General features: G+C 36.9%; 2 protein-coding genes and 1 pseudogene across 5 annotated transcripts; 2 read left to right on the top strand and 1 right to left on the bottom strand.

The window, feature by feature from the left end:
* Nucleotides 1-17,960: 17,960 nt before the first annotated feature.
* Nucleotides 17,961-22,510, bottom strand: LOC131149720 (histone H4-like; annotated as a pseudogene).
* A 50,612-nt stretch (nucleotides 22,511-73,122) lies between these two features.
* Nucleotides 73,123-103,216, top strand: LOC131148496 (uncharacterized). Of its 3 annotated transcripts, XR_009134994.1 has the most exons (11): nucleotides 73,190-73,685; nucleotides 74,116-74,439; nucleotides 74,604-74,652; nucleotides 74,743-75,250; nucleotides 75,653-75,731; nucleotides 76,829-77,067; nucleotides 93,530-93,660; nucleotides 93,767-93,832; nucleotides 93,906-94,180; nucleotides 94,250-94,303; nucleotides 102,699-103,216. XR_009134994.1 is itself a non-coding variant. In XM_058098208.1 (6 exons), the coding sequence occupies exons 1-6, from the start codon at nucleotides 73,365-73,367 to the stop codon at nucleotides 77,012-77,014; spliced, it is 1,467 nt and encodes a 488-aa protein (XP_057954191.1). In that variant the 5' UTR covers nucleotides 73,123-73,364; the 3' UTR covers nucleotides 77,015-77,144. The 3 variants fall into 3 exon arrangements, 1 of the variants encoding a protein (XP_057954191.1); XR_009134995.1 differs by having other exon boundaries at nucleotides 73,160-73,685; nucleotides 93,906-94,303; XM_058098208.1 differs by lacking the exons at nucleotides 93,530-93,660; nucleotides 93,767-93,832; nucleotides 93,906-94,180; nucleotides 94,250-94,303; nucleotides 102,699-103,216 and having other exon boundaries at nucleotides 73,123-73,685; nucleotides 76,829-77,144.
* A 1,780-nt stretch (nucleotides 103,217-104,996) lies between these two features.
* On the top strand, nucleotides 104,997-112,573 carry LOC131148497 (uncharacterized). 2 transcript variants are annotated; one of them, XM_058098209.1, is made up of 5 exons: nucleotides 105,001-108,183; nucleotides 109,976-110,252; nucleotides 110,341-110,653; nucleotides 111,707-111,785; nucleotides 112,181-112,573. In XM_058098209.1, exons 1-5 carry the CDS (start codon nucleotides 107,848-107,850, stop codon nucleotides 112,385-112,387), a joined length of 1,212 nt encoding a protein of 403 aa, XP_057954192.1. In that variant the 5' UTR covers nucleotides 105,001-107,847; the 3' UTR covers nucleotides 112,388-112,573. The 2 variants fall into 2 exon arrangements, with proteins under 2 accessions (XP_057954193.1, XP_057954192.1); XM_058098210.1 differs by lacking the exon at nucleotides 111,707-111,785 and having other exon boundaries at nucleotides 104,997-108,183.
* Nucleotides 112,574-144,179: the final 31,606 nt, after the last annotated feature.

Here is a 144,179-nt window from a genome sequence, read left to right as displayed (position 1 = left end):
GTCAATCGGCTGACCAGTCCTCTCTTTTTCATTTTTAATTTTTAAACTCTAGTTCATTGTGAAAAACTCAAGTACCACTCTTTCAAAATCATTTTCAAGGGTTTTAGAAGAAATAGTTTCTAAGTCTTCTTATCCTAAAGAGCTTCACATATCTAAATAGTAATAAATTTGAGGTACTTACAAACATTCTTCTAAGCATGATCTCCTTAATCACTAAGTTTTGTAACCTCTCGAAGTTCAGTCTTTACTTCAAGTCCTGCTTAGCCTTTAAGTTCTTCATTTTTCGTTCATTGCTTCAATATATTGAGAAGATTTCACTTGATTAACTTTGATTTCCATCTTACTTCCATGATTAACCATGAGGGTCCTTTTACTTAGTCCTAAAATAAAGTCACTCAACAACACATGTTAAAACATTCTTCATTTGTTATCATCAAAACAAGATTGAAAAACCCAGTTAGGACAACAATCTCCCCCTTTTTGATGATGACAAATGAGGAGAGAAGATGAGGGTTCCTATGAAAAGGCTCCCCCTTACTATAAGCATTCTTTCAATTAAATACTCAACATGACTATTTCTACTCATCATAAATTTAGACATAGCAATACTCAACGTGACTATTTCTACTCATCATAAATTCAGATATAGCATTTGTCATAACTTCAAGGTACATATCATCTACATATCATTCATCATAAGTTCAAACATAAGTTCAAACATACATCATTTAAGAGCATATTACATATCATCTTTGCTACATTTCAAATTCTCTCCCCCTTTGGACATCATTCAAAATAAAGGGAAAGAGTTAGGCCTTAAGTATAAGCAAAGTAATCAAATGGAGGTCAAGACATACAAAATACTTAGTACATATAGAAAAAAAAAATACAAGTTCCAGATACAAAACAGTGGAAAAAAATCCCTTTCTATGTCGTCACTCCTTTCCATCAGCCTTTTCTTCTTCTTTGTCTTCTTCTTCAGAGCCTTCTTCTGCATTATCACTCTTCTCCATGGAGTCTTCATCATCACTCCCATCATCACTAGTAGGAGGTGAACTGATATCCATAGGATTAGTGGTATGAAAGGAGCTGGCTATGTGTTTCTCAATGCGGCTCAAATGTTCATCAAGTGAAGAGTAGTTGGTTTGAAGAGAGGAGAAATTGGTTTGAAGGGATTGCATCTCGGCTTGAATGTTTTGGCTAAAGGTTTTATAAATTCCTAGTAAAATGGATTAAACCATGCAGGAGTAGTGGTAATAGGGGGTCAACGTTCTTGTCTTCCACTTCCCTTTATAATCTAGTCATCCTCGTACTTCTCATAACCCATTAATTTCAAAATTGTGGAATTAAAGATGTCATAATGGGTGCGTTTCACAAAGAAATCAAAAGGTGAGGATATTTGGAGTTTTCCAAAAAGCTAGTTTGGAACACCTCCATAAGGAAGAGTTACTAGTCATGCTTCTACCCTAGATAGCATCCATCTAAGCATAAGACTAGGGAGGTCCAGTTTCTTGCCCTTGAGCAAGCTCCAGAGAACAAAGCAATTAGCATAGGAGATGTATGCATGTGATCCAGCCTGAGGAAGTATATTATAAGTGATGATTTTTTGCAAAATTTGAGCTTGAAGGTTCAAGTTTTTGTATAATGGGGGACTGTCAAAAGAAATAGGCTCATTTTCCAATATCAAAGGAAGGAATTCTTTTGGAGTAAAACCTTGTTCTAGAATCCAAGAAGTACCAAAAGGAGGACATTCAAAATTTCCTTTGGTAATTTTAAAAATCTTTCCAAGGGATTCAGAGATAAGGGAGATGGATTTTCCCTTTACTTTAGATGATAAACCAATCTTTTCCTTGACAAGGTTTGCATGGAAAAATTTTATAAGATTGGGAAAATGTCCTTTGGCTTGATATAAAATGAAAATTTTCCATCCTAGAGTGTCAAATAAGGAAATGATATGAGGGAAATCATATTGGAAAAATGAAACATTGAGGATTTTAACTAGAATAGGATCCGCCACGCTTAGATAATTCTGATAAAAAGGTCTTAGCGTGCAGGGCTACAAGCCATTATTCGATCAAAGGGTCTTCAATGGTTTGAGTAGAGGTGGACGGTTTCTTGTTTCCAACTGACTTTTGTCTCAGCATTTTGGAAATTTTTTATTGATAACCGTAGGGGTATAGGCTAAGATTTGGTGAGATTTGGAAGATGGAAGATGAGATTATTGGAGTTTTGGATGGGAGGAAGTTGAGGAAAGGGAGAGAGTGAGAGCACACAAAGAGACAAACCCTAGGTCAGTTGACTGACCACTCGAATGGCTCGGGTTTTTATAAATGAGCCTATGGTTTTTCCGTTAGTCAGTCGGCTGACCTTAGGGTTAGTTGGCTGACTACTTTCTTCCGCAGGAAGAATAATTCAGTTAGTCGGCTGACTTTAGAGTCAATTGGCTTACTAGCCTCTATTCCAGGAAACACTAATTCAGTCAGTCGGCTGACTTCAGAGTCAATTGGATGACTGTTTATTTTTCTTTAAGCTTTGTCCTTTCACTTAGTTTCTCTACTATGTAGTAGACCAAGCTCTCTTCCAATGGTTATGAATCTATCTTCTGAGCGAGGTTTAGTAAGGATATCAGCCCATTGATCATTTGTATTGATAAATTCTAGAATGATATCTTCTTTTTGAACATGATCTCTTAGGAAGTGATGTCTAATGTCAATCTCCTTAGTTTTTGAGTGTGAAATGGGATTTTTAGATATGTTTATCGCACTCGTATTATCACACTTAATTGGTATAGTTGTGTATTCTAAGTTAAAATCTCTTAACTGTTGTTTCATATATAGTGTTTGAGCACAACAACTCTCGGCTGCTATATATTCAGCCTCAGTAGTTGACAAAGCCACAAAGTTTTGTTTCTTAGAGAACCAAGAGACTAAAGATCTTCCTAAGAAGTGGCATGTGCCACTTGTACTTTTTCTATCTATTTTTCACCCTGTATAGTCCGCATCTGAATAACTGATCATTTCGAATCTGGTGTCCTTAGGATACCATAGTCCTAAGTCCATGGTGCCTATTAAGTATCTTAGGATTCTTTTAACAACTATTAAGTGTGATTCCTTGGGTGCTGATTGAAAACGTGCACACATACACACACTAAACATTATGTCTGGTCTGCTGGTTGTTAGATATAGTAGACTTCAAATTATACCTCTATAATACTTTGTGTCTACAGGTTTTCCCTTTTCATCCTTATCTAAGCCGATGAAGGTACTCATAGGTGTTCCTATGGGTTTACTATTTTTCATACCGAATTTTTGTATCATTTCTCTTATGTATTTTGATTGACTTAAGAAAGTTCCATGCTTGGCTTGTTTAATTTGTAATCTAAGAAAATAGTTTAACTCCCCCATCATGCTCATTTCAAATTATTCTTGCATACATTTTGCGAATTCTTTACATAGATATTCATTAGTAGCACCAAATATCATATCATCTACATAGATTTGAATTAGGAGTATATCATCTTTCTTGGTTTTGATGACCAAGATACTATCAATTTTTCCTCTCGAAAACCCCTTTCTCAATTAGAAATCCACTAAGTCTTTCATACCAAGCCCTACGGGTCTATTTTAATCCATACAAAGCTGTAGTTAGTCTAAATGCATGATTAGGATTTTCTATATTTTCAAAACCAGGGGGTTGTTCAACATATATCTCTTCATTAATATACCCATTTAAGAATGCACTTTTGACATCCATTCGGTATAACTTAAATTATTTGTAGGAAGCATAAGCTAATAGCATTCTTATAGCTTCCATTCTAGCTACAGGGGCAAAAGTTTCATCATAGTCTATTCCTTCTTCTTGGTTATACCCTTTAGCTACAAGTCTAGAATTGTTTCTAATGACTATACCATTCTCATCCTTTTTATTTCTAAATACCCATTTAGTTCCTATGATCAAATGATTTTCAATTTTGGGTACTAATTGTCATACTTTGCTTCTTTCAAATTGGTTTAATTCTTCTTGCATAGCAATTATCCAAGAGTTGAGATAAAAATGCATAGTGATTGCATATATTCTTTAAAGAAGATCTAGTAGTTACACCTCTAGATGGTTCACCAGTAATTTTATCTTGAGGGTGATCTTTTACATACTTCCATTCTCTTGGTAATTCAGGATTTTCTATAGGTTCATCTTTTGGGGTTTCTTCATTTACTTCCTTTTCTTCCTTGATTTCTACCTCATCCTCCTTTTTGAAAATATCATCATTTTCTTCATTTTTGACTTCTCTTGAAAAAGGGTTTTATTCATCAAAGTTTACGTAAATTGATTCAATAATGGTGAGTGTTCTTTTGTTATAGATCCTATAGGCCTTACTATTTGTAGAGTATCCTAGGAAAATTCCTTCATCCAATTTAGCATCAAATTTTTCTAAGTTATCTTTTTTATTGAGTACAAAACACTTATACCCAAAAACATGAAAGTAAGTTATGTTAGGCCTTCTTCCTATTCATAATTCATAAGGTGTCTTGTTTAGACTTGATCTAATAGAAACCCTATTAATTACATAGAAAGCTATATTTACAACTTTGGCCCAAAAATACTTCGGTAAGTTATTTTCATTAAGCATAGTTCTTGCCATTTCTTAAAGAGTTCTATTTTTCCTCTCCACAACTCTATTTTGTTGTGGGGTTCCAGGTGCTAAAAAGTTGTGACTTATACCATGATCATTGGAAAACTTTTCAACATCTTGATTCTTAAATTCTCTTCCTTGGTCACTTCTTAGGTTTGAAACTTGTACCCTTTCTCATTTTAAAGATTTTTGCATATAGTGATTAACAAATTACAAGCTTCATCTTTGTTAGCTAAAAACAATGTCCATGTGTATCTAGAGTAATCGTCAACAATTACGAAGGCGTATTGTTTTCCTCTTAAGCTTTAAGTTCTAGTAGGACCAAACAAGTCCAAGTGTATAAGTTCTAGGGGTCTATTATTTGATATATGTTTCTTCCTCTTGAAGCTTGACTTGATTTGCTTTCCTAGTTGATAGGTGTCACACACTTTATCTTTGATAAATTTGGTGTTAGGCAAGCCTTTAACTAATTCTTTTTGGAGAGTTCAGATATGAGATCCATGCTGGCATGTCCTAATATTATATGCCCAAGCCAACTATTTTCACTCATGGCAGCTAAGCAAGTTATATCTTGAGAGATCAAACTATCAAGGTTTATGTAATACACGTTATTCATTCTATGTGCAGTGAATAGTGTCTTATGATCCTTGAAATTCCATATTATGCATTTGTCTTTCTTAAACATTATTTCAAATCCTTTGTCGCTAAGTTGTCTAATGCTGAATAGATTATGCTTTCAACCATCTACTAACAAGACATCATCAATAGTGAGTGAAGAGTCTTTACCTATTTTACTAATTCCGATGATCTTGCCTTTTGCATTGTCACCGAAGGTTACATATCCTCCATCCTTTTGAGAAAGAGAAGTGAACTTTGATTTATCTCCCATCATATTTCTTGAACATCCACTATCCAAGTACCATTTTTCTTTAAACGGTGTGGACCTAAAGCAAACCTACAAGAGAGGGTTCATGTGGTTTCTTTTGGAACCCAAACTTTCTTAACTCTCTTTAAGTCTTATCTAGTTTTTGTGTTTATCTTCCATTCATTTTTCACTTTGATGTTCTTGAGTGGACAATTAAACATTATATGTCCTTTATTTTTACACATGTATCAAGTAGTATGCTCATAAATGTTTATGGATGAAGTACTTGCATAGTGTTTAGATTGCTTTACAAAATACCCCATAAACAATTGTTTCTTTTTTTTTATTGGTGTTCCATTGTAACTAATTCCTTCTCTATTGTTAGTCATCCTTTGTTGTCCTATCATTTTTTCAAAGTTTACTTTACCTCTAATGAAGTTATAAATAATCTTTTCCTTGTCTTGAATTGAGTTTTTAAGATCAATTATTTCTTGCTCTCTCTTGCCATCTTCATTCACTTGAGATTTAGCTAATTTCTAAGACATGTCATTTACTTTCTTCTCAAGCTCATCAATTTTTAGGTCTTTTTCTTCTTCAACAATTTTCGAAGATTCAAGATGATTTCTAAGTGTTTCATTTTGTTGTTTCAAGCTGATGTTCCTTTTTGAGACCTTGATGAATTTATTATGAAGAGAGAAAAATTCATCTTGAAGTTCTTTATAATAAGGCATACTTTCACATGAATCATTACATGATTCATTACACGAATCTACCAAAAAGGAGTACCAAGAGTTTACCTCTTCGTTGTGTGCCATGAAGCACATGTTTGCTACTTCTTATTCGCTGGATTCGCTCTCTGATTCACTTTGAGCTTGTGTCATCCCAAGTTGCTTTCATTGCAGGCTTCTTTTTCCTCTTTTCCTTCTTGAGTTATGGGCAGTCCGGCTTGATGTGTCCGGTCTTTTTACAGATATAACAGGTGGGTGGTTCATTTTTTGCTCTTGTATTCCTTTTTTCTATTTTCACATTTTTCTGTTTTTGATCCTCTGAATTTTCTAGTGAATTTCTTGTTTCTTTTGAAGAATTTTCCAAGTCTTTTAGTTATGAAAGCTAATTCTTCATCTTCTAATTCACTGGATTTATTGTCTTCTTCACTTGAATGTTCTTTCGAGGCTTTTAGATCTAAAGACTTCTTATTTTTATTTTCAGTGTTTCTTTTTTTCAAAGTCATTTCATAGGTTAGAAGTGATCCTATGAGTTCATCTAATGAAGTTGTTTTGAGGTTTCTACCTTTTGTTATTATTGTGGCTTTTAGTTCCCAAATGGGTGGAAGTACTCTTAGAATTTTGCGAATTATCTCATGAGTGGAATATGTTTTCCCTAAGGTACTTAGTGAGTTTATGATATGCGTGAACCTAGTATACATGCTTGTGATCGTTTCATCGGTATTCATCCTAAAAGCTTTGTACTCACTAGTAAACATATCAATTCTACTATCTCTAACATCTACTATGCCTTCATAGGTTACTTCTAATTAATCCCAAATTTCCTTAGTTGTTTTACACGCCATTACTCTATTGAATTCATTTGCATCAAGTGCACAATATAGGGCGTTTATTGCACTTGAGTTAATTTGTAGCATTTTGTAATTTGATTTGATTAGTTCTTTTTCTTCTTTAAGTACTTCTTTTCCATCTACTAGTTTAGTAAGGATCAGATTTCCATTTTTGACAACATTCCATGCCTTCCAATCCACTGTTTGAAGGTAGATTCTCATTCGTTGCTTCCAAAAGGTATAATTGAGTCCACAAAAAATGGGTGGTCTAGTTAAGGATTGACCCTCACCAAAGGGAGTTACTCCTATTTATGCCATCTAGATCTTTATATAGCTACTTGTTAGGATTTGCTATAACTTGGCTCTAATACCAATTGAAATCTAAGGTGTAGTCTCAAGAGGGGGGGTGAATTGGGTTATTTAAAATTTTTTAGAGTCTTTTTAAGAGTTCTTGACTTTTTACAATTCTTTTAAAGACTTCTTATATTCTTGTTGATTAGGCAATCCACACAAACATTTACTTCTTCTATTCAATCCACAACCACAACATACACAATGAATTGATTAACTATTCAAACCAAACAAACACAGTACAAGTAATCAATACATGCTTTGCAATATTCAACAGCCCTGTATATGAATGTGCAAGTACTATAGTTGACCTTTGAACTGAAAATTAAAATAACATCCAATCACTCTTTTCAATAACTCAAATTTTAGATAAACCCTTAGTTGAAAGAATTTAGGAGTTAATTAACCAATGTAGTCCCTTTTAGTTTTCGCAATCAATAATAATCAACCCAATCAATTTTTAATCTTAGGTTTATTTAAAATCCAAGGTTGTTTGTAAGATTAACACATCCACGCAGTTTATATTGTTACTGGAATTTAAAGAGAATAAGATAAGAGAGTGAGACAATGTTTTTACGAGGTTCAACTTACCCCAGCCTATGTCCTCACCTTAGGTCAACCACCTAAGGATTTTACTATACCTTGTTCCTTCCGGATGGAACAAAGACCTTTATAATAACCAACCTCTTTGTCAAGAAGAGAAACCTCTCCAAGCAACAACCTATGCTTGGTGCAACGATTCAACTATACCTTGAACCGTCAAAGATCTAGTAGAAAATAACGGATATCTGAGTATAAAAACACTCTCAAACATAGAGCAAGTTGTACAAGTTAAATCACTAATCGTACTTCAAAAGCAAAAAACTAAATAGAAAATATGTAACTCAAGGTTTAGAAGTCACCAATGGTTCTTTCTTATTGATATGGAAATTTTAGTTGCAAATTAGAACCAAAGCTTTTTAATCAACCAGCAATTTCATAGAGCTTTCCCCAGCAAGAGTGTGAGTAAGTATCAGCTTTATGAGAGTTTTAGCGTAGAAATCATGTATTGTTTGAGTGTATATTTTCATTGAGCAAGAGAGGTATTTATAGACTTCTTAAAGAAAAGTTTCCTCTTTTAACATGGAGTATTTAGGTAACTTTTCAAAAGATATTAAATCATAGAATCAGTTTTGAAAAACATCCCATATAGTTCGAAATTCAAAATCTCCGTAGAGTCAGTCGGCTGACTCACTCAACTGGGTCATTTTTGTACTAGTTAGTCGGCTGGACAGACGGCTGACACCATTCTGTCTCTCAAAAAATTAATTATGATAAATTATCAGTAGACTAACTCAACTATGTTCAAAATATTCAGTCGGCTGGACAAACCAGGGAGTCAATCGGCTAACTGATCCCAGTTCAAAAATGGTCAATCGGCTGGACAGATGTTTTTCCATTCTTTGTGCTTGTTAGTCAGCTGGCCAAACATGGTGTGTTCTGGTCAGTTAGCTGACCAGTCCTCTCTTTTTTATTTTTTAATTTTAAACTCCAGTTCATTTTGAAAAACTCAAGTACCACTTTTTCAAAATCATTTTCAAGGGTTTTAGAAGAAATGGTTTCTAAGTCTCCTTATCCTAAAGAGCTTCACATATCTAAACAGTAATGAATTTGAAGTACTTACAAACATTCTTCTAAGCATGATCTCCTTAATTACTAAGTCTTACAGCCTCTTGAGGTTCAATCTTTACTTCAAGTCCTCCTCAGCCTTTAAGCTCTTCATTTGTCATTCATTGCTTCAATATATTGAAAAACTTTCACTTGATTAACTTTGATTTCCATCTTACTTCCATGATTAACCGTGAGGGTCCTTTTACTTAGACCTAAAATAAAGCCACTCAACAACACATGTTAAAACATCCTTCATTTTTTATCATCAAAACAAGATTGAAAAACTCAGTTAGGCCAACAAGTCTGCTGTATAATTTATGGCCCAAAATTCGCCATACATCAATCTCACCCAATAAAACATAGATCGGCACCTCCAGCCATATAATGCTTCAATGGTGCCATCTCAATACTGGCCTAATAGTTATTGTTGTAGGAGAACTCGACCAGTGGCAAATACTGAATCCAACTACCTCCAAAATCTAGCACACAAACCCGCAACATATCTTCTAATATTTGAATTGTTCTTTTTCACTGTCCATCAGTCTGGAGGTGAAACGTTGTACAAAATGTCATTTGAGATCCCAAAGCTTTCTACAAACTCTTCCAAAATTGAGAGGTGAATCATGGGTCCCGGTCTGAAATGATGGACACAGGTACGCCGTGTAGTCTAACTATCTCCTAAACATACAACTCTGCTAGTCTTTTCATGGAGTAGTTAACTTTAATCGGAACAAAATGGGCAACCTTTGTCATTCAGTCAACAACTACCCAGATGGCGTTTTGCCCATGAAGTGTCAGTGGTAGCCCCATGACGAAGTCCATGGAAATATATTCCCACTTCCACTTAAGAATGTGTGGTTGCAATAGTCCTACTGGTCTCTAGTGCTCAGTCTTCACTTGCTGACATGTCAGGCACTGTTCCACAAATCGGGTAATTTCTATCTTCATATTGTTCCACTAGAAAGATTCTCACAAATCTTTATACATCTTAGTGCTTCCTAGATGTACTGTATAAAGAGAGTGATGTGCCTCTTCTAGAATAGTTCTTTTAATCTCAGCATCATTGGGTACACATAACCTGGTGTAAAACCTTAAAGCCCCATTGTTTGAGATATTAAAATCTCCCCTCATTCCACTCTATACATTATCCACAATCTTCACCAACTCTGCATCTTTCATTTGAGCAGCCTTAATCCTCTCTAGTAAGGTTGGTTGGATTACTAGACTAGCAATGAACGCTTGGTGATTTCCTTCCACTATTTCCACACCAAATCTTTCCAGATCCATCCTGATTTTATATTGAGTTATAACTGCTGATACTGATGCACCAACTGACTTCCGACGCAACGCATCAACTACCACATTAGTTTTTCCTAGGTGGTAACTCATGGTACAATCATAGTCCTTTATTAGCCCTAGTCATCTCCTCCGCCTCATATTCAGTTCCTTCTACGTGAAGAAGTACTTGAGGCTTTTATAGTCCGTGAAGACCTCGTATGTTTCACCATACAAGTAGTGCCTTCATATTTTCAATGCATACACTATTGCTGCTAATTCCATATCATGTGTGGGATAATTCTTTTCGTATTTCTTGAGTTGACAAGAAACATATATGATGACCTTCCCCTATTGCATTGAAACACACCCAAGCCCTTTATGAGACGCATCACTGTAAATCATGAAACCACCATCTCCTGATGGAATGGTCAAAATCAAAGCTGTGACGAGTAGTTGTTTCAATTCTTTGAAGCTCTGCTCACAATCACCAGTCCACTCAAACTTCACATTCTTTCTTGTTAGCCATGTCAGAGGACCTGATAGCTTACAAAATCCTTCCACGAATCGGCGATAATACCCTGTCAGACCCAAGAAATTCCTGACCTTGTGAACATTCTTCAATTTTGGCCAATCCACTACTACCTCTGTCTTACTCGGGTCTACCGAAATACCGCCCCTGGATATTACATGTCCCAGAAATGCAACTTGTTCCAACCAAAATTCACATTTCTTGAATTTAGCATAAAGTTTCCTTTCTTTAAGCACCTGAAGTACCAGCCTCAAATGTGTCTCATTCTCCTTAGGACTCCTCGAATAAACCAAAATGTCATTAATGAACACCACCACAAACTGATCCAGATATTTATGGAAGACCCTGTTCATCAGGTCCATAAATGTAGTAGGAGCATTAGTCAATCTGAATGGCATAACCAATAACTCATAGTGGTCATACTCTGATTCGGAAAGTAGTCTTTGGTACATCCTCTAATTTGGCTTTCACCTGATGATACTCAGATTGGAGATTAATCTTAGAGAAGACTTGTGTTCCCAAAAGTTGGTCAAACAAATCATCAATACAGGGTAGCAAGTACTTGTTCTTAGTCATTACTTTATTTATTTCTTGATACTTGATACACATCCTCATCGACCCGTCTTTCTTTTTCATGAGCAACACTCGTGCTCCCTAGGGTGACATACTAAGTCTGATAAATCCCTTGTCTAGTAATTCCTATAATTGTTCCTTCAATTCCTTCAATTCAGTTGGAGTCATTCTGTACGGAGCCTTAGAGACTGGGGCCTTTCCTGGAAGTAAGTCTATAGCAAACTCCACTTCACCATCAGGAGCCAGCCCAGGTAAGTCTTCCGAAAAAAACATATGAGAACTCCCTTATTACTGGGATATCCTCCTGCTCTAGTTCTTTTATTGGTGCTTCTTTCACACATGCTAGGTACCCCTGGCATCCCTCCGGGAGTAGCTTCGTTGCCTGAATTGCTGACAGAATCCATGGTGAGGAGCGCACACACACCCCAACAAACTTATACTTCTGCTCCCCAAGAGGTCTGACCACTACCTCTTTCCTGTGACGGTCTATACTAGCATAATTAGAGGCTAGCTAGTCCATTCCCAAAATGACATCGAATCCATGCATGTCAAAAGCTATTAAGCTAACAGGTAGCATTCTTCCTTGAATACCTACTGGATAATCTCAAATCACTTTTCTACATACCACTACTATTCCTGTTGGTTGACTACAAATAATTCGACATCTAATAACTGAGTTTCTACCCCCACACAATTTGACATACCCCAGAGATATGAAAGAGTGTTTTGCTTCTGAATCAAATAACACAAAGACTTTATTTGAAAACATAAAGATATTACTTGTCACCACGTCTCTCGCATTTTCTGCATCTCCCGGAGTAAGAGAATAAACCCACGCCTAGGCGGTGTTCCTCTGGTAGTTGCCTCGGGGTGCCTGATTCCCTCCCCTGTATTGATTAGGAAGGGGTGCATTGTTTGGCGGTCCCTGGCATTCTCATGCAACATGACCGGGTCTACCGCACCGGTAATAGGTACCTAATCCACTCCGACATTCACCCTAATGCCTTTTATTACATTTAAGACAAATAGGGTATGATGGGTTACCCTAATACGCAAGATTCCCCATCTTCTATCTCTAACCTCCACTGTTACCATGCCTCCTCCAAGGACCCTAAATCGCACCAGTGTGAGAACCAGGGGGCATGGGCCTCTTTCTCTAATTTAGAATCCCTACACTTCTCTACAGACTCATCTCTACTACAGTGGCTTTTTCCACCAACTTCGAGAAATCCTACACCTGAAATGCCACGACATGTTCATAGATCCCCTGTCTCAGGCCCTTCTCGAACCTCCACTCCTTCTTGGACTCATCTAGAACCATATATGGGGTGAAGCAAGACAACTCAACAAACTTGGTTGCATACTACTGAACTGACAAGTGCCCCTAGGTCAAGTTCAAAAACTCCTCCGCCTTAGCATCTTTAGTGGAGGCGGGGAAGTAATGGTTAAAGAAAATCTCTTTGAAATGGTTCCATATCAGAGCTGCGGGTGCTGGCCTCTATTCCTCAAGTAGCTTCATAGCTATCCACCAATGCTTGGCCTCTCTCATCAGTTTAAATGTGACATAAAGGACCTTCTGCTTATCAGTGCAGCGCAGTACAACCAATATTTCCTCGATCTCTTGATTGGGTCAACTCCTTCCGCAAAGGTTGGAGGATTCATATGGGTAAACTGTTCAATGGTACAACCCAGGTCAATGGTGGGACTATTCTACCCCCTAGAACTCCACATGATCTCGGCCATAACTTGCTGGGCTAAACCACAAAGCACTGATGTAGAATCAATACCATCCTCGTGGGAACCCCCCTCGTTACTACTTCCTCCGGTGTTCACATTGTTATCCTTAGGATCCATCCTGAAGATAGGACAAAAATGAATTTAGAATTCCAATATCTTAACATGACTGGTACAATTATTTAACTAAAAACCATTTTAAGTCCAAGTTCTCAATTTAAGGTTCATTCACACTATTTAGAGACAAAACCGTCGACGATTTTACTAAGGCATCTGAAACCATCAATGGAAAACCTGAGATCCCGAGAGCCTATTTTGAGGAAACCATCGACAGTTTGTGAACACCATAGAAAACCGTTGACGATTTGGCCCCAGAAAACTTCACTAATCCCTTTTCTTGTACACATTTAGTCATTTCAAGGTACCGGCCTCTAATCACAATAGAAATTACAACATATCCAATCAACTTAATGTTTCAATTCTAATTTTCCAAGTTCTAGTCTCTCTACTCAGAAACAAATACAATCGATGGATTTACCGTGGCTTTTCTGAAACCGTCATTCCAAGAAAAACATAAAAGACCATCAAGGGATTTCTGCCTCCAGGTTGCAAGACAAAACTCAAAATAACCTACCAATATCCTCATCTACCCATTCCTATCCTCATCCTAACTCGAACCTATACTTTGGTAAGATCATTTGTCAAAGTCTACATGACCTATAAACTTGGGCTTTGATACCACAACTGTAGCGCCCTAAACCCAGTGGGGCCCAGAGGGCTATTCTTCCATACATATATATATATATAGCAACTCGAACCTGAAAGGGGGTCTCGAGTGTTCCTGTCCATAACTCAATATAAACATGCAGCGGAAGATAATTAAACCTTAAAATACTTTACCAAAGTTCTAAATCATCCCAGTTACACATATTTATCTCCATGTTATATATTACATCCCAAAATAACCAAAAACATGATAAACAAGTGTCTCGTTTACACTTACAATAACTACAAAATCTAAACCAAACCCCATAGCACGCTAGGCTTGATCCCCTGTAGGTCCTAAAAAATAAATTGGATATTAGGGTGAGACACTTTTCAGTAAGACAGATTATATTATCATCATTGTGTGGCTAACATGAGTTTTAATGTGATCATAATACATTTATATATTTAACTGTAGGTGAAATAGCATTTGAAAACTGTACTCACACCTATATAACTGAAAATACATAATTTCCTTGATAACATACTTTCAGCTCAATATAGCCCATTTTTTGTAAATTACATATATGAATAGAGAACCTTCCTTATTGGACCATCATATAACATCATAAATAACCCCTATGACTAGATTGTGTGATCCGAATACTGGACTTAGTCATGGCTGGCCTACCACCAAGCAAAGTCCAACATACTCGTCTGTAAGTCCAATTTGCCTACCATAACCTGGTCCGGACTCTAGGAGGGTTTAACAACTCTTCGCGACAAAATCGACTATCCTATGGCCTACACTTCCACTACAGTGTGGCTGCACGAATACTTTCACAGTTGCAGTACCGAGCTTCCATAAGAGCTAGTCCCTCAGGGTTCACAAACCATATATATAATTTACATAGTAAAAACAGTAACATGATCTCATTTTCTTAAATTCGTATAAAACCTGTCATGTCATAACTCGGTATAAAACTGTCATAATATATTATATCTCGGTATAAAATTGTCATGTTTATAATTCAGTATAAAACCATCATATCATATCTTGGTATAAAATCGTCATGTTCATCATTTGGTATAAAACCGTCATATCATATATCGGTATAAAATCGTCATGTTCATAATTCTATATAGAGCCTGTCATATCATAACTCAGTATAAAAAACCGTCATTTCATAATTCTGTATAATACCATAAACCATCCAGTTTTGTTATGCAATAACCATAAACATTCTCATGCCACGCTATTTTAGTGATATATCATAATATAATAAACATCTCGGAGAAAAATTTATTTTACTGAAAATAAAGGTATGATCATCTCTAGGGTTTAGTTTAACTCAGTACATATGCTTTTCAAGAAAAGGAGACGATCACCCCCACTCACTTTAGTTTTCCCCAAATACAAATATAATACCAAAACCCTCATTTTCATACGCCTGATTTAATCAGAAAATCATACATAGTATTCCTGTATACATATACATCAGTTTAATTGGTTCATATTTCAAAAATAACTGACAAAATCTAATCCCCTTACATGTTCTTGAAAAACTGCCTATAGCTTTGGAGAACAAAACCCTAGCCTCTTAACTAGCCAAGGAGCGAGGATCGATAAGCTAGGACGAGAGAAAGAGTGAGAGACTCGGTTTAGGAAAAAGGGAGAGAGAGAGAGAGAGAGAGAGAGAGAGAGAGAGAGAGAACCCTAGGAGAGAGAAAGAGAGAGAGTTAGAATGAAAAATAAATATAAGATCTTATCTAATAAGCCCTTGGCCCACCGGAAACCGTCAACAGTTTTCCTGAAACTATCGATGGTTTGGTCACTTACCAAACCAATTTTCCCATGTTCTTATATAAAAACTCTCGGTTGTTTGAAATCATCAATAGTATTCCTGAGCTCCTTGAAACCATTGACGGTTTGGTCATGTGTCAAACCTTTTTCCCCCTTTTCCTTTCCCTTTTCTTTTCTTTTCTTTTATTTATTTCCTTTTTCTTCGTTCGGGTTCCTACACATGTTTAAAAGAGCCATTTGGAGCACCAATGTTTTTTTAGAGGAAACATAATAGGAGCATACGAATGTGTGTGGACTATCGCATGCTTAACAAGGTGATTGTGCATGACAAGTATCATATTCTATTGATTACTAATTTTTTTGATCAACTAAGTCATGCAAAGTACTTTACCAAACTTGACATAAGGTCAAATCATTGTCAGGTGAAGATAGTAGATGTGGATGTACCGAAGATGACCTGTGTGACGCAATATAGGATATACAATTTCTTAGTGATGCCATTTGAATGTTAATGAATACGCCAATGACATTTTGCACCTTGATAAACTAGGTATTTCATAAGTATCTTGAAAAATTTTTCATGTTATACTTGGATGATATTGTTGTCTATAGTTCCACTCTAGATGAATATAAAAAGCATCTACAAAAGCTGTTCAATAGGCTAAATGAGAAAAGTCTTTATCTGAAGAGAGAGAAATGTTATTTCCCTTAACGGATCATCAAATTCCTTGGTCATGTGATCAAGTAAAGTCATATCCAAATGGATACGGAGAAGGTAAGAGCTACTCAAGATTAGAAGATCACACTCTTCTATATTATTTAAATAAAAATATACAAATAATTTGATATTATTGTTATAATTAACTACAAAATATACAAGTTTGTGCAAACAACTTTTGTTGAACAATTGCATATTAGTCCGATAAATTAGATTACTTGACCAAGCATGCCATGTTTAGTTAGTCATATTACTTGATTAATCGACATTAAGCGCTTGGACATCACGTCAGCTGGTTGAGATATAATTTTTATAATTAGATTTGATATATATATATATATATATATATTATATACATCTCAAAATAGAAAAATAAGTATCCCAAGGCAATGGATGTTCTAATTTCATTATGGCTAGTAATTTAGATCTTTAGATCTTATTATGATTAGTGTAATGTGGTGTGGAGGTGTCGCTAGGTTGAATTTTTATTTTTTAAAATATTTGTATCTTTAGTCGGTTTAGATTTTGAGAACTTGTATTTAAAACTTAAATTTGGAAAGTAGCACCAAACAGACTTTAGATGTTTGGCAGGTTACCGTAAAAGAATAATTTCAACAATATAAAACACAACAATTCATTCAATCGTGTTTTGGATGTCGCCCTTCAAGCGAATAATTGAATTGCATTTTTTTTTTAGACAAACTAACTTATTTTCCTTGAAACAAAATTGAGGGGTGCAAAAAAATTAATTATTATTATGTTTACATCTAATTCGGCTATGTCTAAATTCCATTTTTCTTTGAAAAATAATCATGCTAAAAGTACATATTCTACTAGTCATTAAACTACTTCTAAAAGTATAAAAGGGAGAATTTGGTAGTCCTCAATGACAAAAATTGAAATACCAAAGCTATCCTTCATTTGTTATGCATACAAATTAAAATGTCTTTCATTTCCCAAAATAAGAGTCATTCGGTTTCTTGCTTCTGCCTATGGATTTCTACTTGTTCTGGTTTTTAGATAATATCATATATATTATAATATTTTAATTAAGGGGCACTTTAGTCTTCGTATCATTAATAGAGTTAGGTTAATTCATTAGTTCAATTGTATTCAATATATATATATATATATAGCATAAAGGCAAAGGCAACTTCTCTCTCTCTCTCTCTCTCTCTCTCTCTCTCTCTCTCTCTCTCTCTCTCTCTCTCTCTCTGTATTGGATCTTGAATTCTAACATGGTATCAAGCCCAACGGATCCACCCTAATTTTCTTTTTGGAGCCACTACCGCAACCCTAATCTATTCCTCTCTCTAAGTCGTCGTCACTACACCAATCTCCCAGCAATCCCACTCACAATCTCCTAGCAATCTCACCTTCCTCAAATCCCTATTCGTAGTTGCAGAAGCCTAACACCTACTATTGTCAACGCACCAAGAAGCTAAGCAGCCACCGCCACACCGATTGGTCGGCCTCCTTCATCAATAGTGGCTGGCCTCCTTCATCCTCGTCACGTACTGCAATCCATGCCACTGGAGTATTAGTGTTGGAATTTTGATGCCGGAACACTAACCACCAAATCCATAAAGGGTCCTGCCCTACCCTTTGAGAACATAGATGACGTCCATGGCAGTGACAGTTTTCCAGCGCGCATGCTTAATGTAGGTAACCGCATCACAAATAACATTCTCGAGGAAGATCTTGAGGAAACCACAAGTATCCTTGTATATCAGACCTCTGATACGCTTCACACCCCCTTGTCACGAGCTAAGCTTGTTCAGGGCATTATGCTTGCCTGTGACTGCTTATCTCATGTGCTTGGGATGGGTTTCCATCATGTAAATACTAGTGTAGGGTTATTTTCTGCTAGTAGAGTCTTTGTAAGACAAATAAGGTAGTATGACTCCTCGGTCACTTTGATGTTTCCTAGTGCCAGGATGATAATTACATAGAAACCTCTTTAGGGGGAGGGTGAGTGTTCATCAGTCATTGTAAAACTCACTAACAATTGTCAACGTGCTTAGCCTACTTGCCTCCCTCGCTAAGTACACCATGTCAACGGAGGATTTGTTAATGAATTATGTTTGCTTCAATGTTTACTGCTTGCTTGCCACGACTTTCATGAATTGATTACTATTTCTGCTGCTATCTGAATGAATGTTAATGAAAGTGCTTTGTGGATGAATGTTGGTAAATGATAAGCTGGCTAGTTAAACAAGAGTGCTTTAGCTAGCGCCGCACGGCCCTTCACAAGGGTGTGAAAATAGTCGGACCGTGACATTTGGTATCAGAGCCAAGTCGGTGACACTTGGTGAGAGCCTAAGGTTGAGTTGCTACGTGAATTTGATTGCCTTCGTTGTTAGAATTGGAAAAGCTTTGGTAAGTGACCATGGCACCAAACACTGCTGAGAGGATCAGTGTGCTGGAAGCACAGGTTTAGACAACAACAAACATTATGGCCGCGAAGGAGGCCCAAATGAGAGAACTTGTTGATGAGGTGATGCGATCACAAAAACATCAAACAGGTTTGATAGGCGACATGTCAGAGGACTTTCGCCACACAGTTGAAACTTTGTAGTCGCAAATGGCTGATCGAATGCAAAGGTGAATCTGATGGTTCATGTTATAGGGAACTCCAACACTCCAGGAGTTAGCAAGACAAGGTGCCAGAACCTAAGACGTATGGGGGTGCCCGAGATGCCAAGGAGTTAGAGAACTTCTTGTTTGATGTGGAGCAGTACTTTCACATTGTGAGGATGGCCTCAGAACAGGAAAAGGTGGATACTGCGACCATGTACTTGATTGGTGATGCCAAACTATGGTGGCGTACCAAGTACAGAGAAATTGAAAATGGAAGCTGTGTAATTGATAGTTTGCCAGACTTGAAGAGAGCTCAAGGCCCAATTCTTTCTTGAGAATGTTGAGTATAATGCAAGGAGAAAACTAAGAGATCTCAAGTATACAGGATCGATCAGTGAATATGTGAAACAATTTTCTACTTTAATGTTGGATATTCGGGATATGTCGGAGAAGGACAAGTTGTTCTATTTTCTTGAAGGGATGAAACCATGGGCAAGAACTGAACTTCATAGGCAAAGGGTTCAAGACTTGTCAACTGCACAAGTAGCTGTAGAACGCTTGACTGACTACGCTGGTGATGACACCGCTTCGTCCAAACGGTTTGGCGGAGAGGGAAATAGTGGAAAGTCTTTCAAGAATGGCAAACCCAAGGGTGGGGGAGCCGACTCTAAATCATCAACCTCAAAGGAAGCTTCGTCGTCTCAAGGGTTCAACACACCCAATGGAAAGGGGAAGAGAAAAATTTCATGCTAATTTCGTGCTACTTGTGTAGTGGGGCTCATAGAGTTTTTGAGTGCCCTCACAAAGCATCACTTAATGATTTACAGGCTTTCATTGTAGAGCAAGCAGTGGAAGACGGTGAGGAAGAGGATGATGCCCCGAGGGTGGGTTCAGTGCAGCTGGTGAGCGCATTGGAAAAGCAAGAAAAAACACTGAAAGTTACACGAGCAAAAGAGTTAATGTTTGTGGACTTGAGGATAAATGGGAAGAGTACTCGCGCTATGGTGGATACGGGGGCTACTCATAATTTTGTTTCGCAGTTGGAAGCATGGAGACTCAACTTATCCTTAGAGAAAGATATAGGACGCATGACAGCAGTTAACTTTACAGCCCAGCCCACTCTGGGAGTAGCCAAGCAAGTGACTGTAAAGCTTGGACAGTGAGAAGGTCATGCGAATTTCACAGCGGTGCATTGGATGACTTTCTAGTCATTCTAGGAATGGAGTTCCTAAGGGGGACGAGGGCAGTGCTGATGCCTTCGGCTGGTTCCCTGTGTTTGATGGGAGATCACTCATGCATGGTGCAAGTCGTTGCAACAAAAGGAGACGACGAGAAGTCCCTTTCAGCCATACAATGAGGGATTGGGTCAGGGTGAGCATACACGTCTAGCCACAGTAGTGGTAGACAAAGAAGTAGGCCAAGAGCTGGAGCCTACGACCATCCAACCAGTGTTGGATGAGTATAAGGAGGCGTTGCCAGATAAGCTGCCTCACAATTTGCCTTCATGACGAATTATGGAGGATGAGATCAAGTTGTTATCAGGATTGAAACCACCTACTAAAGGGCCATGTCGGATTGCACCTCGAGAGATAGTACATTTGGGGAAGCAACTTGATGAATTGGAAGCGGGATGTGTTAGCCCTTCCAAAACACAGTTGGTAGCATTGGTGTTGTTTCAGAGGAAACATGAAGAGCATCTACAAAAGGTGTTCGACAAGCTAAGGGGAAATAGTATGGATGTAAAGAAGGTGCAGAATTTCTCTTTCGCTCGGTGAAACAACAAATTCCTTGGTCAAGTGGTTAAACAAGGTCATATCCGAAGGGGTATGGAGAAGGTAAGGATGATTCAAGAACGGAAGATCCCCACGACAGTGAAGGAGTTGCGTTCCTTTCTTGGCCTTACTAAATACTGCAAGAAGTTCTTTGAGGGGTATTCGTGGATAATGACTCCAATGATAGAACTACTAGTGAGGTAGTATTGGCCGCACACGTGAGATGATGTGGTTGATTATACCAAAACTTGTCTCACTTGCCAACAAGACAAGGGGGAGCGGAAGAAGTATGGTACTTTCATGGCCGCGCCAAAGTACTGTTTGGCAGAGTAGACGACACAATTGTTCCTTGTGACTGTTGTGAAACATTGGGGTGTTCCCCAAGTTATTATTTATGACCGAGACTTAATGTTCACTAACAACTTCTTGAGAGAATTTTTCAGGATATTCAAGTCACATATTGACATCTCTTCGAGTTCTCACCGATAGACAGATAGACAGATGAAGAGATTTAAAGAGCTACTAGATGAGTACTTGTGCCATTGTGTCAACGAAAACCAGAAGAATGGCGTGCAACTACTTGATGTGGCTCCATTCTGTGGCAATGCCCAAAGGCGCTCAACAACCAACAAGAGCCCTTTTGAGCTTGTTACAGGCCAGCTACTGTTGTTACCTCACACAGTGGGTGAGTAGTACAGACGAAAGAGTCCCAAGGTGTACATCTTCACCAGTGAAGGGAGACAGAATGCAGAGTTTGCCCAAGTCTATCTGGAGAAAGCTTCTGAGCAAATGAAGAAGTGGGCAGATAAGCGGAGAAGACCGTAGTTTCATGTCAGCTGCCTCAAGCCGTTCAACGCCAACACCAATGACCTGAGCAGAAGTCAGTTCAACAAAGTAGAGTTGAAGATAGTGCAACCTGAAAAACATGACGTTGAAGAGATCCTTGCAAACAGAAAGTTCGTATCCTCAAGGAAGAAGTGGCAGAAGTTCCTAGTGAAGTGGAAATGCCTTGATGACAAAGAAATCAACTGGATTTCTGTGGAAGATATTCAACCGTTTGTGGACAAATTTGAAGTGTACCTACCGCCAAAAGTCTGACGACGTCGACCACATAAGTGGGGGAGAATGTCATGAGCTAAGCTTGTTCAGGGCATTATGCTTGCCTGTGACCGCTTATCTCGTGTGCTTGGGATGGGTTTCCATCATGCAAATACTAGTGTAGGGTTATTTTCTGCTAGTAGAGTCTTTGTAAGCCAAATAAGGCAGTATAACTCCTCGGTCACTTTGATGTTTTCTAGTGCCAGGATCATAATTACATAGAAACCTCTTTAGGGGAGGGTGAGTGTTCATCAGTCATTGTAAAACTCACTAGCAATTGTCAACATGCTTAGCCTACTTGCCTCCCTCGCTAAGTACACCATGTCAACGGAGGATTTGTTAATGAATTACGTTTGCTTCAATGTTTACTGCTTGCTTGCCATGACTTTCATGAATTGATTACTATTTCCGCCTCTATCTGAATGAATGTTAATGATTTTGTGGATGAATGTTGGTAAACGATAGGCTGCTACTTAAACAAGAATGCTTTATCTAGCACCGCACAACCCTTCACAAGGGTGTGAAAATAGTCGGACCGTGACATTTTTCTGACCAAATGCCGAATCACCGGCTTTGTAATCCCCTGAATATTGTCACGAAGGACCTTGCGGTGCCTCTTTGCACCTCCCTTTTCCCAATCCCTTGCCTCCCTTTCCATGACCCGACATTTTCTCGGTTTGCCTAAAACTTTCTCGAGCCTGAAACTCAAAAATCAAAGAAATTTATGCTTGGAAACTTTCTCGATATCTTCGTAATCCGCCGCAGTCTCCTTGCACTGGGCTCCATCCCTTCCTTCAATCCACTATTCCACTCTCTGCAACGCCGGCACCATTGCACTCTCTGCAATTTTTCGATCTGCTTTGTCTACTTTTCTTCCAAATATACTAACACTAAGTTGCGTTACAGGATCAAAATGTGTATGCAGTGCACATGCATGATTCTAGTGGTTATTCTGTTCGGGCTGGTGTTCCGATTTAGAGTGTACAAGAACGGATTTCACAAGTTGAAGGATAATCTGCATGCCTGCGAGCTCAACTGCTTCTTTTGTTTTCTTCTAAATTGAATCTTATTTTAATTGAATTGAATTCCTAGGTCTTGGAATGGGCTTGTCTTGGTACTTTAATTTTAGTTTTTCTTTTTTCTTTAAAAAAAATTCTTTTGATTACTGTGTTGTTAGGGATTTAAGGCAGGTTCTAGCAGTTCCAAGTGATCTTGTTATGTCCTCCATGGCTTGTGGGAAGTATGATATTATCTATACACTGTAGATATATATATATATATATATATATATATTGAAATTCGCAATCAAATAAATTTTTTAATGGCAACGTCACACTATCTCCCCACTCGCTGCTGCACTCTCTGCAACACCAATACCATCCACTCTCTGTAACTCTAGCACTCACTACAACTCTGGCACTCTCTGCGACTCTCTGTAAATCCGGCACTTTCTACAACTCCGGTACTCTCTACAACTCCGGCACTCTCTGAAACTTTCTGCAACTCTGGCACTCTCTGCAACTCTAACACTCTCTGTAACTTTCTGCAACTTCGACACTCTATATAACCCTCTGCAACTTCAGCACTCTCTGCAACTCTTTGCAACTCCGACACTCTCTACAACTCTCTGCAACTCTTGCACACTCTACAACTCCACCGCTGCACTCTCTGCAACTATGGCACATCCACCACCACACTCTCCTTGCAACTCCGTCACGCTCTCTGCAACACCATCCCTAGAATTGCACCCAACAGCAAATTGTGAATTTTTTTTCTTCTCCCTAATGTTACAGTCGCACGCGGACGACTCCCAGCACCGCACACAACCACCAATGACATCCAGTTTCTACTCAACAAATTCTCGATGCTTCTTAGTGCGCCATCCTAAGTTTGAGGGAGATATTAAAAAATATCATATATATATATATATATATATATATGATAATATTTTAGTTAAGGGGCACTTTAGTCCTTGTATCATTATTAGGGTTAGGTTTATTCATTAGTTCAATTGTATTCAATATATATATAAATAGCATAAAGGCAAAGGAATTTTGTGTGCCTCTTATGCGGAAACTCTCTCTTGTAATATTTTAGTTAAGGGGTACTTTAGTCTTTGCATCATTATTAGGGTTAGGTTTATTCATTAGTTTAATTATATTCAATATATATATAAACAGCATAAAGGCATAGGTATCTTATGTGCCTCTTATGCGGCAACTCTCTCTCTCTCGTTTTCTATTGGATCTTGAATTCTAACACAGGTTTCCCTGCCTCTTCTGCTTCCTTTCTTCCTAAAAAAAATCCAATCATCATCACTAATCTCCCCATATCCCCCATCTCTCCATCTACAATTTTTTGCTCATATCGGTTCAATTACCCTTTTCCCAGTATATGAATGTCCCCTTCTCCTCGACCTCTCCACCACGCTTGTGTCATGTGACACCTTCATCCCTAGTAGTGCATATGACCTAGCTGTGGTGTTCAGTTTATCCTTGGTAGCAATGTTGTCCTTCAAGAGCACTAGAAATTTGTGGAGCCTCCCAGTAATCCATGGCTACCATTGTTGCTCCGTCTCTCCCAGTTGGCATCATCCACTTGGTCTGATGTGTCAAGGTTCATCCCTAAGACTCTTCGGAGATGGGGATTTAGGGCTTTGATCCACTAAAGGCAAAAGTTGACCAACTGCCTAAAGATGAGCTTGTTCTTGAAGAAGGCACTAGATGTCGCTGATGGTGGCTTCTTTGCTCACGAACTACCAATCGCCGATCCCCGCAAACATTGACGTGAACTTCACATATCCGAAATTTCCACAAACACATTATTGAAATTACACGTTGAAGTTGGCATAAAGCTGTAAAATTTTGTTGAGGTTGTTAAGCATAATTGTCGATGGTTTTATTGGTTATATCAACGATTATGCTTCTGTCTAAAACCGTCGATGATTTGGTCTAAAACTATCGATGGTTTCCAATCTGTTATCAATGTTAGTTTTGTTAGTTAGTTTTCTAATAGAAATTTTGTTAGTTAGTTATTAGTTTGTTCCTCAGTTATCAATTTATTTGTATAAATAAGAGGTTTGTACATATGTGCAAGACATATTGAATACAATTTTTATTTTCCCATTCTTGAAATTTTGTTCATCTTCAACCTCCATCTCTGCATTACTCTCATTATAGTATCAGAGCTATAACCCAAAATTCATCCGCCATTGATTCAAACATGCAATCCAATCCTGAGACCAACCCCCATCATCCTGCTAGCCCTTACTTCATCCAACCTGGTGAAGGAGCCTCATCTCTACTGGTTCTCAATCTTTTAACCACAGAGAATTATGTGACCTATGCAAGAACCATGCAGCGTGCACTGAACATCAAGAACAAGCTTGGCTTTTTGGACAATACAATTCTAAAACCAACTAATGATTATGATCCTCTCACTTCTCCTTGGGAGTGCTGTAATGATATGATAATCACTTGGATCCAACACTAGATTTACCTTGAAAATAAATCAAGCATCGCATATACTGATATTGCTGAAAATGTTTTGAATGACCTTTGTGAAAGGTTCTCTATCCAAAATGCTCTGCACATTTTCCAACTCACCAAATCCATTTTTTCGTTGATCCAAGATACTGATTCCATAATCCAATATTACAACAAACTCAAAAGTTTTTAGGATGAACTCGAAATCTATGAGCCCAAGCCCCGATGCACTTGTGGCTCAATAAAGACATTGATGGATTACACACATCGCTTCAAAGTGATGCACTTCCTAATAGGACTCAATGATTCGTATGACTCTGTTTGTGCCCATATTCTACTATATGGCCCTCTCCTTGCATTGAATCGTATCTTATCTTTGGTTCAACAAGAAGAAAGGCGTAGGCAACTCCATTCTGTACATGCACCTCTTGCAATGGCCACAAGGGGACCAGATCACCACAACCAACCCTTTTCCCGCAAGGATCGCTTGTATTGCTCCCACTGCAACACCTCTGGTCACTCTTTGAAGCGTTGCTTCAAAGACAATCCCAATCTCTCAGTGTGCTTCCACTGTCACATACCTAGACATACTAAAGAAAAGTGTTACAAACCCAATGGCTTCCCTCCTGGACACAATAACAACTTTAAATTTAGATCCTCTACTAATCAATCTTCTCTTAAGTAGGAACAAATCAACCATGGCTCACCTATTACTCAGGAGAAGTATAGCCACCTCCTTGACTTACTCAATCTTTCTCAAAGTACCGCCACTACACCTGTTGTCAATCACATGCAAGCTAGCATCTTTGATTCTAGCACCACTCCTGTGTCTAGTATTATGTCTTGTAATTCCACACACACATACACTGTAATATCACCAAATCCACCGCATCATGGATCATTTACACGGGTGCTATAGATCACATGATCTGTAACCCCAAATTTTTCACACATCATGTCACTCCCGTTTCTCACATGATCCAACTCCCTAATGGAACCACAATGACAGCCACCCACATTGGTGATGTCCATCTTTCTGAGCATTTGGTTCTCAGAAATGTACTTTGTGTCCTTGAATTTTCATTTAATCTCATTTCCACAAAATTATTGACAACTCATTCAAACTTCTATTTAATTTTCTTCTCAAATTCGTGTTATATACAGGACCTTTTATCTTGGAAGACAACAGGACTGGGGAAGATGCTTAATGGCTTGTATCATCTCCAACTTTCAAGACCCACCCCAACTACCCTACATTTTTTTTTACATTGTTTCCTTCCAGTTCTGTTAACACTACAAATGTAACCAAGCTTGATGACTTTACTCTATGGCACTATCGGCTTAGACATAGTTCCATGACCAAACACTTATTGAATGCTATTAACAAAGATAATTTTATGCCTTTGACTACTTCCAAAGTTCCTTGTGATATTTGCCCTCTTGGCAAACAACACAAATTACCTTTTCCCTAATCAGAGACCAATGTAACTAACCCATTTGATATTATTTCTGTTGACATTTGGGGCCCTAACCCAACTCAAGAACACAATGGTGCTAAATACTTCCTTACTATTGTTGACCAATTTACTCGATGTAGTTGGATCTACTTACTAAAAGGAAAATCTGAAGCAAGAACCTCACTTCAGAATTTTTTCTCGTTGTTGAAATCAGTTTGAAACTCAAATAAATAAAAAATCGATCTGACAGTGGAGCTGAGTTCAACATGCCACTATTCTATCAATCCAAAAGTGTTTTGCACCAACTTACATGGGTGCCTTAGCCGAGCGCAAACGTCAGCATATATTAAATGTCCCAAGGGCCTTAAAATTTCAGTCAAGTCTTCCTATACAATATTAGACTAATTTTATCACCACTGCCGTATATTTAATCAATAGAACACCAACTCCAAACCTTAATTAGAAATCCCCTTTTAAACTCCTATATCACACTAAGCCTTCCTACTTCCATCTAAAAGTATTTGGGTGTTTATGTTTTGCATCCACACTTAGCCATGCTTGCACCAAATTCGACCCTTGAGCTTCGAAATGCTTATTCCTTGGCTATCCAGATGGTGTCAAGGGCTATAAATTGCTAGACCTCAATACCAACCAAATCTTCATATCACAAGATGTCGTGTTTCATGAAGATTTTTTTCCTTTTAAATAAACCACACACCGCTCGTCTTCCTTCCCTCCCTTTCCTTTTTCATCCCACAAAAACTTCTCTAAGAACTCCCCATCATAAACACATCCCAAACATTCTACGCCCCTCCCATTGCCATCAATTCCCCTTCCTTTGATCATATTTCCCTTGACACAACACCGCCTGACCAAACAAGTAGCAAAGACATTCCCACCTCTCCTCATATCTCTCCACCACATCTTCCACGTCAATCAACTTGAACAAGGAAAGCTCTAGCCTACCCCCATGATTTTCATTGTCAACAAGTTACAACACCTATCCCCTCCTAGTCGGCATCCAAGCAGCAAGCTCCTTCTTCCTCCTCCATCACAAGTTCGAAAATCTCATTCCTTATCTCTTCTGTCATCTCTTATGACTCACTCTCATTAACCTTCAAAGCCTTCACCACCTCTGTATCTCTACATATCGAGCCAACCTCATACTCTCAAGCCATCAAAGAACCAATTTAGCTTAAGGCTATAGAGCAAGAGCTCATTGCACTTGAGCTTAATGTGACATGGTCCATTGTTGATTTGTATCCTGAAAGGAAGCCGTTTGATTGCAAATGGATTTATAAATACAAATTCAAAGTTGATGGGATGATTGAATGAGCTAAGGCACTCTTGGTTCACTACAAAAAATAAGATTATTAGTGACGGTTTTAAACCGTCACTAATACTCATTAAATCGTCACTACTAGTATTAGTGACGGTTTTATGAGTATTAGTGACAGTTTTCAATTAGTCGCTATACCTGCCATCATTAATACTTATTAGTGACGAATTTTTCAAACCATCACTAATAATAGAGTATTAGTGACGGATTAAAATCGTCACTAAAAACCTAAGTCTGTCACTATAGATTCTACACCAGATCGACCAATCATCGTCACTAAAGTCATAGTATTAGTGACAATTTTAAAATTGTCACTATTGCTCTATTATTAGTAACGTTTGTAAAATCGTCACTATTACTCCATTATTAGTGACAGTTGTAAAACCGTTACTATTGCTTAATTATTAGTGACGGTTTTAAAATTGTCACTATTGCTCTATATTAGTGACGATTATAAAACCGTCACTAATGCATTATTATTAGTGACGGTTTTAAAACCATCACTAATGCTCTATTATTAGTGACGGTTTTAAAACCGTAACTATTGCTGTATTATTAGTGACGGTTTTTGAATCGTCACTATTGCTCTGCAGAACTAGTATTAGTGACTGTTTGAGTTCCTTCACTAAAACTTTTTAAAAGGGTATTAGTGATGATTTTGAAACCGTCACTAATACTTAAATTGGACAATTAGTAGTGAAATTAATTTTTTTTCCAATTATTAATTCTTGTAAAAATCTTTAATTAAATTACATTTTCTTATACATAACATTAAACCATAGTTGCAATAAAATTCATAAATTATTCAAAATTCTAATTCAAATTTAAATACAAATATATTATACAAATTCAAATTCAAATTCAAATTCAAATATATTATACAAATTCAAATATAAATACAAATACATTATATAAATTCAAATTCAAATACATTTCATCTATTCAGATAACAAAAAAAGTGAAAAGCTGCATCCGTAGTGCATGACATTGTCCTGACAGTGTCACAGTTGCAAACCCTACAAATTAAGAAAGTTAAAAAAATTAGTATATGCTTTTTGAAAAATTTTGGTAGTATTTCTCTTGTAAATATGACATTTTCCATAGAGATATGCTCCAAACCTAGGTGTTTACAATAAACAGTTCACAATAATCCAACTAGTAATAAATTTTTCGAGTGCACAGGAGCTTCATATAATAAGCATTAAATAATGTAACGTGCTCATACATCCCATAAAACACATATATCAGAATATAGTGGATTATCCCCATAAACAACATATTTCATGGAGTAGACACAGTTGTATGAGATTCACTATAAAATGAAAATCCCAAGAAAGAGAGCTCCTATCCAAAGAAAAGAAAGAGATGATACATGCATTGTGAAGAGTGGAAATCTTAAGAAGATGAAGCATCATCTACTCCAACGACTGTAACCAGGCCAAGCATCCTCCCAAAATCAAACCCTATTGCCATTAGCTACTCTAAAATGAGTGGGAGGAAGGAACAAACAAGCAAAATGGGAAACAAATTTCTACAGACTTGCATGGGAAACAATGTCACTTCCTCTAGTGTTCCATCCATTCTGATGGACCCTATATTACTTTTAATCTCCTTTTCTGGAAATTAACAATTAATTTTTGGTTGCACATAAATTAAACTTAAACCTTGAAACATAAATAACAGACTCCAATCAAAATTGGCATAACCACCAAGCAAGCAAGAAATCAAAGAAAAATTATATCACATAGTCCAAAATTAGTCTCTTGAATTTTTCTTTCCTTTCCCTAAAATTTTCAACAAATTTTTGGCAGCATGCCGTCTATAAATAAAACATTTCCCAAACCTACGAGTCAAAAGCATGCAATTCACAATATTTTTGCATCATACAGATGCCATTTAGATTAAGACATGCAACAACCTAAAAGTATCTACCAGCAAGCAATACACATCACTACATCAACCATGCAGGTGGCGTTCCAATCAAGCATGCCCTAATGTCTACTACTAGCATGCAGTTCACAAGATATATCAATCCAAGCATGCAGTCCAGAAGTTAAATCATCTATTAAACTGAAGTTAGATATATACCCATCTCTAGTTGCAATGAGGTTATGGATGACAGAGAAGGACGACGAGGCCATGGATGGTGGTGGCTGCATCAACGATTTTTTATTTAGTTTACCCAGAATTTCTTTTCACAATTGATTTGATATGCAATAAGTCTGCCCATGTAGACAAAATGAATTTTAGTCATCTGATAGGTTGTCTCTTATAGTTAAGGTATGATTTAAATATTAATTTTATTTCTCTTGAATCTTGATGTCTTTCTTGTGGATGCAATGACCACAAGAAGGGCATCAAGATTCAAGAGAAATAAAATTAATATTTAAATCATACCTTAACTATAAGAGACAACCTATCAGATGAAAGGCTAAAATTCATTTTGTCTACATGAGCAGGCTTATCGCATTTCAAATCAATTTTGAAAAGAAACTCCGGATAAACTAGATAAAGCCCCTCCATTCATTGTATTTACACTGCAAATAATATGCCCACTATCAAAAATAGAAGTTATCAAAAGTAGACCTAAAATTATATAACAAACCCTTCTCAATGACGGCAAAATCTAAGGAAAAAACTATATAATTATAAATCCAATGAAAAAAATAAATATACCTTTTAAACTATTTTTTAGTCATTCAAAATACTAACTTAAATTCATTAAGGAAATCAAGCCAAGAGAAAGCTATAAAATTACAAAGTTCATATTACTTTCAAGATTTATGATACAACTCCCAATTATTCCTATATTGTTTCCAAATCTCATCCAAATCCCAATTATTCCTATATTGTTCATATTACTTTGAAGTTTGGAGTACTGGACTCTGAACGTGAAGTCTAACCTCCTCCTTAGTAATACTATTTCTTTTGCACAAAGTGTTTTTTGTGGGAGAGAGGCAGATTGTGTATGTTATTTTTAGTAGACATTGAAGTGGCAGGATATTCGTCGTACAAAGAAAAAGGGCATTGTGTTCAAATTAGATTTTCTGATTTTGAGAAGACGTGTGATTGAGCTAGTTGGGAGTTCTTAGATAGAGTGCCTTTGAGGAAGGGGTCAGGTGTTACGTGGAGGAATTGGATAGGGGGCTGTTTATCTAATGCCTTTGTGAACCACCAATATGGATTGGAATCTCTAAAATCAAGCAAAACTAATATAGAAAACAACCCACCCTAAACATATGTGAACCACCAATGTGGATAATCTCTAAAATCAAGTAAAACTAGTATAGAAAACAACTCAACTAGCCAATCCTTAAAAGAAGGTCCGCTTGTGTCCCAAATCATAATTTGACTGTTTGATGCACTCGAAAAGGGTTCCTAGATTCCCATCTACTTCTAATAACAAACTAAATGTAATTAATAAATTTTATTTTTAAAATTATTTTCTAATTTTTTAACATTTATATGAAAAAATTGAAAATTAAACAAAAGTGGCTTTTTCAATTTTTGATCCAAGTGTTATAAGAACTAGAAAACACTACAATTTTAGTTGCTCGGACATGACAAATGTTTTTACTCATTCTTCCAAAAATATTTTAACATTAAACGACTAAGCCTATCTTTTCTTTTTGTTTGGGAAAATTTTAACGCAATTTCGGCAGAATGTCATCAGTAAATTGGACGTTTTCCCATAAAACCTGCACCTGATAGGTTCAAATAGAACATTTATAAGAAGTTGAAGGCACACGAGAACCGATATCCACTACCTGCATGTAATACACATCAACTGCATCCGCCATACAGGAGACATTCTAGACTAGCATGCAATCATGCAGCATATTCACGACAGTAATACATGTAACCATATCTTAAATTCAAAATATAAATAGCAAAGAAGATGCTTAAGTTTCCATTTGTTGGATGAGGAGAATATAAGGCAGTGTAATCAATGGGGAAGGAGAGAATGATGTGGAATTGGACTTGTGGGTTAATGGGTATGTCTGAAAATGTGACATGTTTGAACTCAGCTCCTATAAAAACGTCTATTTTTGTCAACTCATGATATGCTATGCTCATTTGGAAGCCACTCAGGTGGGACAATTCATGAAGTTTAAAGAAGCATCCAAAACATATTCGAGCCATGGTGGGATGACAACTGCAGGGGCAGTTCCTGTCCCTCAATTGCCAAAATTACAAGAAAATGTGTGCAACTCCATGTTCTTCTGTTGAATGGCTTGGATAAACTTCTATTTTGGGGGGGGGGGTTAAAATGACTAAGCACAGCATGCATGGCTTCTGTATAGTTTCTGGATTTTGTTCCGTGTGTTAAACAACTTGAATCTTTAGAAGTAATAGTAGAGGTAGTAGTGGTGATAAGCCGTAAAAAAACTTTATGCAAAGTTGTTTTGGAAAAACTAAACATAATTAATATTTTATTGCTTATCACCACTACTACCTCGACTATTACTTCTAAAGATTCAAGTTGTCCAACACACGAAACAAAATCCAGAAACTATACAGAAGCCATACATGCTGTGCTCGGTCATTTTAACCCCCCACCCTCCCAAAAAAAAAAAGAAGTTTATCCAAGCCATTCAACAGAAGAACATGGAGTTGCACACATTTTCTTGTAATTTTGGCAACTAAGGGACAAGATTGCCCCTGCAGTTGTCATCCCACCATGGCTCGAAGATGTTTCGGATGCTTCTTCAAACTTCATGAATTGTCCCACCTGAGTGGCTGCCAAATGAGCATAGCATATCATGAGTTGACAAAAATAGACGTTTTTATAGGAGCTGAGTTCAAACATGTCACATTTTCAGACACATCCATTAACCCACAAGTCCAATTCCACTTCATTCTCTCCTTCCCCATTGATTACACCGCCTTATCTTCTCCTCGTCCAATAAATGGAAACTTAAGCATCTTCAAACTTCATGAATTGTCCCACTTGAGTGGCTACCAAATAAGCATAGCATATCATGAGTTGATAGGTTCAAATAGAGCATTTATAAGAAGCTGAAAGCACACAAGAACCTATATCCACTACCAGTATGCAATACACATCAACTGCATCAACCATGCAGGAGGCATTCTAGATTAGCATGATTTAACATGAAACTCAATTTGTGATCATAATACCTTATAATCAATCAGAGGAGCCACCCGCATCATCTTCTCCAGATTGGCACATCCTTTCCTCTAATCGCGCAGTCCCATCCATTATGGCTTGCATCTGGGATAGAAAGCTGGAGACCTCCGACCTTAGTTCCGCGTTATCCATAGCGATCTTCTACATCTGTCGAGCCATCTCCTGCTTATCATACTCGGCCTCTCGACGCTGTCGTTCCATCTCTGCACGAGCCGCTGCACCCATGAATGATGATCCTGTTGGGGCAATGTAACCACTTTCAAGACCTTTCACCCAGCCCCTCGCTCCTTGCCCAAGCACTTGGGAAGTGATCTCGAAATTTGTCATGTGCGGACTCCCCTCTGAAACAGGTGCATCCCTCAACTCGACCATCCGTGCCTAATTTCATTAATGAAAATGATAAAAAGGAATAAGTAAGACTACAACTTTGATGTTTTGAATAAAGTAATAAACTAAATCTTTTGCTTCACTAACATGTCGATCTTGCGCACCCTCGCACCACTCCCCCGATCACCGTTGGTGTGTTCTCTAATACAGATCTGGCAACGGCTCCTCTGTGCTAGTCTCAGGATCATGCTACATTATCATATAAGTTATCATTAGTATTATGTCATGTAATGGTTAGATAATTTTATATATAGCAATTACCTGGCGATGATTTACAAATAGCCTCGATCCACCGCAATGCGTCGTAGGGAGTTTGCTGCAGTTCGCAGCATTTGTTTCACATATGGCCTACAAGGAAGATCTCATGATGACATATTAGCGACATCATTGTGAAAAATTAGTGATTATTATACAAACACATCACCCGATAGCGCGGGTCGCGGAAATGGCGACACACCACGTCCTAATCTTATTGGGATATCTTATCATATGGCCACGCTTCTGCTTCATCTCCCATCGCTCGAAAATGGGAGCGCATTTTCGAGCGATAGCTCTTAAATTTATTACACAATTGGACATTGACCGCCATCCTCACATGGTCATCCTCAAGGATGTCCATATCAAACTCCTCCTACATATATAGGTAATACAATTACAATGTTAGACAGTTGTTAATTGGCTAGTATATTAAAAGTAAAAAAACATTTAAATTAAAAACAGCTATATAGTGTTAAGGAACCTACCAAAATGCGCATGTAAAGGACCATGCACTGCTCCTGAGTCACTTGGGGCTAGCTGAATGCGGTGACTAGAGCATACTGTTGGCATATAATGCCGAGCTCCCTCGTCCACGCAGTGCACCAATCGTTTAGCGGGGCGGTGTATCTTGGAGGAATGTCGATCCGAATCCATTGTTTAGTCCTATCCAGGTGCTTCTTCAATGACATATTCTTTGCTGCACCACGGCTTGACCTGACCGTGGACGTAGATGCTGAAAGTAGAGTTAATCTGAAAACAACATTATAATCATGCAAAGATAAATAACTATCATCAACAGTTGACATGTAAATAAATTAATCGTATCCATACCAACACTGCTCATAATGGTCGGCAACTCACCCTGTGTGTCAGTCACATAAGTGGTATCCATGTCTGGCCGAGGTGTTGATGGCTCAGACAATGGTGCTGCCACATCAGGACCGACGGGCTCCACCGGTCTCAAGGATGTTGGATCATCCACATGCGATGTAGTAGTGTGCCTGAAAGGAAGTCTCCAACGTCGACCTCCTGGTGCCATATTTGCAAATTATTAGACAAGTAAATATAAGAAGTATGAATTTTTAAGTTATTTACACATGTCAGATACATAGTGACAAAAATAGACAAGTACATATATGAAGTATGAATATTAAATGGATGCAGCAAACATCTATTTTTAAGTTATTTACACATGTCAGATATATAGTGACAAAAATAACATGCTTACCCCCCTATACATCCTCAATATCCGTATCATCCACACTTTCTAAAGTGTTTTCCTCTTCACTACAGTACTCGACCCCTGTTTCATCTTCCCCATTAGTTTTCCTCATCGTTGATGAAGTGAACATCTACATAAGGTTCAATTGTAATGTCAACAGCTCCTACGTGTTCTGCCCTAGCACCATCCCTATGCAATGGTATAGGATCAGCGCCTTCTTCGACAACATCTGTTTCAGATTGCGCTGCTGCGTGGACAGATGACTCATCTTCTTGGAATACAGTCTCACTGGCACTCATCTCACTATCTACCACTTCTGTAATTGCGCATAAACTTTAGGGAGGAATCTTTTGGGCCACATGCCATTCACCCTTCAATTTGGTGTCTTTAAGGTAAAACACTTGTTCTGCCTGCATCATAAGCATGAAAGGGTCATTTTGATACCAGGTCTTGCTAAAATTGACACTGGTGAAGTAGGCATCGGTGTTTATCCTAGTATTTTTATTGCTAATGTCCCACCAGGTACACTTGAACAGGTGGACGACTATGTTTGCTCCATAGCTAAGCTCTATAATGTCATCCAACACACCAAAGTAGTCAATATCTTCATCTCCTTTTGCGCCTAGCACCGCAACCCCATAATTTTGGGTTCTTCTATGCAGTTCGAGGGACTTTGTATGAAATTGTAACCCGTTAACAATGCAACCGCTATAGCGGTTAACTCGTTGATCAGGGCCACATGCCAATGCGTACAAATATTTACTTGTTGTTGGTTCCTTATAGTAAAACATGACTTTCATCTATTAAATAAACAGGAGTTTATAAGAATACCGTCAATAGTGAAAACATACATTGCTTCAAACTGAAGCAGTTTTTGTTACTTACACGACTCCTAAACCAATTGATAAATTCCTTCTTATGTCTTTTGTCAACATTCCGTTCATTTTGGGTCAGGAGTTCAGCTTTATGTTTGCTATATGCAACAGCAGTACATGTTAATGTCAAGTAAGTATATAATTATGCATATGTAAATACAATGCAAAGTAAGGAGTTTGGAACCCTGTACTCGATATATGGAATAGTTTCATCACAATTGTTGAGGACGTAAAAATGAGCCTTTTCTAGGTCGTCCATATCAATGAAATCATAAACTTGTGCACCCAGAGGCCAAACATTTTCTCAAAATATAGAGCTCCTGGGTTCTTCATCTTCGGCATTAATAGCATGAACATCTACATTTCGCTCATCACGAGTGAACATTGTGTCAATATCATGTAGATACATTGAGCAAAATACAAGACATTCACTGTCAATGTACGCCTCAATGATTGAACCTTCCAACCGTGCCTTATTGCGCACATACCCCTTCAAAGTGGACAAGAACCTGTGCATTTTATGTAGCATTATAGACTTGTAGACACAATAAAGAAAAAAAAATTCAAACAAGGAAATCACGTGACCATTATACAAGGACTTAATACTTTACCTCTCAATAGGATACATCCAACGATATTGAACCGATCCTCCAATTATGGCCTCCCTTGGTAAATGGATAGTTAGGTGGACCATCACATCAAAGAATGCTGGCGGAAAAATTTTCTCCAGCTTGCATAGTATGATCACGATGTCATCCTCTAACCATTTAAGTACGTTTACACTTAGTTTTTTTTAGCACAACTGCCGAAAAAAGAATCCTAGCTCAATCAGCACCGAGCGAACATCTTCAGTCAAGTGTCCACAAAGGAAAACGGGTAGAAACCGTTGTAGAAGGACATGATAGTCATGACTTTTCATTCCTAGCATCTTCCTTTCCTTCGTGTTTATGCATCGAGCTATGTTTAATGCATATCCATCAGGGAACTTCACTGATTTCAACCATTCGAAGAATTTATTCTTCTCATCCTTCGAAAATGTGTAACAAGCTGATGGCATGAGAATTTTGTCCCATCACAAAACAATTGCAGCTCAGGTCGTATTCCCATGTCTTCTATATCTCGGCGAACATTTGCGGTGTCCTTTGTCTTCCCATTTATATCAAGCAATGTACCAATGACATTCTCATAAATGTTCTTTTTGATGTGCATGACATCTAAGTTGTGGCATAGTAGAAGATCTTTCTAGTATGGCAACTCGAAGAAGATGCTTCTCTTTGTCCAATTCAACTCCCACTCAGCGCGTTTTCTTTTTCTACTGGTTGGTGGTTTCCCAAATTTCACATCTCCGATCAACCTTAGCTGGTTTAATATCTTTTCCCCACTTAGCCGCTTTGGCGGTGACCTTCGTTCAAGTTTTCCATTGTATCTTCTGACGCCATGAGTCCTCCAAGGATGTCTAGTTCGTAGAAAACGGCGATGACACATAAAGCATAACTTGCGGCCATGCTTCAAGGATAAGGACCCAACATCTTTATTACATACTGGGCATGCTAAGTAACCTTTTGTGCTCCAACCTAACAAGTTGTCGTATGCGGGGAAATGATTAATTGTCCACAAGACTGCAGCATGCATCCGAAATGTTGTCCTGGTTTCCACATCGAATGTCTCCACTCCTTTTTGCCATAATTTTTTCAACTCGTCAAGTAACGAACGTAGGTAAACATCAATATCATTACCAGGTGCTCTCGGTTTGGGAATTAGCAGAGACATATAAATGAAAGGCTCTTTCATATATCACCATGGCGGCATATTGTATGACATCATCATAACTGGCCACATGCTATATGGGTTGGTCATGATACCGAAAGGATTGAACCCATCTGAAGCAAGACCAAGTCTGATATTGCGAGGATCACTAGCAAACCACGGATGCATTTTATCAAATTCGGCCCAAGCTTCGGAGTCCGCTGGATGGCTAAGGGTGTTTCCATCTTGAAGACGTTTCTCTTGATGTCATCTCATATCTGTTGCAATCTTTTTGCACATATACAATTGTTGCAGCTGCGAGATTAATGGACAATATCACAAAACATTTTTGAGGATCTTTTTACCCTTCTTCTGATTAGTTGTATACCTCGGTTCGCCACATTCTGGGCACTCGTTCGCATTTTCATGTTCACCATAAAAGAGTGCACAATCATACCTACACGCATGTATTAAAGTGTAACCGAGACCCGATTCATGCATATATGTCTTCGCCTCATAAAAAGACTTGGGAAGTGTTTCACCCTCCGATAGTGTTGCCTTAATGAGGCATAAATGCATGTTGAATGCGCTCTGAGATAACCTATGCATTGTCCTTGCATGAAGCAACTTTATCAAAAACTCTAATTTTGAGAACTTTTTACAGTTTGGATATAAGGGCACCTGTGCATCCCTCATAAGATTAGCAAATGGTTTACCAAGTCGATTCAACGTACTAGGATTGCAAGGTATAGTACCCGCTGAAGTAGTTTCATCACCAGTATGCGACACACTGACATCATCTGTGTCCACTGCAATCCCCCTTTGCAATTCACCTAACATTTCAATTAACCCTTCCGAACGTGTATCACCACCTACTATATTTGCCCCCTCATCTTCATCGTCATCATTATCGCTCTGAACTACGTAATCTTCACCGTGGAACACCCATCTTATGTACCTTTTCTCCATTCCAAAGTCTAACAAATGTGAATGTGTTTGAACGTTATGTTTTGGCATTTCTTGCAAGGACACCTTATTCTACTAGCTCTGTCTGCACGAGGATGAGCGAACTCTATGAAATCATGTATCCCTTTCATGTATTCTGGAAAAAACCTACCCCGAGCGTTCATCCAACTCTTATCCATGTTCATTAATTACCCTATAATATGTTCAAGTAAATGGTGTTCATTATATTCTCATAATGTTTATCATGCATGCATCTTGAATCCTACAATCAACCATCATACTCTAAAGGGTACATATCCTATCCCATTCAGGAATGTTGAATTTACATTGCGATCAATCGCTCAAATTCCTTCGTCGTAATCGTTATAAATTTTGGCAGTATCTCCCCATGGCTCTCCAAGTACACGAGATGGGGGAAGAGAAAATTTGGCTAGTTTTCCATCACTAACAAATTGTCACGACACCCCACTATGCACCTAGAGAACACAAGTAGAGACGCGCTCAAAATATATAATGACAATTGAGAAAACATGAACAATGACAACAATGTAAATAGAACTTCCTGAACTGTCCACATTGGACAATCCAAGAATGGTTGAAATACAAACATTACTAATCGTAAGTGAAACAAATAATTAACATGTTCAAGTGATTATTAGTCAACATAGTATGACTAATAATCAATTAAATTATAACAATTGATTTGTCTCACATGTACGATTAGGAATAAATGTATAGTAACCATTCTTGGACGAGTCTAAGTTTCAATGAATACATGAAGTTGAAAAAAAAAAAAAAAACATGCAAAGGGCTACGATTTTAGGCTTTAGTTTTGAGGAATATAAGACTTATCTATGCATTGTATGTACGCATTTGTTTTTTTAATAATGTGTAAGGACGATCAATTTTATCTAATGCAATGGATGACTTAAAAAGACATTTTTTTCAAAGTGTAAACACAATAAAATAGCATTATTTCATCACCATGAAGCAAAATACTACAATTTCATTGGAAGTCTGTCTCTCATTTATTGTTTAATTTTGTAGTTCTAATTTTACAAGCAATTACAGAAAAGACACATCTTGCTTTCCTATTTTTTTTGAATTTGTATAGGAGAGTTGAAAAGAAATCCTTTTATTATTTTCTGAAATTTTAATTAATTATATAATTTTTTAAAAATTAAGTACAAGTCTTTTATTGTTATTTGAAAATCTAGAAGTGGAGCATGAAAAATATTTTCAACAACTAAATAAGCTCTTCATCATTTTCTACCATTTTCATAGAAATCTTGTAAAATTGAAAATTGTGTTGACATTTTTATAATTCTTTGAAAACTAAAAAAGAAAAAAAATTATTTTTCACAACTAAATAGTCCGGCCCTAAATAATTAAAATATACCACATTATTTTTCATTTTTTCAAGATATATTTATAAAATCTAGAAAACAAGAAAAATTTTCTATACAAATTAAATTTGAAAAACTAGAAAATAAGGTGATGTTTTTGTTATTATTTGAAAATTTGAAACTGAAATTTTAAGAATATGTAAAACTATTTTTCACAAGTGAAAATGACATCATTATTATTTTTCAAATACCAAAAATTAAAAACAAGGTAATTTTTCCTAGTTCTTTGAAAAATGGAAACAAAATTGTTTTGCAAAGACATGCCCCTAATGTTTCAAGACCAAAAAACGAAACTCCGGTTAATATTTAATAAAGAAACTTAAAATTAGAAACTATATAATCATTCATCTACAAATTTTAAAATGCTTTAAAGTTAGATGAGATGATTCTTACTTTTAAGCTGCATTACAAATGCACTACTACTACTACTACTAGTAAAGTTGTACATTGTGGATATACATACATATATATATACATACATATATATATATATATATGAATATTTGGTATTCAAATAAATAAGAGTTCCGATGTAAGATATAAATAAATCACTAGTTGTATAATAGAGACAAAACAAAAAGTAAATTTGTTCTGTTAAATACAATCATAACTAAGTTGGAAATGCCGAGAAATTAAACACAAAATATAATAATCACATCAAATACAAAAATGTGTCAATTTATACTATGAATTAGAAAATGTCAGCATCATGTTCATGAAACTGATACATAAGGTTATGAAAAATCTTGTACTTTGTAATTTTTTGTTAGCTCGAAAAACTGTATATAACGGAGGGGCATATTGGGGGAATGCTTCTCCTATTCCAATCTGTGCAATATTGACACTTTGTATGGAATAGTTTATTTACCATAAACACATGAATTGGATTCACTTTGGTATGAGCTTCTTCTTTAGGAATGATTTGAGAAGAATATTCTTGAGGGTGAAGAAGCAGAACCTCATGTAGTCTTGCTCCATTTATTGTTACAAGTGTCAACCCTAGGTGCTCCACCCCCAACCCATTTCACATAAAGAAAAAGAAATTGTGTTAAGACCGACCATATCATTGTCAGTGCCTTGCAACATGTTGTGAAATTTCCAACTTGAAAAGATTTATGAGTTTTGAGACTGGACTATGTTAACACATGAACAATAAATTTCCAGCCATCTCCCTCTTGTTTGTATGTAGATTTATTTGTAACCATGTTTTCCCTTGAAGTCTTTTAAATGGTGCACAGAAAGCCATATGCATTTCCACGTCATCAAAATTGCTCTTTCTTTCTTTTGTTTATAGGTAAGATTTTATACTTGAAGCAGTTTTAATCTCGTAAATTTGCTATATACATATATATATATATATATATATATATATATATGAAATTTTGAAGCTAGATTGTCAACAGAACTGTTGTAGGTGTCGCCTCCATAACTTTAACAGCATGTAACTGCTACTAGGCCAAAATTATATAAGAGAATTTTGAATGCTCCACATAAATCCTATGCAAATAGCTCTACAAATATTGTCCATGGAATAGCAATTTATTTGTTGAGCATTTTCAATAGTGAGCATATCTTCCATAAGTCGTTGAAAGTGTGGTTATATGAAAATTTTAAAGAATTACATTTCATCAATTTCATTGGACAAGATACAAAGAAGAATAAAAATGCTACTTATGCTTCAGGAATTTCAACAGTAATTAATTGTTTTTACGCTTCATGGACAAAGTAGAATATGATTCTTTGGTCCATTATTTCCAAGGATGAACTTGCAAAGACTCTACATTTGTAAAAGAAATAATTTTTTAACAAGAAAATGATTTTTTTTGCCATTTTAGAAGCTAAGAAGCTCGCTAGTCTTCTTTGAAGGGGAAAATGATTTGGGTGTTAAATTAATGGTTTACACTTCAAGGATAAAGCAGAATATGCTTCTTTGAACTATTATTTTGAAGGAAGGATTCATAAGGACTCTTTGTTTGAAAAAAGCTGGATATAATTTTTCTAAGATGAAAACGAACCTTTTTGGCATTTTAGAAGCTTAGAAGGTCATCGGTCTTCTTTGAAAGGGGAAAGGGTTTGGATGCAAATTTAAGCTATGGCTGGATATGGCAACTTGAGGAAAGCTCCAGCTTTTTCTTCCATATATATACATACACACACACACACACATACATTCAAAAAATTTTCTTCCATATATGTGAGCATGTCATTGTGTTGGAATCAAACATTGAAAGAATAACAAAATACATTCAAATTTTTTTTAAAATATTCAGTATATTCTTACAACGTAAATATATGCTTGAAAGTAAAAAGATAAAGGGAAAGAAGAACCTGGGCTTCCGGCCGAGAGCAAGGGGAGACTGGGAGAGAGGATCGATCGCCGGAGCAGGATGAGGGGAAGAGGAGGAGCTGGAGCAGACTTGCGGCCGATCGAGAGTAGGGGGAGACTGGGAGAGACGATCGCCAAAGTAGGAGGGGAAGAGGAGGTGCTGGCGCTGTGGCTGGCGGCGGAGAGCAGTGAGAGATCAACTGGGAGTTGTTCATGGGAACAGGCGGGGGGAAAGGGGAAGAAGCAGGAGGAGGGAAAATATCCCGCGGACAGCAATAATAGGGTTTTTGGGCATTAGTGACGGTTTCAAAACCATTACTACTACTTTCCGTTTATTTTTTTTATAAATAAAAAAACATTAGTGACGGTCCAAATCTGTCACTAATACTTTAAAGTAAACATTTTTTATTTTTTTTTTTAAAATGGAAGTATTAGTGACGGTTATCAAATCCGTCACTAATAATAGGACAATAGTGACGAATTTAAAAATTCGTCACTAATACTGTGAAGCAAAATTTTTTTATTTGTTTTTAAATGGAAGTATTAGTGACGGTTCTCAAATCCGCCACTAATAGTGGGCCAATAGTGACGAATTTAGAAATTTGTCACTAATACTATGACATAAAATTTTTTTATTTTTTTTTTAAAAAATGGAAGTATTAATGACGCTTCTCAAATCCATCACTAATAATGGGGCAATAGTGACGAATTTTTAAATTCGTCAATAATACTGTGAAATAAAATTTTTTTATTTTTTTAAAAACGTAGAAGTATTAGTGATGGTTCCAAAATCCGTCACTAATAATGGGCCAATAGTGACGATTTTAGATATTCGTCACTAAAAGCCAATTTTTTTGTAGTGGTTGCATAGGGATTTACCCAACATGAGGGAATTAATTTTCATGACATTTTATCTTCAATTGCGAAATTGGCTTCCATTCGATGCCTTCTTGCCATGGCAGCCATCAAAGGGTGGGATATTCAACAACTGGATGTCAATAACGCATTCGTATATGGAGATCTCGACGAAGAACTTTACATGAAGCTCCCTTCTACGCATCCTTCAGCAAAAAGCAATAAATTTGGTCGCCTAATGAAAAGCCTTTAAGGCTTACGGCAAGCTTCTCGCCAATGGACCACCAAACTCTCCTCATCCTTAGCTAAATTTGGCTTGGTGCAATCCAAAGTGGATTACAGTTTATTCACCAAGTGCACGGCCACATCCTTCACTGCCCTACTTGTATATGTCGATGACATAATTTTGATGAGTTCGAATGCGGCTTCCAATACTCCAATCAAGCAATTTCTGGAAACAAAATTCAAAATCAAAACTCTCGACTCACTCAAATACTTCCTTGGCATGGAAGTAGAACGCTTAAAGGCAGGAATTCAACTTTGCCAGCGCAAGTACACACTGGATATACTTTTTGAGACATGGTTACTGGCATCTAAACCCTATATGTTGCCTACGGAACCCAATATCAAACTGCAAAAGGATAAAGGTGAAATTTCTTATGACCCTACCTTGTACCGAAAATTGGTTGGTAAGCTCCTCTATCTGACCAACACACGACTAGATTTGAGTTACAGTGTTCATTTACTTGCTCAATTCATGGAAAACTCATGGGTTCCTCACTATGATGTCATTATCAAAGTTCTCAAATATGTCAAAGGTACCCTAGGACAAGGTAGATTTTTTCCTGCCAATTCATAGTTAAAGCTCGTGGATTACTCGAATGCAAACTAGGCAAATTGCCTAGACATGCGACATTCAACCACTAGATTTTGCGTGTTCATAGGCAACTCCTGTATCTTTTGGAAATTCAAGAAGCATAACACTATATCAAGGTCATCTGCCAAGTCTGAATATAGAGTGATGGTTGTGGCTGTTTGTGAGCTTACATGGCTTCGATACTTACTTCATGACTTGAGCATCCTCGTCTCGAAGCCTGCAACCTTGTATTGTCACAACTTGGCAGCCTTACATATCGCTGCAAACCTTGTGTTTCACGAATGCACGAAGCATATCGAACTAGACTACCATTGTTTAGGATAAGATTTCATATGGGCAAGTCGTAACTGCACATGCTTTTTCATTTGCTCAATTGGCGAACTTGCTTACTAAACCACTTCATTCTCCTACCTTTAATCGACTGTTATCCAAGATAGGAGTCATCAACATTTACTCTCTATCTTGCGGGGGGATGTTTAAATTACAGGAAGAAGTTGACATGAAGCTGTACAATTTTGTTGAGGTTGTTAAGCATAACCATCAACGGTTTTATTGGTTATATCGACGATTATGCTTCTGTCTGAAACAGTCGATGGTTTCCAATCAGTTATCAATGTTAGTTTTGTTAGTTAGTGTTCCAATATGTTATCAGCATTAGTTTTGTTAGTTAGTTATTACTTTGTTTGTCAGTTATCAATTTATTTGTATAAATAAGAGGTCTATACGGATATGCAATACATACTGAATACAATTTCTATTTTCCCATTCTTGAAATTATATTCATCTTCAACCTCTATCTCTGCATTACTCTCATTACACTTACTCTCATTGCGCATCACATCCATTTCACTTCCACCCTATTTTTCTACAAAGCTTTTGGTCATTTTGTTTCTTATTTCGTTATATAATTGTAAATGGAGCTCCTTAGAAATGTCATGTTCAAGGAAAATCTACAATGGGAAGCAGGGTCACTAGATATTCAAGTTGTATTTACTTGGGCCTGGAATGCTAGTGTCAATCAATTTATTGTGAGTCTTAGTGGACAACCTTTCCCGGATTTGGTTTGGGTAATGAGAATGTACGGGGAAAGAAGCAAGATTTTCAAATTTTAGAGTTTAAGATTTTTAAATTCAAAGCAAGTGGATTTTATCACTCAGTTTTTTACTTGAGATGAAATTGCACAAACATGAGACTAAAATTTTCTTTTTCATAAAACCATAGTACAAACCTTGCTTGAATATAAAATCAAATGGTTCACGGAAGCACTAACAAAGATTTGGTACCTATTTACGCAGAAACTACAGTATTCCTATTATTCCCACTCCAATGGAAGATGTGAAATTGACAAAAGCTGAAATTAAATGAACAATGCAAGTAGCAAATTCTGTGAGTAGATGCTGTTCAACCTGCTACAAAGGTAGTTCAACTCACAATTGTTACTCTTTTTTAGGTAAATCAAGGGTGGAAGTAGCAGCAATTAGGATAAAACTAGGCTTTAATTCAAGTTTACAATGAAAAGATTGGGCCGAGAAATTTCAAGGACTGAATGTTAGGGAGCTTTCATCCATAGATAAAACTTCAAGGTATTTTTTTTTTCTCATCATTTAAATTTCAAGGTTTGCAGCACCATTTTGCTTCATGTTATTCTGTATTGATAGTTGAATCGCGGACGCTGAGAAATTGAGAGCCACTGAAGGGTACTTGGATATAATTGTCATAAGGTACTTGGAAACTGTTGCTGCCAAGAGTAGTAGCTACAACTACGGCTGGCATTCTTATAATTACTGATAGGAATGGCCTAGGACAACATCCAAGTCAAGTGTCCACTAATTTTATTTTAGTATGCTATTATTAAAAGAATGTTTCAAGCTATTTGCTTCTCGTTTTTCAATCCATATAGACAACCCCTACATATATCGTGTTATGTTCAATAAGGAGAAATGTAAATAATAATGTGCAATTACATATAATTAAATGGGTCAAAAATTAGTATTCTTTGAGATTTATTCTTTGTGCTACTTAATATCTAATATCTCCCACAATCCGTGTTCTAACTCGTTTTTGATAATGACAAATATAAGATATTTAATGTCTATCAAATTTGTGTGCAGGTTCATATTAGCAAAATCACTTGATGACATATGAAGATTTAAAGACTAAAGACCCAGAAGACGCATTTTTGTTGTAATTTATATTAGGCTTTATTCGGGTCTGTCATAGTAATATAGGAAAAGGTATGTAATAATCTGCATATCATGCATGTAAGAACTATAAGCTCAAAGACCTTAGAATAACCCTAGGTCCCTATACATCCTTGGAAATCAAATGACCTTACACAAGACTTCAATCGACCGAAGCCAAGTTTTTTAGGCTAAGTAAAAATGCCTAAAACCTTAGAAAGACCTTAGGTCCCTGCACTTACACGTAAAAGAATCCCCAAAATCGCATATACTATCAGGGAAATCAATTAAAATAAATCAGGACTTCAAGGGCTAATCTTGTGAGGTTTTAGGTGACCGAACTGTGGTGTTCAAAACACCTTAGTTGACTGAACCGTTGAAAGGTCAAATAGTTAACCTAACTTCGGGCGACCGAACCAAAAAGGAGTTCACCATCCTCGGTTAACTGAACTCGTACGTTCACCTTTTCCACCAACTCAGGCCCTCGAACTCTACATTCAAAATACCCTGGGGCGACCGAACATGTGAGTTCGGTAAACCGAATTCATGACCAGGCGACCAAACCTCGAACAGAATGAAAATCGCCTTGGTTCAGCCACCCGAAGTTCTCACCGGGCACCCGAACTTCAAAATTGTCTTTTCCTATTGTGAGTGTTCGAGCGACCGAACCTGGAATCCAGGTGATCGAAACTCTCGGGTTGCTTAATTTTTAACCGCAGTAGCTTGGGTTAATTAATGGTAAATTAGTTTTAAAATTCATTAAACAAATTTAATAATACCCTTTGTGTCTTATAGGTTATATTTTTGTTGAAGGCTATATATATACCTTCATTTGCAAAAAATTAGCAAGAGATTAAGGATTTGATTAGCCTCTGAAATTTCCTAAACCCTATTTCTTCATACACATCCTATACACTCATATACTACCATTCTCTTGATAAATCAAAGCCTTGTGAGTGTTTATTCGTTGTTCTAGTGTACTAGAAACCCTCACTTGCTCTTACATATTTGATTTTTGATTGAGGGTTAAGCAAAGGTTTTTCCCCCAATTTTATTTGATAAATCTTTGTGTAGGAAAAATCTTATAGCTATGCGAGTCTTTGCATTATTATTGCAAGACTCATTGGGCTTGTATTTTGTGTGTGCAAAAATATTTTTACAAACTCGTATTTGAATATCTCTTTGTGCTTTGATATTGAGAAAAACATTTTTTTAGATATTCTAAATTTCTCTTGGTGCAAATCTTTGAAACCCTAAAACTGTGATTGAGATTTATCTTTATATAGCTTCAAAGATTAGCTTGTAGATACACTCTTGTGCTTGATTTAAGATAATCACTATTCTGAGTGTTGATTTCACATAGATACCATTGAGCTTATAGTCCTTACATTATTGGTGTGCATTGATTATACTGTACTGAATTGGTACATAGTCTACTTTGTTGAGAAGCATATTTTCGTGTACGCAAAAATTGTATTGTTTGTTGTATTCCAAGCGTGGGCCTAAAGAGGGAGACTAGCCCTGTTGAATAGTCCCAGACTGGCTTCAACTCCATTAATTGACCTGGTTATCACCAGTGTCGCTCTACCAGTTAAGTGAGCATTAGTGGAATCATCGGGCTTGCGAGCTAGAGACGGGGACGTAAGCAGTATTGGCCGAACCTCGATAACATATCATGTTTACTTTATATTTCAGCACTTTATATTTACTACACATGTATGTTATTCTCAATTGTCTGTGAATGCTACGCATAATTTAATTTTCGCACATTATATTTATCTGCGCATTTGGAATCGCATAGACACACTCTATGTTGTGTATATACTGCTGCTGGATAGTTTAACCTAGGAGAAAAATTTTTAAATTTCCAATTCATCCCCCCCCCCTCCCTCTTGGGAATACACCAAAACTAACGATCTGACAATAAATTGGATTTTTTAGATCCAAAAGCTTTTTATTTGTTCTAGAAAACATAGATAATAGTTGACAAAGTTGCTTACTTCAAGGAGTTTAATAAATGATACGTTAGTTGTTGCAATGGAGGTCTTTAGTAATGCAATTATAGCTTAGAATGCTCTGACTAAAATGATATTATGCTTATATGTTGGTGCTCTGGTTGTTTAATTGCTCCAATTGTATTTAATTATTAGTTGTATAGGTTGCAAGTATAATTTTAAATTGGGATTTTTGAATAATTTTATGATGTAATGAGAGGTAGAGAACATTTAGTCACACTTTTGGGATAATTAATAAATTCCTTCACATCTGCACCATATTTTTCTTCTTGTTTGCATCATAAGCATGTGATTATAGACTGAATTGTAACCACGTTGATTTGATGGCACATGGAATTTCACACTCACCCTAAAGCATTTTCACTTTTTTTGTTGTTGTATACTTGATATTTTGTTGTCTATTGGGTTTCAATTTTTGAGATGCTACTTCAATTTTTTTATGCTTTGTTGATATCCTTGTCATTGATTTTATGTACTCACTTATATCATCCCAGAATCTATGGTAGATTGTACAATTCATGTACATTTAATAGCAATATACTTGCTTTTAGGCATCGGGGAGTGGATAGATTGCTTTGTGTGTTGGAAGTTAGAAAACTTGGTTTTGTTCTAATTGACATGGTTTGAGGTAAAGTGTTGAATGAATTTCTTATCTGCTTTCAAGTTGTTGTATATGTTAGTGTTGTACTGCTTTTGACTAGGAGCCTGGGGAAGTGTACTTATTGGGTAGATTATTGTAAGCCTTCTTATTTAGGAAAAGATGCCTTGTTGTGCCTTTTTTTTTTTTGGTAAAGAATGATGTATTTTAAATTGTTTCAATTGTCATTTTGTTGGTACCACAAAAATTTTAGCACATTTGCAAAGGATGTAAGGATAGCTTTGAGACTAGCATTGCATACCATCAAAACTCAAAAGGTGCATATGTTCTAACTTCCCTAGGCATGGCTATAGTTTAACTAGCTTTTGTAACCAACGCCACATGTGACTTCAAGCTCACAAGATCAATTTGGAATCTCTTGAAAGTAAGAGAGACACGTATTAAAACTGATATCTTGGATGGTTTTTTCCACAAACTACATATATTTTTGTCTTTAAAAAAAATCCATGTGCAATAAATCGTATAACTTAAGGAGCAAATTTAATGAGTCTTGGGGAGAGGCAAGCACCCTATTAAGCTTGTGAATAATAAATTGTTCTTCTCTTTTGTTGGACCAAGTTTAGAGAAGCCCAAGAGAAGGAAATTGTTCCAACATGATTTATATAAGAAATTTTGGAGGTTTTCTATTCGATCTATATAACTAGCTGTTATGGTGTTTGAGCTTTCTGATTTTTGAATCATTCTTAAATGTGTTAAATCCCCTATAACCAACCATGGATATCGATTAATTTTTTCTAAGAGAAAGAAAAAACTCAAACCATAACAATTCCTTTCTTTTGATTTGTTTGAACCATACAAGATAATGATCCAACATATTTTGGTATCAATTTTAAAACTGATAAAGATATGTTGAGAGCTCGTAGTACATGAACAATATTTATTACAAGTGGTTTATAGCAAACCCAAATCCTACCTATTTCTCTAAGGAGATTTGATTATGCATAAGATTCAGTTCCTTTTGAATAGATATAGAAACTTTTCTTAAATTTATAGTTTTCTCGTAGTATTATATAACCTAGACAACAATGCAATTCTTGCCCTACTTGCTTGGGGTTTTTGAGGGTTATATATGAGGGATGAATGCAGTGAGAAAATAGCAATGGCTTCCATAGCATACTGATAGACTTTGATTTTGGAAGGGTAAATATGTATGATTTTTGACCAGCTAGTTTAGCTGGACTGGGCCAGTTATCAATATAGTATAAATTAAAATCAATATTTTCAGTCCCATTTTTATTACACATGGTTGACACCAATATCTTTAAATTTAATATTACTGTATTCCTAATTTAGTTATGTTTTTTGGCAATGTAGACTCTCACACTAACCACTGAGTTTCTAGTCATGTTGAATGCTCTATCAAGAGTTACAAACCCTACCAACTCAAATAAGGTACTTCATCCATTTTTGGTTTCTGATTTTTGTGCTTTTGTTTCAAGTTTTTTTGGGTTTAACTAGTTATTTTATTGGTTTTTGTCAAAAAAAGTTGTTGCTAATTTTAGTTTTGGTGATACTTTTGATAAATAATGTTAACTTGTGATGTTGTTTAGTTCAATTATAATGCTTTATAATACATTAGCATAACATGCAATATCAATTATTTGTTTTAAGTTGTCTTGTTTGTATTTCTACTTCTATTATTTTCTAACATTGATTTTACTATTTTTTTTGTTTTGCTATTTGGTCTAATTTCTCAGCAGGATTACAGAAATGATATTGTTCTCAACTCATACATTTTGTATTCTATATACGCTTATTTATTTAAAGTTGTAGTAGAGATGACATCTTATGTTTCTCAATGATCTTAAATAGAGGGGAGGGGTGTCACCTAACATTATTGGAATGTAAGAACGTAACAAGAAAGCATAAAATCTAGAGGGAGTGACTAATAATTTTTCACCTCAAGAAAAAATATTGCATTAAAGAGGCAATGTTTTTATTTCAAATGATACAAGAATACCTTTAGTTTTGAGCCTTTATCATGACAACCTGAATGTCATTTGGGACTCTAATATGCACCTTAAACAATGTGCCAGAATGATATTTTTTTAGTATGCTTACATTTATATATATTTTTTTTTAATTTTTTTTTTTTTACTTATGTTGTGTGCATTGCATTGATTGCTATGTGGCTAGTCTACTTGAGAAAGCACACTAGAGGAGTTCCTAGCACATGGCTTGCACCACAAATATATTTGTGATTTTGACCAGAAGGTGTTGTTGACATTTTGAGTGATCATCTCCAAGTTGCTACACCTCTGTTTATAATCCAAGATTGTCTCCTTCTTTCCTTTTTTGTTTCCTTTGTTCTTAGTTGTACATAATAGATTAGGATCTTTGTGATTTTTAGTTTGTATCTAGGTATTTATTGCTTCCCTAGATTAGTCCATCATGATCCTAAACTTTAGGATCCTACCTTGTACAATGACTATTTATACCTTCAATTAGAAGAGAAGAGTAAGCATTTCAAAACCTTTTATTTGACTTGGTATCAGAGCAGGTTCATATCACTGTTGAATCTCATATTCTTTGCACCATGTCTAATGACAAACCTGAATCAACCTCAACACCAATTATCCATGTTCAAACAGAAAACATTGGTTTCACAACCAACGTCATTCTTACTAAAGTCAACTATGATGTATGGTCCCAAATCATGGATATGCAGACTGCACTACATGAGAAGCTTGAGTATATTATGGGCAAAACATCCCTTCCATAGAATACCAATGCTTCCTATGCGAAGTGGTATGCTAAAAATCAAAAGGTCAAGGGATGGTTGCTCACTTCTATGCCGCCAAGGATTATGAAGCACTATATTTGATTGCGCACCGCACGTGAAATCTAGAGTGCTCTTGCCAAAGCTTTCTATGATGGGTCAAATGGATGACACCTTTTTTCACTAAATCAGCAAGCCTTTTCTGCCAAATAGGTCAGATGCCCTTTATCAATCCGTTATGGTGATCTTGTAGAAATCTTCCAAGAACTAGATCATCGTGATAGGATTGTAATGAAAGATCATGATGATGTTATCACCTATAGAAAATCAGTTGAACGATTACGTGTACACATTTTCCTGAATGTACTGGATGCAGAATTTGAACAAATCCGAGGTGACATGCTCAAGAAGGATCCTAAACTAGATATTGAAGAAGCCTACGCATACGTACGTCGTGACTCTGTTCACAGAGTGACACTAAATAGTGAACCTGGTCATGTTAAGTCATTGCCATGGTGGCTCACCGGGCCAAACCTAAATCATATTGAGTAACTGGTCCCATCATTGACCAAAATCAATCATCTAGATTACATAATCGTAGCTATGAAATTGGAACAGCAAGATCAGAACATATTTGTACTCATTGTGGTGCAACTGGACATACTAAGCCACGACGCTATGAGCTAATTGGGTATCTAGAATGGTGGGATCCTACCAAGGAAACCCGCAAATGGAACTCAAAATCAAACCACCATGCTTCAGTTGCAATGGTGAACCTTCCACCAACACTCCCGAGGAAGCCTCATCTTTAATTGCTACATCTTGTAAGGTTCTTCATACTTCTGCTCTTATTAGTAATAGTGAATGGATAATTGATTCGAGTGCTACTGACTTCATGACCTTTGACAATCATCATATTCAATCTATGAAGCCATCTGAACAACATATAGTATCCACAGCAAATGGTATTCCCTCTCATGTTGTTGGAGAAGGTTCTATCACTCTTACTGAAAATTTGAGTCTAGTAACTGTTCTGGTTGTTCCTACCCTCAACCATAACTTATTTTCCATTTCTCAAATAACTCTCACTTTGCATGGTATTGTGATTTTTTGGCGTAACCTCTGTTGTTTTAAGGACATCCGAACTTGGAAGACAATTGGTTATGGTACTAGAAGGGGGAAGCTATATTATCTTGATCTAATGCTAACAAGCTCCAATCAGTTAGCTCAAGCTTTCTCAATGAATAAGTCTGCAACAACACAGAATTCTGAAAGCTGGTTATGGCACAAACGGTTAGTTCATGCATCTTTTGGATACTTGAAGAAATTGTTTCCAAAGCTCTTTATTTAGTTAGTTTTTCATATTTTAAGTGCAACATTTGTGAATTGGCTAAAAGCCATCATGTTCCGTTTCCAAAAAGTATGAAAAAAAGTCTATCACCATTTATGGTTATTCACTTTGATGTATGGGAACCAAAAAATACCTTCTCTATTGGTGGTAAACGCTAGTTTGTTTTATTTATTGATGATCACACCCGTATGACTTGGTTAGCTTAATGAAATCGAAAAATGTAGTTTGTTCATTGTTCTAGAAATTTCAAAAAATGATAGCCACCTAGTATCAATCTAATATACAGGTTCTCCGCGGTGATAATAGTGGAGAGTTTTTTAAATGATAATCACCTTCTTAAAGTTGTACGTGCTTCCTTGTTTGAAGCTCATATGCTTACCAATTACTGGGGTGAACCTATCACCGCTGCACCTTACCTCATCAATCGTATACCTTCTAGTGCATTACAATTTCAGACCCCTCTTAATGTCCTTTATGATGCAATGAGTGCTCCTACTGTGTCGAATCTGCCACCTAGAGTATTTGGGTCTGTAGCCTTTGTGCATCTTCATACACTATTGAGAAATAAGTTGGAACCTCGAGCTCTTAGGTGTATATTTGTTGGTTATGCTCAACATCAGAAAGGCTATCGGTGCTATCACCCCCCTTCTTGCAAGTTGTATGTCACTCTTGATATTGTATTTCATGAGGACAACATGTATTATTCTACTCTTGAGTCTTCAATTCAGGGAATGAATAGTAATGAATTACAGACCTTTATTCATCCTCTAGACAACTTGGATCTTATGAGTGGTGAAAAATTGGATGAGAGTGGTGAATGTCCATGTGGTGAATATTTGGATAACAACAATGAATGTCCATATAATACAAATGAGCATAATTTGTAGGATGAGAATAGTCAAGATCAAGTAGAAGTGGTACAACCAGTTACTTAGCCAACTACTTCCCACTTCCATGATGTACCAATTGATCAAGTGCTTCAAATAGCCAAGCCCATGTCTGAGTCTTAGGTAACTTATGAAACCCAACTAAAGGTACTACCCAATCGAACCACAAAAGGAAAACCTTGAGTAAACAATGAACCTCTTCTTAAATGCTAAGTCTCAGTATCCTATAAGTAATTTTGTGACTTACCATAGATTGTCAAAGGAAAGTGAAGCATTTTTATATCAATTATCTACTATATCTATTCCTAGTAGTGTGCAGAAGCCTTTGAAAGATCCTAGATGAAGGGAAGCGATGAATGAAGAAATGAGGTCCATCCACAAGAATTCAACATGGGAAGTGGTTGAAGCTATCCCAAGTATAGGAGTTCTGTCGTGTAATATTAAGCCCAAGGGCTAGATCGTCTCCTCAGGGAATGCGTTTAATCTCAAAATTTACATTCTTCCAATCGAAATTAAAAATGTACTGAACTCAATTCAGATTCGAGGTTTTTTAGAATTTTGGAAACTTAAACAAAAACTTAAATTAAAGTCCTAAAACTAGCATGCTTCAATTTAAAGAGCGAAAATGGAAACTCTAACCTACTCAAGGAAACATCGGAGCACACACTAATTAAACATGGCAACTTTGGACACGGAATTAAAACACGCAATGGAAACTTAGTCAAACACTCACGCACACAATAAAAACCGGACCCTTACCGAAACTAAGAACTCAAAATAAAATCACAATTTTTCGCAACAGAACATGATAAAAATATAAACTTAAATAAAATGGACCCTAACTAAACCGGAACTCAACAAAAGATTAAACTTTCTTGAAACACAACTAATTAAATTCTTTAAAACAAAGAGAAAAAAAACAATTTTATTTATTTATTTATTTTTATTTCATAACGAACCCAAACTTAATCCGATTAAACAAATAACTTAAACAACGAAAACTAAATATTAAAGCAAAACATGCCAACATCATATTAATATTCAGCCAAATACTAAATAAAAAAAATAAAAGATAGAGAAGCAAAACTGCATAACTTGATAACTTAAAAATTAGAATAGCAATCAACTACATAAAAAAATTAAGAGAGAGAGAAACAGAGAGTGGGGAAAACAAAAGATAAAATAAAAGAGAGAAAGAGCAGGGGAGGTTGGCTGTGTCTGGTGCGGAGGATGACTGCTCGAGTGGTTGCTGTTGTGCTGTGGAGAACTGGTGCTGGCAGCAGGTGTACTCGGCTGGAGCTGAGGCAATTCCTCTCGGTGTTGTGGTCTACTGCAGCAGAGAGCTGCTGCCGGTGTCGTGCAGGGGCTGCTGTGTTCTCAGGGCAGAGGCGTGCTGCTGTTGCTGTGATGGAGATACTAAGGTGGGCTGAGGAGGACTGCTATGGTGGCTGGCCGAGGGTGGAGAGGACTGTTATGGAAGGAGACTAGGGAGACAGGGGAAGGCAAAACTAAAGAAAAACAGGGGAGAAATAAAGGGAAACAAAGAAGGAGCAAAGCAGAAATTGAAAGAACAAAAAAAAACAAAACCAAAGAAGAAGAAGAAGAATAGCAGAGGAAAGGAGAGGAGAGGAGAGCTTGGTGCGCAGGGCACGGCTGGGAAAGAGGGGAAGAGAAGAATAAATAAAGATTGGGGAAGAAAGCCCTAGACCCGGATCCAGCCAACTTGACCCGGCAACTTGACCCGACTTGTTGTACTTCTTTTTTTCATTTTTTTCATTCTCTATTCATCGCAAATTTGACTCTTCTGGAGTCCTTTTCTCGCAAAACTCAAAACATGAAAGTTGTAGATAATCCTTTCCTCTTTCTCTAAAAATTAGAATCGTCTCAATCGGAGCTTGAACGAAAAAGTTATGCATGAAATATGAACAGGTGTTGGTTTTGGTTCCCGAGAATTTTCCTGCGACAAAAAATTACCAAAACTTCATAAATAGTGCAATAAAATTCAAGAATGATGATTTTGGCACTTTATTAAAATATTGAATAATTTTGGATATTTAATTAAAAATATAAACCGTAAAGCCCGGGTTAAGATGCCCAATTACGCAGTTTTGACGCGTAATCACACCCCCCCAACTAACGTTTTGCTAGTCTCTAGCAAATGACGTGAATGAATCTCAGGGTGGTGCCTACAACTACAAACTCCGGTGATCATGAAATCAATGCACATGTGATATAACTATACCATTTCACATACAAGAACATAATTGAATTTCACACAAGCTCGTTCATATTCAATGCACACGACTCCAAAGTACGTCACTTATGCAAGTTTCATCGTTTATATGTCATTTAAGAGCACTATACTCACATGAAATTAATTAGTGGCACATTCAGAGTTAATGCAATCATATAAGTTCGAGTAAAAACAGGTAAACTCTCGAGGTGTGTGTGATGTGTGTGACTCAGTACACCTAGGACGCCAGTGGACACCTACAAATCGGTCGCTTTGACTCGGCCTAACTGGTATACCCTCAAAAACACTCAAAGAAAATGGATTCACTCGTCATATGTGAGGAGGAATGTCGCGATCAAACATCCCACATATTAAAAGGAACAACGCTAAGTATATGGAGTGGACTAGTCTGGAAAGGATCTAGCCTATCTATGAGGTGTCGGGTCCTTCACCCTAGCATCTTCTCACCTACTCGCCATATCCAACTGAGAACACCCTAGATCAACTCATTCACAAACTTGTCGTGAATACATCTGAGGCATTAATCGGTTGAAGAATCTTCATACGTGGAAAAATATGTGTTGTCCTTGACTTTTTGTGATATGTATTTGGGCCGGCATTGACATTTCATTTCATGTGCATGTGTATTGCTTATTCTTTTTTCTGCTCATTCTTTATTTTCTGTCCTTTCTTGAGCAATAAGGACAATATTAACACTTCTTTTGTAATCTTCATACCATCAATGGGAATTGAGCTCGAATAGAAGTTCATGAATTAAGTCTATCTCTAGGGGTGGCTCAGCCTTCACATTTTGAGTAGGCTACAAGACCTAGGTTTCTATCTCCCCACTAGGTGTCACCTCTAGGCTAGCAAATCAAAAACAGAGACTAGTATACAAGGAATCATCCTCAAAAAGAGAATTGAGTTTTATGAACTCTGATTTGATATTAACGCTCAAAAGGACGATAAATAGCTCAAGGATATCTCACAAGGTGTCATAGTCTCCACAGATGTTCTCTCAATGCTCACAGGAAACCCTAAGTGCAATGAATCACGTGAACGTGTTTATTTAGCCTCGTGAGATGCATGTAGATACAGGAAATTATATAACCAAATTAACACGAATGTACTACCAATCAATTTTTCATGGAGTCATAAGATCATATAAAGAGAAAACTACACATGATTGACTCAAGTGTGTCATTCTTAAGTTATATGCAAGTATGCGAAAGGTATGAGTCAGTGTTAAGCATGACATAATGCAATGTAATCCTTCAGTGCTCCTCCTTTATTTCTCTCTCTTTTTTTTATTTTGCTTTTTTTGTTTTTTTGTATTTTTGATTTTTTTTTTGAAATATAAAACCCGGTACGTGTACGTGCACAATGTTACATGCGAATGCTCATCCCCCCCAACTAAAATGGAACATTGTCCTCAATGTGAAAGCATAGGGGAAAAAAAAATACTGTGCACGGGAAAAGTAAAGTGTACATGAGTGGCGAAATAATAGAAATCGAACTTATGAGAAAATGGTCCTGAAAACTAACTAAAAATAAAATAAGATAAAATAAAAGGAAAATAAGGGAAAGAAAAACATCACAATTGTCTAGCGGAGGCTCAGGAGGAATTTCGTCTGGTGGTCGCAGGTCTATAATTTGCATCGGCGGTTCTCCAAATTCAAGCCGACACAAACGATTAGTCGTCATACCTGCACGAAAATCAACCTCAAATGAATTAATGCGTGTCAAAATACCAAACAATTTGTGTGCAGGTCGATCCTCGTGTGTGGATAAGAAAGGGTCTTTATTCAACATTGTGTCCAGGAAATGTGCTTCTTTACGAACTAACGGTTGAGAGAAAGTGATCGGAATAATTACCTGTAGTTCTTCAGAAGCATTAACATTACAGTTTTTACCTGGTTCTTTGAAAATTATATGCTCACCAGACTAGTCACCCTCTTTATCGGGTGTACATATCATCAGACCACTGCAAGAGTCTGCCTCTACATTAGGCTCCTTAACATCTGATTCAGGCGGGAGTGACGATTTCACGATTTCTAAGCTCGGAGTAGGAGGTACCACAGGTTGGTACTCCGTATGAGTATTAGTCTCGTCATCAACTAAATGCTCCGCTTGTGGCCCCGTTTCCTCTAATTTTTCTTTGAACTCTTCTAGTTCAGCCATGACTTCTAGTGCTGGGACAACTGGTTGTTCGACGATAAGCATCTCAGGTTGGGGAAATTCTTTCTCGCTTCTCAAAGTAGTGGGGGCCTCTGCTATCTCAAGAGAAACATCGTGTAGTTGTTGGTGTGGCGGCTGGTACTCTTGAAAACTAGGTTGAGGTTTCACGGGCAATTCTTCATTTTCTAAAACGTCCAACTGTTTGCTTATCGCATTAATGGTGTCCCGCAATTCATTATTATGATCGACTTGAGTTTGCATGAACTGCTGGAGCATGTTCGCCATCTGTGTTATGCTATCCTCGAAAAGGTCTGACGGCATACAGCTCGGAGAGATCTGTTGTGGCTGATATTGAGGCGGAGGGTTGTTTGGGCAGTTTGGTGGTTCATATGCATCACCACCACTAATTGTGCTGATAGGATGTGCAGTCATGGGTGCCTGAGTGTATCGTGTGTTACACTGTGGGACATTGTCAGCTAAGTAATCAAAGAATGATAATACCTGATCTGGATCCTCGCTAACGGGCTCTCCATTAGACATAGTCTGGACAAAACACTTGCAATCAGGGGTAAAAGCAGTATAAAAATAATCAGCTAATCTCCATGAGTCGAACCCGTGATGTGGACAAGTGCTTAGTAGATCCTTGAATCGCTCCCAGCAAGCCCAAAATGTCTCGTCATCCTGCTGCACAAAATTAAGAATCTGTTCGGGCAAAAATTGAGTTCTCTGTGAGGGACAAAATGCATGCAGGAATTCACGCTCCATATCAACCCAATTAATGATAGAGTGCAATCTCAAGGAATGAAACCAAATCAGTGCCCTATCTTGCAAAGTAGCAAGAAATAAATTCAGTCTAGTAGATTCGTCAGTTCTAACATGAGAGAAAAATATGTTGCAGGTTAATTCAAACTCTGCTAAGTGCTGGTAGGGGCACTCAGATTCCGTCCCATAGAACTCGGGTAGTATTGACGTCCTCCCGCGCTGCATCATGAAATTAAGCTCATCATAAGGCAAAACAGTGGAAGAGGATGCAGTGGCATATTCAAGCTGCAAAAAATCCATTATCGTGTGTGGTGCAGGTGCAGCCATTTTTCAAAACTCAAAATTTTTTCTGTTTTTGTTTTTTATTTTTTTTTCTTTTTCATAAAACTAACAAAAATGACGGGAAAAATGCAAATTTGACACTAAGACCGACATTCCCTGGCAACGGTGCCAAAAACTTGACTCACTTGAAAAATAAGCAGCTCGGAAGTTATCCTAAGTATAGGAGTTCTGTTGTGTAATATTAAGCCCAAGGACTAGATCGTCTCCTCAGGGAATGCATTTAATCTCAAAATTTACGTTCTTCCAATCGAAATTAAAAATGTACTGAACTCAGTTCAGATTCGGGGTTTTTTAGAATTTTGGAAACTTAAACAAAAACTTAAATTAAAGTCCTAAAACTAGCATGCTTCAATTTAAAGAGCAAATATGGAAACTCTAACCTACTCAAGGAAACATCGGAGCACACACTAATTAAAAATGGCAACTTTGGACACGGAATTAAAACACGCAATGGAAACTTAGTCAAACACTCACGCACACAATAAAAACCGGACCCTTACCGAAACTAAGAACTGAAAATAAAATCACAATTTTTCGCAACAGAACATGATAAAAATATAAACTTAAATAAAATGGACCCTAACTAAACCGGAACTCAACAAAAGATTAAACTTTCTTGAAACACAACTAATTAAATTCTTTAAAACAAAGAAAAAAAAAATTTTTATTTATTTATTTATTTTTATTTCATAACGAACCCAAACTTAATCTGATTAAACAAATAACTTAAACAACGAAAACTAAATACTAAAGCAAAACACGCCAACATCATATTAATATTCAGCCAAATACTAAATAAAAAAATAAAAGATAGAGAAGCAAAACTGCATAACTTGATAACTTAAAAATTAGAATAGCAATCAACTACATAAAAAAATTAAGAGAGAGAGAAACAGAGAGTGGGGAAAACAAAAGATAAAATAAAAGAGAGAAAGAGCAGGGGAGGTTGGCTGTGTCTGGTGCGGAGGATGACTGCTCGAGTGGTTGCTGTTGTGCTGTGGAGAACTGGTGCTGGCAGCAGGTGTACTCGGCTGGAGCTGAGGCAATTCCTCTCGGGTGTTGTGGTCTACTGCAGCAGAGAGCTGCTGCCGGTGTCGTGCAGGGGCTGCTGTGTTCTCAGGGCAGAGGCGTGCTGCTGCTGCTGTGATGGAGATACTCCGGTGGGCTGAGGAGGACTGCTATGGTGGCTGGTCGAGGGTGGAGAGGACTGTTATGGAAGGAGACTAGGGAGACAGGGGAAGGCAAAACTAAGGAAAAACAGGGGAGAAATAAAGGGAAACAAAGAAGGAGCAAAGCAGAAATTGAAAGAACAAAAAAAACAAAACCAAAGAAGAAGAAGAAGAAGAAGAAGAAGAATAGCAGAGGAAAGGAGAGGAGAGGAGAGCTTGGTGCGCAGGGCACATCTGGGAAAGAGGGGAAGAGAAGAATAAATAAAGATTGGGGAAGAAAGCCCTAGACCCGGATCCAGCCAACTTGACCCGATAACTTGACCCGAATTGTTGTACTTTTTTTTTTCATTTTTTTTATTCTCTGTTCATCGCAAATTTGACTCTTCTGGAGTCCTTTTCTCACAAAACTCAAAACACTAAAGTTGTATATAATCCTTTCCTATTTCTTTAAAAATTCGAATCGTCTCGATCGGAGCTCGGACGAAAAAGTTATGCATGAAATACGAACAAGTATTGGTTTTGGTTCCCGGGAATTTTCCTGCGACAAAAAATTACCAAAACTTCATAAATAGTGCAATAAAATTCAAAAATGATGATTTTGGCACTTTATTAAAATATTGAACAATTTTAGACATTTAATTAAAAATATAAACCGTAAAGCCCGGGTTAAGATGCCCAATTACGCAGTTTTGACGCGTAATCACTACTATATCTATTCCTAGTAGTGTGCAAAAGGCTTTGAAAGATCCTAGATGAAGGGAAGCGATGAATGAAGAAACGAGGTCCATCCACAAGAATTCAACATGGGAAGTGGTTGACTTACCTGTAGGGAAGACACCCGTTAGATGTAAGTGGGTTTTCACTATTAAATACCAAGTTGACAGTACCGTTGAACTGTTCAAAGTAAGGCTTGTTGCCAAGGGATATACTCAAACCTATGGGATTGATTATAAGGAGACATTTGCACCCGTGGCCAAAATCAATACTATTCATATTCTACTATCTCTAGTTGTGAATCTTGACTGGCCCTTATAACAGTTCGATGTAAAGAATGCTTTTTTGCACGGAGATCTCCAAGAAGAAGTATATATGGAGTTGCCTCCTGGATATATTATGCATATCAAAGGAAACAAGTAGGTTTGTAAATTGAGGAAGTCCCTATATGGTTTGAAGTAGTCCCCTAAGGTGTGGTTTGGAAGGTTCAAGAACTTTATGAAGTCTATTGGATACAATCAAAGCAACTCAGACCATACTCTCTTCTTGAAGAATAATAAAGAAGCCATCACAACTCTTATTATGTATGTTGATGATATGATAGTGATTGGAAATGATCCTGAAGAAAAGAAGGCATTGTAGAGTCATCTTGCCCAAGAGTTTGAAATAAAAGATATCAATCAATTAAAATACTTCCTCGAAATTGAAGTGTCAAGATCAAAGAAAGGGATTTTTTTGTCTCAACAAAAATATACCTTAAATCTGTTGAAAGAAACTAGTATGAAAGCATGTAGTCTAGACAACACTCCTATGAAAGAAAATCTGAAACTAGGTACCCATCCAAATCAAGTTCATGCTAACTAGGAACGTTATCAGAGACTAGTTGGGAGGTTAATGTACCTCGCGCATACTAGACCTGATTTAGCTTATGTACTTAGTGTGGTTAGTCATTTCATACACTCTCCAGAAAAAGATTATATGAATGTTGTTATCTGGATCTTGCACTACTTGAAATTGTCTCTAGGAAAGGGAATTCTATTTAAAAAGGGGGACAACTTGAATATTGAAGCTTATACTGATGCTGATTGGGCTAGGTCAATCAAGGATAGACGATCTACATCTAAATACTTCACATTTGTAGGTAGAAATTTAGTTACATGGTGAAGTAAGAAACAAGAGGTGGTTGCTAGATCTAGTGCTGAAGTTGAGAACAGGGGAATGGCCAAGGCAGTATGCAAATTATTATGGATCAAGAATCTAATGCAAGAGTTACATATTAAGCAGATAAGTCCTATGAAACTATACTACGATAACAAGGCAGCATGTCATATTGCCCACAACCTAGTTCAACATGATTGAACTAAATATGTTGAGGTTGATAGACATTTTATCAAGGAGAAATTGGAAGCAAAGCTTATTGAAGTTCCTCATGTTCAATCTCTGTTGGAATTGGTGTGATCCCAAAAGGGGGGTGAATTGGGTTTTAAAAATATTTCGGCTAATTTAAACATTTACACTGATTCACCACAATTTATATCTCATTCAATATAATAACGTGTATGAAAAATGATGAAGCTATTCGTTTAAACATACACGTGCAACATATCTCATTTAACTCAAATGTATGCATGCAAATAATTATAACAGTAAATAAACAAGCATACACATATGGAAATTAAAGTGCAAAAAGTAAATGAGATAGAGAGAGAAACACATGATATTTGTTAATGAGGTTCGGCCAAACCAGCCTATGTCCCCACTTTGGGCATACCCCCCAAAGATTCCACTATCCCTGCTCACTTAAATGGGAGGAGCAGAAGTCGTTTACAACCTTTCCTTATAAGGCAAGGTAAACCCCAGTTCAATTACAAAGCTGAACCCAACTTGTCTCCTTTACGAGGCGGAGACTCCCCAATTCAATTTTCAAGTTAAACCAAACCTGTCTCATTTACGAGGCTGAGACTCCCCAGTTCAATTAACAGGCTGGACCCAACAGATACATGAAATATTTTTGTACATAAAAATGCTTATGAAATACAAGTAGAGATGTACACAAGCTCAAATACATACACTCTAATATGATATGAGTTATGCTCAGTAAATAAAGGGTGTAAAACATATATTCCAATTTTTAACAAAAGATATATATGATAAAAAGCATCAAAGATTTGAACCCTAATAAAATACTCTCCCAAAAATATTTTTCAAAGACAAACCGGAGAACCTAGTGTTTTTGGTCTTAATAATATTTTTGCAAAAACGAAGATGTGTGATCTTTGATGTTGAGAGAAATATGCAATACATGCTTCAAAGATCAAAATAAAATAAGTATTTCTCCAACAAAGATTAGCAATGAAAAGTATTTGGAGAAATTAAGATTTATGAAGTTATTTTTGCAATAAACACAATCAAAATAAATGTCCAAACAAAATACTCTCTTAAAAATGTTTCAAAAAAAGAATCAAAGAGAGCTTGGAGAGTATAAACATTTACCTCGAAAATGATTTTGCAATTAAAATATAAGTAGGGGAACATTTATTAAGAAAATAATTTGGGAGAAAATTTGGTTAATCAAAGTTGTTAATAAAAGCAAATGAAGGGGTATTTATAATTTTTCAGGAAATTATGACCGTTGGAGACACGCTTGGTATTTTTCAAATTGATTAATTAAAAATTAATTATTTTTAAGCTTTTAAGAAAGTCGGGAACCTAAGAGGTTTGGTCGCCTGACGCCTAAGGTCAGTTGACCAAACACTCACAAAGAGTAAAAGTGATTTTTTGGGTTCGGTTGACCATGGGCAATGACTGGTCGGCTGAGACAGGCGATTTTCCTTTCCTTCGTGATTTCGGTCGCCCGTCCTAAGGTTTAGTCTACCAGTCTTTCAAGTTCAATCAACCAAGGCATTTTTGAACTACAAGTTCGGTCGCCCGGGGACAGTAGAAAAGTCAAGTTCCATGGTTCGGTCGACCGTGGAAGGTACGTTCATTTTATGGTTGGCCATCCGAGCTAGGTCAAACTTTTGACTCTGGGCTAGTTCGGTCAACTGAGCTGATTAAAGCTCGAACTAGTCGGTCGACCAAAGGCATCAAAATTCCTATTTTGCCCCTGAATTTGACCTTAAATTATTTTAAAACCTTTTGTATGATTTTAATATTTATGGAAAAGGTTTTTCTAATCAGTGTAAGTTGCCCTAAGGTCGTTTGATTCCCTATGGTCAAATTATGATCCTATCTGAGCATCCAAACATATCATGCAGATGCATGTATTATTGCAGACCAAATAATAAAAACTTAATTGCAATACAAGTAGAATCAAAATGTCTTCTTCTTTTACTCTTCAATATCCATGGAGTTCGCTAGGAGTGTGTGAGCATTATGTCCCTGCTGGCTTCCATTTTTTGGTATGTTATGTTTGTGTTGAAATGAAAACCTATTCACACACTAAATACGCACATAAGTTACATGTGCATTGTCAGCATCAAAACAAGGATCAAACCAAAAAAGTCAACAATCTTAAGCCTAGCTTGCTGATGTGCTGACCAAGGCAGTGTCCAAACAAACATTTAACAACTGTCTCGACAAGTTGGGCATTAGTGATATCTATGCACCAACTTGAGGGGGAGTGCTTGAGTGATTATCTCCAAGCTATTACACCTCTGTCCATAATCCAAGGTTGTCTCCTTCTTCTTCTTCTTTGTTGTTTCCTTTGTTGTTGGTTGTACATAATATATTAGAATCTTTGTGATTATTAATTTTATCTAGGTATTTATTGCTCTCCTAGATTAGTCCATCATGATCCTAAACTTTAGGATCCTACCTTATACAGTGGCTATTTATACCTTCGATTAGAATAGAAGAGTAAGCATTTTAAAACCTTTTTTTGACTGGTGTCAGCATGAATCATGATCTCAAAGGAAGTATTAACTAGTGCAGGCTAAGCATCTATTTCTCTCAAGCTAATATTGCAAAAGAAGCTGCCTATATAAGTCTATTTTTTTTTTTTACAACTTACATATGGGAAAGGTGTGCGATTCCAAAAAGCCTTTATATCTTTTGCTGCAATATTCTACAATTTTAGTACAAACTTCTTGTTGTTGTTGTTGTTGTTGTTATTGCTCTATTCTATAAATCTAGTGGTTACAAAACATTATACATTTGAGATAATTGTATTACTTTTTTCCTCCAAAATCATATTTCTATTTGGTACTAATTTTTATTTAGGAAGCTTAAATAGTGCATGGACTAAACATATTACATGTACATATAGAAAAAAAAAAAGGAATATTTGATTACTTTCTTTTCCTACATTTTCCCAACACAACAAAACAATCACATTTCACCATTATCATGTTTGAATGTTGTGTTGTTGTACATTGTATTGCTTGTTACAAAGGGTGCACTAAGAAAAAGAATATTTGATTACTTTCTTTTCCTACATTTTCCCAACACAACAAAACAATCACATTTCACCATTATCAAGTTTGAATGTTGTGTTGTTGTACATTGTATTGCTTGTTACAAGGGGTGCACTAAGAACTGTTGACGATCAGTTGTCTTAATCTTTCTTGGAAAATGAGAATAACTCCTCCTTAGTCACATGATTTTTGATAATTCTTCCATATTTCAAATTCAAACCTACATCTCTCTATAAGGGGCATTGGTATGCTAATTAATTTGCTCAATAGATCGAAAACTTCAAAATTGAACATAAGGATACACTATGCATGGAGTTTGAGATTCTAATGGAATTTAATGACAAATGCAATCCTGGACTACAATCTACTTTGTGTATTACTTCCTCTTTATGCTATGGCCAACAACTCCAACCCGTAATTGTTGAAATGCTAACGAGATTGTCATCCATGCTCAACTGGGTAAAACAATTATTTTATACAATTAACAACGTGAAAGCTTAAGTTCCAATCAAGATCTTCTTCTTCCAGGTTTTTCTTGGCAACAAATTCAAAAAGAAAATTACCTAAAAAAATTGCCAATAAATAACTAACCATAACATCAATGAAATTTTATTGCAACTATGAAAGATATCAAAGTGACAAGGTTCAAGCTACAACATCAATTAATTAAGATGAACCTCATAAAATATTGAAGAAAGCAAACACTAAGTAAAAGCTAGATTGTTCTAACCTCAACTCAAAAAAAATATGATTTTAGAAAGTAGAATGGTGCATGGATGCTATAGGATTTGAGAACACAAGTTTAAAGGCCTCAATTAATTCCTGAAAAACTAAAACAAAAGCCAACGAGAATTGCAACAAGCAAAAGAGGCAGATTATGTAGAATAACAGCACCAAGATCTGTTTTGAAGAAACGATTAAAGAGATAACACAAAATTTTATTACATCAATCGGATTACAACAATATATCCAACCATGCACTCACTAATTGAGTTTCAATGGCAAAAGGACAACAAATAGAAAAAACAAAAGAGGACACAATCTTGCAGTCGAGATGTGTGTGGTGCTCTAGTGGAGGGGGGGTCTTATTTATAGCCTTTGGTCCGTGGAAGAAGCACATAGGTGGCTTACCTACCATGGTAGGTGGTGGTAGCTCACCTACCATGGCTGACTTTGACATTAGTGGTTGACTTTGACATTAGTGGCCGTATTTGACATCAGTGGCTGACTTTGACATTAGTGGTCATCTTTTACATTAGTGGCCATCTTTGACATACCGTGCCCACCGTTCACACTAGATAGGCCATACTATCTCGGGGGGCGTTTACCCCCATACCCCCACTAGGGACGCTGCCCCTTAATACTCATGTCTCAGAGGGGAACGTCTTCTGTCTTCATGGTACCATTGCGGTCTACCGCTTCAACCTCATCTAAACCATACGTCAGATAAGTGTTCCAATTAACTCGTGGGAGGTGGGCATCGTACACATATACACCAACACCTCCCCCTCAATGTCCACCTACGCTCTTGGACCAATACCAAGAGCATCCCGATACTTCTAGAAATCGGAACTACCCAATGCTTTGGTGAAGATATCTGTATGATTATCTTTTGTTGGGCAATAGTCCATATCAACAACCTTATCCTCAATGAGTTCTAGTATGTAGTGATACTAAATCTTAATGTGCTTGGTTCTTGCGTGGAACATTGGGTTCTTACTAATAGCTATGCAACTTTGATTGTCACAGTGAATCAGAGTTGTGACATTTATCGTTATCCCAATATAAGTAAGAAATCTTCTTATCCAAATAGCTTCACATGAGGTGAGACAAGTTGGCTTGTACTTGGTTTCTATGGATGATAGAGACACTGTTGGCTGCTTGTTGCTTGTCCACGAGATGATTCTATTCCCAAAGAGAAAACAATATCTGAAAACTGACTTTCTAGAATTAATATCTCCTGCCCAATCAGAGTCACAATATCCAATTAGGGAGTTCCCTAATGTATAAGAGATGCCAAAATGAGGAGTCCCTTTTATATACTTGAGGACCCTCATTCCAGCCTTTTAGTGAATTTCTCGTGGCTTATTTGCAAATATACTCAGAATACCAACTGCAAAACTGATAGCGGGCCTTATGTTGCACAGGTACACCAAACTCCTAATTAGGCTTCTGTACCTCTTTGTATCGACAAATGGAGATGAATATTCAATGGAGAGCTTAATGTTTACTTCCATTGAAGTAACCACTGGAGTGCATTCTGCCATCCCAAATGCCTTCAATAACTCTTGAGCATATCGTTGCTGAGAAATAAAGATTTCTCCTAGATGCCGCCGCACTTCAATGCCTAAGAAGAAGTGGAGTAGCCCCAAGTTTGTCATCTCGAATTTTGAGCATAGGCCTTCACGGATGTTGTTGATCTTCTCCTCATTGTCACCTATAAGCACAAGATCATCTACATATAGTACAATTATTACATACATCCCATTCTCTTTCAGTACATATAAATTTGCATTAGAGGTACTTCTACAAAATCCATAATTGGTGAAAAAAGAATCAATCCTCTGGTACCAAGCTTTGAGTGCTTGTTTCAACCTATTCAAAGCTTTCTTCCACCTGCACACTTTGTTGGTTGAATTTGGAAATTCAAATCCAGGTGGTTGCATCACATAAACCTCCTCTTTAAGATGACCATTGAGGAATGCAGACTTCACGTCCATTTGAAATAGCATCTGACTTTTGTGTGCAGTAGTAGCCAAAACCAGACGGATTGTTTCCATGCGAGCTATTGGTGCAAAGGTTTCAGTAACATCAAAACCTTCCACCTGAGAAAATCCTTGTGCGACAAGGTGTGCTTTGTTCTTCTCTAAAGTACCATCGGCTTTATATTTTACCTTCCATATCCACTTCATGTCGATTACCTTCCTATAAGGGGGACGATCCACAATCTCCCAAGTATAAATTTTTATGATACTTTCATATTCAGCTTTCATAGCCGTTCTCCACTTCAGATCAGCTAGCACTTCATTTAGGTTACTTGGTTCCTTAACTGTACTAGCCATTAAGGCCATATTTACCAAGTGTTCTATTGATCATTGTTGTTCCTCTATTCTCTTCGACCTTCGAGGTACATCAGGTTGTGAGCTTTGATTCACAGGTTCTGGATTACCTTCATCAAAGAGTTATTGTACCCACTTGGGGTGTGGCTTCTGAACAGGTGCTACTAGTACAACAGGATGGTTTTGAATTTCTTCATCATTCACCTCAATTTGCTGCTTTGTGTGAGGTACATGATGGGTTACTTTATCTGTTGATGATAAAGTGGGCCGATCTCTATCTCCCACCGAGTGTGATCCTTCATCAAATACCACATCTCAACTTGTGATGATCTTATTTGCCTCTACATCATACAGACGATATGCCTTCGATTCTGTACTATATCCCAAGAAGATGCACTTTCGACTCTTATCATCTAACTTCCTTCGACTGTCATCTTGAACATGCACAAAATATTTGCAACCAAATGTTTTAAGATGAGAAGTGGATGGTTTCTTACCAGAGTAAGCCTCATGAGGTGTTTTGTTCCCCAAATCTTTAGTGAAGCATTGGTTGAGGATATACACAACTGTATTAATAGCTTTTGCTCAAAATGATTTTGGAAGGTTTTATGCCTTCATCATTGCTCTAGCCATCTCCATCACAGTGCGATTTCTCTGTTTCACAATGACATTCTGTTATGGAGTTTTCGGTGCCGACAATTGGCGCTTGATGCCAAATGCACTGTAATAATTGTTGAACTCCCCTAATGTGAACTCGCCTCCTCGATCTGTTCGAAGTTTCTTTAACTACAAACTTGTCTCATATTCAACAATTTTATGTCACACTTTAAATTTTACAAATGCCTTAGCCTTATCATGAAGAAAGTACACCCACATCTTTCTACTATAATCGTCGACTAACAACAACAACAAAAAAACCAAGCCTTAATCCCAATAAGTGGGGTCGGCTACATGAATCCTTTTCTGCCAATTTATGCGATCATGAATTATTTCTTTTGATAGATTCAAGGATATTAAATCCTTACTCACTATATCCTCCCAAGTTATGTTAGGTCTACCCCTATGCCTTTGACTGCCCTCCATGGTAACTAAGTCATTCTTCCTCACAGGTGCACTATAAGGCCTACGTTGCAAGTGTCCATACCATCTAAGTCGTCTCCCCCCCCACCCCCTTTTATTTTATCTTTTATAGGAGCTACACCTAACTTACCATGAATATGTTCATTCCTTAATTTATCTTTCAATGTTATACCACTCATCCATCTAAGCATAAAATAGAAAGATCCTCCTAGTGCAGGATTAGTCATTTTACCATAGAGATTTGCATGTACCAGCTCTAGAGGAAGCTTTGATTTGTTGTTGCTCTCTTGTAGAAATGACATACAATGTTGCTTGCCCAGCATGCAAGCTTCACAAGGCTCTGCAGTATCAACGACTATAGGAAAATCAACCACTATTTCCTTTCTCTGCATCTCCTTCAAAACTGCATAGGAGATGTTTCCAAACCTTTCATGCCAAAGTCTGCTTGTTGTATCTCTAGTTGTTGCGGCAAGTGCCACAAATTCATATAGGTTATTCTTTCGAATACCTTCACCCACAATGCTGTCATTGCTATCAATGATCTCAACTTTTGTTTTCATAAATCATACTTCATAGTCACAGTTAATGATAATAGCTACAGATAAAAGATTCCTCTTAATTTGAGGAACATAAAGGACATCTGAAAGAGTTTTACCTTGGCCATTCATGGTTTTTAAGGAAATGGATCCAATGCCTTCTATTGGACACTTTGCATTATTTCCAACAATCACATTCATAGGTTCTTGCAGAGGCTTAAGGGAACCATACTAGTCCTTTTTGTTGGTTATGTGTCGGGAAGCTCCACTGTCAAGTACCCATGAGCAATCTCCTGGTACTATTTGAGTAGTTGAGCACATTTCTTCTGTAACCATGAAAATATCTAATTTTGGTTCAGCACAATTTGCTACTTGTCTAACATTCCATGTAGGCTTCAACGTATCGTTCTTTTCATCGTGGATACGTTTTCTACAATCCTTGACTCCATGCCCGCTTTTTTTTTTTGCAGTAGTAGCACGTACCAGAAAATCTCTTCTTGTTCTTTTCCTTTTTCTTTTCAACATTATTGTCCTTGCCTTTGATCTGCACAATGAAAGCACTACTGCTTTCATTTTCTATGATTCTTAGCCTCATCTCCTCCTCTAGCAGTAAAGCACATAATTCTTCAAAGGTTAGTGCAGGAGTTCTAATTTGCGTGTTAAAAGCGATTACCAGACTGTCATATTTTGATGGCAGCACTCAAAACATCTTCAAGCTAACTCCTCACTGGTCTTTGTAATGCCCACTGCTGCCATCTGATCACACATATTTTTTATTTTGGTGATGAATACTTTTGCCAATTCTCTGTCATGCAGCTTTTCTGCAGCAAGTTGATTCTCCAAGTTCTGAATGCGTGTCTGGTTCCTTGTTTCATATTGATTATTCAGACCATTCCAAGCATCTGTAGCCTTGGATGTATTCTAAATCAATGTAAGTACATAATCGGATACACTTGTGACAATAGCACAAAGTGCATCTGCATTCTGCCTCTTCCATGCTTTGACGAGGGTAGCATCTAGAGGGATGATAACCTTAGGATTGGTGGGATCAGGTGTGCCAATCAGTTCTGGATCCATATCTTAAGCTATATCAAGTAGTTCATATAAATCCAGAATAACACTCATCTTGAACTTCTAAAAAGTGTAGTTCATGCCGTCTAGCTTTCCTTCTGTGAATGTTGGTGGACGTATCTGAAGTGCTGGTGGAGATGCAATAGCTAAAGATGAAGTTCTTGCCATTGCAACGTCTCAACAATTATAGTTGTTTCTTCTTAGTAACCTTCAGCTTTGATACCATGTAGAATAACAACACTAAGATCTGTTTTGAAGAAACGATTTAAGAGATAACACAAAGTTTTATTACAACAATCGGATTACAACAATCTGTCCAACCATGCACTCACTAAATGAGCTTCAATGGCGAAAAGACAACAAATAGAAAAAACAAAAGAGGACACAATCTTGCAATCGAGATGTGTATGGTGCTCCGGTGGGGGAGGGGGTCTTATTTATAGTCTTTGGTCCGTGGAAGAAGCACATGGGTGGCTCATTTACCATGGTAGGTGGTGGTAGCTTACCTACCATGACCGACTTTGACATTAGTGACCAATTTTGACATTAGTGGCCGTCTTTGACATTAGTGGCAGACTTTGAAATTAGTGGCCGTTTTGACATTAGTAGCTGTCTTTGACATTAGTGACTGTTTTTGACATACCGTGCCCACCGTTCACACTGGATAGGGCATACCGTCTCAGAGGGCGTTGCCCCCCATACCCCCCGCTTGGGCGCTGCCCCCGAAACCCCGTGTCTCGGAAGGGAATGTCTTCTATTTTCGTGGTACCATTGCAGTCTACCACTTTAATCTCATTTGAACCATACGTTAGGTAAATGTGTCAATTAACTCGTGGGAGGTGGACATTGCACACGTATACACCAATGGGTTAGTTGTTGTAGATAATGGAGGAGGCGATCAATTATTAAGTTTGTGCACAATGCTAGGTGACGAGGTACCTAAACGATTTTCATGTGTAATTAATTTATTAATTATGCAAGAACTAGATATTTCATACTTTAATTTCACTTATACAAGAGCTTTCCTTTATCTAACAAAACTATTAAGGCAATGCTCTTTGGAAGTATCCTCAATCAAACTATTCAAATATATACAAATTAAAATCTAATAAACAAAAATTAATGAAAATAAAAATAAATTAATTGGTAGCAACAGAAAAAACAGTGAGGTATAAATTTTATTTATTAGAAATCACATCCAAAAATTTTAGGAACAACAACAATTTTAATTTTATTGACTTTAAAGCACTGTGGTTAGGTAATTTATTCATTTTTGACAATCCAGGGTAAATTATTAAATGGAGAAATTACTTGAATCTTTTACCAAATTACTTTATTTTCAATTTTATTTTAAAGAGTTGGAATAACTAAAATGAAGTTTATTGTATTATTTTTTCTGCTGCGCTATTACATTCTTTGTCGTTTTCCGACATAACACGGGAATGAAGGGGGGAAAATATGAATTATTTAATTTATTTTTTGAAAGTTAAAAATATAAAAAAACGTGGGATACACGTGCACCGCACTGGTATAAATATAGGAGAGAGAGAGAGAGAGAGAAGAGATGATTTGGTGTTACGCGGTTGGCAGTTTACTCGAGCACGCAGGAGGCCGCAGGCGGCACATTCTCGTTTTTCCTTCCTAGGATTCAAGATCGAGGGGAAAAGAAAAGGAATCTCCAATTCCGAAGAGCCCTGTCGCCGGAACAAGAAGAGAAAGCAATCACATAGCGTTCTCCGCGACTAGAGAGCCGACGGAATTTCCCATTCCCTCTCGGTTCCTTCCTTCGATTTCTTGCATCAATGAGCCCCGAAGAAGCAGTTTCAGGCCTGGAATTCCGAGCGACGGATGACGACGCCTGGTACAGCGTCCGCTTAGCTCTCGACGGCGATAGGCTCATCGTCAACTACGTTAGCTTCTCCGACTGCCACGACGAGCACTTCCTTGCCGGTGATTTCAAATCCTCAATGGAGCTCGACGAGTTCCAGTGGAGGTTCCGTCCCTGCTCCGTGCAGTTGCAGGACCGGGACTGTCGCAAGGCCATTGAAGGCCTCATGGTTTGCGGCTGTTGCCTCTTCCCTGAGGACAACTCCGTCCTCTTTTACGACGCCTGTATTGAAGATGTTAGTCCTTCCGGCTTTGTCTCCCCACCCCCGGGGTTCTTCTTTCCTATTATTCTTGTTTTTTTTTGGTTCGATTCTAAATTCAGAAAGATTTAAGAAGGTGTTTGCTTGTTGTTCTTGAAGGATTGGAGGAAATTCCTTCGTGAATTTTCTTCCATTGTGTAAAGTAAAGAATTAGTTAAGGCATCGAGATGATCCACAAAGCAAAGCGGAAAATGAAATTGGATGATGAAATAATTATTGATGAACTGCATGGGAATGGTTGTTGCTTTCGTGGGGGAAATGGTCATTGCATGCTGCGTGTTACTTTCAGCTTAAGTGTGAAGTCTTATATAATATTGAATGCTATTTATTATAATTTGCTGAATGAACTTCCTCTTTTTTTTTTAATTTATTTTTTCAATCATATGTTATGTGCATCCTATGATAGGTTCAATATAAGGAGCACCATTTTGACGATGCAGAAGAGGAGTGCTTGTGCACTTTTTTGCTTTTCTGGCAACATGGTCCACAAGCTGGTGAGAAAACTCCCTGTGGTATTGCGGACATTTGTCTAATCCGACCAACTATTCAAATGGACCCAACCCTAGCCTCTTTTCTACGTATAGCGAGAAAGAAGATTGAGGTTGCCAGGCTTATTCTGAGCTCATCTTCTGAAAATGGTGCCCCATTGTGCAATGGAAATACATGCTCCATAGATATCGTTATCCCAACTGTCGAGCATGAATCATGTTTCTCTCAATGCAAACTAAAGGCAAGTTTTGTCTGTTGTTTGATATTTAATGTTGCGTTCAGTATATGGTTGATGCATGCTCTTAACTACTTGTAACTAAGACATTACATTGGATAAGATTGCATGCTCTATTGCTTCCTTTCTTCATCTCAGAATTTTTACTGCCATCGCCGTCTATTTTGTAGGAAACAAACATTGTTAGGCAGTCTGGAACTGCAGCTCAGGAATCTGAAGGTTTGTTTTGTCCACTACAAATATGATATATTCCTACAGATATGATATATTCCTAATATCTTTTTAAGCTTTTTCCTTCTTCTTTGGTAGCTGGAATAAGGGATTGTTGTGAAACAATTGCAAAAGATAGGGGAGTGGATGCATCTGTCAATATCATTCAACAAAGGGATTGTTGTGAAAGGATTGTAAAAGATGGGGGAGGGAATGCATCTCCCAATATCATTCAAGAAAGAGATTGTTGTGAAAGGATTATGAACGGCAGGGGAGAAAATGCATCTCTCAATATCATTCAAGAAAGTGGTTGTTGTGAACTGATTGTAAACGATAGGGAAGGGGATGCATATCTCAGTATCATTCAAGAAACTAGTAATCACTACGTTATTTTAATTGAGAATTTGGAGACAGATTTATCCCCATCAACTATTGTCGAATTCATGAACAAATGGATTTCTATCTCACCGCAAGCATACATTTTCCCAAGTTTTTCATCAGACTCATTTACTAAGGGAATAATTGTCTTGGATTCGAGGGAAGAGCTTGAGACAATATGCAGTTTTATAAATAATCCTAGCCACATTATCGCATCCTCAAGAGGAAGGTATGCATAATCCTTGCACCTTTGTATGCCTATATTTATCAGATTAATGTTTTTGAAAATGTTTAAAAGAAACTCTATACTAGAACTGTGATATTGCCTTCTTAAAATAATTTTTGGGCCTGGCATAACATTAGTCATTAAATTAATTATTATCGTGCATATGAAAGATTACTGTCTTGTTTAACTTAGTCCATTCATGACAGGATCTAAGAATTTGTATGTATGTATGTATATATACACGCGCACACACACACACACACACACACACTCTTTTATTGCAACTCGTAATGTAAATATCTAGCTTTAGGAGTGGTTGTTACTTTTAATTTTGAGTTAGTTATCTTGAAGTGTAACTTGTCTGATGCCCTACTTTGGTTGTCTGTTCATTCATTTTTTTTGTAGGCCGTGGGTGACAACTGGAATGAAACTGAAGATTGAATGTTTGAAAATAATAGTTGAAAGCTTAATGCTATCATCCGTGGTAATTTTTGTACTTTTACATTCTTATTCTCGTTTATTTATTTATTTCTTTTGGGGAATGGGATTGGATCAAAAGGAAGCATTTGGTGATAGAGTAAACCAGTATTAATTTTCTTTAGTTAGTGGAATCAACCCGCCTAGAAATTTAAACATTTCAAAAGCATGTTAGAAATGTGAAAGATTAGATATACAACTTTTGAAATGAATGAGAATGATAGTAGGATTCTTTTAATTCTTAAATAATTGACTAATTGATTGTGTTGGTATCATTTCTATCCATTGGCACGAGAATTTCCTCTAAAAACCAAATGGTACTAGAATGAACTCACAGGAATACTGAGAGAAGACATTGTCATGAGCCTAAGCTTACTCAAAGTCAATTAAAGATCAATTTTTATTTTGACATATTATATTTATTTCAAAGATAGGGAGATTATTTTAGTGGCTTCATTGAAACATATGTGGTGTAGAATTTCTGTTGAGCAACATTGATTTGGCCAAAATGCATTTTTTCATGGAATTTGCAGTGCTTTGGTCGTATTATTGGAAATATCTGAAATCATGAGAGCAAATTTTAGTTGTTGAAGTGATTTTTTGATGCTGCCTAAATCTTAATATTGATGCTTCTGTATGATCACAGCATGCATTGTCGTAGATTAGTTGAATGGCAGAAAGTGCTTGTAAAAGCGAACGTGTTTTTATTTAATTGCGCTGTTAGGCTTAGATAAAAAGTTAAAAACAAGCATCTAAAACAAAAAAAAGAGGTAAACAAACAGATGGTAAAAGATAAGGGTCTTGAGACACTTCAAATGGTCTGTTTAAAAGATCTCACAATTTGATATAATATTGACTTTGTATAAAAAAAAAGGGCGTCCATGGGCCACCATGGCTCCTCGCTTTGCAAGGGCGGTCGTCACAGTGTAAGCAGCCTTACCCCTGCTTTTATGTAGAGAGGCAGTTTCCTTAAATTTGATCCCGTGACCAACAGGTCACAAGGGAACAACCTTACCATTGATCCAAGACTCTCCCTCATAACATTGACTTTGTATTGAACGTAAGTATTTTTCACATATTGATTTTATTATTGAAATTTTGCAGAGTAAACCACAAGGAAGAAATGTTGAAAATCTTGATCAATTAAAGCTTGTGAAGGCAGGAACCGAAAAATACAAAGTAGCTAAGCAGCTAAAGGATCTATATGTGGACTTCACCCATCATCTACGGAAACTGCACAAGAAGTTAGCTTTGGATGAAGGAAAAATCTTACAGTTATCCACTGTATAGCTGCTATTTAAAAGAGACTAAATATCTGGTCCTCTGCGTGTATGAACAGATATGTATGCATTAGGATAGTCACTTGATTTATATTGACCTCTTAAAATTGATATACTTAATATTTATGATTTTTGTACACTTATACAGTATTACTTTTTCATTTGATTACTTGGTAAAATTACTAATATCATTAATTGAGCAAACAGATAAACAGTTGATTGCATGATAGTGTCTGCAGTTGGGCCAACAATGGCAAAGCTGTAGTGTCTAGCAACAAACCAGTGCAAGAAATTTATCTTTTTTTATGGGGAGTTAGGCATAAAAATTTACATGTAATTTATTTTACATAATTTAGCCCTTTTTAGTTTATAAAAGTTCAACAATACTTCACTTTGCTCCAGCTTTTAATAGTGTTGGTTGCTTGGGCATGATGGAGAATTTGTTCATTAGAGCTCCTTTGAAGTGGGTTTTAATTAGTATTTGTGTAGCCTATGCCCAAAAAAAAAAATTCAGATGCAGATTTTTCCCTTTGCTTTAGCTGGATGATTTTTCTAGGACTTTTCAGTTTTCGTTAAATTATGCCAGGTATCCAAAGCTTTTAATAGATGGCTAAACAACTTTGAGATATGTACCTTGTTAGTGTTACTTTAATAAATGTGAGTTAGTGAGGGTATTATGGTCATTGGTATGTACTCGACATATATTATAAATAAAGGGTGAGACCTATCATTGTGATTAGGTCTTCCATTTTATTTGACACTTCAACATGGTATTAGAGCTGGAATAATAGGGGTCTTGTGTTGAAATTGGATTTTGAGAAAGCTTATGATTGGTTGAGCTGGAGCTTCTTGGACAGGATTATGGCTAGAGGTTTCAGCCTGAGGTGGAGGAAATGGATTAGAGGGTGTCTATCTTCTGTGGTCTTTTCTATCTTAGTAAACCATAAGGCCAAGTCTTGGTTTCATGCATCCAGGGGTCTAAGCCAGGGATATCCTCTTTCTCTCTCTCTCTTTACTATTGTGGTTGATGTCTTGAGTAGGATGATTGAGAGAGGTGTAGATAGAGAGTTGGTGGAGGGGATTTAGGTAGGTTATGAGAATTGCATCATTTCTCTTCTTCAGCTTGCAGATGATACTATTCTCTTCCTATTAGATAACACAAGCTGCTTCTCTAATTTGTTGACTATCGTATAGTTGTTTGAGTGTTCAGGTTGAAAATTAATTTCTTTAAAAGCAGTCTGGTGGCTCTAGGTATTAATGTCGATCCTTTTGCTAGGCTGCTGGTTGTGCCATTTTGACGCAACCTATTGCTTATTTAGGTGTCCCCTAGGTGGTAATCCCAATGTGAACTCTTTTTGGAACATTTTTTTAAGAGTGGCTAGGAGACTGGATGGGTGGAAAGGAGCTTTCTTCTCTTTAGGGGGTCGTATTACCCTCATCAACCCTTGTCTATGTTCCATCCCTTTGACCTTTCTCTTTTTAGAGTCCTTGTGAGATTGGTGCAGAGGCTAGAGAAATTAATGAGGGATTTTTTGTGGTCAAGCAGGGGTGAGAGTAGTAGAGATCATCTTGTAGGTTGGAATACTATTTGTAGGCCTAAAAGGGAGGGAGGCTTGGGTCTTGGGAAATTGGTGTTTAAAAACATCTCTTTGGTCGGGAAATGGTTGTAGCACTCCCTAAGAAAATAAAACCTTTTATTTGGACTGCAATACTTGAAAGAATTAATACTAATTGTTTGCATTTGCTTTAGAAGAGAAGACCTAATAAGGCCCTCTCCCTTGACACTTGTGTCCTTTGTGAGTGAAGAGACTCATGCACATTTGTTTCTTCATATCTCTTTCACGTTGGCTATTTGGAATAAATTATTTGGTATATTTAGTGAAATTTGGGTCTGTCCATGCCATGGTTTTAAATAAAGGCCACAAGGCGTTACGTAACGGTTTTTTGGGTTACCAATACCGTTACACTTGGTGGGAACAAAAATCACAGCTGTAGCGGCCGTTACGGACCGTGACCGTTACGTAAAGGCCGCTACGACCGTTACGTAACCGCTACAGGACTGTTACACCAAAGAATTATTTTATTTTTTACTTTTTCTTATCACTTTTTCCCTCTCTTTCATATATCATTCTCAATATACCTAGTGGCAAGAGGGGGAAAAGATTATAATGAGGATGACAATGATACAAAATTTACTATTTCTTTAAATAATAACAATAGATGTATTAATTAACAATTTGAAAATACTAACTTGTTGGGATAATATTTTATTTTGATAATATTAGTAATGTGATATTTATGTTCTATATTTTTCAACTTCAACCTTCTTTCTTTTTGTAGCTATTTTATATTTGTATTATTCATATGTCTTATGTGTCTAATAGATTAATGGAGTGTATAATGTATTTTGTTTTATTCTTTAATTTAGCTCACATAAGAATTTATCACAGATAAGAACAATGAGAAGTATAAATACGCGCACACACGTAATTTTTCTATCAATGGTGGTTTAAAACAAATGTAAAATTGTTGCCCTTACCAAATAACTTAGTTACACGAACTAAAGGATCCAAAATACACTAAAACTCTTTCTAAGAAGGGCTAAAAGTTTAAAACATGCAAGTATGCTAATATGCAAAAGGTTGTGCGTGCTTCAAAAAAATTTACGGCCGTTAATCCTGCTTCTTGTTATGTAACATCTGTTACTCCTGCTTCCCGTTACACCCATTACTGTTATGTTATGCTACCCGCTACTGCGATTTAAAACCATGGTCCATGCTCTTTGAAGTTTGAAGACTTTTTATAGCTTACTTTTTGGGGTTTTGGCAAAAAAGAAGGGTAGGAAAGCTCTATGGTGTTGCACTGTAATGGATTTTATTTGGTGTGTTTGGTTGGAAAGAAGTGCTAGAATATTCAAAGATGTGTGGCTATTGCTAACAATTTGCTTTGGAGTACAGTGGTATATCTTGCATCATTGTGGGTGTCAACAAATGATTTTTTTCGTCGTGTTTCTCTGGAAGACTTGTAGCGGGATTGGGTGGCCCTGTTACATTGAGTTTGGTTCTCTGTTTAGGTTGCATTCTTTGTAACTAGTTTTTGTCGATGTAAGGGGAGGATTTCTAATTCTCCCTATCTTTTCATTTTTCTTTTGCTTTCCCTTTTTAATTTTCTGATGTACATTCTTCTCTCTTTTAATGCAATTTTTTGTTTATAAAAAAAAAATGGTATCAGCGCAAGATCCTACCTAAACCTACTGCTTAACCAATCCCTAAACCTTTGTCTTATGCAAATCTATTGTTATAGGAGGATCCAGCCATACCTCTATGGATCAGATACAAGTCCAGAGGTTGCTGGAAAACATAGCAGTCGCTGGAAACCTCCTAGACAGCTATGCCTTATTTCAGAATCTCAAGAACACTTCCATATTTTCACAGAACCCTCCGATCTGTAAGTGGGTGAAATTTCATTGCTGGAGGATGAGCTCTGCGCTCCCACATGCAGGTCCATCCCCATGCGCTGGCACGTGAGAGGTCTGACTGGCCATTTTTGGCTTAGATTTCCTTCAAGATGGTTTAAATCCTTAGATAGACCATATTATCAAGTTGTTGGTCATGCATTTTGGTCAAGATCCAACCTTTTCGATCGTCTGCTTGTGGCAATTCATTAGTTGTTGTTTGTTAGCACTAAGGTGATCAGTTGGCCCCTTATGGCAGTGGCATTGCATGTAGGTTAATTTTTGGGGGCTGTGGCAGTGTTATGTCAGGTTGTTGGTGACTTGTTCATGGTAGAGTTAGCGTTTAACCTTATTTGTGGTTGTTCTGAAAGTTCACCTTGTTTGTTGTTGCTTTTGTTTGTTTGTATTGAGATGGAGTCTATGAATGCCAAAAATATCATCCCTTCATCATTGCCACAGATAAACGCTGAAAAGGTGGATAGAAAGAATTTTGTTCAGTGGCCTAAGATTGTTAAGATCTATTTATAGGCTTAGGCAAGTCTGAATAGTGTTCCAATCTAGGCCGTTCAGTGATAAAAGGAAAGTATGGATTTTGGAAGATGCACTTATTGGTTCCTTTTTTTGGAATTCGATGGAACCCCATACTGCAAGGATATGCATACATCTAGATGTATAAAAGGTGATTTGGGATTATGTCGTTCCTGTATTCCAGTAACATTTACATGTATGTATGATCTATCATTGGACTGCATTCAATTACAACAGGGAGATAGGAGTATAACAAAGTACTTTGCAGAGATGAAGCGTATCTCTGAGGAGCTTAATATTGTGCAACCTATAACTGTTGATGTTTGCAATATGCAAAAGTAGAGGGAGCAAATCACAATTCTTTCAGTCCTAGCGAGTTTGAAACTAGAGTTTGAGGCAGCCCAGTCCCAGATTCTTGGTAGTGCAGAGTTGCCATCCTTCGCTGATGTTTATTCTTACGTACTTTGTGCTTCCTTTAGCAAACGTTCCCTAACCCTTGCATTTAGTGTTTGAATTGGTGGGTTTAAGAGAACTGGTTTTATTATATGGGGTGATTCTAGTTTCCAACCAAGCAGTTGCAGAAGTTTTCAAGGTAGAGACCCTCCTCATAAGTGTACTCATGGTGGACGAGGAGGCCATACTATTGAGTAGTGGTAGGATCTACATGGTAAACCTCCTTGTGTTTCTTGTTAGACTACCTATTTATTAAAAGCTTAAGCATAATGGTTGTGGGTCGACAATGCATATTAGGCCTTACTATTCCCTCGCACGTGCAACTCGATAGCATGTGGAGAGAAAAAAAAGAAGATAAGCAATGTCCATTATAGGAAAAGATAATTCTTCAAACAAACAATAAAAGTAGGCAACAAGAGTTGAACCTAGTAACCAATTATGATACCATCTATTATTATCACTTTACTTAAAAGCTTAAGCTGTTAGGTGTTGAGCCAACAATGTATATCAAGCCTTAAGATCGCCAATGCAGCCACCACAAATTCCACACTTTTGGGCCCACGTGAGGAACAACATACTTTATCTAAATTCTAGCAGTATTAAGCATCCCAGCTAGTTCCCTTTCCCATTGCATCTCTCTACTCTCCACTATTATGAAAATCCCACTTCCTCTTTCTTTTCCTTTGGTTTTGTATATTCCCAAGTTCCCTTTCAATCTTATATTAGTTAGCAAGCTTACCAATTCCATGAATTGTTCAATAACATTCTTACCTAATTCTGTGGTCATTTAGGATTTGTAGATGAGGAAGGCGATTGGTGGAGGGCATGAAGCTAGTGGATTTTACCACTTTGCGCTGCTATCTCCTTCTACCACATGTATTGCTGTTCCCACACAACTCTAATCCATTGTTGCCTTGGTCATCCTTTGGAAAAGTTAAAACTACTAGTTCCTACTTTGAGTCCTATGTCTACTTTTGAGTGTGTCTAGTCAATTGGAAAAATCATCATTATGTTTCTTTTGCTTCCCGAGCTAATAAATGGATAGCAAGCCCTTTTGTGTTCGTCCAATTTGATGTTTGGAGTCCGAATTGGGTTGTGTCCAAGTTGGGTTTTTGATACTTTGTAACCTTTGTTGATGATTATTCAAGGATGAGTTGGCTTTATTTAATAAAAGTTTGTTCGGACTTATTTCATATATTTGTTTGTGTCTTATGTTTAGAAATAGAGGCTTATTTTGGTTTGGATCTTCAAATACTTTTGGGTTTTTTTATAAACAGAGCCTGGATACTTCATTTTATTGGTCCAACTAAGCCAACCATAAATTATTTTAATTGAAATTAATAATATTAATCTGGATACCCCCCAAAATGGATCCAATTGTAATTCACGCTCCCAATTTTTTTTTTTTTTGATGATTCAATCAAACTTTTTGAGGTGAAACAGAGGATATCTTGATCAAGCGAGAGTGGAGTGATGATGCTAAAGAGTACTTCAGTACCCAATTCACTACTCATATGACTCATTAGTTATCCTGTGCCCTCACTCAACCAAATGGGATTGTAGAGAAGTAGACATATCGTTGAAAATTCCCTACTCCATTCTCTTCCCAAATGCTCCTATGTTCTCTTAACCTCCTCATATATTTGGGTGTGCGTCCTTTCTTCATTAGCTAACACTAACACCCAAGGTGGATAAATTGGATCCTTATGCTATAAAATGCTTCTTTCTAGGCTACTTGTGTACTCAAAGGGGATATTGTTGTTATAGTCATACTCTGCGTCAGTTTTTTGTCTTTTGCCGATGTTACCTTCTTTGAGTCTACACCATATTATTCTCAATCCCTGAGTGCTTTTGTTCTTAATGAGTCTATTCCTTTACCTAATCTTCTAGATTGTAGTTTGTTGTCTTTGCCCCGTCATCCACTTGTGTCTCTATGTAGTTTAGTCCTTATTGTCTCAATCATTCTAATTTGTTGGTGTATTCATGATAGTCCCCTTTAGCTTCTACTACTACACCTTTGGTTTCCTTGTAACTGATGAACCTGTTTTTCATGATATTGATCTTTCTATTGGTGTTCGTGAAGGTAAAGGCACTTGCACACAACATCCCATCGCCAATTTTGTTTGGTATTACTTCATGCCACCTACTATTATTGTTTTGTTACTACTTTGTACTCTATTTCTCTTTCTAAATATGTTTTTGAAGTTTTAGTCCACTTTGGATGGAGGAATGCACTAGTTAAAAGAGATGAGTGCATTACAATAAATTATACTTGGGAATTGGTACCTCTTCCTCTTGATAAGTGGGTTGGTTGTTGTTGGGTGTGCAATGTGAAAATCAATCCAAATGGTTCTATGGCTTGTTTTGCTAAGGGATCTACTTAGGTGTACGGTTTGGATTATTGAGACATATTATCTCTAGTCATCAAATTTGCCTCAGCACGTTTGTTCATCTCTTTAGCCAACACTTGCCATTGGTTTCTACATCAGTTAGACATGAAGAATGCTTTCATACATGGTGATCTTCAAGAGGAGGTCTATATGGAGCAACCTCCTGGGTTTGTTGCTTAGGGGGAGTCAAGCTTAGTGTGTTGGCTTAAGAAATCATTATATGGTTTAAAATAGTCTCCCAGAGCATGGTTTGGTTGATTCAGTGCTATAGTTCTTGAGTTGGGCCTTTGATGATATGTAGTAGATCACTCTCTTTTTCAATGTCATACTCCATCTGGTAGGATTGTGCTTATTGTGTATGAGGATGATATTTTAATTACCAGTGATGATGATCAAGGTATCCAAGGCCTAAACACTTTCTACATACTAAGTTTTAGACCAAAGTTTTGGTACCATTGAAGTACCTCTTGGGCATAGAGCTATCCAAACCTCATATGGGAACCACTTTGTCCCAGAGGAAGTATGCCCTTGATCTTCTAGATGATATTGGGCTGTTAGGATCCAAACCTATTGACACACCCATGGACTTTAATTGTAAGTTAGTGCCAAATGTGGGTGATTTGTTGCCCAAGATGATATCGTAGACTTGTTGGAAGGTTGAATTATCTCATAGTCACTCAACTAGATGTATCTTTTGCAACAAGTGTTGTGAGTCAGTTTCAAAGGTGCACCTAGGAGAGGTCTCTTATATGAGGATTAGGGTCACACTTATATTCAAGGATATACAAATGTAGGTTAACCTTATAGTGTATCTTTGTTGGGGGTAAACTAGTTTCTTGGAAGAGTAAGAAATAAACTGTTGTGGCTAGGTCAAGTGCTGAGTTAGAGAATTAAACCATGACTTACACTACATGTGAACTTGTTTGGTTGAAGAACATGTTGAAAGAACTGGGTTTTCCGCATTGTCAGCCTATGGAGTTGATGTGTAATAACCAAGCTACTATTCATATTGCCTCCAACCCTGTCTTCGATGAATAGACAAAACACATTGATGAGTGCCACTTTGTTCGGGAAAAAACTTGTGCAGAAGCTCATTGCAGCCACTTATGTGAAGTATGATTTGTAGCTTGTTGACTTGTTCACTAAAGCTTTGTTTGAGAAGGGGGGGGGGGGGGACGTGTGTGCTGATGTAAAATTCATTTATAACAATCTAGGAGCATATGATGTTTGTGCTCCAGCTGGAATGGGAGTGTTAATAGCTGTTTTGGTCATTTAGCATTATTAGTATGTGTCAGTGTTATGTTAATAAGGGTATTATGGTCATTAGCATGTACTTGACATATATTATAAATGGAGGGAGAGACGTATCATTGTGATTGGGTCTTCCATTTTACTATAGGGGTGTAATCGGTTTTATTCGGTTTGGTTATTGGCAAAACCAACAACCGAACCGAAATTTTTGGTTTTAAGATTTCATAAACCGAAACCGAACCTAAACTGTTGGTTAATAAAATAACCAAACAGCCAGTTTCTCGGTTTAATTCGGTTAGCTTTGATTTTTAAGGTTTTGGACTCCATTTTGAACTTCTCAATGACCGGCTGGCCTTACATGGGCCTACAGTGCAAGCCCAAGATGGTAACTGCGTTGGGAGAACTGAGCGAGGTGAAGTTAATACTTATAGGAAGGGAAGTCTATCCCCTTCCCATGCATAAACAATGTGGGATGGTGGGATTGTATTTTTGGGAGGTGGAGTAGCAGTAACAAAATGGCCTTTCTACTGTAGAGAGGCAAACAGGTTTGTGGTTGTCCCAAATTGTCAATCTCCAAGCTGGGCCAGCCTCACCATGTGTATATAATGTTACCTAGGCTTCCTCTTTTTCTAAGAATGTACTATTTCCTAACAACAAAAGTTTAATATTTTATTACCAATGTAAGGACATTTTGTGATTAAAATATTAAACAATTATAAACATGACTGCAACAGCTTTTAACATCAGTATCATATAATATTATTCAATTTATAGCTTTTAACACTAGTAGCACATAAATTTATAAAATTTAGTTTATTAAATTGGTTTTCGGTTTTGGGCCAAAACCGAATTCAGATCGAAATTTTTTCTTTTCCAAAACCGAAACCACAAGCTGAAAGACTGAACAGAAATACATTCAGTCTGGTTTTGGTCCAGTTTTTGGTTTTTCAGTAAATTTTGTACACCCCTGTTTTCATGTTATTGAGGATGCAAAACAGCATGGGTCAGCCAAATAAGTTTTATTGTGGAAACTTGAATTGAGAACAATTCAAGCTGATGCAAACCTGTAGTTTGGAAGTATGACTATACTTGACCTTTCTTTTACACAAGTGCACGCTCAGACACTTGACTTGTGAGTGGAAATTTGCAGAATTTGATTTCTGTTGGTCTTTTTTTGATTAATTCTAGATGCCTATGGCCTTCCAAAAGGATTTAATTGGAGGTGATTCAGGTTCAAACAAGTTGCCTTCCAGCAATTTTTTAATATCTTTTCTACGTATGTGCTGCTGCTGCTACTACTACTACTACTACTACTACTACTACCAAGGTCTTAAATTTCGATTTTGACTCCAATTTCAAAGCTCCAAAAGTACGGAAATTTTGATGAAAATTTCGATTTCGATTTGAAAAAAATAATGGAAATTAGTAGTAAAGCATGAAATTCTTTGTGAAACTTTAGAAATGTTTAACAAACATAATAATATAAGTTTTAGGACTAATATATAACAAATTAAATACATCTATGTTTTGTATGAGGTGGAAAAGTTGTAAAATAGTATGTGTATCAAACATATTTGTGAGATAATGTACATTAAACATATTCAGTTAATACAAATGAAATTCATAAATCAATTAAATATTATTTGTTATACAAATAATGATAATTTAGACATGAATGGTTAAATAAAATGTTACTATAAGTTTATTTTTTCTTATAATTTCAAAAGCACTTGCAATAATCTTTTGTTTTGATAAAATAAATAAAATAAATTAAAAGAGAAATTTCACTTTACTCCTAAATATCTCATTTGAATTTCAACAAAATTCTATTGTATAGTTAAAATTTCAACAAGTTTCGCTAAAATTTCGAGATTTTGATAAATTTCGGATGATTTGTTGAGATTTCGACGGAAATTATGCAAGACGGAAATCGATTGCCATTTCGATTTTGAGGGTGACAGAAATCGGAAATTTTGACAATTTCGTGAAAATTTAAGACCATGACTACTACTTAATATTAATAGCAATAGAAAGTCCGCTAAATGTCTAAAGTTATTTATCCATAACTATATGTAGTTCCTGTTAATCATTTCTTAAAAAAAATTTTAAAATAAATATATCTAGATTATATAAAAGTCCAATTTTTTGAACTTTATATGGAATATTTTTTTCATATTGTGCTTTCACATTATATGGTGAGTTCAGTTAAATGGATAAAAATTAGTTATTAATTTATGGTGTTCTTTGTTGTACTAACTCCTAATTTAAAAATGCACCATATTTCTCTATTGATATAAAAAGGATAACAAAGAAATTGTGTATACAGACAAGTTGGGCTTGTAAATCAAAGCATAATATTTAAACAAAATTTATACAGATTATTGAACAAAAAGAGAAAGACTAACAGGTTTGCAGCTAATAACTTTTACAAAGCACAATATATAATAAAGCATTTGATTATACATCATGATATAAAAAGTTATTATCCTAAAATAAATATTATTAAATTTGAATTAATAATTGACAAGGTTATTAGAGGTTATGTATGTCTTCTAGTATTATTATTATTATTATTATTATTATTATTATTATTATTATTGTGCTAGTATGTTAATAAGTGAGAGTTTAGTAAGGGTATAATTGTCATTATAATGTATTTGATTTGTATTATAAATAGAGTGAGAGACCTATCTTCAAGTTAGGTCATTCATTTAATCAAAATCTCGACATCGTATCAGAGCATTATCCAACCTTAAATCTGATATACACAGACATTGCTGAAAAAACACATTACCGTGCTGCCCTTCACAGAACCACCTCACCCTTCATTATTTCACAAAACCAACCTTATAGCCAAAAAAAGAACCCTCCGAAGCCTACCCCCACAAAATCGCATTCCCAGAAACAACCCCACATGCCGTCCAACTGCCAGCAGTGCCAACTCCATGTGCTGGCGTGTGAGAGTTTCCGTCCACCTTTTTCTTCTTTTCCCCTCTGCCATGTTCTGATCCCCTCTGTAGACAATATTATCAAGCTGTTGGACATGTTTTTTCTCCAAAGATCTAAACTTTTTCGACCATGCACTCGTGGTAATTCGTTAGTTTTTGTTCGGTGCTTATAAAGGATTCTTTGTGAGTTTCTTGGAGCAGTGGCAGTGTTCGCAAGTTAATATTGTGAGACTGTGGCAGTGTTATCTCAGTTGGTAAGTTGTACACCTTGTTCGTGGTTGTGTCTGTGCTTCACATAGTTTGTGATGTCCCAATTAGTTTTGACTGTTCTTCTTGTTTGACATTGGTGTGGCTGCAAGTTTGTGTGTGTTGGGAATGGAATCTATGAATCCCAAAAATATGTTTCCTTCATTGTTGCCACAGATAACGACTCAAAAGTTGAATTGAAATAATTATGTTCAATGGTCTAAAGCTGTTTGGGTTTATTTAGTAGGATTAGGGAAATCTGACCACTTGCTCTAATCTGATTCTTCTAGTAACATTACAGTATGTATGATTTATCCCAGGAGTACTTTCAGTTACAACAAGGAGATAGGTGCATTGGGAGATTATTTTGGAGAGATGAAGCGTATACATGAGGAGCTTAATGTTGTGCAACCTATAACTGCCGACATTCTTGAGATGTAGAAGCAGAGGGAGCAGATGACAGTTCTTTGGGTTCTAGCGAGCTTGAGACCAGAGTTTGAGGTAGTCCGGTCCCAAATACGTAGTAGTACAGTGTTGCCATCATTTGCTGATGTGTATTCTCATGTCCTTTGTGCTTCCTTTAGCACACATTCTCCTGCTCTTGCATCTAGCTCTGAGAGGACAGCCTTTGCTACACAGGGTTATTCCAGTTCTCTACTAAACAACTGCAGAAGTTATCAAGGTGGTTTGAGTGGTCGTGGTGGTAGAGATGGACGAGGTAGAGGCACTCCGCAAGTGCACTCATTGTGGACAGAGTAATCATACTATTGAGCAGTTTTGGGATCTCCATGATAAGACCTTCACGTGTTGCCAATGTAGCCACCACCAATTTCACACCTTTGGGGACAGCCAATGCAGCCACCACCGACTCCACACCTTTGGGGCTGAGTGGGGGCAGAAACGGTACTGTATCCATGTCAGAGGAAGAGTATTCCAAGTTCCAGCAGTATCAAGCATCACAACAAACTTCTCTTCCCATTGCATCTCTTGCCCAAACAGGTAATCCCATAGTATGCCTGTCATCCAGTACTTCTCATCCTAGTCCTTGGGTCATAGACTCCGCTGCTACTGATTATATCACCGGTAAAGATAATTTCTTTTCCACTCTTCAATATCCTGCAAATAAACCTTGTGTTACTCTTGCTGATGGATTCACCATTGCAGTCAAGGGAATTGGGACCGTAAATCCCACTTCTATTTCTTTTCCTTTGGTTTTGTATATTCCCAAATTTTCTTTCAGTCTTATGTCCGTTAGCAAGATTACTAAATCCATGAATTGTTTAGTAATATTCTTGCCAGATTTTGTGGTTATTTAGGATTTGAAGACGAGGAAGACGATTGGCGGAGGGCGTGAAACTGGTGGACTTTATCACTTTGAGCCGCTATCTTCTTCTACTGCCTGCACCGTTGCTGCCACACCTCTCCTAATTCATTGTTGTCCTGGCCATTAAATTGTCATGTTCTTGATTTGAGTTCTATTTCTAGTCTTGATTGTGAGTCTTGTCAGTTGGGAAAGTACCATCATGTCCCTTTTGCTTCCCGAGTCAATAAACGGGCTGCTGGCCCTTTCATTTTAGTCCATTATGATGTTAGGGGTCCTAGTAGAGTTGTGTCCAACTTGAGTTTCAGGTGCCTTGTAACCTTTGTGGATAATTATTCAAGAATGATTTGGCTATATTCAAGGTCTTAAATTTCGATTTCGACTCAAATTTCGAAGCTCCAAAAGTGCGAAAATTTTGATGTAAATTTCGATTTCAATTTGAAAAAATAACGGAAATTAGTAGTAAAGCATGGAATTCTTTGTGAAACTTTAGAAATGGTTAACAAACATAATAACATAAATTTTAGGACTAATATATTATAAATTAAATACATCTATGTTTTGTATGAGGTGGAAAAGTTGTAAAATAGTATGTGTATCAAACATATTTGTAAGATAATGTACATTAAACATATTCAGTTAATACAAATGAAATTCATAAATCATTTAAATATTATTTGTTATACAAATAATGATAATTAGACATGAATGGTTAAATAAAATGTTATTCTAAGTTTATTTTTTCATATAATTTCAAAAGCACTTGTAATAATATTTTGTTTTGATAAATAAATAAAATAAATTAAGAGAGAAATTTCACTTCATTCCTAAACTCCTCATTTGAATTTCGATGAAATTTCATTGTATAGTTAAAATTTTGACAAGTTTCGCCAAAATTTTGAGATTTCAATAAATTTCGGATGATTTGTTGAGATTTTAATAGAAATTATGCAAGATGGAAATTGACTACCATTTCGATTTCGAGGGTTACGGAAATCAGTAATTTCAACAATTTCATGGAAATTTAAGACCATAGCTATATTTAATAAAATATCATTCCGAGTTATTTCATATATTTTGTGCCTTTTGTTTTGAAATAAAGATGACAATTTGGTTTTCTAGCTCAAATACTTTGAAGTAATAATGCCTAGAGTATTTTAGTTCACAATTCACTACTTATATGACTTAGTTTGGTATTGTCCATCAATCATCCTATGTCCGCACTCCTCAACAAATTGGGTTTGCAAAGAGGAAAAATAGATATATCCTTGAAATCACTCGCACCTTACTTTATCAAATGCATGTACGTAAAGTGTTTTGGAGTTATGCTGTACTTACTACTTGCTAATTGATTAACAGGATGCCATCGTCTGTTCTTAGTGGTAAAATTCTCTACTCCATTCTCTTTCCTAGTTTATCTTTGTTCTCTCTCCCTCTTCGTATATTCGGGTGTGTGTCATTTGTTCATCAACTAACTCTCGGGGTGGATAAGTTGGATCATTGTGCTATAAAATGTCTTTCTGGGCTACTCATATACTCAAAAGGGATATTTTTGTTATAGTCCCGTGCTGTATCACCTCCTTGTTTTTGCCGACGTTACCTTCTTTGAGTCTACACTTTACTGCACGCATCTCTTGAGTGCTTCTGAGCTCAATGAGTCTTTTCCACTACCTAATCTTCTAGATTTTGTCCTTGCCCAACCAACCATCTAAGTCCCATGTAGCTTGAGTCTTTCTCATCATTTTGATCATCTTAATTTGTAGGTGTATTCACAAAGGTAGATCCAAGGAAGAGAGTACCCTCTACCTTCTACTACCGCGCCTTTGGTTTCTTCGTCTATGATCATATTTTCCATGATGTTGATCATCCCATTGCTGTTTGGAAAGGTAAATGCACATGTACTCAACATCCCATTTCCAACTATGCTTGTTATGACTTCTTATCACCCTCCTATTATTATTTTGTTACTGCTTTATCATCTACTACTCTTCCTAAATCTGTTTCGAAAGCCTTAGCCCACTCTGGGTGGAGAATGCTATGGTTGAAGAGATGAATGCTTTACAGGATAATGGCACTTGGGTCTTGGTATCTCTTCCTCCTGACAAGTCTGTGGTTGGTTGTCGCTGGATATACACTGTGAAAGTCTACCCTGATAGTTTTGTGGCTCGTCTAAAGGATGGTATTGGTGCTAAGGGGTATACTTAGGTGTATTATTTGGATTATTTTGACACCTATCTTTGGTTGCCAAACTTACATCAGTATGTCTATTCATCTATTTGGCTACTACTTGTTATTGGTCTCTGCATCAGTTAGATGTGAAGAATGCCTTCTTGCCTGGTGGCCTTGAGGAGAAGGTCTATATGGAGCAACCACCTGGTTTGTTGCTCAGGGATAGTCAGGATTAGTGTGTCAGCTCAAGAAGGCACTATACCATTTAAAACAATCTCCCAAAACATGGTTTGGTTGTTTTGGTGTTGTAGCACTTGAGTTCGGTGTTCAACAGTATGCAATGGATCATTCTGTGTTTTATCGTCATACTTCATCGGGTAGGATCCTTCTTTTTTGTTTATGAGGATGATATTGTTATTATAGGTGATGATGATAAAGGTATTTAGAGCCTCAAACTTTTTCTACAGAATAAGTTTCAAGCCAATGATATGGGGCCGTTGAAATACTTCTTTGGAATAGAAGTATCTTGATCTCTAGGGAACTGTTTTGTAACATAGGAAGTATGTTATGGATCTTTTGGATGAAACTGGATTGTTGGGATCTAAACCAGTTGATACATCCATGGATCCCAAGTCCTAACAAGTTAGTGTTGGAAATGGGTCATTTGCTACCTAAGCCTGGACAATATCGGAGACATGTTGGAAAGTTGAATTATCTCACAGTCACTCAGCTGGATACGTCTTTTGCAACAAATGTTGGGAGTCAATTTCTAGATTCTCCAAGGAAAAGTCATTGGGACACAATAATTTACATCTTGAGATATCTCAAAGGTGCACCTGGGAGAGGTCTTTTATGTCATTATTAGGGTCAACATTTATATCCATGGATATACAAATGTAGATTGGGCTGGGTTACCTTTCGATTGAAGATTCACAATTAGGTACTGAATCTTGGATGGTGGTAATTTGGTTTCTTGGAAGAGTAAGAAATGAGATATGGTGTCCAGGTCAAGTGCTGAATCAGAATATAGTTGAAGAACTTGTGAACTTGTCTAGTTGAAGAACATGTTGGAAACATTGGGTTTTTCACATTCTCAGCCTATGAAGTTGATGTGTGATAATCAAGTTGCTCTTCACATTGCCTCCAACCCCGTCTTTTATGAGCAAATGAAGCAAATTGAAGTTGTTGCCACTTTGTTTAGGAGAAACTTGTGTAGAAGTTCATTACTACCACTTATGTGAAGTCTGATACGCAGCTTGCTGATTTGTTTAGTAAAGCTTTGGGTATGGGGTGTTTGTGTTAACTTTATTTGTAAAAAGTTAGGGCTTATGACATTTATGATCCATCTCTTGAGGGGGAGGGTTAGAGGTTATTATGTCTTTTAGTATTAGTATTATTAAGTGTGTTAGTATGTTAATTAGTAAGGGTATAATTGTCATTAGAATGTATTTGATTTGTATTATAAATAGAGGGAGTGACCTATCTTCAAGTTAGATCATTCATTGAATTAAAATCTCAACAAAGGTAATTAATTGACTCGGTGATAAAAGAGGTTAACTCGATATGTATGGATGGTTAGTTTTTTCGTATTGAATTAACTTGATGGATTGAATTGTAAAATGAGATAACTTAATAGCTTTTTATGATCTTAATCCTAATGATGATGATGATGACGATGATGAAGATGATAAAATCTACCCCGTACTTGACGTGCTTTATTCACTTGAGATGAGTGACCAGTGTATTTTTCTTTGTGTATCCACAGAATCATTTGAGCTTGCTATGTTCGAAGTTGGGGGCATGTGCTTGGTGGAATCATCTATCAAAAAAGACATGCACTTGCCTGTGGGATGATCATTACCTTTTTATCCAAGGCAGTCACTGAACCATTACTTGGTAATTTTTACATGATTGTTATCAATGTATATATCTCCTCTTGATGACGGCAAGGTGCATCTACTTTTGTGTTTTGAGCTTTTAATTGTAATTTTGCATTGTTCAGGTTCTCCGAGCTCCCAGGCTACGTGCTTATTCTGATTTTGCCTATGTAGTAGAAGTTGGTTTTAAGGTGGGAAGACAATCAATTCTGTATTCCATGCTGTGAGATTATAAATTCATGCGTGTGTTTTTATTGCTCACAGGTTTGAAGTGGCAATATGGATGCAAGCTTTGTTGTCCAATTCTACTACAACCTTAAAACAAAAGGATAAAGGTTTGTTTGGGACATCTTGAAGCAGACACTTCTTTTGATCGAATTGATGTTGTTATGTCGGATCACTCTATATCTCTCCAGGCCCCTAGTGGAATATTCCTCATATCAAACATAAGGGAAAGATTTGAAAGATCTCACATTGGATTCATTTTAGTGAAGCAGTTCCTGTGAGAAAAGTGTTGAAATTGTGTGATTCTACCTCAGGTATGCACACTGTTATTTGGAGGGAGGTTATTAATCCTAATTTGACAGCATATTTTGATTGTGTATCAGCTTCAAGTAATGGCAGTTGCAATTTGTCCAAAGTAGTCAGTGATGTGATTGCAGGTAATCTAATCTACCATACTGTAAAGCTTCTGCTCGAAGAAACTTTTCTCAAACTTTGGCCACGTGCTATGTTTTCCCTTTTTTGTTTAAATTTTTTTTAGGTAGTTTTTATTCATGCTTTTGTGGTAATCTTGCTTTTATGATTGGTACATCTAAATGCATGCATATCCATATTAAAGAATTGGATGTGGTCATTCATACATCTGCAAATTCAAACATGAAAAACAACACAGTGGATGTGCATGCATGCACACCAAGAAAATGCATTAGGGTGGTTTTTATGTGATTTTGCAATGCTGTAAATTGATTCATAGAGTCTGATGCCTATAGAAGAAGAAAAAAAAAAAAACAAAATTATATTATTTACTTTGAAAAACTGAAACAAAAATTGTTAGGGTGTGGACATCTTGCATCTGAGCGACCATGCCTGCTCTGTTGGTAGGAATGGAAAGGACAACCAGAAAAAAATAGTGGGTATTTCTGTAACCAATATTTTTTCTACAATTTTTTCTAGCTAAGAAAATTTAAATTTGTTGGTCATTGTTTAATTGTAAAACAAAATCATTAGATTCTTAGGATTTCCATTTGCGATATGCATGGCTAATCATTAGATTTTGGCAAAGGTTAATGTTTGTGTTGATTTCCTGCTGTTGTTATTTTTATTTATTCATTTTCTGATTTGTCATATAGAATGGGAAGTTGAAAGTGAAGGCTTTCTGTCTATATATTCTCTTTTTAACTGCTAAATAGTTGTCTGGATTTTGTATTTCAAAAAGGAAAAAAAAAACAAAAGAGTTAAAAGGTAAAAATTTCTTTACTTAAAAAAAAATTTCATGTTTTCCTTCTGTTTGTTCTGTTGAGTCATAACTATTGGGATCTATAATTTTTTTCCCTTTATCTGTCATGGGCTATCATCATGGTTGCTTTGCTACTTGATATAGTCTATCTTTAAAAAGGCATGGGTTCCTGTCATGAGAAGTACTTGTAAACATGTTTCAATCTGATGTCTTGGACCTTGTTAAAGCTTGACAAGAGACTTATTGGCCCAATTAGGTTTCCTGTGGAGATCTCAACATCAATCACCAATCCTTGCCACATTGTTTGCAAATTCAAAAGACTGCCACCATGAACTCCTCATCCTCATACAAGACTTTTGCCATGAGCCCCATCCAAACCTTGTCTTCATCCTCCAACACTTATCCTCCCACAGTTAGAGGTAGGGCTAACCATTGTTGGTGTATCATGGGAAGAAGTTTGAGACAAAGATTGAGACTTTGAGAGCCATCTTTGGTGATTCGTTGGATTCTAGCATATGCTTCATTCGTGGATGGTATGGATTACTTGACAAGAATTTGACGATGGATGGGTTGAAGCTGATGACTCAACCCATGTAGAAACTTGGAATTCAATAACTTTGCCCATTGCCTTTTAATATCTCAACATCGGAACTAATAGTGACAAATAGTTTCAAAAACCAAGAATCGCCGTAGAGGTAGAATCTATGGGGAATCTTTATACCTTTGACCTCTTTGAGCATGAGAGAGAAAACTGGGGGGATAGGAACTCCTTGGTGGTTTGGGTCTTAGCATGTTGATTCCTATTGGAATAAGGTTAGGCTTGAAAAAAGGTATTGGGAAGGGGAGAAAGACCAACTATTTAAGTAGAGAACTGGTTATATTAGACTTTTCAGTTAATTATGAATTTATGAGAAAGGGGGTTGGTTTTTAGGGGTCAATTGTGAGACTAAATGAAGATTATCTTGAAATATTGGATTTTTTTTTTTTTTTGGGGGGGGGGGGGGGTGGGGGGGTGGGGTGATAAGAGGAGAATAGTGAAGGAGTTGGTTATTGGAGTCAGTTTGGATAATTTTGTTCTTGCAGGAGCCCAAACCAGAAGAGATTGATGCCTATATAGGAGTATTTGGGATTTCTAAATTCAAAGAGTGAGTGTTGTTCTTGTCCTCAGGAGCCTTAGGGGCTAGATAGTGGCTTCTAATGCCAAATTTTCCTTGTCTAAAGACTGTATCTTAGGGTCTTACTCTTTGTTGGTCTTGTTAGAGATTAGAGGTGTTAAAGAGTGGTGGTTCACATCCATTTATGGCCCCATGTAGTAATGTAGTATTGTAGCACAATAGATTTTTTTGAAGAATTAGCGAGCTTCTTTGGAATTTGTAGTCCGTGTTAGTTGGTGGGGGGTGACTTCAATGTCATAGAAAACTCGAAGGGTAAAGATTGGGGGCTTGAGGTTGACTAATAGCATTAAGAAATTTGACTTTTTATGGGACTGACCTTTGAGATTTGCCTTTGAATAATGGTTGTTTCACTTGGGTGATGTCTGGGGATAAACAAGCTTTGTCTTGCATTGATAGATTCATTTTATTGATGCTTGGGAAAGACATGTTCCTAAATATTGTGCAAGAGGTGCTAGTGCATGGTTTTAAGTAATGGTAATGGTTTGCGCAATGGTTACTTGTGGGTCAATGTTCGCAGCCATCGTGGATTTTACATAACAGGTAATGGATGTCACGTCCGTGAATTCATTTTTTGCATTACAAAACTTGTTTTCACATGCTTTAATCCTATAATCCTATGCTTTAAATGAATTTTAGTAAATTTTAATCAATTTAAATATAACATATAGTATAAGTATTGGATGTCATTTTGGTTGCTTTAGTTGCTAATGGCAAGAAGCATGCATTTGCTACTTTTCACTACTTTATTGATTATAACTGAAGTTTAAGCTAAAAAATCATAAATATAGAGAAATATAACATATAGAATGCCATCTTTTGTACTCTTTTATTTTATAATGGAATTTTTGTTATCCAAAATATAAAACATAGAATGTTCATATGTTAAACAAGAACAATTATGCGTAGCAATAGAACGTATTTTCTCCCCAAATTTGGTGCAAGAAAAACACCAAAAAAAGAAGAACGAACTTAGAATACTGGCATATGTAATTTATGAGAGAACAAGTTAGGTTAATTTGAGTGATTGTTATAAAAAAAAAAATATGCATACTAAATGTCAAGGAAAATAAACCCCAAAATTGTTTTTTATGCAAAAAATACTGACTAAAATAAACCAATTTTAAATTGAGCTTCTAAGGCTCAATGAAGGGAAAAGAGAAGGAACAAAATACAAAAAAAATAAAAATCAAAAACCTATTTTAGCATTCACGGCCACTCTGGCACTATAGCTGCTGTAATGACTAGTACCATAATGGGCAAGGTTGTTAGAATTGGGATTCTAAGTGGGATCATTGGAGGGGTCTGCAAGATCAAATCGTAGAATCAGATCGAGAATCGTAAGATTCTACTTTCAATGTAAAATGAATATTAAAAACTCATATATGTGGAACTTTATGACAAGTCTTAAGACTAAAAACTGGGGTAGTAACTTATTAGGTATAAGAAGTTAAAAATACAATGAAAAGTTTAAACAATAAAAAAGAAGAAAAAGAAGAAGAGCAAGAAAAAGAGAAGAAGAGGGAGAAAAACAGTGCTCGCTATTGAGTCTTTTCAAGAAGCAAATCTGTTTCAAAGCATACCTCTGTAGCTCTGCTGGGCCTGCTGGCGTGGTTCTTTTCTTGTCTGCTGCTGATCAAACAAGAACTCTGTGTTAAAGAAGACTGATGTGTTCTTGTTGAACACCAAAGAAGGAAGGGGACTGAGGACTGAGTTCTTGGAACTCTGGTTGTTGAACACCAAAGAACTGTTGATCAAACAGCAAGACTGCTAGCTGGTGTTGATCAAATACCAGTCTTCAGATGGAGGGCTTTCTGGTTGTCAAACGGGACAGAAATTTGTGTGCTGGGTTGCTGAATTTCAATGAGTAGAGGACTGAGGTGTTGTACTCCAGGGAAGTCAGGTGCAGGTTCTGCTGAATCTGTTCATTGATGGGAGGCTGGGAGCCATTTTGCCCCAGTTTTAGAAGACTTTGGACCAAACATAAACCTTTTGGGGCCTTTGGGCGAATAAAAACATGTATTGGGCCACATTATTGAAGCCTAAAAAGGAAAAAAATCCCATTCCAGGTAGCAAAGTAGGATCCGTACGATTTTACTTACAATTCTACGATTCTGATTCTATGATTCTACTGATTCTTTTACGATTCTACCATGATTCTACTTTATTCTGATTTTTGTTGAGACTTGGATCGTTTGGGTTAATCTGGATCGTAGAATCATATGATCCTACGATCCTGATCACGATTTGAATAAAGAGGTGTTTGGGAATATCAAGGAGAAGGAAAATAATATTTTGTCTCAAATTATTAGCATGGATAGGTTTGACGAGTGTGGCTTGTTGGGGGAGGCAGATAAAGCTAGAAGGGTTCATCTTTGCAATGAGTTGGAGTTGCTTTTGTGTTGAGGGAACTCAGGGAAGAGAGGATTTGGCATAAGAAATCAAGGATTAATTAGGTTAACGAGGAGATTGTAACTTTAGGTTGTTTCACAGGGTTTCTAACAGGATGAGAAAGAAAAGTCTCATTAAGGAGCTGGAGTTGACTAGAGGAGGGTGCTGTGGGGTTAGATATGAGATCAAAATTTTTATGAAGTGCTGTGTACCGGTGAGTGCAAGATAGGTTGGGGGTGGAGGGGCTTGATTGGAGACCTGTTGTGGAGGAGGCCGCAAACTAGTTGGAGAGGCTTTTTGAAGTTGAGGAAGCTAAGTGAGGTGTTTTTGACATTGATAGGGATAATGCACTGGTCCAGATGGTTTTATGATGGCCTTTTTTCGGGATAGTTGGGAAATGTTGAAAGATGATATCATGATTTTTTTTGTGGAGTTTCATCATTGTGGGATAGTGTCTAAGATTATTAACTCTATTTTCATTGCCCTCATTCCAAGAAAAGGAAAGGTATGGGAGGAGGATTTTAGGTTGATAATCTAGTGACCAATGCTTTCAAAGCTTTAACTAAGGTTCCATTGAGGAGAATTAGGGAGGTGTTATTGCCTACAATTTTGATGGTCCAATTTTATTTTGTTAAAGATAGTCAAATCTTAGATGCAGTTCTGATAGCTAATGAGGTGGTTGAGGATGGGTGGAAGAGGGCTAAGAAGGGTGTGGTTTTTAAATTGGATTTGAGAAAAAAGCCTATGATATGGTTACTTGGGTTTCCTGAATAAGGTGATGCAAAATAAAGGTTTTGGGACACTGATCTAATTGGGCTAGAGGGTGCCTTAGCTTTGCTAATATCTTTGTGATTGTTAATGGTTGGCCTAGGGATTGGTTTAAGGTTTGTTGGTGGTTAAGACAAGGGCATTTGTTATCACCTTTTTTGGTTTACTTTGGTGGTGAATGGTTCGAGTAGGATGAACTTTTGTGCTTAGGGTATTGGGTTGACTGGGGGTCTTTCGATGGGAGGAAGGAGGTGGAGGTGTCTCATCTTCAGTTTGGAGACCGAATAGTGTTGAGAAATTTTGCAAGATTCTTACATTGTTAAGTATTTTTTGAGAAGATTTTGGGGTCGTAGATAAATTTATCTAAGAGTGGTTTAGTGGATCTCAATTTGAGTAGTAGGGAGTTAGAGGGTTTTAGGCCTTTTAGCTTGCAATTCCTTTGCTTAAACTTTATCGTGTCTCAGTCTTCTTTTAGGGCTAATTCATTGTTGGATGCTTTTTGGGATCCAGTGATTAAGAGAGTAGGGAGGAGATTAGAAGGTTGAAGGGAGGCTAATTTTTCATTTTTTTGGGGGTTTTTTTTGGGGGGGAGAGCAGTTTAGGATCACTTTGATTAATCCAGGATTCCTATTTATTTTTTATCCCTTTTTAGAATCTCTACTAGGGTGGTTGGGGCCTTCGAGAAAATTATGAGAAATTTCTCGTGATCTGGTTTTTGGGAGGATAAAAAGGATCACCTTGTCTGTTGGGAGGTGGTTAGGGACATAAATCTAAGGGGGGACTGGGGGGTTGGCAATGTGGTTTCTAAAAATATTTCTTTAATTGGAAAATGGTTATGGAGGTTCCCTTAAGAGTCGAACTCCTAATGGCATCAGGTTATTAATATCAAGTATGAGATTCTTCAGAATGGGTGGGATCTAAGGGGAGTGGCAACAGGTAGCTTGTCTTTTCTTTCCTCTTACTTGTTTTAAAGCCGGTAATGGTAATAAAACTCTGTTTTGGGAGGATTTTTTGGTGGGCAAATATTGTTGGAGCTGTTGGTGCCGCATTATTTAGACTATCTACTGTGCATAATGCACCAATTTCGGATTTCTTATTTTCAGAGAAGGGGGGTGGGGCTTTTTATTTAGATTTCCATTTCTTTAGGAGTCTCAATGAAAGAGAGGTTGATCAGTTTTCTTCTATATTGGGTGTGCTGGATTCTTTTGTTTCCTACTTCGAGGGGAGATGCACGCTTTGGATTGGGTATTTCTTCAGGGCTTTTCTCTTCAAACCATGGCCCTTTGCACTTGAACAAAGCTGTTTGGAAAAAAAAATTTCCTTTCAAGATCGGGCTTTCATGTTCTCAAAAGGGATTAATATGAATGGCTTGCTACAGACAGGGAGACTTTTATAAATCTCTTAGTGGTGAGGTATCTGCGGAACACTTTGTTTTCTTGTTAGATTGGGTGTCTCTGCATAATGTGTATGATTTTCTATTGGTGAAATTTTGGGGTTTTGAGAAAGTAGAGATGGGGGGGCCTTTTTGGAATTGCACAGCTATGCTATTTTTGGATTCTTTGGTTCGAAAGGAATGCATGAAGTTTCAAAGATCAAGACTTGTCCATTTTTGCTCTGGGAGAAAGTTACCTTTCTTTTGCTTCCTTTTGGGCACAGGCTTCGGGGGTGTTATTGCCATTTGATCGATCTTCAAAAGGATTTAAAGGCAGCACTGATGTAATTTTGTTTTACCTTTGAAGAAGATATCTTATCCTTCTTTTCTTGCGACTTTTTATTCATTTAATGCATTTGTTTTGTAATCTGAAAGAAAAAAATTTCTCGGGAAAATTGTTAGCAAATCAGAATTGATAATAAAAATGAAAAGGGAAAACATTGTACCTTCTCTTCATTATATGGGCTATCATAAAGGTAAGTACATAACAGACTTGCTCATTAAATGTGCCTAGGAAAATGACTATTCTTGACTACAGTTGTTTCCAACTTCTCTGGACTAAGAAGACCTTAAAATGAACTTTGGAACTTGATTCATAAATGAACTTTATAAATGAGGTTAGACTTTGGAAATGAAATGACACAATTTGACTGTACCATAATAATGACACCTAGATAACAACAATTGACTGTGTAGTGCAACTAATAAGGCAAATATTGGACTGACTTCTACAGAATATTAACTGATGCATGTATAAAACCAGAGTTTTGCTGCTGGCTGGCGGCAATTTGGCATGTTAGGCATCTTTCCACAATTTTTTTTTTTTTAATTATCATTTTAATAGCTCGGAACTCCAACCTGAATGAGCCCTTTCCCTTTGGACATGACCGGCCTCAAAAGCTCCCTCCCAATAAATCAAGAATTAGCGTCTTTCCACATAGTTATAAACATCTTGACATAAAGTAGGCCAAATATACCTTTCAAAGGACAAATTCAGCGTCTTACCGAATATCACGCAAATCAGCGATTAGAAACTCTCTTTAAAGGACCAATTGGACCACAGCTTGTTCGCATGTTCTAGAGTGAAATGAGAATGGGAGGCTTCCTGAGCTGCGTATAAGCAACTGCGCAGTCCTTTCTTTCTTCAATAAAATCCTTCATTCCCAAATGCCAACAAGGACATCCAGCCACACTCTTGATCATGCAATCTTCTTTCATTGGCCTGAGCACCATCTTTTCACCCCTAAAACAGACAAAATAAATGTTTATACCACTATGATGAGCAGTCTTTTGATCATATTGCCATGGCTGACCAAGTAAGATGTGGCAAGCATCTATTGGCACATCATGCCAAATTGACTCTTTTAATAAATTTTCCAATTGAAATATTTATCTTGATGACACAACACAAGCACCTCATTTCCTTTATTGAACCAAGGGATGCGATAGGGTCTTGGGTGTTTCTGAGTCTTGACTTTCAAGTTGCCCTCACCCCCCTCAAGAAATTAAATAAAAGTGCAGCGTGTGCGAAAAATGTTCTTCTGTAACCAATCTTCTCCATTTGTGATTGGAGGTAGAGGAACAAGCATGGACCTTCGAACAACCAGCATTTCGCTTACCTCATCACCCTCAATCCCTTCTTCCACGTTAGCCTCATGTCCAGTCTGACTGTGAGGCTCATTTGAATTAACACTTTCTGATTCTTCATCCTGATTTTCTGAAAAAGTGAGATTCATCGTGTAAGATTATGAGTTTTTCCTCGTTTTATTATTATTTTAAAATAAAATATTAAAGAGATGCACTTTTGTGGTGACGCGTGGCAGCAAATCTCGCAGGACCAACCTGCGAGATTTGCTTGATGTGGTGTTTTCCCCTTCATTTCACTCGCGAATAGAATGTAGAGAAGGCCGTCAATAGAGCTCCATTTGCAGAGAGAGAGAGAGAGAGAGCGCAGAGAGCAGAGAGCAGAGAGGAGGACGGCAGCAGGAGGAGGCGTACGAGCGCAGGTTACCGTTCGGTGGACTTGAGCAGGTGATCGTTCGGGAGTGGATTGAGCAGGTGGCCGTTTGAACGGGCAGGCGAGGAAAGCTATTAGAAGGGGAAAAGTGGGGTACGTACTTTTTCTTACCATGAAACAAAATTAGTTTCATTGAGTTTTGATTTAACCAAACGTTTGAAGATTTGTTATTTTAGCTTTATAAAGTATAATGTGGTTTCGATTTTTTGGTTGAAGGTTGCATCCGAAAACCCCCAAGGTTAGGTTTCATTTCATTCGCGTTTTTCCAATTTTTTTTTTCCCTATTCTTTGGCTTTTGGATTATAATGAGATTTGAAGGAATGTATACTCTTAGGATTATATAATTATAATAAGTTTTTATAATTAATTGTATAAAAAAGTTATTAATTTGTTGGATTAAATTTTCCTGTGGATCAAGTGGGAAATTTTTATTGAACAGGAAATGGTAATCATGTGTCACCTTGTGGCTTCTGGAATTTTATAATCGAATTATTTTGAAAATTTACATTTTCTTCATTTCTGCCTCTGTTAATTATGTAATTATAATTTCAATTGAATTATTTTAACTACCGAATTTGTTGCTTAGTATACATATACATTTAACTAAAGTATGTACTTTGATAGGTTGTCTTTTCACTAAATGATTATTGCATAAAAATGTAAAATTGCTTCGCCTTTCAGGCTTAAGTCTTTATTAATATGGAAATTGGTTTTTGCAGAAGCTCTAGTTATGTTGCCCTTTCAGCATAAAAGGAAAAAAATATAGTTCTTTGGTTTTAGCAATAGTGAACTAGAAAATAATTGATTGAAGTCTTTTGTTTGCTTGATTTTTTTTTTCCTCTTTTCTTTAGTATTATTCTGCAACACTTCCCCTCACATATTATAAAACAAACTTGTTTTCATAAAATAAATAATTTAGGCATCTTATAAAATTTGGAAATTTTCTTCTAGAGATTTATGCAGATACAAGACTTTATAAATTTTAAATTAAGATAGAATCTTATAATATTGTCTTACAAATATCGTTAATATCTTTATAATAAGCCTAAACACAACAAAGTATTACTAATATATAAAACAACTTAGTGAGTATACAAGAGAGTTAAATTATTTAGTATAGTCAAATATTATAATTCATTTGTCCTAGAAATTAAAAAAACTTCTATAATTAGGTGCACATATTAAACCTTATTCTAAACTCCAATTTTAAGAAAAATAGAATGTATTACAATTTGGTGACCTCTATTAAGCAACTAAACTTAATATTAATAAATATCTTTAAATACATAGATTGCTCTAATGGCATCTTGGGCATCCATGGGTCACAAAGTGGATGATTGACTTATTCCATACTAAAAATAATAATTAATGGAATCCTTTTATAGCATGTAGCATTAATACTTAGGTGCCTTATATTTTACTATAAGAAAATGTTATAATAAAAATTAAATTATTGTAATTATTTTTTCTGAGTTATTATATTTCAAAATTCACTTTAGAAGAACAATCATATTGTATATGACACTTGAAAAATTGTAAAATTTTGTTAATGTTTTCCTATTGTTTAATTACTTATATATATCATTTCACAAAATAATTTATCCTACCATAATTGTATTAATATATAGGATAGGCATAAGTATAGATATATACATATATAATTAGTTTATTTTATTCTGACCAAACAATAGTTTTTCTTTTTTATTCAAGCAATAATTTATAGACATAGGTATAAATATATTTTTTAATCTAATTTTGGTTAGATTTACTTTTGTAGGTCTTTACAATTTCCTGAGGGTTGATCTTTAAATGGTAGAAAGCTCGAGCAGTGTTTCGGTGACGATATTGTTGTATATTGGGGGGAGGGGGGGAATTATCACTAGAGTAGAGGGTGTTAGTTATAGTACTACGCCGGTTCGATCAATTCGAATTGATCATAGGTGTAAATTAAATAAATTGTACTCGAAGATATATCAATATTTGCATATTGATCTAGATCAATATACATTGCGGATGACCACAAGATATTCTATGCAAGGATATAATAATACAGTCCTCTATGAGATTGTTCCCGTAATTGATGATTATGGTTTGCGCATTGTGTTGGATGCACATTACGTAGGTACAACGTATTTAACTGTGCAGTTATATGTCGAAATTATTCCTCACATGAGTGTTGTCACGGATAGGCAGACAGGGACGTTTGTCGAGCATATGGTTGAAGCGAAGGAAGACATCCAACATATATGTCATTATGATATGACTGCGGAAGAAGGTATTGAACCATACACAAGTGCGGATGTTGGTGGGATGCCTGTTGTGGATTTCAATGAATGTCCGAGATTGTTGTTCGAGCCGCTGACGTACGAAAAATATGGTCTTCACACGGATGATCTGGGAGGTTGTAAAGAAGTTCGGGCAGAAGGTCCAGGGCGAACCACACATTAGACCAGTAGGGGGATGCTATTCGGGTCGAATGATCAGTTGATAGCGGCAGTGCGAATATATAACGCTTGAACCCAGAATGACTTCCATGTTGTGTGGTCTACCCCAGTGTTATGGGTTGCTAGGTGTAAGGAGTCTGATTGCGGATGGAGAGTGCGTGCAATGTATCAGATGAAACACCGATTATTCGAAATCACCCAATATGGTAGTCTACACATGTGTTTGAACGAACTTCTTTTGCAGGACCATAATCAAATCACATCGTCCCTCATTATTAGGGAAATCGTGAATATGATCAGGGGAGATGTATCGATATCAATCCCCACATTGAAAGAGTTCATAAATCGTCGCTTCGACTATTTGATCTTTGTATAAGAAGGTTTGATTGGGCAAACAGAAGAGAATTGCCCAAGTATTCGGTGATTGGGAGATGTCTTATCAAACTTTGTCGAGGTGGATGGAAGCGATGTGCACGTACAATCCTGGTACTGTAGTCAGGTGGACGTAGACTCTTGTTCCAGGTAGCGAGAACACCGCAACATTTATATCCGTATTTTAGTCGTTCGCAGTATCTATTCAGGGTTTTCGTCACTGTCCTCCCATTATATGTGTAAAGGGACACACTTGCACGGTAAGTACAAGGGTAAACTCTTAATTGCAATGTGCCCGGATGTAAATAAGCAAATATTTTTCCTTACATTTGCTATTGTTGAAGAGGAAAGCCTGGACACATGAAATTAGTTTCTGTATAATCTTCATTCCATTACCGATAGGGACGACATTTGCCTTATATCATATCGGCATATAAGAATTCTCACTGCAGTGCAACACAATTCCAATTGGCAACCACCACGTGCCCACCACTAATTCCGCTTTTGACACGTGGTTAGCAACTTTAATACGAAAGTACACATTGTCAATCTTAAATGTATGACTAAGCGAGCGAGAAGGGAGTATCAGGTAAGAAAATTTGACAAGTAGATGGAAAGGATATTCGATGAGGGTGGAGAACCAGCAAAATCGTTTTTTGATCAGATCCCTCCTCATTTGTGGACTTAATGCCACGACTGTGGACGAAAGTATGAGAACATAACCACTAATTTTGTAGAATGTTTTAACGCCGTCCTGAAAGGCGTTCATAGCCTCTCAATAATGATCCTTATGCAACTAACATTTTATCGCGTTACATATTATTTTAATAGTCGATGAGAGGCTGCTCGTAACGCAATATCTGAAGGAAATGCATTCACTACGCATATCCTGTTAGCGATGCAAAGAAGGAAGTTGAAGGCGATCGAACATCGAGTCACGACGTTCAACCGGTCTAGGGATAGTTTTAACATCACAACCGCGCAATTGGGACCCTATAAAGGAAATAAGGTCTAAACTTTGAGCATTCAGTGTAGACGCGAATGCTCATGTGGGAAGTGACAAGTTTTATACTTTTCCTGCTCCCACATTCTCAATGCATGTGCAGAGACACAGTTGAATGCTGTCTAGTACATTGAGTCATGTTGGAGCACTGTCGAGAATTATGCAACATATGCTTCGGATTTTCATCCGATTATGCATTAAGCGTACTGTCTAGCATTCTCGTTACTGACTTTACAGGAAAATCTTGCATATGCTCGACATAAAGGTCGGCCTAGGAGTTCACGTCTATATAATGAAATGGACGTAAGGGAAGGTAGGAAGAAGATCACGTTCAACATGTGTCATCAAGAAGGACATAACTGCACAAGGTGTTCAAGAGAGATCCAACTTGGGAATGTAGCTGGATAGTCACGAAGTTGCGAGATTTGATTGATCAAGGCTATTAAGCTTTTGATGCGTGGTAAATCGCTGCGAGATTAAATAAGCATTATTATAGGAAAATTTTTTTCAAATAGAATATTATTTAATATTTTATTTTAAAATAATAATAGAACGGGAGAAAACTCTTAAAATGACCTCTTCCCTGTATATACGTAAGAAGAGTAGGACACAGCGCTTGGATTCCGGCCACGTATGCGTATGGGCCCCTCAAATATAAATGGTAAAAAAAAGAAAAAAAGAAAAAAAGGTTCCGAGATGGAGAGCTTTCTCTGGAGTGACTTAGATCTCATGATTTTGACGAGACCTTGTCTTTCCCATCATACACACTCTCACATATATATACATACACACAATGCTTGCCCTTCTTCTCCATTCTCACTTTTCCCCTATTCCACATTAATCATGATCCCCACTTTAAGATATTGTTACTTTAATATTTCCTCTACTCCCAGAAGATCCTCCTCCTCGCTAGCTATGACTTCGCCACACCCATTTATATTATTCTCATTTCCCAATCAAACCCATCCGTCTCCATGCATGTGAGAGAGTGAGAGTGAGAGAGAGAGAGAGAGAGAGAGAGAGAGGAGGGCGTGGGGGTTCGGTCCAGTTGTATCTTTTTTCTTTTTGCGCCGCGTGCTGAACGGTCATTCTGGTAGCGTAGCGGCAGCACTGACTGCGGATTAAGATCACGACGCTTCTCCACCGACATGGCTGCTGCAGAATCTGATCCCGACTTAGCTGCGGCCGATACCGACCTCGAATTCCTCTACTCAAACGACTCCTGGTACTCCGTACGGCTGGTTCTCCATGCTGACATGCTCACCGTCAAGTACCGCGACTTCCCCGACATCTACGACGAGCGTTTCGTCCCCGGAGGCTTCAAGAACGCCGATGAGGTGAAGCGCTTCAGAGAGAGGTTTAGGCCTGCTTCTTTACAGCTACAGGATTCCGAATGCTCGAAGGTCGAGCGTGGCATGAAGGTTTGTGCCTCTTATTCCTTCAAAGACGATGACGTTCGGTTCCAAGACGCCATCGTCGAAGAGGTAAGCTCAATCGAACAGTCTCCCTTTTCCCCTTTTTTTTTTTTATTTAAATTTTGTAATTTATGAAAGGATGCAATGCGTAAAAAAGAAACAAATTTTGCGTTATTTTCCCCCACTTGTTCGTGATAGATTCGAGTTCGAAATTTGGATTGTGCACTTTTGATGTCTTTATTCATTACTTCGTGAGAAAACTGGTCCCTCAAAAGCGTTAACGCTCGGTTTCGTTGCTGGAAAAGGAGAAAATCTGAAAATGGAAAGATCTTGAAACAGGAAAGAATGAAAATCTTTCCTTCGCGGGGGGGCTTTTCTTTATGTAAGTGCTAGTTAGGCGGATAGTTTCATTTCCAATTTTTAGATTGGGAATTCAAGATTTATTTCATTGTTTTATTAGTAAAATTTTATGACACGCCTCAGGAAGAGGAGGAATGATTAGGTTTGGCGGCCTCAGCATGTCATAGTGAATATCATTGTCTCTAAATAATTTTTCCTAAAGCTCCCTTAGGAAGAGTTAAGAGCTTGTGCAATTTTATAAATGATAAGGTTGTGTGTGCTTGAAAATAATCCATGGCCATTGCACCCACTGCTCCTGTTCCTACTACACCCTTACCACTTTATGCTACTTCCTACTGCTACTTGAAACCTTGAAAAGGACCTTAATGTATACTAATAAGAGAATAGAATAGCCTGGTCCAAAAAAAAAAAAGGAAAATTACATGAACTCTATAATTTGTCTCAAAAACAAAGAGGTACTCTATGTTTTTGTTATTAACTCTAAACCCCCTAGTGTTTTTTAAAACTGTATAAAATTCACGATCTCATTAGATTTTAGGGAAAATCACACACGCCCCTTTTGATTTGACTCAAAAAAATAAAAAATAAAGAAGAGAGTTGCCTGATGATTTTGTTTTATTTTATTTTATTTTATTAAGATATCGAGATACCCATTGATTTTATTCCTTTTTGTTTTTCAAAACAGTATAAAATCACAATCTCTTTATCTTTTAGTGAAAAAATGAGATAGAAATGCTAAAATATCCGCACAATCAATTAATTAAATTAGGATATTAATTTATTTTCTCAATATCCATATAAATCTCAAGGCTTACTTCCTCCTTGTCAATGGCAAGCACTTCAAATCAGTGATCTATATATCCATATTTGAGCTTGCAAGTGATGACATTGTAAACTGTAGTCGGTGAGTTCATGAAGAGTGAGGCAACTCGATTAGTTGATGGAATGTGGACGATTTAAAGGCCACTATTGGTCTCATCAATAGTGATGAGGATGTGCTTGAAGCTAAGTAGGGGTTAATGAAGTCTTGAAATTTATGATAATAATCCCATCAATTAATATCTTAATTCGATTAATTGCTTTTGTTAATATTTTGATCTTTTCAGCACATTTTGTTAACAGAAAATAACGAAATTAATATTTTGCATAGTCTTGTAATGTAGGTTTAGTGGTCAAAATGAAACTACAAATTAACTCCTGATTGTTGTGTATGGTATTATAGCTTCTTTTTTCAGTTTATGAATTAATGTACTTTACTCTGTTCAGAGTTGGACATATTTTGTTTAGACACAATTTACCAAAAAAAAAAATAAAAATCATATATGCTACCTTTCCTATATAATGGATAAGGATTTAGGGCAGCTGCCACCAAGCACTCAATATTTGAGGGCTTGTTGATCTGAGTTCACTGGATCCCCACTTAACACCTTTTTAAAATTTTGTTAGTATGCCATATGTTCCATCCTTCTGTAATGGTTATTCTGCATGCTTTTTTTTATAGGTGGAGTTCAAGAAGCATGCTTTCAGAAATGGAGAAGAGGAGTGCTTATGCATCTTTATGCTTTCATGGTTGCATGGTCCAAAAGTTGGGACTATGACAGCTACCAGTGTTGCAAATATTTGCACACTCCAATCTTCTGCAAACACTAATCAAACATTAAACTCTTTTTTAAATATAACAATGGAGAAGATGAAAGCCACCTTACTTACTTCTGATTCAGACTCAAAAAAAGGCGGTGACAATGGGCACTTGAGGAGTACAGCACAGGCATTTGAAGGTTTGTTCTCACTCACCATGGATGCTGTGCTATGATGTGATGAGGTATAGTGATGTAGTTTCCTTTCTCTTTTTGTCTTGGAATACAGAGATTATTAGCAATAGCTGGCCAAAAATAGAGCAAGATGTAGATATGGGAGGGGAAACTTCACTTATGAATAGAATCACTGGCTATCACCATTTTGTATTAATTGACAATTTGGAGAAAGACTTGTCCCCAAGAATAGTTGTGGAATTCATACATAAGCAGACTACCATATCAACACAAGTGTGCATTTTTCCAAGCTTGTCTTCAGAGACATACACGAGGGGAACCATTGTATCGGATTGTAAAGAGAACCTGGAGAAATTATTGAAATTTTTGGAGAACCCAAATCACATTATAACATCCTCGACAGGAAGGTATCTATTCTTGTTGCGCCTTGGTTGTTTGGTAACTTGGTCCCATATAGTGTTGCTTTCTAATTTTTTATTTTTCTAGTTTCCTTTGTTTCATTCGCGTAATGTGAATGAAGTGTAGCTTGAAATGTTAGATTCAAGAATATATATTGCCCGATTTTTATAATATCTTGTCTTCTGTGAGATGGATTTTTATATAAATTTGACCATATATATTGCTTGTTCTTACAATATCTTGTATCCATATGACCATAACCTAGGATTTTTTTTTTTTATTATTTCTATTTTGCATTACCTTATATTCCGTTAATGACCTGTTTTATTAATTTTAATTTGTTATGCCAACAGTGCATCATGAGTTCATTGTTCACAAGCCAATGATTGTTTGGTAGAATTAGTTTGCCAAGCATTGTTGTTGCGTGTGGAATACATTTTAGAGAGAGCCATTCTTTTTCAAGCACATTTTTGCTGCATTTGCTTACTTCTCAAATGCGTGGACTAGAGCATCTAATTTCTAATGTTGAACATTTTCAATACTGTTACTTACATCTTTTTGTTTGCAGTTAATTAGTCCATTTATTTATTATTTATATATTCTTGAATAGTTTCTTCCATGTAGTAAACATGCAACTATATTAGTGGGCAAACCGCACACACTTGCTCTTGCCATCAATGCTACCCCACTAAAACACAGAGAGATTACAGTTGCCCTTTCGTTGCATGAGATGAGCTATTTAACAATATACTTGATTCATTGTTGATTGTATAGTGTTTGCCTTTTTCCTCTATTTCTATATTGGATTATATTGGATTTGGAGTAATTGCTTTCATTAGAACTTATATTTCCCTTGTCATGTTGAACCAAATATAAATTGACATTTTGATTGAATATTGCACTTTTGTTTGAATACTCTAAATATGTTCATGACTTGGGATTCATTGAATAAGTAATTCTTTAATGGTCCTATAACTTCTCAAATTCAATGCCAAGTGGTGTTTGTGATTTTGATCATTTTATGGTCAATTAGCTTTCATTGCTTTATTCATTTTTTGCAGGCCGTGGGTAATCACTGAAAAGATACCAAGGCATGGATTGTTTAGAACATTAATTGGGAACCTGAACGAGAAGTCATTGGCAAGTTCTTAGCTTACTATATTATGCATATTTAATGGCAAAAGAGATAAAAGGGCTAGTATCTTGTAATATTAAAAAGATTATATGTTTTGGTGTGCCATGACACTGCACCTCGAAATTGTTGATAATTTGCTTGGAAAACATGTGTTTTTCTTGTGTCATATGTTGGACATAAATAAAGACGAGCTTTTTGTTGATTTTCTGCATTACTCCAGTGTTTCTACTGTATTGTGGTTCTCGCGACAACTTTTCATAGGGGTTATTAAATTAATCTTTCACTTTTATTTTTATTATATTTTGAGGAAATATCATCAAGTAGAAAAGTGAGATTTTGTGCTAGTGTTGGAGCTCTGTTGTGGAATTGCATCAGTAATTTTATGATTCTCATCTTGCAGAAGAAATTACAGAGCAGAAATACTAATTGCAAAGAATTAAAGCTCTGTCACTTTGGAACTAAAGAATACATGACAGCTAAGCAGCTAAGGGATTTATTCGTGGAGTTTGCAGATCATCAGCAGCGAATGCACAAGAAGCTTGCATTGGAAGAGAGAAAAATCTTACACATGTCTCACCCAGATTCGCTGATTCAAGCAAAAGATTAACTGCCCTAAGTTCTTGTGAATGTGTTATCTATACCTATATTATGGTAGTGATAAATGTCCAAATTTTTGTCTATACTTGTGTACTTAGTGTGCATGGATTTTTTGTTCATAATGCGCACTACCTAACAAATCTTGCTATGAAATATAGTCGAGGTTTGAATGCCTTCTCGACTAGTTGATTCTCCACACTTGGGTCTATGTAGCTAGATATTATATAATTATCTATATATTCAAGAAGTTATACATGTCGTCAAGCTTTGTATCTCATTTTTGCATTTCCTTTTGTGATTTGTTTCCAAGGATTGATGCTAGTGTGACTTCAACAAAACATGTGTGAACAGGGTGCAAAACTTCATTGGAAGTATGTCTTGAGGAGAGTGATGTGTTTTGTGTGCATGGAAGAGTTGTAACTCATTCCAAGATGGCTAGCTTACTATCAAAAACAAAACTGGCCTAAGCTTGTTATTGCTGGAATATGAATGGAGGATTGGGCAAAGCCCTCAGGGCTAATCAGGCCAGTGTGACTTGATGAGCACATGTTTTGTGGATCCCATAAAAATGGTTTTCTCCTGGGCCCAACAGCGAACCCATCTTTAGCAATTTTAGCATATAATTCATGTTATTTATCATAGGTACGTCACTATGGCAGGAGGATAGAAGTGAGAACAAGTGGTGCTTCTGCTAGTCTCTCCTCGAGTTCAATGTATCATTAGCTCATAACGTCAATGAAAACATCAAGGTTTCACTTGGAATTCAAAAAATATTAAAATAAATAAATAAAACTATGAAAAAATCTACCATGTTTGATTATCAAGGGTTAAAGAAAAGCAAAATGTATTACAAATCAATGAATAAAATTATAATTTTATACTTCATACTCATTTTTCATTATACTATATTTTGATTAAATACTATAAAAAAAAAATATAAATTTACTTTAATATGATCAAAAATTAAGAGAAATTGGTGGGAAGAAAATTCTTGACGCTCGAAGCAAGGCATGCAGAAATATAAAAATATCAGTAGGGAATGGACAAGAAACTTTCTTTTTCTTTGATAACAGGAACAGTGTCTCTCCTTTAGTAGAATATTTTTGGTTATCTTTTACACGTAGAACTGAAATGCGGAGCTTGCTGACTTTTTGACAAATATGGATGGACATGGCCAAATGTGAGACTTTCGAAAGAAAAACTTGGAATCCTTCCCCTATGAATTGTTTTCTTTTGGGAAGATATTAGAGCCCAAAGGAACATAGTTTACATGGTTCAACAACATAATACCAAAGCATGTTTTTATAATATGGTTAGTAGCTCTAAACGGGCTACCTACCCTTGCTATACTTGCTGCAAAAGCCAGATTAAAAGTAGAAGAGTGTATTTTTTATTTTTTATTTTTAAAATTTTTTTTTATTAGAAACTATTTAAAAATAATCCATGCTAAACCATTGTTTTTTCCCCCAAATTGATGTTTCTCAAAAATTGCTAGTCCATCCAATGTGTTTTAAGCTAAACTCATTGGATGAAGTAATATTTTTTTATGGCCCCGTATACAGTTGATGACGTGGTCACTAAAAGACGCTACTTAGCGTAACAATTCTTAAAAAGACACACCAGATGGACTAGTAACTTTTGTATTGTAACGACCCAAAAAAAAAATATTAATTAAAAAAAAAAAAATTAGGAAATGTTAAAATAATATATTGTTGGGGTTGATTTGATTGAATCAGGGTTCGGGTGAGTGTCACGGGTATAATTTTGGGAGTCATGCAGGCGTGATTCAGGGAATTAGGTAAGGGAGAATAAAATTATATCAGTATTTTATTAAGGTAAACCAGTTATTTACGACTATATGAAATTTATTATTTATTTATATGATTTTTTTAGAACAACTTGAGTATTGGAAAATGATGATTTTATTTAAGATTTATATTTGGGATAATTGCGTATGATATTAAATTCGTGTGACATGAGAACAATTTCTTTCCTAATAAATTGAATATGAATTATTGTGGCATTTGGGTTTGCATGTAAGGATGTTTGGAATGATTATGACATGATGAATAAATTGTTATGTTTGACTCCTGTGTGGAAATGTATTGATCTGATGGGATACTATGTAGGAAATGAATTGATCTGTTGGATTCCTATGTGGAAATGCATTGATGCGTCTGTGTGAATTAATTGGTGTGGTTATTCGTATACATCTCAATATAACGTTGGCATGAGGAGGTTGTTATATTGCCTAAATGTAAATCATGATATGACGTTGGCAGGTCGAGGAACTTGTCATATTGTCATTTATATGAGGTAGGACATTGGCAGGTCGAGAAACTTGTTCTACTAATGTACAACGGGTAGGTCATGGGGATTGGATAATGGTGAATAGTGGTGCCTATGTGGGCCACGTTTCGTGGAAGCTGGAGTGGTGCCTGTGTGGACCACGTTATATCCTGTGTGGATAATGACGTCTGTGTGAGCCATGTTATATACCCTGTGTGGGTAGTGGTGCCTGTGTGGGCCACGTTATATCCTGTATGGATAATGACGCCTGTGTGGGCCATGTTATGTACCCTGTGTGGGTAGTGGTGCCTGTGTGGGCTACGTACTGATATGTACGCAATTGCTCTATGTGGGCCACGTACTGAGGACATTGGAAGATGAAGTATGAGATCCATGATTCCTGTGTGGATGTGTTGTGCGCATGTGAATTTAATTACAGTATAAAAATAATGGTATAGCATATTGTGAATGCATGTGTGTGTATACGACGAGGTAAACATACTATCGGGGGCTTGCTGAGAAAGGCGAGTGCTCTGTTATTTAGTTTCTTGGTATCAGTGCAAATGGATGCTACTTGTATAGGCGAGTAGACATCCCGATCCTCGAAAACCTTTGCCTTTAAAATAATAAAGATGTGTATACTGGCGGCGAGGTAATTCTTCACCTGAGGGCTTACTGAGTAAGGTGAGTGCTCTGGTAGGTAGTTTTTAGTACCAGAGCAGAGGGAAGTTACTTGTATGGGTAGGTAATCTTCCTTATCCTTAGGGACTTTCGCCTACATAAAAATTATGTACTTGTGCATATTGGATGTGTGTACGATATTAGATGTCGGGGATGTTATTAATCGTACATTTTCTCAGTTGTTATTAATATTATGTGAGAAACAGTTTATTTTGATATGTAGATATTAAAACTCATGTGTCACAAACTGTTATAATTTATTCCATCCTTACTGAGAAGTATCTCACCTTAGTGGATTAACAATTTTTCAGGTTCTTCTGGAGATTAGGTTTGAAGGCCTAGGCTAGGAATATTTTTGGTGGTTTCTTTTTGGGGTATTGTGAGATACTGATATATGTATAAATATATTTGTACGAGATTATATTTTAAATACTGGTTGTGGATATGGATATTTGGATGTTGTAGTGTTTGTTTTTGGGTTGCTATATAGAACTCGGGTATTTATTTGAGGTTATTTATTTATGTTCCGCTGTGTGCATGTTAATTATAGTATCGACTACAGGTGATTGGAACACGTGGCACTCGGGCCCTACTGGCGGGTTTAGAGTGTCACATGTATGGCAATGCATGTAACACACATGGTTCATGCACGTACATTTGAAGTTAATGCTTATATTCACATTTATTTTAGATGAATTCATAAGTGCCCTTTTGCACATGCATGCAAGTTTTGAATTCTTCAGGATGTAGTTGAACTGTTTGACAAAATGCTTGAACCAAATGTGTTCTATGGAATGTTGTCATTGATATTTTTGCACAATATGACAGCTTTAATAATGGGTTAAGTGCATTTATGACTTGTTTAGCTAGGGCTCATCTTATTTTGAGTTGCTTGAGATTGTCATTGTCTCCATTGCATTCTACAATGGACTCCTCGAAATTACAATGATCAACATTTACTCTATTGAAGGCTAATAAGATTATCCAGTTAGTCATGCTATTGCCATCTTCTTTGGTTGGATCCACAACATTGCCATGCCTTATCTAGTTGTGCTCTAATTAAAATCCTCAAGAAACCCTTGAACCTTCGTACCATGGCCAAGCTTGCGACTGCGACATCACGCTCTATGCCAATGATGTTAGATCAGAAATTAAAATTAAATTAACTTATATGGGTAAATATAACAATTATTAACAATTTTGGGAAATTCTAATTTAATGAACATTTGTTGAACACAAATTAAATTTTAATTTTATATTACATTTTTAAAATATTAATAATTTTAATTATAGGTCAGTTTTAAAATATCAATTAACTTATTATATTATAATTTATTGGATAGTTTCAAATTTCAAAATTGCATTTTAGATAGGTTTTCTTTTGTGACAAGCAAGTAATTAGCTTCTTCTCAAAAACTTTTGAACACTAAATTGACTAAATTATTCTAACAACAAACATGTCTGTGAATTTATGTGTAATCCCAAGAGGGAGGGGGTGAATTGGGTATTTTAAAATTTAGGTCTCTCAAGTCCTAATTTTGAAAACTTACAATCACTCACCCAAAAGCTACTTGACAATTAGTTCAGTATTTCTCAACTTATCAATTTAATGCGTGACTTTATCAAGCAAACAATATTACCCAATTACTTAACATACACAACAAACAAATAATTAACTGCAAGCGGAAATTAAAAGAGTTAAGGGAAGAGAGATGCAAACATGATTTTTACGATGTTCAGCCAAGTCGGCTTACGTCTTCGCCTTGGGTAGTTTACCTAAGGATTCCACTATACTGCTTGTAATAACCCAAGAAAATATTAAGGGCCTCGTCGACGAATACAGAGGATTCATTGAAGAGGGTACATGAGAACCTCGTCGACAAAGGGCATGTCTCATCGATGAGAAGATACCAAGAGGGGTTTTTAGGCAATCTGAAATTCGTCGAAGAGGAAGGAAGATTCGTCGACGAAATTCCTTAAGGACTCATCGACAAGATAACGTGCTCGTCGACGAATTTGAGGCTATAAATAGTGAAAACCTGGATTAATTTGCAGAATTTGGCGCAGCAAACACTCACTCTCTCTCTAAAACGTCTTCCACTCCTTCTCTCTTCGATCCTGACCCCATCTCTCGCTAGATCAATGATCTAAGGCCATCATGACGCTCTTGGGAAAGTTCTTTGCAATTCTGCTGGAGCGGATCGTTGGTGGGAGAGGTTTGAAATTCATCCCAAACTCATGGTAAGACATTTCATTCAAAATATGCTTTTCCTACAATTATAAGAAATGTTGTATGTAGAAAAATATTGATATTTTGTTCTACAGAATGTCGTTTTTAGGGTGTTGAGTGGAGAACCCTGCGGATATAGGGCCAGAGTACAGTACGGACTTTTCAGAGATAAAGTAAGGGAAATATGCTGTGCCAGGAGATTTGATTCTTTAACAGAAATTTTATATATATATATATATATATGTGTGTGTGTGTGTGTGTGTGTGTGTGTGTGTATCAATTATTATGTAGTTTTACAGAATGTGAGTTTTAAAGTATGTGTGGCCTGAGTACATATTACTTGATATAGAGTTTTATACAAATTTTCCAGTATATCAAGTCATATAGCATATACAGATACAATTAGATATTATATAGACAGATGTATGTATATATATATATATACAGTTTTTTTTTATTTAGAGAATTACACAGATAGATAAATATATATAACTATATACAGATGTTTATTCAGATTAGTAAGTACAGTGTTTATAGAAAGCTATGTTTTCCTAAATGCCATAACACTCAGAGTATATAGACAAAGTATATATACAGATTATACAGTATAGCATCAAGATGCTACAATTATTCAGACATTACAGTATTTACAGTACAGAGTTATAGTATTATGGTTATTTTGGAAACATGATGAAAACAGTAAATATATATACTTATATAGTATCAGATCCCTGTAGAAATATTACAGATAGATACAGTTTATGTTTACAAAGCACGGTACCGTTGCTATATACAGATAGACTGCAACCGCATATTTTAGATAGTGTGTGGGTACCGTCAAACTATGTTCAGAGAGGATGTAGCTCCCTAGTTTGGGTTGAGGGGGCCAGTTTGACGAGATAGCAGCCAGTCCCGAGCCTAGGAGTGGATGCAGTTTGGTCAGGCTGAGGTAGTATAGGGTATAGTGATTTACTTGGAGGGCAGACCAGAGTTAAGTCTCACCTACGGGTCGCACAACCCTATCATAAGGGGTCAAATCATGACACATAGAGTCCTAGGAAAAAAGTACAATTATGTATATGTATACAGTTTTATAGCATTTTATAAATATAGTATGATATTAGTAGTATGAAACATAGAAAGTTTAGATGATACAACTATATCTTAAGTTATGATAAATGTAAGATATGTTTTACTGCTTTACCAGCTTATACAATTTATAAATATTGTGATTATAGTTATGTAACTCGGTTGCCACACACTAGTAATAGCATATTTCTACTTACTGAGTGTCGACTCACCCCATTATTCTAACATTTTTCAGGTGAGCTAACTAGACTAGCAGATCAGGCTCGCGGATAGAGAGTCCCTTTGTTGCTCTGTGTTTAGGGTAAGATAGTACAAGAAGGTTTGCATTTTGGGGAGATGGTACTAGTATATGTAAATATAATATGGAAAATTTTTGGACTCTGGTATTGTATATTTATTTATGGTTATGTGATTTATGTTTTCTCCGCTGCATAGGTATGCCCACTATTTACAAAAATACTTCAGTGCTTTTCTGTGGTCTGAGAGATTATAGCAAGGATATTAAAGAAGCATATCTATACATATATATATATATATATATATATATATATAGTAAAAAAAAATAGAGGAAATTTTTGGGTTGTTACATTTTTGGTATCAGAGCCTAGGTTTCTAGGTTCTGTAGACTCTAAAGTGCAGTGGGAAATAATACCAGAATATAGGAAAAGATTTAAGGTTTTACTCTGTGATTTGGATACAGGATTTTCGTGATCATTTCTGTGATTTTCCTGGAGTGACGATTTCAGGAAAGCCGTAGTAAACTATCGACGAGTTATGTGTTTAGATTGCAGGATTTGATTTGGGGTTATGAGTAAGAGGGATTGTTAATAGAGAATCTAAAGTTTTAGTTGAAAAGAATAAGTTAGGTTTGTATGGGAAATAATATTCTGAAATGGTATTCTATATAATTGCAGGATGGACTTAGGAGGCAGTAGCACTCACGCTAGTAAGGACGGTGGTGCTGGGCCCTTTAACGTAGGAGGTGTGAATTTAGATGTTGTGCTACGCAGTGTAGCTTAGCAAGTTATGGCTGAGATAGCGCGAAGCTCCAAGGAGCAGGGAGGTCCATCGCTGTCTCAGGAATGTACCATAGAGAAGTTTATGAAGATGAATCCACCAGCGTTCTCTAGAGCAGCCAACCCTGCAGTAGCAGAGAATTGGATGCAGGAAGTAAAGAAGATATTGACAATACTTCACTACATGGATGAGTAGAGAGTCATGTACACTACGTATAGACTGTCAGGGGAGGCTGAGAGATGGTGGACGACCACTAGATTATTGGAGGAGCAGAGGACGAATCCAGTGCCGATGACCTGGACCCATTTCAGGGATATATTTTTCAATAGATACTATCTTGACTCAGTCAGAGAGGCTCGAGTGCAAGAGTTTCTAAGTTTATCTCAGGGATCATTGACCGTCTAGCAGTACGCGATGAAATTCATTGAGCACTCGCGTTTTTGCCCGTATATTGTTCCTGATGAAGTAAAGAAGGCCAGAATATTCGAGAGAAACCTGAGGCGAGATATTTACAGGCAGTGGTGGTACTAAGGATTCATGATTTTGCAAAGTTGGTTGACAGGGCCATTATAGCAGAGGAGAGTCTACCGAAAGATACTAAGACACAGAGTTAGAAGAAAAGGACCGCACCCTCGAGTTTTCAGGCGGGTCCCAGCTGAGGCCCTTAGAGAGCTGGTAGATCTGGTGGAGGTCAGGGACAGATGGTAGAGTAGGGTGAATTTCAGGATGGTCAGCCTCCCACCATTTGTACCAGATGTGGACGAAGACATCCTGGTGAGTGCCGACTGGGTGAGAATGTTTGCTATCGCTGCTGGAGACTTGGTCATATGGCTCGATACTGTTAGATGCCACCAGGTTATGTGTCGGCTCCTAGACCATTTAAAGGTGGATACCAAGCACTTTGCGGAGGTCAACAGAGGAACACTACGTCGGCGAGGGTATTTGCGTTGACGCCGGGTGACGCTGAGATGGCTAGAGACATAGTCACAGGTACTCTTATCGCTTTACCATATAAATTTATGTTTTATTTGATATAGGTGCCACACATTCCTTTATATCGATGGGATATGTGAAAATAACTGGAGTAGAGACACAACCATTAGATGTAGAACTGTCTGTGGATACGCTGATGGGATCTGTGGTAAGATACAGAAGGGTACTTCAAAATTTTTCAGTAAATATTTAGGAAAGAGTACTACCAGCTGATCTAGTGGTCCTAGATATGTAGGGGTTTGATGTGATACTGGGCATGGACTGGTTAGCTACACATCACGCTAGCATTGTTTGCCATCGGAAAGTAGTGATTTTCAAACCCCTAGGTGAGCAAGAATATAGATTTGTGGATGCATGAGTACATGCCTCGCCATAGCTAGTGTCAGTTATTTAGGTGAGGAGACTTCTACAGGGTGGTTTCCAGGGGTATGTTGCATATATAAAAGATTTTCCAAAAGAAGAATTAAAACAAGTTTACATACCCGTGGTGAGAGAATTTCCAAATGTCTTTCTGGAGGAATTTCCTGGCTTGCCACCAGACCGAGGGATCAAGTTTATTGTAGATCTGTTGCTGGGGTTAGCACCGGTATCTAAAGCACCATACCGTATGGCTCCAGTCGAGTTGAAAGAATTGAAAATATAGTTACAAGAATTGCTGGATAAAGGTTTCATTAGGCCCAGTGTGTCGCCCTGGGGAGCGCCAGTTCTGTTCATGAAAAAGAAGGACGGGACTATGAGGTTCTGTATCGATTATAGGGAGATAAATAAACTGACATTCAAGAATAAATATCCTCTCCCTAGGATCGATGATTTATTTGATCAGCTCATGGGGACCCAGGTTTACTCTAAAATTGACCTACGGCCGGGTTACCATCAGGTGAAAGTTAGAGTAGAAGATATTTCAAAAACTGCATTCCGAACCAGATATGGGCACTATGAGTTCTTAGTGATGCCATTTGGATTGACTAACGCACCAGCAGTATTCATGGATTTAATGAATCGAGTGTTCCATCAATATTTGGATCAATTTGTGGTTATGTTTATTGATAATATACTGGTCTACTCGAGGAGCATTGAGGAACACAAGCATCATTTGAGGCTAGTGTTGCAAAGGTTGAGAGAGAGAAAATTGTATGCAAAATTCAAGAAATGTGAGTTTTGGTTAAAGCAGGTTACTTTTCTTGGCCATGTGATCTCTGAGGCAGGTATATCAGTTGATCCGAGTAAAATAGAGGCAGTGGTGAATTGGGAAAGACCAAGTAGTGTTCAGGAGGTCAGGAGTTTTCTGGGATTAGTAGGCTATTATCGGCGTTTCGTAGATGGCTTCTCTAGATTGTCAAGTCCATTAACATGACTTACGAGGAAAAATGTGAAGTTTGTTTGGACTGTTGATTGTGAGCAGAGTTTTCAGGAGTTAAAGTGGTGGCTAGTTTTAACTTCGGTATTAGCTATTCCATCAAGGGAGAATGGGTTTGTAATATATAGTGATGCCTCATTGAAGAGTCTTGGATGCATGTTGATGCAGCACGGAAGGGTTATTACGTATGCGTCTAGACAACTTAAAGAGTATGAGAATAACTATCTCGTGCATGACTTGGAATTAGTTGATGTGGTGTATGCTCTTAAGATATGGAGGCATTATTTATATGGTGGAAAGTGTGAGATTTTCACAGATCACAAGAGCTTGAAATATTTTTCTACCTAGAAAGAAATGAATATGAGACAAAGAAGGTGATTAGAACTCATTAAAGATTATGATTGCACCATTAGTTACCACCCAGGGAAAGCAAATGTGGTAGCTAATGCTCTGAGCAGGAAATACGTGGGATCGGCACCTGCAGTCATGGAGATTCAGTACCCAATTTTAATGGACTTGGAAAGGCTTAGCATAGAGTTAGTGGAGGATAGTCCTCAGGCATTTATTGCCAATCTGGTGGTACAACCTGCGCTATATGAGAAAATTAAGACAGCTCAGAGGGATGACGCAGAATTGGAAGAGGTGATGGCTAGAGTGCGGAATGGTCAGGGAGAGGAGTTCAACATATCAGATGATGGAACCTTGCGGTTTCATACTAGGCTATGTGTTCCTGCAGATACTGAGATCAGGAGAACTATATTGGAGGAGGCTTATAGATCCCTGTACACGGTTCACTCCGGCAATACAAAAATGTACAGGGATCTGCGAGAGTATTTTTGGTGGAGTGGAATGAAAAAAGAGATAGCTGAATTTGTGCAGCTGTTCTTGACGTGCCAATAGGTTAAAATTGAGCACCAAAAACTGACAGGACGGTTGCAGCCATTGTTCATTCTAGAGTAGAAATGGGATCATGTTTCGATGGATTTCATTACGAGCTTACCACCAGTGTGATAGGGGTTAAATGCAATTTGGGTGGTTGTTGATCATCTAAAAAATACTGCTCATTTCATCCCTATTAAATTCGGTTACTCCATGGAAAAATTGGTAGAAATATATGTTCAGGAGATAGTTCATATCCATGGGGTACCAGTATCCATAGTCTCCGACCAAGACCCTTGGTTTACGTTGCGATTTTGGAAAAGTTTTCAAGAGGCTATGGGTACATAGTTAGCATGTAGCACTGCTTTCCACCCTCAGATAGATGGTCAAACTGAGAGGACGATCCAGACACTAGAAGATATGATTCTTGCTTTTGTACTTGACTTTGGAGGTAGTTGGACTTAGTTTATGTCATTAGTCGAGTTTGCTTACAATAACAACTATCAGGCTAGCATCGGCATGACACCCTACAAGGCATTGTATGGTAGGAGATGTCGATCTCCTCTCTTCTGGGATGAAGTAGGTGAAAAGTGAATGTTGGGTCCAGAGATTGTACATCAGGTGTGTGATAAGGTCTGACTAATTAAAGAAAGAATCAGCACCGCATAGAGTCAGCAAAAAAGCTACGTAGAAACTCGCCGCCGAGAGTTAGAGTTCGATGTGGGAGATCAAGTATTTTTGAAGATAGCTCCTCTAAAAGGAGTTATAAGGTTTGGGAAGAATGGCAAGTTGAGCCCTAGGTATATTGACCCTTTTGAGATACTAGAGAGGGTTGGGTCAGTTGCCTGTAGGCTAGCTTTGCCACCAGTTCTGGCTAGAATTCATGACGTGTTTCATGTTGTTATGTTAAGAAAATACGTCCTAGACCTGTCCCACATAATCAGCTATGTAGAGATAGAACTTAAAGATTCGCTAGCTTATGAGGAAGCACCAATATAGATTTTAGATCGGAAGACACAAAAACTGCGTACGAAAGAAATTCAACTAGTGAAGGTTTTGTGGAAGAATCATACTACAAAAGAAGTTTCATGGGAACTTGAGGATGAAATAAGACGGAAATACCTACAGTTGTTTCAAGAGGTTCAGTGGTAATAGGTGAAGTATAAATAATTGGATAAAGTTTCTTTTACAAGTACATGTAATGATTTAGCCAGTAGGAAGTCTTTTAATTTTATATGTGTAATCTCCCAGAAGATAGTATGTAACCATGGTATTCCTCCGTCATATGTGAGGGTAAGTAATAAAATAAGTAGACCATTTATTTTTGGGGATGATAAATTATATGGATGATGTTCAACACGAATAGTAAATTTCGAGGATGAAATTTTATAAGGAGGAAAGACTATAATAACCCAAGAAAATATTAAGAGCCTCATCGACGTCAATGAGGATACATGAGAACCTCGTTGACGAGGGTATATAAGAACCTCGTCGACGAGGGTATATAAGAACCTCGTCGAGGGCAAGTCTCGTCAACGAGGAGATACCGAGAGAGGTTTTTAGGCAGTTTGAAAATCGTCCACGAGGAAGGATGGTTCATCGACGAAATTATTTAAGGACTCGTCCACAAGATGACGTGTCACGTCGATGAATCCGAGGCTATAAATAGTGAAAACCTGGATTAATTTGCAGAATTTGGCGCAACAAACACACACACTCTCTCTCTAAAACATCTTCCACTCTTTCTCTCTTCGATCCCAGCCCATCTCTCGCCGGATCGATGATCTGAGGCCACCACGACTCTCTTGGGAAAGTTCTTTGCAAGTCTGCTGGAGCGGATCGTCGGTGGGAGAGGTTTGAAATTCATCCCAAACTCAGGGTAAGACATTTCATTCAAAATATACTTTTCCTGCAGTTATAAGAAATGTTGTATGCTGAAAAATACTGATGTTTTGTTTTAGGGAATGTCGTTTTTGGGGTGTTGAGTGGAAAATCCTGTGGATATAGGGTCAGAGTACAGTAGGGACTTTTCAGAGATAAAGTAAGGGAAATATGCTATGTTATGAGATTTGACCATTTAATAGAAATTTTACATATATATATATATATATATGTGTGTGTGTGTGTGTGTGTGTGTGTGTGTGTGTGTGTGTGTGTGTGTGTGTGTCAGTTATTATGTAGTTTTACAGAATATGAGTTTTAAAGTATATGTGTTCTAAGTACATATTACTTGATATGGAGTTTTATACAGTTTTTCTAGTATATACAGTCAGATATTATACAGACAGATGTATGCTTATATATACAGTTTTTTTTATTCAGAGAATTACAAAGATAGATAAATATATATAACTATATACAGATGTTTATTCACATCAGTAAATATAAAATTTATAGAAAGCTATGTTTTCCTAAATACCATAATGTAAAGGCCTGCTATTTAATCGGGTTTTATTTTTTTATTTTTTTTATACTATCGCATTTATAATGCTCTGATACCAAATTGTAACAACCTTCTTATAGAAATAAATTCTCTACTATTTTAAATTAAAACAATTTCCTACACAGTGGAAAGCAAATAACATGAAACACAACCTTATATATATATACCATACCAGAGTGTCTAAATATTCCACAAATATTACATATTTCACGGTACTCTCAAGAACTACTCTTACTAATACCAGGGCTAACAAAATTGTATCCCAAAAACACTCACCCTAAAAAAGGATAGACTAATAGCTCCTTTATCCGGCGACTAACGGAACCAAAATCAAAGAAAAAGGGAGGAAGAACCGTCTAAAAGAGAGAGAGGAGACGTTTACACTGAAAATTATGCATATAAACCAAGTTTAGGCTATTTATAATGCGGCCTTCGTCGACGAGCCACGTCAGCGTGTCGACGAGGTCAAGAGACAATTTGTCAACGAACCCTGCCCTTCGTCGATGAAATTCAAAGTCACCCAAACATCCACTCGGTATTTTCTCATCGATGATGCTCACCCTTATCGACAAGGTCTTGCTATACTCTCGTCGACGAATCCCCTGTATTCATCGACGAGGACCAAGGAAAAATTTTTGGTTATTACCCTCAAAATGCAATGTCGTCGACGAACACTAGTTTTCCGTCTCCTTCTGTTTCTTTTTTCTCATTTCTATCCCTCTTTATTATTTAAATACCATTATTGTTCGAGTCACTACTTTCTTCCCTCCTTATAAAATTTCGTCATTGAAATTCACTTATTCATATGATTCCTCCTTCTCAAAGGTAAATGGTCTGCTTATTTTATTATTTGCCCTCACTTATGGTGGAGGAATACCGTGGTTACATGGGTAGTCCTGGGAGATTACAATCATAAAAGAAAATTTCCCCCAAAACCAAAATACTACCTAACCTATGCTCTACATTACAATTACACTGGACTCAACAAAATAAAATTACTATTCTAGTATATACATCAATACTATAATTCATCGAACAAGTGGGGATATTTCCATCTGATTTCATCTTCAAGCTCCCATGAGGCTTCCTTAATCATGTGGTTTCTCCATAGAACTTTTACTAATGGTATCTTCTTGCTGCGTAATTCTTGTTCTTTTCTATCTAAAATTTGTACTGGAGCTTCTTCATAGGCTAAAGCCTCACTGACTTCCAGTTCTACATGGCTGATGATATGGGAAGGATCTGGGACGTATTTCCTTAATATAGAAACATAAAATACGTCATGAACTTGAAATAGAGATGGCGGTAAAGCTAACCGATAGGCTTCAAATATCTCAAATGGACCAATAAACCTAGGGCTCAACTTACCCTTCTTCCCAAATCTCAAGATCCCCTTCAATGGAGTTATTCTCAAAAATACATGATCACCCACTTCAAATTTCAGTTCTCGGTGGCGAGTATCCGCATAGTTTTTCTGCCAACTCTGTGCTGCACTGATCTTGTCTCGAATAAGTCAGACTTTATCACACGCTTGCCGAGTTATCTTTGAACCCAAAAATCACCTTTCACCTACTTCATCCCAGAAAAGAGAAGATCAGAATCTCCTACCATATAATGCCTCATGGGGTGCCATGCCGATGCTAGCCTGATAACTATTATTATAAGAAAATTCAACTAGCGGCAAAAACTGAATCTAGCTACCTCCAAAATCTAGCACATAGGCACGAAGCATATCTTCTAATACCTGAATTGTTCTCTCAGTTTAACCATCGATCTGAGGGTGGAAAGCAGTGCTGAATGCTAACTAAGTCCCCAAAGCCTCCTGCAAATTCTTCCAAAATCATGATGTAAAACGAGGGTCACAGTCTGAAATTATGGATACCGGCACTCCATGGGGTCGAACAATCTCCTGTACATAAATCTCTGCTAACCTGTTCATAGGGTAGCTGACTTTAATGGGCAGAAAATGCATTGTCTTCGTCAACCTATGAACCACCACCCAAATGACATTCTGACCATGCGGCGCTGGCGGCAGCCCAGTAACAAAATCCATGGATACGTGATCTCACTTCCATTCAGGAATGAAAAGTGGCTACAACTGGCCAGCCAGTCTCTAGTGCTCAGCCTTAACCTACTGGCACGTCAAACATTACTGCACAATATCTGCTATTTCCCTCTTCATGCCACTCCACCAAAAATAATCCTGTATATCCCTATACATTTTCGTACTGCCAGGATGAATAGTGTATAGAGATCTATATGCCTCTTCTAGAATCGTTCTTTTGATGCTGACATCCATAGACACACACAATCTAGTGCGAAATATGAGGGCCCCATCATCGGCAATACTGAATTCTTCTCCCTGACCATCTTGTATTCTGGCAAGTACCTCCACAAACTCTGGATCATCTCTTTGAGTAGCTTTAATTCTCTTATACAGTGCAGCTTGTATCACTAAACTGGAAATAAGCACCTAAGGATCATCCTTCACTAATTCTACACCGAGCCTTTCCAAGTCTATTTGAATTTGGGTGTTGAATTGCTACTGCTAACTGCACTGTATCCTCTGACTTACAGCTCAAAGCATCAGTCACCACATTTTCTTTACCTGGGTGGTAACTAATGGTGTAGTCGTAATCCTTAATGAGTTCCAACCATCTCCTCTGCCGCATGTTTAACTCTTTTTGTGTGAAAAAATACTTCAGGTTTTATAATCAGAGAATATCTCACACCTCTCACCATAAAGGTAATGCCTCCAAATCTTTAGTGCGTGTACAACCGCAGCCAATTCCAAATCATGAGTAGGGTAATTCTTTTCATATTCTTTCAATTGTCTAGTTGCATTAGTACGCAACCGAACCCTTTTAGAGACGTGTCACTGCAGATAACATAACCATCACCTCCTGAGGGAATCGTCAGTACTGGTGCAGTGACGAGCCGCTGCTTTAATTCCTGGAAGCTCTGTTCGCCTTCTTCATCCCACACAAACCTGGCATTCTTCCTGGTTAAATGCGTGAGAGGTCCTGATAAAACTGAAAACCCCTCAACAAAACGACGGTAATAACTTGCTAGTCCTAAGAAACTCCTAACTTCCTGCACATTCCTCGGCCTGACCTAATTCACTACCGCGTCAATCTTGCTAGAATCCACTGAAATACTGTCCCCTGAAATTACATGGCCCAAAAATGCAACATTCTCAAGCCAAAAATCACACTTGCTAAACTTGGCATAGAGTTTCTCCTCCATGAGTGTCTACAGAACCTGCCTCAAATGCACCTCATGATCCTCAAAATTCTTCGAGTACACCAGTATATCATCAATAAAAACTACTACAAATTGATCTACATACTGGTGAAAAACTTTATTCATCAAGTCCATGAACACAGCTAGGGCATTCATTCCGACCAAAAGGCATAACGAGGAACTCGTAGTGCCCATACCTGGTCCTGAAGGCTATCTTTGCGACGTCCTCTGCTTTTACTCTCACTTGATGATACTCGGATCTGAGGTCAATCTTGGAATATACCTATGTACCCTAGAGTTGATCAAACAAATCGTTTATACGGGGTAAAGGATATTTATTCTTAATAGTAACCTTGTTGATTTCTCTACAATCAATACACATCCTCATAGACCCGTCTTTCTTATTTATGAACAACACTAGAGCTCCCCACGGTGATACACTGGGTCATATAAACCCCTTGTCCAACAAGCCTTGCAACTACTCCTTTAATTCTCCCAATTCAGCTGGAGCCATACGGTAAGGAACCTTAGAAATCGGCGCTGTTCCTGGAGGTAAATCTATAAGAAAATCCACCTCGTGCATAGGAGGCAACCCAGGTAACTCCTCTGGAAAAACATCTGGAAATTCTCGTACCACTGGGATGCTGTCAATCTTCAATTCATTTTCAGATACGTCTTTCACAAATACTATAAACCCTTTACCTCCGTCCAGAAGTAATTTGCTCACCTGCACGACTGACACTAGCTGCGTTGGAGCACTTACCCGTGAACCAACGAAAATGAATTCCTGCGTACCAAGGGGTCTGAAAATTACCTCTTTTCGACGACAATCAATGCTGGTGTGATTGGCAGCCAACCAATCCATACCCATTACTATATCAAACCCACACATATCAAATACAATCAAATCAGTTGGTAACACTTTCCCCTAAATTTCTATGGGATAGCCCCTAAGTACCTTATGACTTCTGATCACTGACCCTAATGGTGTAGCTACTAATAGTGCTATATCTAATGACTGGGTCTCACGCTCAAATAATTTAACAAAAGATGCAGAGATGAAAGAATGAGTAGCACCCAAGTCAAAAAGAATAATAATTGGATATGATAAAACAGTAAATATACCTGTCACCACATCCGTAACAACCTCAGCATTACCTGGCGTTAGAGTGTATACTCGCGCTGGGGCCACATTCCTCTGCTGGCCACCACGAGGTGCCTAATATCCTCCCTAGTAGGGTCTGGGAGCTGAAAACTAGTCCTGCGGTCCTGGGCATGCACGTGTCATATGACCGAGTCTCTTACAGCGATAACATACACCTCTCCCAGCCAAGCATTCCCCTGAATGGTGTCTTCCGCACATATGAGATACCGGGAAAAACGGCGTGCCCTGATTCTCATGGGGTTCTGTCGTCTGCCTCTAATCTCCTCTATTACGACCTCCTCTCCATGGACCCCTACTGGAGCCAGCCTGGAAACCCTTAGGTGCAAGCCTCTTCCTCTGACTCTGAGCTACTAAACCCCTCTGAATACCACTCTCAATGATCGCAACTCTGTCTACAACCTCCATAAATGTCTGAGCTCTGAAGCCAATCACTTGCTCAAACAAATTTTGCCTCAATACTGCCTCAAACTTCCTTGCCTTTTTCTCTTCATCAAATGCTAGATATGGAGCAAAACGCGACAACTCGGTAAATCAAGCCGCGTACTGAGATACGGTCATCTGCCCCTGTACCAGGTGCATAAACTCTGCTGACTTCACGCTCCAAATGATAGCAGGGAAATACCGCTCGAAGAACAGCTGCTTGAATCAGTCCCACGTCACTGGCACTGGAACTGGCCTCTGCTCCTCTATCAATCTTGCTGATCTCCACCAGCGCTTTGTCTCCCCTGTCAGCTTATATGCTGCAAATACCACCTTCTGCTTATCTGAACAAGGAAGCACAACCAATGTCTCTTCGTCCTGGACCCAATTCTCAGTTACAATCGGGTCATCTCCTCCAGCAAAGGATGGGGGCTTCATCTACGTAAACTGCTCGATCGAGCAGCCACGCTCCCTAGAGCTCCTGGCCATCTCAGTCATCACTTACTGAGTGACGCTGCGCAGTACTGAGTCGGTATCTTCACCCATGCTAGAAGGTCTTGGCCTGTCTCCCTTGGCATTCGTGCCCTTGCTTCCTGGGTCCATCCTGAAAACAAGAAACACACTTAAGCACTTTTTCTCCTACACAGACCTATCCTATACCAATTCAAAATCAACTACCTTCCCTGACCTTAACTCAAAATCCAGTTTTGTCACCTAGACACACGACCCGACAATAGTTTACTATGATTTTCCTGTAATCGTCACCCCAGGAAAAACACAGAAACCACAGCAGAAATCCTATACCCATACAACCGAAAAACCTCAAATCCTTTTCTATACTCTGGTATTGCTTCCGCTGCACTCTAAAGTCTACAAAACCTAGCAACCTAGGCTCTGATACCAAATTGTAACGGGCTACTATTTAACCGATTTTTTTTTATACTATAGCATTTATAATGCTCTGATACCAAATTGTAACAACCTCCTTATAAAAATAAATTCTCTACTATTTTAAATTAAAACAATTTCCTACACAGCGGAAAGCAAATAATATGAAACACAACCATATATATATATACTACACAGCGGAAAGCAAATAACATGAAACACAACCTTATATATATATATATATATATATATATATATATATATGTACCATACCAAAGTGTCTAAATATTCCACAAATATTACATATTTCACGGTACTCTCAAGAACTACTCTTACTAATACCAGGGCTAACAAAATTGTATCCTAAAAACACTCACCCTAAAAAAGGACAGACTAACAGCTCCTCTATCTGCGAGCCTGCTCCGCTCACCCAACTGGCTCCCTGAAAAATAATTCAACACTGGAATGAGCCAAAGCTCAGTAAGACAAAACATGCTATCACTAGTGTGTGGCTATTGAGATGTAGATCTGTAGAAATTAATCCAAGTTAAAAGTAGTACAAATAACTAAAACTAAAAATGTTGTTACCACATAACATATTATAAAATCTTTAATTACATAATTTAATATGTGAAACTGTATGAAATTACTTTTCATAATAATACTACTATTTCGAAAAATATAATAATACCATAATATCTAAGAATATTTCCCTGGATGGTTGTATGTCATGATTTAACCCCTCATGACAGGGTTGTGTGGCCCGAAGGCTGGATCTATCCTGCTTGGCCCACCACGGTAAACCACTCTACACATTGGTCAGATCGGCCCTCCTCTACCCATATCTGATGGGGAGCCTGTCCACAACTAGGCACGATCGACCTCATACCACTTACTATCTGAGTTAAGTGGTTGCACTCTGAACTAAATATCTGTATATCTGTAGCTACGGTACCGTACTCTGCTATTTGATCCATCAAGGTCTGATACTATATAATACATTTCTATATACAACCAACTGTTTTACCATGATTCTGTAATAACTGTATAAACCATAACGCTGTAATAATCTGTAACTATATCAACTGTATCTTTCTGAGATAAACTGTAAATCTACTGTTATGGTGCTGTAAAACTGTAAAATCATGGTATTCTGAAAGATACTGTAAACGCATTTCACTGTCTAATTATTCTGTAAAACATATACTTGAAAATACTGTAAAAACATGTTTCTATACTATATTCATACTCTCATGCCACACAATAATTTAAAATATTTTAACATCAATAATAAATTGCATAAATTTCTGCTCTAAATAATAATTTGGTAGAAACATAAACTTCATACTAAAATCATACTAGGTTTTCCTAGCATAGCAAGTTTCCCTTACCAAACTGTCGAAAAGGCCCTATCGTATATTGATCCTACACCCGTAGGGCTTCCTATTCCACACCCTGAAAATCACATTTTCCAGAACAGAATATCAATATTTCTTGGCCTACATCATTTCCTACAACTGCTGAAAGGTCAAAAATTGAATAAAAGACCTTACCCTGATTCTGGGGAGAAATTCGACTCAATCCCACCGACGATCCGCTCCAGCAGACTTGAAGAGAACTTCGCCAGGAGTGTCATGGTGGCCTCAGATTGTCAATCCGGCGATTGACGGAACCAAAATCAAAGAAAAAGGGAGGAAGAACTATCCAGGAGAGAGAGAGAGAGAGAGAGAGGAGAGGTTTACACCAAAAATTATGCGTATATACAAAGTTTAGGCTATTTATACTATGGCCTTCATTGATGAGTCACGTCACCGCGTTGACGAGGTCAAGAGACAATTCGTCGATGAACCCTGCCCTTCGTTGACGAAATTCAGAGTCGCCCAAACATCCACTCGGTATTTTCTCGTTGACGAAGCTCGCCCTCGTCGACAAGGTCCTACTATACCCTCATTGACGAATCCCTTGTATTCATCGACGAGGACCAAGGAAAAATTTTCAGTTATTACCCTCAAAGTGCAATGTCATCGACGAACGCTAAGAATACGTCGATGAAGTCTGCCGTCTCCTTCTGTTTCTTTTTTCCCATTTCTATCCCTCTTTATTATTTAAATACCATTATTCTTTGGGTCACTACACATAACACTCTGAGTATACAGATAGAGTATATATACAAATTATACAGTATAGCATCAAGATGCTATAGTTATTCAGATATTACAGTATTTACAGTACAGAGTTATAGTGTTATGGTTATTTTGGAAACATGATGAAAATAATAAAGATATATATATATATATATATATATATATATATATATACTTATATAGTATCAGATCCGTGTGAAAATATTACAGATAGATACAATTTACGTTTACAGAGCATGCTACCATTGCCATATACAGATAGAGTGCAACCACATATCTCAGATAGTGTATGGGTACTGTCAATGTAACGACCCGAAGAATAATGGTATTTAAATAATAAAAATAAAGGAAAATGGAAACCAAAAACAGAAGGACGCAGTCGACTTCGTCGACGAATGCAAAATTTTGGAAAGGATAATTCCGAGGAATTTTTTAGCTCCTTGTCGACGAATACAGGGGACTCGTCGACGAGGGTATAACAGGAGCTCGTCGACGAGGATAGGATTCATCAACGAGAAAATACTGAGAGAGGATTTTTGGAAGCCTAAAATTTATCGACAAGGGTTGGAGTTCGTCGATGAACTTTCTACAGGATTCGTCGAAGAGGTGACGTGGCTCGTCGATGAATCTCGCAGTATAAATAGGGTTAAATGAGATTTTCAGTCCATTTTCCTATGTAGAAACCCTCTCTCTCTCTCTCTCCCTCATACTTTGGTCCTTCCCCCTTCTCTCTTTGATTTCGGGTCGGATTTCCACCGGTTCGAGGATCCGAAGCCACCACGACGCTTTTGGAAAAGTTCTCTGCAAGTCTGCCGGAGCGGTTCGTCGGTGGGGCTGAGTTGGAAACCATCCCAAATCTAGGGTAAGGCTTTCTACTCAGTATTTGGTTAATTGAAAGTTTTAGGAAGTGTTATACGCGTAGAAATACTGAACTTTAGTTCTAGGAATGCTGTTTCTAGGGTGTTGAGTTGGGAACCCTGCGGGTGCGGGATAGATTTTCTTAGGGGCTTTTCAGGAATCAGGTAAGGGGATAAACTAAGCTGGTTTTTTTTAAGAAAATGTATGTATATGTAGCATTTGATTTCAGGATAGTAAATATGTTCATATATATGATTTATATTTGAAAAATACAGTTGAAAATGATGGTATGTTGGATATATGAAAAACCTATTTGGTGTGGCATGAGTAGAAATGATAATGAAATACTGTTTTCTGAGAATGCATTAATTGTCGGCGTACGGGCTGAGCTATGTGTATGATTCACCAGCATACGGGTTGAGCTATGGATATGTTTGCCAACGTACGGGCCGAGCTATGCAAATGATTTGCTAGCGTACGGGCTGTGTTATGATTTGCTGACGTATGGGCCAAGCTATGGTAAAATGTGAAATACCGGCGTACGGGCCAATAATTTTTCATGATATACATAAATATGCAAAATGATATGATTGATCTGATAATTAATGATATGAGATATCCATGTATCACAATTTCAATATATGTTATATGATATTAGAACTTGGTTGGCTTGGTCTAGGCTAGCACTTGTATGGTACCGTTGCTATGTGTCCATGATCATCATGATCATGATATTTGTGTTAACGCCGCTGTACGGAGTGGTGTGAGATTGGATGGTCAATGTGGTTTTTAAGAAGTGTGTGAGCGCCCCTGGTGTACAGACCAAGTCAGGCAGACCCATCAAATTTACAGACTGTACTTTTGACTTGACAATGGTCAGCCAACCATTGTTAGGTCCCGCCTTCGGGCCACGCAACCCAGTCACGTGGGGGTAATACGTCAACTAACCTATCAGGAATGTTTTTGTATTATTATTATATGAGATGAAATATGTTTATGATAATGCAGTATGTTCTGCCATGTTTTGATGATATATATATATTTTCCCAAATTTGACAAAACAGTTACTGAATATGTTCTGTATGATATATGTATAACACGGAATACTCATGTTGCCACACACTGGTATTAGTTTATCTCCCTTACTGAGAGGTGTCTCACCCCAAAATTCTATAAACTTTTCAGGAGCCTTTGATAGAAGAGCGGGAAAAGCCCCGCTGATCTAATGTCATTTATCTGCCCTATTTGAAGGGTAAGTTTTAGTAGGAATAGTTGGATTTTGTAGGAAATGTCCCTAGATTTTATTTTTGGGATGTGTATACTGAAATACAATGGATATAGTGACTCTGGTATTTATGGTAATGTGATGGATGGTTTAGTATTTATAATATTGTGATTGTATGTTTCCTGCTGCTTCGGCTTCTGTTATATGTTTTGATGTATCCCTGGTACCCACGCGTCCAGGTGGATTATGATCTGCTGAGTTGAGATTTGTGATATTGATTTTATTATATAAAAAAAATATCGAAATTAAGCAGGTCGTCACAGTCAAACCGTGCTCGGAGAAGATGCAGTTCCCCAGTTTGGGTTGAGGGGGCCGATTTGACAAGGTAGCAGCTAGTCCCGAGCCTAGGAGTAGATGCAGTTTGGCCGGGCCTAGGTAGTGTATAGTATAGTGACTTACCTGTAGGGTTGACCAGAGTTAAGTCCCACGTACGAGCCGCACAACCCTATCATGAGGGGTCAAATTATGACATACAGAGTCCCAAGGAAAAAGTACAATTATGTATATGTATACAATTTTATAGAATTTTATAAATATAGTATGATATTAGTAGTATGAAACATAGAAAGTTCAAATGATACAACTATATCTTAAGTTATGATAAATGTAAGATATGTTTTCCTGTTTTACCAGCTTATACAGTTTATAAATATTGTGATTATAGTTATGCAACTTGGTGGCCACACACTGGTAATGACATATTTCCACTTACTGAGCGTCAACTCACCCCATTATTTTAACATTTTTCAGGTGACCTAACTAGGCAAGCAGATCAGACTCACGGATAAAGAGTCCCTTTATTGCTCTGTGTTTAGGGTAAAATAGTACAGGAAGGTTTGCATTTTGGGGAGATGGTACTGGTATATGTAAATATAATATGGAAAATTTTTGGACTCTGGTATTGTATGTTTATCTATGGTTATGTAATTTATGTTTTCTCCGCTGCATAGGTATGCCCACTATTTACAGAAATACTTCAGTGCTTTTCTCTGGTCTGAGAGATTATAGTAAGGATATTAAAGAAGCATATCTATACATACATACATATATATAGTAAAAGAAAAAAAAAATGGAGGAAATTTTTGGGTCGTTACACTGCTTCTTAACTTAGGACAGAACTTCTCGATATAATCTGCTACTTATAAGAGGCGCAACTTCCTCCTCATGATTCACAAACCGAAATAATGGATAATAAATATTCTTGAACACTCAGACACTTCTCAATAAGCTAATGAGTACAATCAGCCCTAAGCACTCTCATAAGGTATAATATGAAGCGAGAGAGAGAATTTATTTTTCTCAATGATATATATATATATATATGAGATGCTTCAAAGATCAACATTTTATTCAATAAAAAATTAATTTCTTTAAAATATATGCTTTGGAGATTTGAGAGTTTGATTTCAAATAACCTTTTTGCAAGAATATAATATGAAATCCGTTTAATAATATTCTTGAATATCGCACAGATCTAAGTTCTTGCTTTCAAATGTTTTATGCAAGAATAATAAACTGTAAAATCTTTGAAGAAAAATATATACTTGAATATTACGAAGATTTTAAGTTCTAGAATACTTTTCCCAAAATATTTTTCAAGCAAATATATATACACAAACATATATATATATATATATATATATATATATATATATATATATATATATAGTGTTAGCTTTACCGTAATCCCAAGATGGGGGGGGGTGAATTGGTACTTTTAAATTTTTTGCCCTAGGTAAGTATCCTAACAGCAGTATATTCACAACCATATGGTCAATCTAGTGCAAGTAATGTAAATAAGTTAAAATATGTACCAGGAATTAAATAGAGCAATTTAATTCACAAAACATGCATTAGAAAGCAATAAAGAAAAGTGACACGCAAAAATGTTATCGACGCTTGGCAAATTGCCTACGTCCCCACCTTGGCTAACAAGCATAAGGATTACCACTATACTTACTCACTTAAACAGGTGGAGTGGCACCTAAACAAATCAGGTCAATTAGCACAGGGCTGACCTCAACCTTTACAACCAATCCTTATCAAGTTGGATTACCGCCCCCTCAAGCCACGCCTGGAAACACTCAAATTTCACAATAATGAAATTGGTACAGTGATTATTCTTTCATGTAAAGCAAATGTTTACCCAGTTACGTGCAATCGCATACACTACCAAATGATATAATGAAGTAAGCCTGATATGGTTTAAGATATCTACTCTCAAATATATTTGCAATCGTTGTAATCAGTGTGTGAGAGTGCAAACAATTTGATCTTTGTATCACAAAATGTATTCAATCTAAATGCTCAAACAAAGAAATCAATCAAACTTCATATATTTCAACCAGTAAGTTTTCTCAATGTATAAAGCTCAAGTAAAGTATAAGTTTGGTTTGCAAAAAGGATTTAATTTTTTTTTTCAACAAATGATATAACTCAATGAATATTGCAACAAAGATTTCTATCACATAAATAAATATTTCTTCAAAAATTTGTCAAAATAAAACACACTAGATATTTGAAAGTGATTTGAAAAAATTTTGCAACCAAAAACAAATACGAGCTTCTCAAGATGTTGCAATGAATATGCAATACTCAGAAAATCAAACGAAGTCTTCTTAGGAAAGACTTATTAATAAAGTCACCTAAGAACACTTGAGGATTTGCTCTCAAATAAAATCATATCAATCAAGCACAACACTTAGGAGAGCAAACCTATAGAACAATCAACACTCAAATCAAACTTACAAAGGATTTTTGGCAATATGGCAAGGTAAGAATGAGTGTATAGAGCTTAAAAATGAGTAATATGAATTTTTAGATTGAGAGAAAATTCACTAATTGGGTTTGTTAATCTTGTTACTAATCATTCCAAATGAAGGGGTATATATAGACTTCCCCCTGATTATAGTCGTTAAGGACACAAGTGGAATAATTATAAAAGATTTAATATTATTTAATTAATTTAACCCCGTTAAAAAATTGTTAATCGCGGTAAATTTTTGAGGCAACCCGAGAGCACCGGTCAATCGAGGCAAGTTCGGTTCACCGAAGTTCTTGAGGTTCGGTCGATCGGGCATTAAATGAACTATGTGTTCGGTTGATTGGACTTGTAAGTCCAAGGGTGATTTTTCCCTTTTTGCGAGGTTCAGTCGATTGGGGAAATTTTGAACTACCTTAATCGGTCGACCAGACAATGGAGTTCCCACACGTGGGAACTCGGTTGACTAGAGCATTGATATACAATTTATGCTCGGTCGATGAAAAGGTCAATAAAGTTGACTCCTAGGGGGTTCGGTCGACCGGGATCAATTGAACTAAGTGAGTTCGATTGACCGGACTGTGGTCAACCTGTTGACCCAATCCTGGTTCGGTTGACCAGGAGCTTTTTGTACATGGGAGTTCGGTCGACCGAACATGTAAAATTAATACATTTCGGTTCTTTTCAATTTGTGCAACCACCCTAATCAAATGACCAAACATGTATATGCATAAGTGAGTGTCCTAGGGTCATTTCTAGGTTCATTTTTAGTTATGAGCTTACTCATCATATCATGCATGTGATGCATGCAATTATTACAAGCTAGGCCCTATTTACTATTGCAAACCCTTTAAATAATAATGAATTAAAATACAACATGTATATATTGGGTCTTCAACTTCAATTTCTCTTTGTGCTATCATTATGATCTTCCAATTAGAATACCTGCACATAACCTCAAATACCCATTAAATATAATAGGTATTTGTCATTATCAAAACCGGGCATGACCAATAAGGTCAACATTCTCCCCCTTTTTGATGATGACAAATACATGAAGCAAAAATATGGGTTTAGCCTTAGAAGGCTCCCTTTATCAATATGCATTAAAGAAAATTTAATTTCTAACCCAAATCATTTTTGCCCTCTTCATCTCCCCCTTTTGGCAACAAAAAAAAGGGCCATAAAAAATAAGAACTCCAAGCAATGGGTAAATATCATTTTTATACATTAGAAGTCTTGAAAAGTTTTTGAAAATTTTCGGCAAAGTGCCATTTGAATATAGAACTTTCCAAAACAAATATCGTATAAACAATGACTTGTTAGAGTTTATATATCCTAACAATTTATCCACAACTACTCAAACAATTCCAATACGATCAAGGCAATAAAACATAAAGCCCAACATTATCAAGCTTTCGATATTAAAAGTATGGATTACAAACAACAAGCAATGATCAATTTTTACTAAGTCTAATCCAATAAGAAATATCAACAATTATATATTGTAGTTAGACTTGTTAATTTTACTTGAAAGCTCCCACTAAATTCATGCAAACTATGAAATATCTAAGAAGCCTCTCTACTGTGCATTAGACCTAATTCACGTCTAATTTGTATGAACCTATCTTCGGGAGTGGTTTAGTAAATATGTTCGCCCACTACTTATTGGTGCATACAAACTCAAGTGCAACATCCCCTTTCTGCACATGATCACGAAGGAAGTGATGTCTAATCTCAATGTGTTTAGTTCGCGAATGTGAGATAAGATTTTTAGAGATGTTGATTGCACTATTATCACATTTAATCGGTATTGTATCACAGTGTAATCCAAAATCCATAAGTTGTTGTTTCATATAAAGAGTTTGAGCACAACAACTTCTAGTCACAATATATTTTGCTTTGGCTGTGGATAAGACATCTGAGTTATGTTTCTTGGAGAACCAAGAAACAAAGGATTTTCCTAAATAGTGACAAGTGCTGCTGGTACTTTTTTTATCAACCTTACTACCGGTAAAGTCAGCATCCGAATAACTCACAATCTCAAAGGTAGTATGCTTAGGGTACCATAAGCCTAAATCTATCGTCCCAACTAGATACTTAAGGATTCGTTTAATTAATTTTAGATGGGATTCCTTAGGAGCGGCCTGAAACCTAGCACACATACACACACTAAACATAATATTAGGCCTACTAGCAGTGAGATATAGGAGATTCCCAATCATGTCACGATACAATTTCACGTCAACAAGGATTCCTTACTCACCTTTATCAAGCTTAATGGAAGAGTTCATAGGTGTACCAAGAATTTTACAATCTTCCTTATTAAATTTTTTTAGCAAGTCCCTTATATATTTAGATTGGCATATGAAAGTTCTAGATTTAGCTTACTTAATTTGTAGTCCTAAAAAGAAACTAAGTTCACCCATCATGCTCATTTCAAATTCACTTTGCATGCACTTGGCAAACTCATTACACAACTCATCATTAGTTGCTCCAAAAATGATATCGTCCACATAAATTTGAACAAGTAGCATATCATCCTTTTTAGATTTGATGAAGAGTGTAGTGTCAATTTTGCCACGGGTAAACCCATTTTCTAGTAGAAAATCACTAAGTCTCTCATACTAAGATCTAGGAGCTTGTTTCAATCCATACAAGGTTTTAGACAACCAGTAAACATGGTCTGGATATTTATAATTTTCAAAACCAAGTGGTTGTTCTACACATACTTCTTCATTAATAAGCCATTTAGAAACACGCTTTTAATATCCATTTGAAACAATTTAAAAATTTTAAAAGCGGCATAAACAAGTAGCATACGAATGGCTTCTAACCTAGCAACAGGAGCATACGTTTCATCAAAGTCAATCCCCTTCTACTGATTATAACCTTGGGCAACTAGTCTAACCTTATTCCTAGTTACCATCCCATTCTCATCTTTCTTATTTCTATATACCCATTTAGTTCCAATAATGGTATGATTACTAGGCCTAGGAACTAGGGTCCACACTTTTTTTCTTTCAAATTGATTAAGTTCTTCTTGCATGGATATCACCCTAGACTCATTTTCTATGGCATCTTTAATATTTTTAGGTTCTTCTTGGGATAAGAAAACAAAATGACTCATAAGGTTTCTCAAGGAGGATCTTATGGTTACACCATGGGATGGTTCACCTATGACTTGATCTATAGGATGGTTTCTAATGAATTTCCAATCTCTAGGCAACTCCTCAATTTCATTTTCATTATGTTCAGATAATTTTTCATTTGCTTCTATATTTTCACTTGCATTGTTTTCAATAGATAATTTATCTAAGTATTTTCTAATATCAACATCATCTTCATCATCTTTCTTAGAAAATGGATTAGATTCATCAAACACAACATGAATAGATTCAATGACAGTCAATGTTCTTTTATTGAAAACCCTATATGCTTTACTATTAAGTGCATAACCTAGGAAAATACCTTCATCGGATTTAGAGTCAAATTTCCCTAGGTGTTCATTATCCCTAAGTGCAAAGCATTTATAACTGAACACATGAAAATAGGAAATATTAGGTTTATGGTTGTTCCACAATTTATAAGGGGTTTTATTTATTGACGGTCTAATCAACACCCTATTCAGCCCAAAAATATTTAGGTAAGTTATGTTCATTCAGCATAGTTCTACCCATTTCTTACAGTGACATATTCTTTCTTTCTACCACACCGTTTTGTTGAGATGTCCTAGGTGCAGAAAAGTTATGTGATATGCCCTCTAAGTCACAATAATTTTCTATGCTCTCATTTTTAAATTTCGTTCCTCTATCACTTCTTATATGAGTTATCTTATAACCCTTTTCATTTTGAATTCTCCTACAAAGTTTGGTAAACTGTTCACATGATTCATTTTTATGTGCGAGAAATAACACCCATGTGAACCTAGAGAAGTCATCTACAATTACAAAAGCATATGATTTACCACCAAGACTTTGCACAAAATTAGGACCAAACAAATCTAAATGAAGCATTTTGGGTGGTCTAGTGGTAGATATGAATTTCTTTTTCTTAAAACTAGATTTTGTTTGCTTACCCAATTGACATGCATCACAGATTTTATTTTTCACAAATGATATTTTAGGCAAACCTTTACTAATTCTTTTCTAACAAATTTAGACAACAAGTCCATGCTAGCGTGTCCTAAGCGCCTATGCCATAACCAACTAGCTTCATTTATAGCAGAAAAGCAAGTTACTTGTTGTGAAGCTAAGTTATCAAGAGAAGTAGTATAAAAATTTTCATGGCGATTGGCAATAAAAAGCACTTTGTGATCTGATTTCTCTTTTACTATGCATTTATCATTTTCAAAAGATACCTTATATCCTTTATCACAAAATTGACTTATGCTTAGTAAATTATGCTTCATCCTATTAACCAATAAGACATTATCAATAGTAAGAGAAGAATCCTTACCAACCTTACCAACCCCGATGATGCGTGCTTTTGCATTATCGCCGAATGTCACATATCCTCCATCCTTGGGAATGATTTATGCGAATTTACCCTTGTCGCCGGTCATGTGTTGTAAGCACCCGCTATCCAAGTACCACCGATCCTTGGAGGAGAACGATCTTAGGCAAACCTGCAAGATAAACTAAGTAACTGATGTTGGTCCCCAAATTTTGTTGGGCCCACGGGGGTTAGTAGCTGGATCACCCTTAACTACCCATACTTTCCTAATTTTAGCATGCTTATTCCTAAGTGGACAATCAAATTGAATATGGTCAATTTTTTTACATTTAAAACATTTTATTCTGCACTTAGGATCTTTAGGAGGGACATAGGATTTTGACTCATGTGTGAAGTGTCGTAAGTAAAGATTAGGTCATCTAACATTTTCAACACCATTAAAACCAAGACCCTCTTTACTTAAAGAATTCCTTTGGGCACCAAGTAGTTTTTCAAAATTGTGTTTGCCCTCAGTGAATTTAAAAATAATTTTGGAGTTATCCTCCACTTTCCTCTCAAGTTTAGCAATAGTCACATCTTTTTATTTTAAAATAGAAGCATGAGAGGTTTATTTTAACCAATTTTCACACTTCTTTTTCAAATCATCATTTTTCTTGGTCATTTTGCTCAACAGTTTAGACACACGAATATATTCAAATTGTAATTCTCTAAACATAGGCATGCAATCAGATTCACAATCATCAAATGAATAATATGAAGATAATGAACAGGATTTTGATACCTCATCATTGTGTGCCATCAGGCATAGGTTAGCGACCTTTGAGTTATTGTGGTCTGATTCTGAGTCACTACTGCTTAATTTGTCCCATGAGGAGCCTGCCTTCATGACTTTCCTTTTCTTCTTAGCTTCCTTTTTCAGTAGTGGGCAATCCGGTTTGATATGCCCAACTTTGTTGCAATTGTAACACGTGGGAGCATTTGATTTTTCTTTTCGTTTGCTAGACTACCCCTTCTTGGATATAAATTCCTTATATTTTTTGTATGGCTTTCTATTCTTCCTAAAAAATCTGCTAAACTTTCTAGTTAGTATTGCCATATCATCATCAGTATCAAGTTTGCTGCATTCACTAGATGAGTTAGTGGAAGTTTTCAATACAGTCACTTTCTTCGTCCTATTGTGTTCATTGAGTCTCTCATTTATGGCTAACTCATAGGTCATTAGGGAGCCTATCAATTCATCTGAAGTCATGGTCTTAAGGTCTCTACCCTCAGCAATAGTCGTAGCCTTGGCTTCCCAAATAGGAGGTAAGCCTTTAAGGATCTTTCTAATCATCTTATATGTGGGATAGGTCTTTCCTAATGCATGCAGTGAGTTTATGATGTGTGTGAATCTAGTGTACATGCTCTGAATGGACTCACTAACACTCATCCTAAAGGCCTCATACTCACTAGTCAACATATCTATCCTACTATCCTTCACATCTCTAGTACCTTCATATGTGACCTCTAACTTATCCCAAATTTCTTTTGCAGTAGAACATGCCATAATTGTAACGCCCCGACTCCCTAAGTGGGCCCGGAGTGCTACTAATCCATTCATTTACC

The sequence above is a fragment of the Malania oleifera genome, chromosome 2 (genome assembly GCF_029873635.1).
Source record: "Malania oleifera isolate guangnan ecotype guangnan chromosome 2, ASM2987363v1, whole genome shotgun sequence".
Classification (NCBI taxonomy): Eukaryota; Viridiplantae; Streptophyta; class Magnoliopsida; order Santalales; family Ximeniaceae; genus Malania; species Malania oleifera.
The sequence above is the reverse complement of the archived record's forward strand: the minus strand, read 5'-3'. Positions and strand labels throughout refer to the sequence as shown.

Coding starts and splice junctions, on each gene's coding strand:
- LOC131148497 (XM_058098209.1), top strand. CDS start 107,848: ATGGCTGCTGCAGAATCTGATCCCGACTTAGCTGCGGCCGATACCGAC. Junction 108,184..109,975: donor AAGACGCCATCGTCGAAGAG/GTAAGCTCAATC, acceptor TTTTTTTTATAG/GTGGAGTTCAAGAAGCATGC. Junction 111,786..112,180: donor ACCTGAACGAGAAGTCATTG/GCAAGTTCTTAG, acceptor CTCATCTTGCAG/AAGAAATTACAGAGCAGAAA.
- LOC131148496 (XM_058098208.1), top strand. CDS start 73,365: ATGAGCCCCGAAGAAGCAGTTTCAGGCCTGGAATTCCGAGCGACGGAT. Junction 74,653..74,742: donor TGCAGCTCAGGAATCTGAAG/GTTTGTTTTGTC, acceptor CTTCTTTGGTAG/CTGGAATAAGGGATTGTTGT. Junction 75,251..75,652: donor ATCGCATCCTCAAGAGGAAG/GTATGCATAATC, acceptor TTTTTTTTGTAG/GCCGTGGGTGACAACTGGAA.